Raw genomic sequence first — 125,278 nt, 5'->3', positions numbered from 1 at the left:
AGCGCCAATGATCATAATGACCCAGAAAGAACACCTCATTCATATATGTTGCGATCCCCGGCCGGCTTTTCAGAAATAGTCATGTCTAATGGGAAACCTGAAAGATTTGTCTGCAGCATATCCTAATTTAAAAAATTATTCTCATGAAAGTTATTGTACAACTCAGTATAGGTAGGTGATCTGCACTCAAATTCTGTCCTGTCTAGTAAATATCACTTGGAGAGAAAAAAAAAAGTTTGTCTCTATTTCCTCCTTTAGTTTTATATTTCTCATCTGTAAATATGTATTCTGTAGAGCCAGTTCCTTCAGGAGTTAAACACTATAAACATATGTTCCTTTTTTATATGGCTAGAAATGATTCTTCTTTACCAAAGGTTAGACACACTGTGCTGAGCCCTCTTTTTAACTACATCTTATCTTTGGCCAAAGCTTGGACCAGCCTGAACAGCTTTTGCCAGAAAGAATCCTACCAAGCCAGATAAGCAAGCGCTGTACCACCAACCCCTTGATATTTGATCACCACCATCTGCCTGCAGTAAGAATCCTGTCAAGTCAGTTTACCAGGCATCCCTCTGTAAAAGTATCTTTTATTCTCTGCTCTGATTGTTGTCTCCGATGCTTACTGCCTCTGCCTGCTAACCTAGGCCTAGACCTGGAAGCTTCTGTACTATCTAATCTAGGCCTAGAATGTTTTCAGCCTCTGATACTTACTGCTGAATAAGCTCACCCTTTCTAGTACTTTCTAAACTCTGTTGGCTAGTGTAACTCGGCTGTTCCGGCTCAAACTCCTCTCCAAGCTGACTGATTTAAATTGACTTCTCTTCTAGGCCTCTGACTGAATAGCTCTGCTTGGCCTCATACTAACTTTGGCAATACATTTTAATCTTCTGGCCTCTTCTCATTTTCTGACTCATTCTCTCTTGTGTCTAGCCTGTTCTCTCTCTGCAACCTGTCTCTGTACAACTGTCCCTGTAAAACTGCCTCCTTCCTCCTCTCTGCACTGCCCCTCAAGTAGCTTCCCTTTCTTCTCTCTTCTTGTGACAGTTGGGCATATCCTGTTCTGTCAGATCTTTCTCTAAGTTGTCACTTTGTCTGCCACTCACTTAGACATTGCTTTCAATCACCGATACTTGTACAAACTAACTTTACCGTCGTTGTTCGGGATTAAAGGTGTGTACTAAGGGCATGTCTGTATCCAGCCAAAGGGAGTAAGGTATGTGCTAAGGGTGAGCCACACCACAAATAGGAACAGATTTTTCCAATAAACAACGCAATCTTGGGGTTCACAGTGTGATCAAAAATCCTGCAACATCCCTCTAGTCCTTGATGTCTTTCTAGGCTAAGTAGAGACTTACTTGACCCATTGTCAAATTCCATTGTTAGCTTACAGGCTCTTCTGCTGGCCTGCCCTCAGGGAACTAGCAATTGCTAAAGTCATCAGTCATCACCTGCTGCAGCAGCCAACTGTTCTCTCTCCCTCCCTCCCTCTCTTTCTCTCTCTCTCTCTCTCTCTCTCTCTCTGTCTCTCTCTCTCTGTCTCTCTCTCTCTTTCCCCTTTCTCCACCCTCATGTTCTCAGGTCCCCACTTCTCTTCCCTACCCCCAGTAAACCCCCTTTATACCAGGTCTGTTGCATGGCATACTCAGGGCACATTTTGGCATGGGTCTGCCAGGTACCCCCTTGTGCCACCATATTTTTGTAAATACCCATAACACTGGCCTTCCTGCTTCTCTCCTCTTTTTCCCTCCTATAATCCTGAGTGAAGTCTCCCTTACTGTTTTAAGTGTCAGAATATAACAAGTGTGAATGCTGAGATTTGAGACTGGAGCACGAAGCAGGTAGTAAATAGTGCAAGCACAGGAATGAAGATGACACAGTAAAGGCAGTTGCTGCCAACCCTGAAGACCTGAAGTTGATCCCTGCAGACTACCTAATGGAAGAGAACTGACTCCCACAGGACATCCTCTGACATCTACTCAGTTGCATCATGACACATGTGCCCACACATATATACACAATAAATTATAAATGAATGAATGAATGAATAGATAAATGTTAAAAGGCAAAAATCAAATCAAAAGAAAGAAAAAACACTTTAAAAGGGTATGGAACTAAGAGTGTAAATCAGTGATGGATCATTGTTTTTGGTTGGTTGGTTGGTTGGTTTTTGAGACAGGGTTTTCTCTGTAGAACCCTGGCTGTCCTAGAACTTGCTCAGTAGACCAGACTAGCCTCAAACTTTGAGATCTGCTTGCCTCTGCCTACCTCCAGAGTGCTAGGATTAAAGGCATGTACCACAATACCCTTCTTCACCAAAATTCTTAATGCCCTGTGTTTATCTCAAGAGAAAGAAGAAGGAATGAAACTGCTCTGATCACGACTTTTCTCTGGTGGAGATGTGGAGCACTATTTGGTCAAGATTGGAGCTGGGATTGTATGTCGATGGTTATTGGTTATGTTACCAGTTATCATAGAAACCAACAGTGAGCTAGAAGTTACGCAAAGTGATGTATTATTAGATCTAGAGAGAAGGCTTGATGATTTCCAGTACTTGTTGCTCTTGCGGAAGACCCAGGCTTGATTCCCAGAAGCTCACACAGCAGTTCACAGTCATCTGTGATGCTAGTACCAGAGGTCCAAAGCCCCTCCCTGGCTTCCAAGAACACTAGGCACACACGTGGCGCACATATATACATGCCAGCAAACATTCATATACATAAATAAATGTTTTTGTTAAAATAAGGTGACTGGGTGTGACTGTGTCAGTCTTTTATTCCAGAGCTCAGGGGACAGAGGCAGGTAGAAGTAGGTGAGACCAGCCTGGTTTTCATAGAAAGCTCCAGACCAGCCAAGGCTATGTCCACAGTGTCAACTTAAGCACCCGAGTAAGTTCAAAATGAGATAATATTGGGTCTGAATATAATGCCAGCTTTGAAAACTGACGACTTTGTGGCTCACCATTAGGTACTCTGGCTTTCATCTGTAAAACAAATCCCATCCTAAGACTTGTGGTAATTATTGAGAACTAACAAGAGTGCTAGTAGGCAAGCATATTTTTTATTCTAAACATTGATAGTGAACAGGAAATAGGAACTGAGTAGACTCTCTAATTTTTAGCTTAGGGCTTAGGTTTTTTTGGGGGTGGCACAATCACAGGACAGCTTTGTGGAGTTGATTCTCTTCCACCTTTACCTGGGTTCCAGGAATACCTGAGGTTGTCCGGTTTACATCATTGGTAGCAAGTGCCTTTAACCTACTGAGCTATTTCACTGGCCTCACTCTGATTCTTCTGGCAGGAGGCAGGGGTGGTTGTCAGTTTGTTTGATTTGTTCTTGTTTTTTGAAGGAGCTCACTTTAGCAGAAGAGTCAGACTTATACAGACTATTGGTATGTGGTGGTTTTTTTTTTTTTTTTTTTCCCCAGGGAATCCACTCCTGAGACTACTCTACTTTCTACTTTCTACTCTTCATTCTTTTTGTTGTGGCTGCTTCTGTTTCCTTCATTTTGTTCTGAGACAAGGTCTCATGTAGTCTAGGCTAGCTTAGAATTCCTGGTCCCCGTACCTCTCACCTTCAGGGCTGATATTACAGACATGTGTCAGCAGGACCTAGCTGCTTTGTTTTTCTGTTTCTGGTTTGGTTTTGTTTCATCTCTTTGAAACAGGTGGTGCCATCTGGCCTGGTGTTCTGCCTCAGCCTCTTGATTTCCGGGGATTATAGGCATGAGCCACTACATCTGGCAGATAGGGTTCTATTCTTGCAAAACTGACTTTCATGTTCTATTATTATCATTATTTGCTTGTTTTAGGTGTGTATAATGGCACAGGTGTGTGCACATATGTAGATGTAGTAAGAATTTTGGTTTCTCACACAGAAATATCATGGGAATATGTTTTCAGTTTTAATCCCAGGTATGGGGACATGGAGTGGCTTCACAGCAGGTGAAGAGAAAGAAGGATAGAGGGGAAACAGAGAGAAAAAAATTCCCAAATAAGTTTTTGTGTGACTGTCACCCCCAAGGGGCTGGGGTCGAGGCTCAGGGAGGCAGAGACTCAGGAATTTGACTGTGTTCACTGCATTATGTGCTGGGCTGACATCGGGCTGTGAGAAGCCGCAGGGCTCCATTCCGTGGGTGGAAGGAACACAGTCTGAGGGAGCTGGAACTCTTGGGTTGGCGGTCCCCAGGCCAAGGCAGCTGGGAACCAACTGGTTCTCAGCCCTTGGGCTCTCAGGCATCTCTGAGAGCCTGTAGAAGAACAGAGATGGGGGAGGAGGCCTCGTGTACAGGCTGGATCAACCTGTAGCCAAAGGGGCAAGGGGGACAAGGTCAGGTGTCCCTTGGGGAGGGGGCTCTTAGTCTTGGCAACTCATTTGACCGGAGGGCCCCAAAGAAGAGAGGTAGTTGGCCAGGCAGTGGTGGCGCACGCCTTTAATCCCAGCACTTGGGAGGCAGAGGCGGGCAGATTTCTGAGTTTGAGGCCAGCCTGGTCTACAGAGTGAGTTCCAGGACAGTCAGGGCTACACAGAGAAACCCTGTCTCAAGAGAGAGAGAGAGAGAGAGAGAGAGAGAGAGAGAGAGAGAGAGAGAGAGAGAAAGAAAAAAGAAGAAGAAAGATAGTCCACTGTAACTGCCTGCGGCCACAAAACAACTGGGTTCACCTGAAAGGGAGGCTGAGAATGAAAGAAGAAACAGAAGGTGGAGAAAAGATGGAGCCAAGACAAGTATCCTGATCAAGGCTCAAAGTTTAATGTTCAGCTTTCAAATAAAAAGGGGAAGCCCACCCCCCCCCAGAACCCCTTCTTGCTTCAGCAGTGGGTGAGGGAATCTATCCTTAATCAAAGCTGGAGGTGTCTCAAGGCAAGCTCAGCAGGCAGTCTATTCTTCTCAGCTCCTGTAGGAGACTGTAGGCCAAGGTGGGTGACACCTTCTGGGTCCTATTGTTCGGTCTACTGTGGTAAACAAAATCCTTCAGGCCTTCTCAAGGCTGGGGGAAGGGCACAGTCCATGGTCTTAAAATGTTTATTATCATGGCTGGAAAATGGATGAAGCTGTACCCCGTATTCTCAGGGCAGGCCTGAGGTTAAATACCTTTTGCAAGGAGTAGGGTCTGGGAAGGAATGCTTAATTGGCTACACCCTCTGGCCTTTAGGTATCTCATGAATATGGAGACGTCTTGAGGCTCTGTGGCCTGTGTCACTTCCTCTACCTGTGCTACACGACCAATGGCCACAAACCTCTCTGTGGGAGGGGCTGTAGCTATGTGAAAGGAGACAGGGGCCCAGGGACAAGGCCGAACTCCTACCCTCCCTGAGGGTCTCCAGGGTTCAAGGCCTACTCAGTCAGATACCCAGCTGCCTCTCACAGCCCCACAGCTATTTTAGTGACAATTTTGGAATTTTGTTTTCTTTATAAAAAAGCACAGAAATATTATAAGAGTATGTTTTTGCTTCAATCCCGGGTGTGGGCACATGGGGCTGCTTCGAAGCAGCTGACTATGGTTTGCCTCATGCTCTATCATAGATGTGATTTTGCCAGCTGCAGAGAGTTTCTGCAATTGTGTGACATTGTAACGCGCGCCCCCCAAATCCCTTTTTGCCCGCGAATAAGGACAGGAGGCAGTAATCGGGTATACTGCAACGAGGACTTTTACTTCTCAACACAGTAAAGCGGAAAGACGGAAGATACCGGAAGCGGCTAGCTTAAATACATCCTAGAGTGACGTATTCACTTCTGAATGGCTGTTCGCTCACCACCCAATATTACGCCTCGGGATAGGCCAGTGACTTGGCGGTCTTTCTGCCTAGCAGCAGCGCAGATAATTGTTTACTGCTGGGAAAACACGAGGCCAGCGCGCCATCTTGGAAATGCAAATGTATAGCCACTGATAACAGCGGCTCACTACATGACATTTGGAATCCTGGAGACTTTTCAGAGGGTGTATAAATGCTATGGCCCTGAGAAGCAAGGTGGGTGGTTGTTGGATGTGGTTTGTTAAGTACTCATGTGCAAAGAAGGAGAAGGAGGAGGAGGAGGACGAGGAGGAGGGAGGAAGAGAAGGGGAGGGAGAGTGGGGAGAGGAGGAAAGAAATCATATACCCTGATGGTGAAGATCAAACTTACCCCAGTGAACTCAACACTCCTAATCAGCAAGAAGTAGTGTAATGATGACATCACCCCCTTTCTGACTCCTGACCTTATTCAGGGAGCTCTTTACTTTCCTTTGTATCCTTTTTTCTTTCTTATCTAGTGTTAGGGGGTTGAAAGGGAATAAAAATAGTGGGTGGAGAAGGGTAGAAGGAAGAAGATCCCACCAAGTAGCCACAGGTTGTAAGTCAACTTTGGGCACTGTCCCTTAGGAGATGTTTGACCCGACCAGCAGGTCCTAGGTTATTCATGAGGGACGAGGAGGATTACAATCCTGGAAGAACAGTCGAGAGAGAGAATGGACTCAAGGAAGCAAATGCTTGTCAAGAGTCATATATTTGGGCACAAAGTGCTTATTTATAATACATTTTGCAAAGGGAGGGGTAAGAGGGATCCAGGTGATGGGAAAGTACAGAATCTTCTTGGCCTGTGCCCTGAAACAATGGTGGTCTACTGCTTACTTCAAAAGATACGGTACACTGCTTTACATCTAAAAATCTATTTGTAGCTATTAAGCAGAACCTTGTGGTTGCTAGGGAGATGAAGCTGCAGGAGACATTGTGTAGGTGGGGAGAAGTAGGAGGTGAGGGTAAGAGGCAAGGGTCCTGGCTTCTGACAGCTGTTTACTGTTTACATTGTTTTTTTTTTTTAATGTTAGATTTATTTTGCATGTGTGAATGTTTTGTTTTCATGTATGTGTGTCACATGCATGTCTTGTACCCACAGCAAGCCAGAGGAAGGTATTGGAGCCCCTGGAACTGGAGTTATAATTGGCCATGAACCACTATGTGGTACTGGGAATCAAACCCCAGTCTTCTGCAAAAACAACTGGGCCATCTCTCCAGCCCTCATTAGTATATTTTTATGTGTGTGAATGTTCACTTGCCTGTATGTGTGTGTACCAAGTGGTACCCTAGTGCCTGGAGAAGCTAGAGAGGGCATCAGATCACTTGGAGTTGGAGTTACAGATGCCTGTGAGCTGTAGTGTGGGGGCTGGGAACCTAACCTTGTCTTCAAGAGCAGCTAGTACTTTTAATCCTTGGGCCATCAGCTTTGCTTAGCTTTGCTTTTCTTTTCTTTTCTTCTTCTTCTTCTTTTTTTTTTTTTTTTTTTTTTTTTTTTTTTTTTTTTTGGTTTGGTTTTTTTTTGTTTTGTTTTGTTTTTTTGTTTTTCGAGACAGGGTTTCTCTGTGTAGCCCTGGCTGTCCTGGAACTCACTCTGTAGACCAGGCTGGCCTCGAACTCAGAAATCCACCTGCCTCTGCCTCCCAAGTGCTGGGATTAAAGGCGTGTGCCACCACTGCCTGGCTCAGCTTTTTTTCTCCTCTGTCTCTCTCCCTCTGTCTCTCTCTCTGTCTCTGTCTCTCTGTCTCTCTGTCTCTCTGTCTCTCTCTCTCTGTCTCTCTGTGTCTCTCTCTCTTTCTCAAATCAGATCGTTCACTAAAATCTGGGATTTGCTGTGTAAATTAAGCTAACTGTCTAGCTACTCTCAGATCTACCTGCCCCCTCCCTTCCCCCCCCCCCCCAGTACTAGGATTCAAGTATATCCTGTGGGCTGGAGAGATCAGTGGTTAAGAGCTTTGGCTGCTCTTCCAGAGGTCCTGAGTTCAATTCCCAGCAACCACATGGTGGCTCACAACCATTTATACTGGGATCTAATGCTCTCTTCTGGCACACAGGTGTACATGCAGATAGGTAGAGCACATAAAATAAGATCCTAAAACCCAAGTGCATTGTGGGGCATGCACCTTACCAACAGAACTGCCTCCTTAGACCCTTCTTTTCCATTTTTTTTAAGGCAGGGTCTTCTTCTTCTTCTTTTTCTTTATTTTGTTCATTTTGTTTGTTTGGTTGGTTTGGTTTTTTGAGACAGAGTCTTTCTGTGTTGCCCTGGCTTTCCTGGAACTCACTTTGTAACCAGGATGGCCATGAGCTCAGAGATCCACCTGCCTCTGTTGCCTTTTAGTGCTAGCATAAAAGGTATGCACCATCACACCTGGCTTGAGTCAGAGTCTTCGTATGTAGCCAGGGCTAGCCTTGAATCCCTGGCAGGCCTCCACTCGACTTCCTGAGTGCTAGGATTATAGTAATACACCACCACATCCAGCAGGATTTTTCCTTATTCTTGAGATTCATTTCCGTGCTCTTTCTCCTCTCTTTTTCCTCTTCCACTTCTTCTCCTGGCCCCTTTTCTCTTTCATGAATATTTGTATATGCATTATTAAGAGAATGTGCCTAATATGTCTCTATCAAGACATGTGTCTGTCTGTGTGTGTGTATGTGTGTAAAATATGTGTCACTGTTTATAAGAGCTTATATGGCCTTTTGTTAGTTAAAGACTATAATGGGTGCTTAAATATACTTCCACCCCTCCTCTCCTTCCCAAGGCTAATTAAGAGCTCAGAGCCTGTCCCCATATAAGGTCCTGTCTGGGGATGTTGTTGAGTACTGTTGCTTCTCCACCTCCTCTGACTCTTCTTTTTCTGAACATATTTAGAGCTGGTGGTTTCCTCCAGCTGTCAGCTGGTTGCTCTTGCTGCCAAAGATTTTGTCTTCTCCCCCCTCCTACCCTCCCCCCAGCAACAGTCAATGGGGAAGGCATTCAGTTGGCTCAGAAACATCATCCTCATAGCCAATAAAATGTTAATCCATGCCCTCACCCCTCCCTCCCAAACAAGCTCTGACCAATGAGGTACTGCTTTTATCATTGTCAGTCTGGTATGTCAGAGAGAGAGAGAGAGATATATAGAGAGAGAGAGAGAGAGAGAGAGAGAGAGAGAGAGAGAGAGAGAGAAAGAGACAGACACTCAGACACTGAGACTGTATGGGAAGGACAGAAGTGGCACTAGAGTTCCCTGGCTCTCTCCCACCGTCACCACCAAATAGTGATTGGACAAAAGCCCAAATTTCCTCTGCTCTAACCACAGAAGTGAGCATGTCGGAGGCAGGCAGCAGGGCCTGAAGAACTTGCTCCACATCCTGTACTGGTACAGCCTCCCTCCTGGCTCATCTGAACCCTCGTGCATCACATCTGCCATCTCATGAAATGAAATAATCTGAACTCTACTTAAACTTCTTCAGGGAACATGCCACTTGTCAATCACTGCCTCTTCTTTGTCAAGTCTCTCACTGTTCCTCCTTCCATCTTTACAAACAGATACCAAGCAGTTTTGGCGCCCTCCCCCTGTGGGACCATGAAAGGATGACTTGGTTTCTGGTCGAGCACTGGCTAGAGATAACCAGAGACCCAACAGGTATCCATGCCTGTGAGGAACAGCACGTATCTCACCATGCTCCCAGACTCCAGGCTCCAGGCTCCAGGCTCCATTGATCCGAGCCTTTCAGTCACATAGGGCAAAGCCCCTACCAGCCCCTCCACAGGTAGAGGGCGTGACTACAGGCCTCAGCCTCAAGAGATTTCCATATTAATGAGATACCTGAAGGCCAAAGGGCATAGTCAGTTAAGTATTCCTTTCCAGACCCTCCTTCCTCCTCCCTCCCTATTTAAGTCAGGCCCACTCTGACAAATGGGATGGGGGTAGGGGTAGGGGTGGGGGTGGGGGGTGCAGCCAGATTCATCTACCATCCGCCATGACAATAAAGCTTGTAAAACCACGGACTTTCTCTTGTCTTTGGGGGCCTTGATGTGGGGAACCATGAAGGCCTTTAACTAATGAGTCAGGCCAACACTGCCTCTGCCTAATCTCCCGCCAGAAGACCTCTCTGCGTTCCCACCTACCGTGGAGCCCTGCCAACTCAAGCAAGCCAGCCTTGAACCAGCCAAGTAAGTGCTGTAACAAAGAGTATCTTTCCTGTGGGGCGCTGTCGGGGGCCTTCTCTCCCCCTTGTCGCCTCTCAGCGGCATCATCTGGGAGCCCCAGGACTGAGACCAGGAGCCCTGACCCCGCGGGAACTTCAGGCTGAGATCGCTTCATGCCTGGGCAGAGCCCCGAAGGCCTCCAAGTGGAAGGAGCTCATGGCTTGGGGCAGCAGACACACGGGAATCGCAACTCTGCCCAACAGGACCCATACCTGCTCCCATGCACAAACTAATCAGCCCCACATCCCCTCTCTCCTCGTTTGCCCTCGTCCTGCTCTTGCTTCTATACCACATCATAGCTAAAAACTACAGAGGTAGCACTTAGATGAACTGAAGACTGAGCTCCTCCTGGTCCATATACAGAGAGCTATCTTCCCAGCTCCACTTTGAGCAAAAGCTTGCTGGACTCTTTTTTTTTTTTTTTTTTTTTTTTTGGTTTTTCGAGACAGGGTTTCTCTGTATAGCCCGGGCTGTCCTGGAACTCACTTTGTAGACCAGGCTGGCCTCGAACTCAGAAGTCCTCCTGCCTCTGCCTCCCAAGTGCTGGGATTAAAGGCGTGCGCCACCACCGCCCGGCACTTGCTTGCTGGACTCTTAACTTCAGGATAGCTATCAAGCTATCATGTGAAGCTTATATTCTGACTCTGGAGGGCAAAACATGGAAGTTCATTCCTGAAAGAGGCCAGGTGTTGACTGGCATTGAGAACTGGGATACTCATCTTTTTGAAGAGTTAACTGTCTCTGGCCCTATTTCACCATACAAACCCACCCACTTCATCAATCAACTATCAATCAATCAATCAATCAATCACAGAAGTAGCCTTTAAACTCAATACTTTTTAAGTTTTGTTTATTTATTTACACTTTGTGGATATCGGTGTTGTGTCTGCATGTATGTCTGTGTACCACATGCATGCCTAGTGCCCACGGAGAACAGAAGAGAGCATTGGATTCCCTGGAACTGGAGTTGTAGACGGTTGTGAGCGGCTGGAACTCAAACTCAGGTTCTCTGGAAGAGCAGCCAGTACTCTTAATGGCTCAGCTATCTCTCTAGCCTTCCATACATTTTTGGAGAAAAAAATATTCTCTACCCTCCTCCTCTTTTCACCAGCCAGACTTCCCTTATGCTATGATTCAGCATCAAAGGCTGGCCTTGAAATTCTGACCCACCTGTTTCTACTTCCCAAGGAGAAAAAATTTCTTTGTGCCAGTAAGAACTCTACCTGGTGAACAAAGTGGTTTTTTCTTTAAAGTAACATGTGACAATGACTTACAAATTACCAAGAACTCTAAAGAAATGTGAGAAGGGTTACCGTAATGACCTACTCCCCAAAGCCCAAACAGCGTTCCTTCTTCCCAAGCCCTTGTGCTCAGGTACCCGGCTCAAGCTTGGCAAAGTCCATTTTGCGTTTATCTTATAGCTCCTTGTACTGTCCCCATTGATTCTGTTTGTGAGCGTGTGCGGCACAGCCTCCTCCCCGGGATGCAGCATGAGATCTTTAAGGACGTGGCCATGTAGTCATTTGTGTTTTACCTTCACTTCAACAAAGCTCTGCTTGTACCGTGAGTTCCTAGTATCATGTTCCGTAGACATACTGTTGGTCCAATCTTACCACCTAGATGAAGCAACTAAAGATGCCACCATCCTGTTCCTGCCTCCCCCTGCCTGGTTGGTAGAAGCACCACGAGACCCACCAGAGAGCAAGCACAGGACTGGAAGCAATGCTTGCTAAAGAGAGGAGTGTAGCCAGCCTTTCCCTCAGGACTACAGAGAGAGCAGGCCCTGTGCTCGATGATGTATGCTCTGCCTTACATAGAACTTGACCAGCAAAGCCTGGTCCCAAGGAATACAGCACAAACAGATAGCCTGGACCTCTGGCTGCCTCTCATCCTCACGCCCCTGCTCTGCATCTCAAGTCACATCAAGCAGTTCCCACTGAAGGTGGCATGGCAGAGCAAGATGCCTTTAGTTTCTCTGAGTCCACCCTCACCTCAGGGTCTTCCTTACCTACAGCTCCTTCCTACCTCAACGGGCAGTCCCTTCCACAGTCCTAGCAGTTCTGCATTTCCACCTGACATTCAAAATTCTCCACTGACACGCGAAAGACTGACTAGATTATTCCTCAAGGAAGGGAGATCCATTTCGGTCAGTGATGCTTCTTGCATTCCACACCACTGGACATATGTCTCCACTCTTGTCAGATTTTTTTTTCTTTGCTTTGTTGATTATTGCCTACCAGACCACATCCTGTTCCTCTCATCGAATTCCACTCTAACCTCATGTCTTCTGAGACGTTGGCTGGGCTGGCGTTGATTGATTCTGGAGTCACTGTCCTAGCCAGCACTACAAAGGTCCGCCTCTCGTGTTACAGCAGCCTTCACTGTTTGAAAAATCCTTGAGCACAGAGCATCCTGTTAGAGCAGTTATGACTGGCCCCATTCCACAGACTTGTAATCCAAGGTTATGAATCAGTCCTTGCCCAACATCACCTAGGTAATAAGATGCTGAATCCCAGCTCACGGTCAGACCCCCGGCTCCTCGGATGCCAGGATGCTACTTGGTCATCCCTTCTCCGCCCCTTCTGCCATTCTTACAACTAAGCACTTGTTTGTGTTGAGGGAGTCGTCTGGTTTGTTCTTGTACCTTTATGTTCTTGGTGACTACCCTTGCCAAGTGTTTATTATGTCTGCGGCAGGTGCTTATGTGCCTAAAGAAGTGACGGACAGGATGGCCACCTGATAGTCTGAACTCTCTCCAAATCCTAAACAGGGTACTGCCAATCAAAGGATCCGAGCCTGGGACTAAAGACAGGCACACGTGACGTGAATCCTTGTGGACTTCCAGTGCCTTGCAGAGCCTCCACGGAGGGTGACCGTGGAAGGACAGGGGCTACAATAACAGCAGCTGCCGTTTCTTCAGCACCTACTGAATGGCAGGCATTATGCTAGTTCTTTATTTACATTATTTAATCCTTACAACAGACTTCTAAGGGAGGTATTATTTATTATTGGCACATGAGAAAACTAATGCTCAAAGATGCAGGGCCAAAGTATAACCCACATTTGTCTGACTCCAGAAAGAGCATATAAATAGCAAGTGTCAATTAAAAACATGATAATCCCTTACTCCCTGAAGGCAATCCCACCTTTGACTCTCCTTTTCCCAGAAAAAAAAAAAAAAAAAAACAGGGAGAGGAAAGCAGGGCAGGTTGTACCTCATACATAAACACACGCACACATGTACACACACACACTCACACACACACCACTTATATTTGTCACCAACACCCTGGATTTCATAGCTAGGATGGGGGTATAATGAGTGAGTTTCCCCAAGATCCTAGTCCCCTTCCCTGGTGCTAAGTAAAAGTGAATAAATACCAAATAAATACAACTGGGGCCCAGGACCCACCCTGTCTTCCCGCTCCCTCCTGTGACCTGCAGGGTAGAGAGAGCAGTTTAGTGGATAGGGTACTGTCACCTAGCCCTTTTCATTCACCAAGACATCACTGGCCTCCCAGGGCAGGAAGCCAGGGCAGGGCCAGCCTGCAGTTTGGGGCAGAGAGGCAGGCAGGTCTCACCCCCTACACCTCCCTACTGTGCTTTAGCACGAGGCAGATGCAGAAGCCTGTTCATTCTCCCAGATGAGTCCGAGGCCCCGGCGCCCCAGAAGGGCAGCCGGGACAGTGAGGTTATTTCCGGCCTGCCCAGGGACGCTTCCGAAGGATCTTCAGAATCTCTGCCCTGCGTTGCAGCCAGTCTTGGGGAAGAGGGCGTGGTGTTGAAGGGACTGGCCTCGGGACAAAGAAACTGTACCGTAGACGTGCATTCTGTGGGTTGCCAGCCACCAGAACTTGCAGCGTCAAGGGCTGGGCCAGTGGCCCATGTCCAGACAGCGTCTCTGAGGCTGATGTGGCTCCGCTGTAGCGCAAGCTGACTGCCCCAGGAAGTACCACATCTGTTGGGGAGGGCATCAGTGTGTATTCACCATTGAGGGCATAAGAGCCGTCTGAAAGCTTCAGGGCCAGGTAGATGCTCCTGAGTCCAGACCCTCCCTGCTGCCGTACAAGGATATGGGTGGCACCGGCAGGGATCGTGACCACATCGCTGTATCCGTACCTGTGAGGAAAAACTAAATTAAGAACTCAGCGTTTCCCGAATCCCTTCGTATCTCTCTCTCTCTCTCTCTCTCTCTCTCTCTCTCTCTCTCTCTCTCTCTCTCTCTGCTCTGTGGTGTTAGGGGTTGCTTCTTCAACCTTATATGAAGTATGTGTCCACCCTAGAACAGAACTACCAGCATGTATACCTTCCTTACCCTTATTTCTGGACACTTACTACTGCTTACTGACTGTCTTGCCAGCCCTGGCCTCCCTGGGGCCGATCCAATTCCTACTCTTCGCTCAGAGGTCATTGCCCAAGGAAGCCTTCCCTGATGCCTTCAAGAGCTCTTGTGCCCTCTCTGTTCAACACGTGGAGCATCACATTGTAACTGCCTACTCATCTGCCCCACCCCCCCATCCCCGTCCCCCAGACTACAGAAAGTGTTGCGTCAGCAGAAAAATACTGGGCCCCAAGACGAGAACAGCAACCAGGAGAACAGAGTGGAGAAGAACTGCTCAGAGGACCTGAATTTTTTGAAGGAGCCTGACTGCTTAATGCAGCGAGAGCCATCCCCGCCGCACACCATGCACTTGTCAAATTTCTTCTTGGAGCCAATGACCCGGTCACAGCCAGCATGGATACAGCGGCCCTGGACACAGACAGAAGAGGTGTCTGGGGAACAGGGAGTTCCATCTGCCACCTGAGGAGTAGAGGAGGGACACTGTTAAGAGTTCTTGCTAAGTTAGCAGGGGTTTGTATGCTAAACATCTGCAAAGTGGCGTTGGAAAATACTAGGTGAGGAAGGGATGGAGGTGAGCCTTCACCTATATGGGATTAAGACGATAATAAGGACACACGCAACCATTGTTCCTGCATTGACTATGAATCAGGTGATGCACAAAATGCTTTAGGTCTCACAACTGCTGTGTAGGACTTCTAAGGGTGAAATTTTGAGGTTTAGAAATATCACAAATTGAGAGGGTAAGGATTTTTAGTCGCAGCGCCAAACTCTAAACTTAATGGTACAGCCTCCAGATGGCCACTAGAGGGCAACAAACTTGTAGGAATTTTGTACAGCGTCCTGGAGAAGAGAGGGAGTCCTAAGCTGCAAGGGCTTGTTTTGCCTTCAACAGACCTTTCTGTGATACAAAAGGAGTGTCCAGGTGTTAGTGGTCTTCAGGAAGTCTACCCACTGAGGGACTGGCTGGACAAAAACCAATACTTTGACAGAGGAGTCCATGGATAAGTAAGACAAGGATTTCCCCAAAAGGTCATATGCTTCCATTCTCACCAAATGTGGTGTAAAAGAACAGAGAAAGGGAGAAGCAAAGATACAAGCTGGAGCAGCTTCACTGGTCACTGATCCAAAGCCAGGCCTCTATTCTTCTAATACGGGACAACCATGGACAGACAAGACTGAGTGAACCTGTATGCTGAAATGGCAGGACTGTGGGAACGCCAGCAAGGGTCTGCATGAACCACTGGGAGGTATATAAGTCTCAACAGGGCAAAGGTTTCTGGTCCTCACCCGTGGCTCCAGCACATAATAGTAGCCCAGTGCCCGGGCCTGGCAGGTGAGTTTGCACTGGTCTCGAGGGGCTACACCTGTGTAGCGCGGAACCCAGTCCATGGGCCCTGGAAAGCTCTTGAAGAGGTCGGTTCGGTGGTTGTAGGCAGCACACTGCTCTTCGCGGAAGGTCAATGCTATAGGCATAAAACAAACAGCCTGAGCCCCTCTCTCCTCACACCATCCTCACCCTTCCGCCTAGTCCCTCAGAACTTTAGCCAGCATAGAATCTCTCCCTCACAGATTTCCAGGAATAGTTCTGGAAAGATAAAGAAATTTCTCCAACAGCAGAGACAATCAGCACCTTAGGCCAATACTCAAGGCACAATCCTTCCTGTCCACCACCCCTTCCCAGGGCTCCCGTCCTCCACACCCCTCACCTGAGCCAAGTGGGCAGTTCTCAGTGTTGCAGGAGCGGAAGCGGGTACGGCGGCCCTCACAATACTTGCCGCCATTCCGGGGGATGGGCCTTGTGCAGTCCCGGGAGGAGAACTGGACACCACCCCCACAAGTCCTGGAGCAGTCACCCCATGGTCCCCAGGGACCCCAGCCTCCAGCCTGAGGAATCTGTAAGGGCACAAAATGGAGATGGGATGAGCACACTCTCTCCTAGACTTAGGGCCAGTCCTTTCTACAGGCCTTTTATCCAAGCCCTGAGGTCTCACATTGAAGTCCTTGAGCTGGTCCACATGGAGACAGCGGCCACCCATGCAGGCCTGTGCAGATCCACAGGGAGTGCCATCAGCCCAGGGTGAGTGCTTAGTCTGGCACATGGCGTGGCCATTGAGGTGGCCAGAGCACCAGAGGGCAGCACAGGGCGGTGGCAGCTGTGGACAATGGCTTGAGTCAGGTCCAAAGGTCAGTTGGCATTGGCGGTCAGCATCATAGTCCTTGCCAGGAAAAGTCACTGGCAGATGCAGGGGTGCCTCTGGTTTGTCAAGGAGGCAGTGTCCTGAAAGGGAGTTAAGATACTACGTTAGCAAGGGCCTGAAATTTAGTATTACCAGTTGAGCTGGGACTCCCCATGCCTAAGGTACCCTCAGCTATACAATACTGAATGCTTACTGTGTGATCAAGACTAGTAAAGCCCTGGTCCATAATGTCTCATTTACTTATCACAGTACAGTGGGGTACTGGCTATTATTATACCTAGTTCGCCTACTAGCTAACTACAAGCACAAAGAAGTGAAGTAATTTACAGCCACGTGTCTGCTTGTAAACAAAGAACCCAAAGTACTTCATCATCATCCTCATCATCCTCATCCTCATCACTACTTGTAGTGAGTTGGTCTGATGCTGTTTATATTCTAATGCTAATACTGGTTCCTCAAGACCTGGTTGCCCCCAAGTTTTGTTGTTTTTGTTTGTTTTGTTTTTGTTTTGTTTTTGTTTTTTGTTTTTTTTGTTTGTTTGTTTTGTTTTGTTTTGAGACAGGGTTTCTCTGTGTAGCCCTGGCTGTCCTGGAACTCACTCTGTAGACCAGGCTGGCCTCGAACTCAGAAGTCCACCTGCCTCTGCCTCCCAAGTGCTGGGATTAAAGGCGTGTGCCACCACTGCCTGGCCCCAAGTTATTTTTGATTGGTAAATAAAGATGCCTATAGCCAGTAGCGGTGCAGAAGAGACACAGGTGGGCTTGGGAGTTAAAGGAGAACCAGGAGGAGGACAAGAAGGTGAGGAATGGAGAAACCCCCATGGATTAGTGAGTCATGAAATAAAGGCCATGTGGGTTGGCTAGGTGGAGTTAAGAGCAGCCCAGACAAACATGTCAAATTGTATAATGGTATTATTGGCTGGGAAATAGACACAATAGTGTAAAGGAGAGATATCTGCTCAGCTCTTGTGCTGATTAAGGCTTATTATAAATATAAAAATTGTATGTGTCTTTTGTCTGGGAACTGAACATTCAAGGTGGCATAGAAACCCCAGATTGAAGCCAGGCAGCAGTGGTGGCGCACACCTTTAATCCCAGCACTTGGGAGGCAGAGGCAGGCGGATTTCTGAGTTTGAGGCCAGCCTGGTCTACAGAGTGAGTTCCAGGACAGCCAGGGCTACACAGAGAAACCCTGTCTCAAAAAACCAAACCAAACCAAACCAAACCAAACAAAACCAACCCAAGATTGGGATTAAAATTTTCTATAACAACTGCTAGTAGTATTGGGTTTTCTTTTCTATTTATTTATTTATTTATTTACACTGTAGCTGTCTTCAGACACACCAGAAGAGGACATCAGATCCCATTACAGATGCTTGTGAGCCACCATGTGGTTGCTGGGAATTGAACTCAGGACCTGGAAGAACAGTCAGTGCTCTTAACTGCTGAGCCATCTCTCCAGCCCCAGTATCTGGGTTTTCAAAACCATTTTAAAAATTACATTCACTTATTTATCTCAGGAGAATGGAGTTTGTACATGCCACATCACATGTATGGAAGTCAGAGGACAACTTGAAGAGGTCGGTCATAAAACTATTAGGTTTGCCAGTAAGTGCCTTAACCTGCTGCCATCTTGCCAGTCTTATTTGGAGTCTTGTGAGCAGTTTCACTCTATAGCTCCAGATAGTCTGGAACTCACTATTACACAGCTCAAGCTTGCCTGAAAGCCATATGGCAATTCTTCTGCCTTCGTTTCCCAATGCTAGGATTATAGACATGTTATAGACATGTGCTACCATTCATTCCCTTCCTCTTCCTCTCTCTCCTCTCTCTCCTCTCTCTCTCTCTCTCTCCTCTCTCTCTCTCTCTCTCTCTCTCTCTCTCTCTCTCTCTCTCTCTCTCACTCTCTTTCATTTAGAGATGTGGTCTTCTTATATAGTTCTGGATATCTTAGAACTCACTACATAGACCAGGCTGACCTCAAACTCACGCAGATTCACCTGCCTCTGAGTGCTGGGATTAAAGGGATGTGCCTCCATGCCCATCTATAGAATTCTCTAGAATGCTTCTAATCAGTTACTTTAGGGAGCCGGGGAGATGACTCCACAGTTAAGAGCACTTGAAGAATCTTGAGTTCGATTCCCAGCAACTACATCAAGTGATTCACAAACTGCCTCCAGCTGCAGGGGATCCAACAGCCCTTTCCTGGCCCAGGGGCACCTGCAAGCATGTATACACACCCAGAAAATAAACTAAAATACAAACTTTTGTCTGGAGATAGTCTGCAGTCTTGCACACCTTATTTTGGCAAGGTGATCAACTGACTTATAGCCAGTCCATTTCAATCTTGGACAGTGCTGGCCCTTAAAGGGTCAACTCTAATTGTGTGGAGCCAACATTCATGTCCCCCCTTACCTGTGCTATTTGTTGTCAAAGGAAGTGGGAACCACACCAAGACAACAGCATTCCTTACCCCATCACATACAGTGGAGGAAACACACATGGAGGACTCAGTGTGGCCCACAGAGAATGTTTCAGAAATAAGAGTCCAGTAGAGAGGGTAGGAATTGAGTCCCTACTTTGAGAAAGGTGTCAGCAATTTACCATAGCCATTGTCCAGGAAGTCGGTGATGAATCGGGCACTGCAGGGGGACCAGGGCTCTTCAGGGTCCACATGGGCCATGACAGGAGCCATGACATGGCGAGAGGAACCCCCCTGCCCATTCAAGTTAGCACATGGCTTGGAGTTATCATGGAGCATGTTGAAGACATGGCCTATAAGAGAAAAGGTCCTGCTAGTGTCCAGAGGGTCCACCCTGTGTCCTCCATCTTACACTTGGTTGCAGCTGTCGATGGTCAAATCCTCCTTCCCTCCCCCTCTCAGATCTCCTCATGGTTCTCTGAAGATTCACCGGGCAGCCCCTACTGCCCTGTCTTGTCATCCCCAAAGGAAAGGCCCCTCTCGGCTTACTTTCCACTGTAGCTAACACTCCCAACCCTCCACTTCTACTCCCTTCCAAACACACATACTCACGTACATACATATAGTTCAAAGTAACTTTCCACCTGCTATTTTATTTAGTAGAAAAATACCTATGCTTGTCTGCACTCAGAACACAGAGGGATTCTGAACTTGGGCCTAGGGACTGGGGAGGAAGATATCTTGGTACTCCCATTTATACTCTAGCCTTATATCATTAGAGCATCCTCAGTCCCTCCCTCCCCCCCGCCCCCCTTCACATCCACACTACCCCAGAGCTATCTTACCCAGCTCATGAGCAGCGGTGAAGGCTGACTGGAGCCCGTCATCCTCCACAATAGCACAGCTCCTAGCTGGGTCACACACCGTGCCCACATCAGCCATACCCAGAGTGTCACAAGTGGAGACCCCACACAGGTCCTGTGGAGAAGGAGCACAGAAGATGCTTGGGGCTGATATCCAGATTAGCGAGGAAGCAGATGCTGGGTACCCAGCATGGTCAGGGCCCACATAGGCACCCCAAGGCTGTGTGGCTGGCGCTAGGCTCATGTACAACTCCAGTACCATCTTCTCCGTCAGTCTGTGTAATGGTTGTGCCTCTCTGCGCTGTGGTCCCTTGCCTGTGGTGCTGACTGAGGCCTTACCTGCCGAGTGAACAGAATAGCTGTGTCAAAGTGGTCAGGATCTGAGTCTTCAGGGGTGTTGAGGCCCCGTTGCCAGGTGCAGAAGCTGCGTAGGGTCTGGGCAGCACTTGGTCCCACTTGGGGCCCTTCCTGGCCTGACCCCAGAATCACCAGGCGAGTCACCACCAAGTTGACAGGATTTCGGATGCTTGGGTGCTTAAAGGCTTTGGCAGCGGCTGCCATGACCGTCAGCAGGTAGCGCTTTAACCCTGTTCCGTGGAATGCTGCCATCTTGTCATCTGCCACCACCAGTGTCTCCACGAATCTGCTCAGAGAAGCGAAGCGCTTGAAGAGAGAGAGAGAAAAAAAAAAAATGAGAGGAGGGTCCTGAGATCTCTCTCCCCTCCCTTCATTCCTGGGTCTAAAACTCAGCCGAGTTAGCTGGCCCTCACATACCCCAGGATTCCTGAAGTGACTGGTTTGGGCCTTCCCCCTAACCCCAAATCCCATCGCTTTTGTGGTAATGTTGAAGAATCAGCTGTTGTTCTGAAAGAAGAGAAGGCTTGCCACGTTTCATGGCTAAGTGGGCCCCAGAAGTGAAAAGCCTCTGGGACTGCCTCGGGGAGGAGGGGCGCTAGGGTCCTCAAGTGTGGCGGGGGTTGTGGGAGGAGGGCTGGAGCGCTGAGTCGGAGTGTCTGCCCTGTGTGGTTGGAGGAACAATTCAGTCAGCAGCTAGGGCCACGGCCAGATCTCAGCGTGGCGGGTGTGGAAGGAGTGTCTGGTCTGGATTAAAGCTAGAGAAGGGGAGGGGGAGAAGAAGGGGGGAGACCCAGAAGTGGGAGGGAGGAAAGGATACCGCCTCAGGCAGCCTTGCAGTCAGCCCACAGTGTGGGAAGAGGATTGACCCAGAGGTATGGGATGCCTCTCTTCGCCTGCCTACTCCTGTCCTAGTTTGCAGTTTGCCAGAACAATTTTAAAGGGGACACCAGAAGCCAAAAGCTCGATCCCTCAGGCCTCAAATTTTACTCCTGTAGCTGGGGGTGGGGGTAAAAAATCACTGGGGCAGAGAAAAGAGCCTAGACCAACAGGCTGTTGGGAGAGCTTTACTGCTGGGAACTGTGTCAGCAGGAGACTCCATGGCCAGGAAGGGGCGGGGTAGGGAGGGGGAGAGGTCATTCCGGCCCAGAGAATCTGACCTACCTCAGGGAATCCTCAGAGCAAAGCAAAGGACTCTGAAGCAGGAAGAAGCCAGGATTTTTCAAAGAAAGGATAGTGGAGATAGGAAAGGCAGAGAAAAGGAGAGAAGCTGGAAAGCTACAAGTGGAAGTGGGAGGAGAGAGGGTGGATAGGGGTCAGTAGGACAGACATGGCGGGAGGATGATACGGGACACGATCTCCAGGTTTGCCTACCTTGGTTCTGCGGGAAATGGGACTGGGGCTCCCAGAAGGAGCCTTGACGTTGCACATGGGACCTTGGCTGCTGGCAGGACTCTTTCGGCGCAGGATGTGAGCCCCTGGTCCCCCAGCAGAGTTAAGGGCGCCTCCTTCCAGAGGCTGGAGGTGGAGTTCCGCCCCCCGGTACTGCAATACCCCTAATAGGGCTCCCCCGTCCCAGTGCAGAGATGCCACCGACTCCGGATCTCCATTGATGGTGCCAGTCAGGTAGGTACCTGGTTCTGCCCCACCAAGCATCTCAGGGGCCTGGCCCAGGTACTGCACTGTCAGCCCCTCTACCTGCACCCCAGGGTCCTGTTCCAGTTCTAGTAGCAACATCTCCCCAAAGGCTGGCAGTCGGTACCGCAGCCTGGCAGGAGTGCCTGAGCCAGGTATGATGCTACTGCCATTGAGCTTCTCTGGAAACACGATCTCCTCCTCCCGGGGAAGGGGGCTGGCTGACCATGCTAAGGGCAGGAGGGAGGCCAGCAGCAGCAGCAGCTGCCGCCACCGCTCCAGACCAGAGAAAGGCACAATGTGAAGCGGCAAGAAGGGTTGGAATCTTTGCAGCCAGTGCCCAGTCAAGCCCCTCCTGGGATGCAAGCCCATCTGGGACATGGTACCGGTGCTGCAGCTGGAATGGATTGAGGCCATCTGAGGCACCAAAATCCTCCACACCCTAACTGTGGAAGGCTCCTCGTTAAAGCCAGAAGGGCTCGCACTTGTGCCAAAATCTGAGGCAAAGTTTTTAGAGGAGCTAGGGACGTTCAGAGAAGATGAAAAATGAAACAGCCCCTGAGCTCAGGAAAAGTACCCAGGGGGTCTCTGTCCTCCAAAACTTCCTCCTGTGCCTTTCTGTCCCAGGTCTTTGTCTGTGACTCCTTGGCTTCTCCCTCTGCTCAGCTGTCTGGCTTTGCCTCAGTGCCTGCCCTGGCTTTGCCTTCTCCTGATGTCTCTTTGTCTCTGTCTCTCTCCTCTTCTGTCTCTTTCGTTTCTGTGTATCTGTGGGTCTTCCCCGGGTTCTTCCCAGCCTCTCTCCCCTCCAGCTCTTTTAAGCATCCAGAACCTCCCTCTGTGTATGATTGGCTGATCTGTAAGCCACTCACCCAGAAGCTCGGTCATTAGGACTCTGAAGGATGGATGTATCATTGCTTCCCAAAGACCTTAGTGAGGTTTTTTTTTTTTTTTTTTTTTTTTTTTTTTTTTTTTTTTTTCCCTTAATAAAGAAAGGGGGGAAGGGACTTGCCCAGGGGAAGGGAATCTCTAGCAACCAGATGCAATTTAGGCGCTGAGCCAGTTGATGACACATCCTTTTCCCAAATCCCACCATCAGCCCTCAGCTGTCTCTTTCCCGTTTTTTTTTTTTTTTTTTTTTTTTTTTTTTTGTGGAACAGAGCCCCAGGGGAGGTAAGGACTGGGGGAAAGGGCCTGGCCAGTACTCACAGATGAGATTCTGTCCTGGGAGAATTCATATCCCTCCTGTCCAGCCTGGTCTAGGCTATGCTTCCTCATTTCCTGGGTGTCATTTACACTGCCCTCTACTCCAGAGGCTAATCTGTTAGAGCCGAGCTGTCTGGGTTAAAAAGGAAGTGGGGAACAGGTAAGAAAGCATAAGAGAGATGAAAGGGTGGGACCAGGCCAATGGGAAGAAGTGGTATAGACAGGAAGGCAAGGAGACAGCAGTTAGAACTTTGTTAGAATGGAAACAAGAAACAGGCGACAAAGGAGAAGCTAACTACTTTTCTTTTTATAGGAGGAAGATCCAGAGTAGATCTGTTCTCATTCATTCTCCTTCTCTCCCTCCCTCCTTCCCTCTCTAACACCCCCCACGCCCGAGTTACTCCTATCCTATTCAAAGCATAGAACAGCCATTCCACCTCCACCTCCCCAACTTCCTGAATGCCCATTTCCCTGGCTCAGCTCCCAGTAGATTCCCCCAGGCTCTTGGCCTTATTCCTACCCACACCCAACTACCCCAGCACCATACCCCCACTTCCTCAAGTCAGCCAGCCCCTCACCTAGACAAGACCTGCCATCTATCTATCTATCTATCTATCTATCTATCTATCTATCTATCTATCTCAGAAACCCAGAATTAATCTCTGCTACTCCCTTTGACCCCCACCTTTCAAATCCAATAGTTCCTGGAATATCTAGTAATCTTTGACTCCTCATTCCCCATGGGGGGGGGAGAAACAGAGAGAGAGAGAGAGAGAGAGAGAGAGAGAGAGAGAGAGAGAGAGAGAATAGCATTTGAGTGTGAGGGTACCTGGAACCTAGGATGGGGACAGTGACAGGTGTGTGCATGTGAGGTGTTAGAGGAGGGAGATAATGAGTTCTCTGTTTCAGAATCGGAGGGGACTAAGACACCAAAGTGTACACTCTCAAGGCGAGGAAGCAAAGCATTCAGGAGTGGTGCTATTTCAGCTCACTCCACCCTGTGGCCACTTGTTTCCCCAGGAAATCCCCAGGAAGGAGAGTACACTCAGCAGTCCCTTCCCTTTCCCAGAGAAGCACTACCTCCCCTGCCCCTGTCCCCTTATTCATTCTCTGCCTGGTCACCTGTCCCCCACATCACATTCATCAGAATGCTTCCTCTCCCCTCCCTTCCTGCTCCGGTCACTAATACCTGTCCTGGTGCCTATCATTTCCTAAATTACCCACCCTGTGGTGACTTCCAGTCTCACCTCTTGACCCATCACATGCCCTGACCCTCCCTGGTCTTGAGCAGAGGGGCTGAGGCAGGAGGAGTCAATCACACAAGGGATGAGGGACCAGAAGGGACAGGGGCAAGAGGAGCTGTCACCAGGATGCTCTTATTGCCCCTTTCCATCCCCCCATCTGAGCTGAGAACAAAGAGTGTGACTAAGCAGTGAAAGACAAAGGGCCACAGAGTGGCAGCTACAGCTCGTGGGGGTGCTGGCAGAAGGAGAAGGCACAAAAGGTGCAGTGTTCTAGGTAGCCCTCCAAAGGCCCTCATCTCAGTTTCTGCTCGATCTGCCCCCAGGACTAAGCAAACCAGAGTCTGTCTTGACTTCACATAGGATGGATTAACACAAACATGAGTAATCCTCCCTCCTACCATCACCACATTTTGTGTTTAAACTATAATGCAGGGGAAGAGGCCCAGAAAAGGAGAGGGGGCTGTAGAGGGTAAAGGGACCAAGCCTCTGCCCTGACTTTCTGGGGATCACCTTGTCTATGCCAGGTCTTGGTCATTTCCCACAGCCAACGGATCTCTGGCCCCACCCTTTGGTATGGTTCCCATTAGGTCAATTTTTAGTCTAGAAATCTGGCTTTCTCCTCTTCCTCTGCAGCTAAGAATACTCAGTGCCACTCCCCTGGTCTGTCTGCTCCACCCAGCTGCACCGCTGGTGGGCTATGTCCCAGGGACCCTGTCTGGGGGAGATGTGGAGGAGGTCTCTTTCCAATGAGAAAATTGTAGAACCTCAAAGAGTGGGTGGCCCAGCTGGAGCTGGGCTTGGAGACAAAAAGAGACAAAAATCAGTCTCCAAGGCAGGAAAACTCTTTGTCCATACAAAATTAGGCTCAGAGTCCTGGAATTATTACATTTCTATGTTGTTAGATACTTCTGAGGAAGACTGTGGCAGGTAAAACTGTCCTGAATGGAGGTGGGATACCAGGAGCTTCTTGAGTCTGTGATTTAGGAATTACAGGGATTTAAGAATCACTGTCAGATCATCTCTCCCTGCCATTTGTAAAATGGTGCCTTGCACCAATCGCACCAAGCTTTTGCTCCACCAAAGCTTGTGGCCTTGGCTGTGTACTCCCTTTTGTTTTGGCGAGCTCTCAGATTCGACTTGCCCAACTGCACTTGAGTCCCTTTCCACAAGTCCGATTCCGGACATCTGGAAATTAACACTTTTGGATTTCGTAGTAAAGGGATAGTCATCAAACCTTGGGGCTTCAGTCGAAAGCAGGACTACCGCAGGAGAATGACCAAGATGGAAAGGAATAGTCAAGGAACGCCCATACAGAGTGTAATGTAGGGGACTTAGTGGGAGAGCAGTTTCGAAAGTAAATTCTAGAGCAGAGAATGGAAGTAACGGTAAGTGTAGGATTCAGCGCGAATTGGCCTCGGTGATACTAGTTAATTTCTCTTCCGCCCAGAAAAGCCGTGGGAAAAACGCCCTTATTAAAGATGACAGCAGGCGTTATTATTTAAGCACAAGTGAAGCCGAGACGCGGAATCCGGATGTTGTTCCGTTCGCAATTGACCTCCCTGCCAGCTTCCAAGATGGTGACTCCATTGTGCCAATAGGAGGGAAGCTCACAAGGAGGCGCGCGGGAGCCACTTCCGCCCGGTTCTCCTTCCCACGGTCTGCAGCCCCGTAAAGATGGCGGCCCTGAGGGCGCTTCGCTGCCTCCGCGGTGTCGGAGCCCAGGTGCTGCGGCCCGGGTCTGGGATCCGCTTGCCGAGTCAGCCCAGCAGGTGAGGAGAAGGCGGTTCGTGCGTTCTCTTCAAAACTGAAATTTCCCGAGTCTGAGGACATTTCAAGGGCTCTGTGACCCCTAAGGAAAAGAACGACCCAGGCCCGTGACCCTCCTTAGCAGGCCAGAGTTCTTAGGTTTCAGCCTCCTGTGAGCAGTCAGCCTCCTGTGGCGGAGGATGGGGAAAATGTAGATGATTTTTTTTTTTTTAAGGTCAGGAAGCGAAATATGTGGGGTGAAATATTAGGGCAAATGAATGGAGAGTACTTCCTATATCCGAAGGAGACTCCCCTCTTCTCTGAGCCCTCTCTCCCAGTTTCTGTCTTCCCTCTTTCGCTCGCATCTTTTGCTCTTCTCTCCTCACTCCTTCCCTACCTCCCGCCGCGCCCCGCCCCCGTTTCTTAGTAATCTTAGATTTACCCTGAATAAATGATATTCTCAACGTTCAGGAAGGAGCTTCAGCCGCAGCTTTGAACATCCCAAACATGTGTCAGTGACTTGGCATTGAAGAATACAGCTCTGCAATTCAGGCCATCCTTCCTTGGGTTCACATAAGAGTGGATAACGTATTTAGGAATATATATGTATATACAAATATATGTATGTCTGCAATGACAACTAGTGAAAAAAAGCCATGAATTTGAAGGAGATTGGGAGGGGCATACGGGAGGGCTGGAGGGGGAAGGGAAGGGAGGAAATGTCGTGATTACATTACAATCTCAAAAAATGTTTTGGGGAAGAAGTGAAATAGGAACCGAGGAACAAAGTGGTACTGTTCATGCCGTTTGTATAGGCTCTGTCTTTAATTCCTCAGAGGTGCTCGGCAGTGGCAACCAGATATAGAATGGGCAGAGCAGTTTGCGGGAGCTGTCATGTACCCCTCCAAGGAAACAGCCCACTGGAAACCTCCTCCTTGGAACGGTGAGTTGCTAAGAGCTGCTGTTTCAAGTTGTCAGAAATCTTTGCTGATTTTTTGTTTGTTTGTTTGCTTTTCAATTCAGCATTTCTCTGTGTAGCCTTGGGTGTCCTGGAACTCTCTATGTAGACTGGGCTGGCTTTGAACTCAAGAGATTCTGCCTGCCTGCCTGCCTCTGCCTCATGAGTGCTGAGATTAAAGGCATGTACCTCCACTGCCTGGCTAAATATTTGCTGATTTTTAAATGCTTTTGAGCTCCCTGTCGAAGGCAGAATGGGATAATATCAGGGATTGATCAGAGAAAGAGAGGAATGACAGTCATCCCCAATACTGAAAGGTCCTTACCATTACTTTGTATCGACTCCAGATTCCATACACTTCCATCTCTCTGTGGACAACATGATTTTCCTAATAGCATTTGAATGAAACCTACTTAAATATTAACATCTTTCCCCCATTAAAACTTGGGGTTTGGGGGCTGGAGAGATTGAAGATTTATTTATTTAACGTATATGACTGTTGCTGTCTTCAGACACACCAGAAGAGGGCATCAGGTCCCATTACAGATGGTTGTGAGCCACCATGTGGGTGCTGGGAATTGAATTCAGGACCTCTGGAAGAGCAGTCAGTGCTCTTAACCACAGAACCATCTTTCCAGCTACAAGAGATGGCATTGAGTTAAGAGGACTTTCTGCTCTTGCTGAGGGCTCAATTCCCAGCATCCATATCAGGTAGCTTACCTATAACTCCAGTTCCAGGAGATGCACTGATCTTTTCTGGCCTTTTCAGACAGCTTCCTATAGGTGGTAAACAGTCATGCATATAGTCAAAGCTCTCATAACACATAAAATAAAAAAATAAGTAAGTCATGAAAATAGAAGAAGATCCAGAGAGCTGCCTTATCTTTAAAACAAAAACAATAATGAAGCAAAACCCAACCAATTAGTATAGCAGGTCTTTGCTGTTTTGTGGATTTTCTTTATTTCTTACTCTTTCCCCCCCCCCCCGCCCCCCATTTTGCCTCCTATCACTAGATAGGAGAGAAGGAAAGATAGAGGTGGGGAAAGAGAGAGAGAGAGAGACCCCTGAATTTAATTTCTTTCCTTTTGTTTCTTCTTTGAGCATGGCTACTAAAAACCTTCAACCACCCCCCTCACTACTTCTCTGCCTCTTGAGGCCCTAGTGTTTATACACCCTCTGAAAAGTTTTCAGAATTCCAAATATCATACAGTCCCAGAAACTATTTGCAGCTGGGAAGACCACGCCTCTGCTAGAGGCAAATCATAGTCAAAAGACAGTTCAAAGCAGCCCACATTCCCACACCTGGGATTAAAACAAAAGCACATTCTTAAAATATTTCTGTGTTTTTTAAAGAAACCCAAATTCTAAAATTGTCACTACAACTTAGCTCTTTTGTTTTTCACACTCTGAAACAGGGTCTTGTGACAGAGGTGTGGCTCAATGGTTAAGGGCGAGTGGTCTTTAAGAGGACCTGAGTTCAGTTTCCAGCACCCATAACCATCTGTATAACTCCAGTTCCAGGAAATCAGATGCTCTTTTCTGCTCTCCAAAAGCACCAGACGTGTGTCTTACGCACACACACACCTCTCTTACGCATAAAATCAATAAATCTTTAAAAGGTGAGACAGGATCAGAGTCTTCCTGAGCTTCCCATATGCTGGGATTACTTTCTTGATTGTTTGGTTTTGATCAGTGGTACCCAGAATGTCTTTCAATATGGAAACCATTTAGTCATCTTGGTTTTTTCCTCTCTTGTCCTCCATATCTTTGCCCAATAAGTCACCAAACCATGTAGATTTTTCCATCATTTCTTCTTTTTTTTTTTTTTTTTTTTTTTTTTTTTTTTTTTTGAGACAGGGTTTCTCTGTGTAACCCTGGCTGTCCTGGAACTCACTCTGTAGACCAGGCTGGCCTCAAACTCAGAAATTTGCCTGTCTCTGCCTCCCAGCGCTGGGATTAAAGGAGTGTACCACCACCGCCTGGCTCATTTCTCTTTTTTAATTAAAAACAATTGTCTTTAGATGTATCTGTCTGTGTCTGAGTGTTTTGCCTGCATGTGTGATTATGTACCACATGTGTGCCTGGTGCCCATGGAGTTCAGAAGAGGGTGTCAGATCCTCTGTAACTAAAGTTAGGAATGGCTGTGGGCCCATTGCCAGATAGTCTTGGCCTGCCAGCCTCCCAATAGAGACACAGAGACAGTTATTTATGTATTATAGGTCAGGCCTTAGCTATGTGATTTCTCAGTTAGCTTGTATAATCTAATTAACCCACTTATTCTAATCTAAGTTCTGCCACTTGGGCTGTTAGCTACCTCTGGCTACGCCCTGGCACCCATTCCTTCCTCCACATCTGGCAAGCAAATTTCCTACCGCTGGCTCTTCCCAGAGTTCCTGTCTCTGCTCAGAACTTTCACCTTTCCTCTCCTGCTTTGTTATAGGCTGTTCAGCTCACTGTTAAACCAATCAGAAGGTGATGGAGAAACACGGCGATAGGTAACCCTTCATAAAAACAGCAATACCAAAGCTGGCTTATACTCAAAAATCTCTTCTGCATGCAGAAGTACAATGATTACACAGTGCACCGTGAAGTTATTCCAATGTGAGCCACCATGTAGGTGCTGGGAACCGAATGTGACTCTCCTGCATAAACAGGAGTGCTCTAACTGCTGAGGCATCTTTCTAGCCCTCCCTTTTAATTTTTTTAGTTACTTTAGTTTTTATGTATGTATATGAGACCTTGCTTGTCCAGATGTGTACTAGGCAGCTTTTTCTTCTCTCTTTTTTTTAAAGATTTATTTATTTTATTTATGTGAGTACACTGTAGCTGTCTTCAGACATACCAGAAGAGGGCATCGGATCTCATTACAGATGGTTATGAGCCACCTTGTGGTTGCTGGGAATTGAACTCAGGACCTACTGGAAGAGCAGGTAGCCAGTGCTCTTAACTGCTGAGCCATCTCTCCAGCCCCACCAGGCAGCTTTTTTAAAAAAAGATATCTGCACACCAGGTTGTGAACATCATGGGTTGCTGGGAATTGAACTCAGGATCTTTAGAAGAGCAGTCAGTGCCCTTAACCACTGAACCATTTCTGCAGCCCAAACCAGGCTGTTTTATAAGGACAGTTGTGTGTGTACAGCTGTCTACAGAGAACAGAAGAGGGCATCACAGCCAAAAACAGAACAAACAAAAACAACCCTGCTTTTTGGGCTGGGAATATTGCCCAGTTGATAGAGTGCCTGTTTAGCAATCACAAGGCCCTGGGTTTGATACCCAGCATGGCATAAACTGGACTTCTCAGTGCTCAGAAAGTGGGGGCAAGAGGATCAGAATTTCAGGGTTACCACCTTCAACTATAGTGGTAGTGAGTTTGTCGTGGCCTGAGCTACATGAGACCCAGTCTCAAAACCATGCTGAGCTTAAGTATGTATTTCTCACTGATTGTCCATTTATCAGATACATTTAGATGTATCGTGATACCTAAAGATAAGCAGGCAAGGCTCAGTGGTTAAAAGCTCTTGAATAAGACTTAGGTTCAGCTGGGCAGTGGTGGCGCACGCCTTTAATCCCAGCACTTGGGAGGCAGAGGCAGGCAGATTTCTGAGTTCAAGGCCAGCCTGGTCTACAGAGTGAGTTCCAGGACAGCCAGGGCTACACAGAGAAGAAAAAAAAAAAAAAAAAGACCTAGGTTCACCTAGGTTCAATTCCCAGTTCTGGGGATCTGATGTCTTCTGACCTCTGTAGGCTCCTGCTCACATGTGGCACACATATGTACACACTCAGGCACACACACCCATAAAAATTAAAATTAATAAATGTTTGCCATCTGTGGTAGCACATGCCTTTCTAGATGCAGTGCATACAGTGCTTAGGAGGCGAAGGCACGCAGCATTGTGGTTTACATAGTGAGTTCCAGGCCAATTGGGGCTACAGTAGTGAAACCCTATCTCAAAACAAACAAACAAGAAGAATAGTGGCCAAACCTGGTAACACAGGCCTGTAGGAGACAGGCCTGTAGGAGACTGAGGCAGGGCATCCTCAAGGGTTCAGCTGTAACTCATGTAGGCTACAGAACGAGTTCAAGGCCATCCTGGATAACCTCAGGAGGTCCTGTGTGAGAGAGAGGAGGTGGTGGGGAATAGCTCAGGGGTAGAGCCCATGCCCAGGACACACAGTGCTCTAGGTTTGATTTTCAGCACAACAAAGTAAAAGATGTTCTGTGGCACTGGTTCTCAGCCTTCCTAACACTGCAGTCTTTAATACAGTTCCTCATGGTGTGGTGACCCCAGCATAAGATTACTTTTGTTGCTACTTCATAACTGTAATTTTGCTACTTGTGTACATTGTAATGTAAATCTCTGTGTTTTCTCCTGGTCTACGTGACTATGAAAGCATTGCTTGACGGCTCTCAGTCCACAGGTTGAGAACCACTGTCATATAAAATGCCTATAAAATGAATTTCATGATCCTCTTGTTGGAACACTCAGAACTTCCTTTGGTTTTTCCCATTTGTTAGCCATCTTCCTAGTTATTGGAATGAGGGTATTAACAAAGTGTGGACTGGTGGGCCAGAGGCTGTGTAGGAGAGCTGTACTGTGGGGATCCCCAAGGAAATTATCATTTGGCTCTGACTTATTTCCCACTTCTCAGATGTGGACATTTTGAAGGAGAAAGTGGTGACCAATATGACCCTGAACTTTGGGCCCCAGCACCCAGCAGCCCATGGAGTCCTGAGACTCGTGCTAGAATTGAGTGGAGAGATGGTGCGGAAATGTGACCCTCACATCGGGCTCCTGCACCGAGGCACGGAGAAGCTCATTGAGTACAAGACCTATCTGCAGGTGTGGAGGTGAACAGGGGCCTACTGATAGTGGCTGGGCTATAGCTTAAGGCTTGGTGGTTTTGCTGCCCCAAAGCTTTAGGGCAGGAGGGTGGTTAGGGTTAGTGCTTTGAGGTTAGTCCTGGATGGAAGCGTGAAGAAAGTGTTGAAGACCGTGGGGCCAGGTGGGTTCTCCCAGAATCCTTACCTTGCAGCTGTGGCCCCTCCCAGCCTCTCTCTGCCTGATTTGTGGCCAGCCTTTTTATCATTGCTTTAGTGCCTCAGTTTCCCCCCTCCTATGAGTGCGTCAAAGCTAGTGTCCCTAGGGGCAGAGGAAGGAGAATGAGACGTCAGCTCTTTGGGATTAACAGCTGAATCGTGTGTCTTCTCACTCTCTTGAATTTGTTTTCAAAACACTCAGTGAGTCAGAGTGACCAGAGGAGGTTTGTGACAGAGTTTGCCGTCGCAGAACTGAGTGACCTAAATAGTTGAAGGTCAGATTTGAAAGAGTTGGATCTGAACAGATTCCAAAGGTGGTTTTTGTTTGCTTGTTTGTTGGTGTTTTTCTTCTTCTTCCTATTATGAAGAAAGGCCCTGGAGTAAGGGCTTAGACCCAGCTCTGTGACTTCCTCCAAGGAACTGAACAGCTGTGGCTTCAGGTCCCAGCTTTTATGGGTTAACTCCTGTAGCATCATCCTGCGTCACAAATGACACCAGGACCAGAACAGGCCATCCCAGTGAGGATTTTAACTCCACCTTCTTCTTGGAAGCTGGAACTGACTTAGTAGGCAGCTGGGACTTAGCTTTCTTGACATTCTGAGTGAAAGTTACTATAAAGCTGGTTCCTTCTCTCCTTCAAAATCTGTTTTAAGGGATTAGGAGGAAAAAGAAGTATACGGCACTCTGAGAAAGTGTTCAGTGCTGAAGTCAACTTACACTGGCTTGGAAGGGCCTGAGTATTCAATTTTTAGGAAATGTTATGATTTAGCTGCTGGTTCTCTCCCCCCCCCCCCCCCCCCCCCGTGTGGTGTGTGTGTGTGTGTGTGTGTGTGTGTGTTTTGGCATTTTGTTTTGAGACAAGGTTTTACTGTGTAGCTCTGGCTATCCTGGAGTTAAATCACTGTAGACCAGGCCTGCCTCAAAACCAGAGAGATAGTTGATCTGTATCTTGAAGATACTGTATAATTTTGTGCAATGTGTTTCAAGGGTATGTTTAGTTACATTTTGATAACTTAAAATTTGGCTATGATAAGAGTCAAACATGATAAATCAAAGTAATGATAAATCTCCAATCATTTTAGATAGTCAGTGTTTAAACATTTCATGCTAGTTTTAAATCAGCATGGTACTGATTTTGGGGAGATTGCATCCTGATTGTCTGGGGTACCTGAGACTCTAAAGGTGCGTACTGACTTCCAGTGCCTGTCAAGAGGAAGGTTACTAGCAGCAGACGGTGGACTTCTTGGTCTGTTAGATGTGACCTGATTCGCTCTTTCCCCAGGCCCTTCCATACTTTGACCGATTGGACTATGTGTCCATGATGTGTAATGAGCAGGCCTATTCCATAGCTGTGGAGAAGCTGCTGAACATCCAGCCTCCTCCCCGGGCACAGTGGATCCGCGGTAAGCTTGCTCCTTATTTCTGCCCTCCACTGCTGGACATGGGATCTCAGGTGCACTGAACTCAACTTTGATATTTAGATTCCAGATTCCATCCAGACTAATCAGACTAATCGTAGGATGAGGCCACGGCTCCTACCTACTTCTTTCTTAAAAAGGAAATGAAAAAAGAAAAAAAAACCCATGATAGCATATATTTGCTTATTTATTGTGTATTTGCATGCATGTGAGACAGTCTATATCAAGGCATGTGTGGGAGGTCAGAGGACAGCTTCTGGGGAGTCAGTTCCCTCCGACCATGTGGGCTCCAGACTTGTTAGCAAGTGCCTTTCTCCGCTGAGCCATCTTTCCAGCCCCATCCATCACTTCCTGTCTTTCCATCTCGCAGTGCTCTTTGGAGAGATCACACGGATTTTAAACCATATCATGGCTGTTACCACACATGCCCTGGACATTGGTGCCATGACTCCGTTCTTTTGGATGTTTGAAGAAAGAGAGAAGATGTTTGAGTTCTATGAGCGGGTGTCTGGAGCCCGGATGCATGCTGCTTATATCCGACCAGGAGGGGTGCACCAGGTGAGCGCGTTTCTCTGTGATCACTGGAGGGCGGTGTGGGCTAGGAACGATATCCTTTTGAGACGTGGTTCTGTAACAGGAGTCACCGTTTGGCTTCTAGGACCTACCTCTTGGACTTATGGATGACATTTATGAATTTTCCAAGAACTTCTCTCTTCGGATTGATGAGGTGGAGGAGGTAAGATAGAAATCGACAGGGAGAAAATACCTTTGTCTCCCAAAAGGGCTTGTGGGATGTTAGTACCTAGCGGTGCATGAGCGTAGAGGCTTTTGAAGGTTGTCACGAAGACACTGGATTTCTCCATCCGTAGATGCTGACCAACAATAGAATCTGGCGAAACAGGACAGTCGACATTGGGGTTATATCAGCAGAAGACGCACTTAACTACGGATTCAGGTAGGAGAATATAACTTCCTTCCTTGGGTAGGAGAGGCCGTAGAGAGTTACTCCCAGTGTCTTGGTTTCAGGTGTGTTTGGTACTCTCCTCTCCATGCCTAGATTTTCTGTCCCATAACCAAATGTGGGGAGGGAGGTGGGAAGCATGTGTGTACTTTCCTTTCTTGTGGAGGATGATCCTGTGCCCATTGTCCCTCTAGTGGGGTGATGCTCCGAGGTTCAGGCATCCAGTGGGACTTGCGGAAGACCCAACCCTATGATGTCTATGACCAGGTCGAGTTTGATGTTCCTGTTGGTTCTCGAGGGGACTGTTACGATAGGTAAGATGCAGACCGTTGCTCAGTTCTTCTTTCTTGCCTGACTGGTCTTTGCTGGTTTCTTTGCTCTGTCTCCTAGTGTCTGTCGGAGCCTGTGGATGTGTTATACTTGGTAGAGTGTGTGCTTTAGGACTCAAAATCCCCAGTTTGCTTCTCACCACCACACATACCAAATCAGAGTGCTGGTTCTTTCTTCCCCATATGCTACCATCCTTAGAACTAGTTTGCACTGCTTTTGTAGCTGAGAAAGCTGAAGCATCAGTTAGGGATTACCCATCGGTGATTGAGTCCAGAGTCCTCCTGACCTAGCACTCTTCCTGTTTACTGATCCTGAGTAAGATCTCCTGCCTTTCTCTTTGTTTATCTTTCTGTTTGACTCCCTTATTCTGCAGTCCAAACTCCGTGTAAGAGGGTAAGGAGGGGGAAGTACAGGCTACCTTCTGAAAGAAAAAGAAAGAAAGAAAGAGATGATTTGGCAAAGGACTCAACAATAGAATCAAGGCACTGCAGGTTGTCTGTGGGCAGCCATGGCAAGCAGAGAGACTGTACCAGGAGAGACAGAGGACCATTTACTGAACATGTTCCAGGTCTCCCGAAGTGCTTTCATCCAGACTTCTGCTTACTCCTCTGTCTGCTTTCTCTTGTTCTGAGTCTGTCTCATCATTTCAGGTACTTGTGTCGGGTAGAGGAGATGCGCCAGTCTCTGCGAATCATTGAACAGTGTCTGAACAAGATGCCTCCAGGGGAGATCAAGGTTGATGACGCCAAAGTGTCCCCACCTAAACGAGCAGAGATGAAGGTTGGCCACAGGGAGAGGGAAGATGGGGGGGAGGGGTGTCTTTGCAAGCAACCAGTAGCCATGGAGCATGGACCTCGGATTAAATCCTGCTTTTCTGTTCAGCTTTTAAAGACTCAGCCTGTCACAGCGTTCATCGTTTGTTCTGGTTTTATTCTCCCTGACTTACATGTGGGTTGTCAGTCTCCCTGAAGGTAGAGATTGCTGTCTCTCAGGGGAAAGCCCAAGGCTAGAGCTTTGATCTGGTTTCCTTGTTTTGTTTTGTTTTGTTTTGAGACAGGGTTTCTCTGTGCGGCCCTGGCTGTCCTGGACCTCTCTATGTAGACCAGGCTGGCTTCAAACTCAGAGGTCTGCCTGCCTCTGCCCTCCAAGTGCTGGGATTAAAGGTGTGCACCACCAACATCAGGCTGGATCTGGTTTCTTGACGCTCCCTTTTCCTTCCTCAGACGTCCATGGAGTCACTAATTCATCACTTTAAGCTGTATACTGAGGGCTACCAAGTTCCTCCAGGAGCCACATACACCGCCATTGAAGCTCCTAAGGTGAGGTGGGGGTAGGGGTGGAGGGAAGGCAGAGCAGGTAGCCGGGGCAGACAGCAAACAAAGCCCTCCCTCACTAGTGACAGAGGTATAAAGGGAAGCCAGAGAGGACTCGGTAATAGAGAGCTTTTCCTACTAACGGGGCATCCAACCTTCTTCCTTGGACAGGGAGAGTTTGGGGTGTACTTGGTATCTGATGGCAGCAGCCGCCCTTATCGGTGTAAGATCAAGGCTCCCGGTTTTGCCCACCTGGTAAGACAATCCCAATGATTCTAGCTGTAGCACATTAATAATTCACTGAACTTGGTTGAGTATTGTTAGTCTTTTTCAGCTATTATTTAAAATTATTTAGTATTTATTTTTAATTTACTTGTGTGTATATATGTCTGCCACATGAGTGCAGGTGCCTACAGAGGCCAAAAGGTGGCATCAGGTCCCTTGGAGCTAGAGTTACAGGCAGCAACCAACTACCTGTTGTTGGTTTAGGAAGCCAACCTTGGGTCCTCTGTAAGAACAATACATGTTCTTAGCCATGGAACCATTTCTCCAGTACCTTGCTGTTTTGAGATACATAGCCCTAGTGTGTCTAGAACTCCCCGTGAAGCTAAAGCTGGGGTCAGACTTACTATCTCCTGCCTTAGCCTTCCAGGAATGAGGATTACAGGTATATACATCTCCACGCCCAACTCCTGGGGGAGATTTTGTTTTGTTTCATTTGTTTGTTTAAGACAGAGTTTTGCTACATCACCCAAATTAGCCTGGAACTCACTACATGTGAGAGCTATCCTTGCTACAATAACAGACATGAGCTCCTGTGCCTGGCTTATTTGAGGATTTTGTTGTTGTGTTTGTTTAGTTTTGTTTTGTTTTGAGACACAGACAAGGCTGGCCTAGAGTTCTCTATGTAGACTAGGCTGGCTTCAGACTCAAACATCTTCCCCTGTGCTGAGGTTAACAGTGTATGCTCCCACACCGACCTTTGGATGGGATTTTAAGAGCTCTTCTCTGCAAACCTGGATTAACACTGTTGCCATCCCCATCTCTGCAGGCTGGTTTGGACAAGATGTCTAAGGGACACATGTTGGCAGATGTTGTGGCCATCATAGGTATGAGACCTTTTTATTATATAGGAAGGTAGCTAAGACAAGGGGTTGGGATTCTATTTGGGAGCAAAAATCAAACGCTTCCTGTTGAGTATAGACTGTGTCCTGGCCTCTGGGCCTGAGTTTCTTGGACATTATAATGTACTCTGGACCTCTGGTGATAACATTTCATTTTCTAACCTTTTAGGTACCCAGGATATTGTGTTTGGAGAAATAGACCGATGATCGAAAGCACAGCCTTCAAGCTCCCTTGCTTGTCAGCTGCGTCTTCGAGGCCCGTGTCTCTGCGTGTATAAACACACATGCACGTGCTCACACTCAGCTGTCTAGGCTTTCTGTGCATGTACTAGAAAAGGAGAAATGATATTAAACTAGCCACCTTTTGGCCCCAGAGCTCAGCTTCTTTTTTTTCTTTTAAAGATTTATTTTATTTATATGAGTACACTGTAGCTATCAGAAGAAGGCATCTGATCCCATTACAGATGGTTGTGAGCCACCAACTGGTTGCAGGGAATTGAACTCAGGACCTCTGGCAGAGCAGACAGTGCTCTTAACCACTGAGCCGTCTCTTCAGCTCCCTAAGATCAGCTTCTAATGGGTCTTTCTTGGTGTCTTGCTGCCTTTCACTTTGTATTTCTCTGACTGAGATCTTCGTTTTCTCAGCTGATCTCCATCCCCCTCTCTGAGTCTTGCCCTTTCCACTTCTCCATTCCTCATTTCTCCATTTCCCATTTCCCCTTTCCCCTCAGTTCCTCCTGCTCCGACCCTCTTGGTATCTATAAAACTGCTAAACACAAATGAAGACTGGGTATATAAAGTTCCAGGTAGGAAGGTAAGGGTTATGGTGGGCTCTAAGGAGGTCTCAAGGGGCAGTCTGCTGCCCACATTATGTATGTCCGAGTGGTAGGAGGTGGTGGTGGTGGTAAATATGGCAGATACAGACAACCTTTCCCAAGCATCAAAGTCTGCTCATTCTGTGAGTTAGGTTGGTCCCTGAAAAAGCTGACGCTTAGAGGCCCGATCTTCCAGCTCCCCAAGTTGGCCCTTCCGGGAGCTGCCTGGTCTGTAGTACAGGAAGGGGAAGGGGCCAAAGTGTGGGGGAAGGCGTGGCAGGAAGGAGGGAGCTGTGGTCAGGGAACTGTTCGTGGGCACAGCTGCGCAGTTCTACCATAGCCGTCATCATCAGCGCCCAGCGCCGGCCGGCCACCACAGCTCCCAGTGCACAGTGCCCAGCCCCCGCCCAGGATGATCCCAGCCGTGATCTTGTTCTTGCTCCTTTTGGTGGAACAAGCAGGTAAGTGGAAGGCTTCGGTGAGCGGTAGCTGGACTTGAGTGGGAATCTAGGACAAGAATTAGGGATAGAAGAAGGCTGGCCCTGGGGGAGTTGGCAGAGGGCTGAGGCAGATTCCGAACTTAGCCCTGTTGGCTCCCCACCCAGGCACTACCATTCTTTCTTTCTTGTCCCTTTCTTATCTTCCATATTGACGTTAGACCCTATATAAAGGATGAGTTGTCAGGGGTATGGACTGTATGGCACGGAGAACAGCTTTAGGAGTTTCATTTCTTGATCAGTAGTACTATGGATGCTCTGTTGGGAGCTGGTATCTAGCTAGTTATATACCAAACCCTCTATATAGGCTGGGGCCTGTCTGCGCTGGAGTAAGGCAGGGGAGTCAAGATAGAAATGAATACCATTTCTGGGGATGGTGAGGGCCACGCCATCCTTTGAACTGATAACGTAAGGCAACAGAGCACCGGCTCCTAAGTCTCAATCATCAGCTGAGAAGAAAAAGCAAGAGCAGCAAGATGCAGCAGCTCCGAGGTTCTAGTCTGCCTATGAACTCCCCTCAGCATCTCCTACTGTGTAGTCTATCAGTGTGAGGGGGAACTTGAGTAGCTCAAGCTAGCCTTGAACTCCCTATTTAGTTGAGGGTAACCTTGCTCTCCTGATCCTCCTGCTTTCTCTCTCCAAATGCTGGGTTTACAGGTCTGAACCACCATGCCCAGCAAGGAGTTTTGAAAACCACTGCTGATTGACAGCAGGTTTTTTTCAGAGGTGGGGTTAAACTTTAGGGAAACAGACTGACTGGAAAGGAGGGGCACAGAGAAAAGCAGAGACTTTGGGAGCAGGAAACCTAGATTTGAGTTCCAAGTCTGTTGCTTAACTCTGAGCCTGGGTGTTTCCTAGCTTTTCTGAGTGCCTGGGTTTCGTCATCCATAAAATGGCGAAGCTGATGTTTCTTTCACAGGGCACTTTTGAGATTTATGCAATATCATGTGTGCAAGTGTAGAGCAAAAGGAATTTTACCAGTCTTGGGTAACTTGACTTGTGTGAAAGTGGGCAGGACTACACCATTTTGTCAACCGATAAGAGGACAGGCAGTGTGAAGTTCCTGGTCTTAGAGACCCATGCATCAGCTGAGGCCTGCAAAAATGTCACAGTCCCAGCAGCGGCTAAGGCTGGGGGCCATCTCTGGAAGCCAGATCCTGTGTGAGCGTTTGAGGCAGGAGCTCATAGAGCCCAGGCTGCCATCATTCACAATCTTCCTGCCTTAGCCTTATGTAGTTGTATGGGGCCACCATGTTCAGTTCCTGTGCTCTTCGATTTGAGGGTTTTCTTGTTTTTAAGGGGTGCTTTTTGTTTTATTTTGTTTTGTTTTCTGTTATTGGTGGGGGTGCTTTTTCCCTGAGACAGGATTTCTCTTTGTAGCCTTGGCTGTCATGGAACTTACTCTGTTGACCAGGCTGACCAGGCTGGCTTCCAGCTCAGAGATCCACCTGCCTGCCTCTCGAGTGCTGGGATCAAAGTTATGTGGCACCACCACCACCAGTTTTTGTTTTTGTTTGGACAGGATTTTACTCTATTCTAGGCTGCTCTTGGAACTTACTATATAGCTTGGGCTGACCTCAAACTCATGGCAGTGCTCTTTCCTCAGCTTCCCAAGTGCTGGGATTACACAGCCATCACTTTCAGCTCCTGTGTGCCTGTGTGACTCTTTTTTATGGGGGGGGGGGGGTTGTTGTTGTTGTTATTGTTGTTGAGCCTCGAAAAGCAGTGACTTTGGTTCTGGTCTGCCTTTGGTATTGTAAGTGTCTGGTGAGGCAAAAAGCAGTGAGGCTGAGAAGATGACCAATAATAGAGTAATTGTCTTCCCTCCCTTCCCCGGCTCACATCCTTCCTGTCCAGCCCCCAGCCACAGGTCACAGGACTTAGCAGAGACATACTCTTGTGGTTTCTCTGCTGAAATTTACCACTATTTCTCTCTCCCCTCCCCCTCTGGGCTGAGGGTTTTTTTTTTGTTTGTTTGGTTGGTTGGTTGGTTGGGGTTTTTTTGTTTTTGTTTTTGTTTTTTTGTCTCAGCCCAGTAAACTTTAATGGGTCCTTGAGGTAGACCAAGTGCTCAATGACCAGAGGAGCCACAGTACTGAAGAGAGCTATTGGTGGATAGCGAGGGAAGCCCTAGTAAACCTAAGCCCTACTACAGCAGAACACTTCATGCTTCCTGTCCCGATCCTGCCATGGGCTGAGGGGCAAGAGGGGAGTCTACAGAGAGAGTTAGTTTCTTCCCTTAGAAGGACCCCCACAAAGCCCTGTCCTACCCTCTGACTCCTTTCCCTTCCCTGAGGGATGGCCCTTCCCTTCCCTCTACACCGGGTCCCATGGGCACCATGTATCCCCTCAGCTGCCTTGGGAGAGCCCCAACTCTGCTATATCCTGGATGCTATCCTGTTTTTGTATGGCATTGTCCTTACCCTGCTCTACTGTCGACTCAAGGTAAGGCAGGGTGGGGTGGTCTAAGAACCAGACCCAGAAGTGGGGGTGGGGGGACAGTAAGAAGGGAACCAGAAGGGTTCCCCATGATTTGGAGGGAAAGGAGATGGGCCTCCAACTTCCCCTTTGCTGATTGCCTTTCCCCCACTCTAGATCCAGGTCCGAAAGGCAGCTATAGCCAACCGTGAGGTATGGAGTCTCCCACGTCTACACGCCAACGTTTCTTTTCAGGCTCTCAACCTTTCCGGGGCATTAGCCTCTGGGAAGGCATGTGTTTTTGGTGTTAATCTGTATCCTGCCCCTCGCCTCAGGATGGGCAACAATCTGCCATCTAGATGAGCTGCAAATAAAATATCCAGACAGGAATTAATCAAGTAGAGGTGTGTATGTAGGTCTCCCCACCCTTGTGGCTCGTTGGCCAATTTGGTCCACGTGGGCAAAGGGAGCAGAAATGATGAAGCCCTGTGAGTATGTTTGATGAGTGACCACACTAGGACCCAATCCGGAGGCAGATCAACTTTATTTAGGGTGATTCAAGGCTTATAAAGTTCTGGAGGACTGAGGCTGGGACATCAGGAAGGGAAAGGTCATTGGCTGGGGGCATAGGGTACTTGGTAAACCACAGTAGCATGGGGAAGTATTTCAGGAGTCTCAGGTTCTGGCTGAACAGGCTTTGTCAGGAGGAAGGAAATTGGTCCTATTATCTAACTGAGGCTCAGTGACATTCCTCAGGTAGAGGCATAAGTGTGGGTTTAGAATTCCCCAGACAAGGTCAGAAAAGGGAAAACCCTGTCAACAAAGGGAGTCCCCCCATATTGCGACGAGCCCAGAGGCTGTCCCATCATGGTGGACTTTGACCTTAATTAGTTTTCCCACAGAGGTGACAGTTAATACGCTGGAGAGTTGCATGTTGCACTGAAGTGTGTTTGTAGTCATACTGGTCAATGGGCAATCATGTGAGTGCTCCTAGCTTAAGGCAGCTAACATTGATCTTGACCCAGATACTCCCTGGGTGGGAAGGAAAATGGTGAAGGGCCCTGAAGAAGGTGGGTCTCTAATGCCTTGCTCCTTCCATCTCTGCAGAAATCAGATGCTGTCTACACGGTGAGTGAACCTCTCTTATTCCTACCTTAGGGTTCAGAAAAAGAGGCTGGGGTTGGGAATGACCCTGTTAGGAATGGAGTCTGAAGTAGAAGGGGCTCGTGTGATGCACTCAAATTCCTGATCATCCTTTGACTCTCCTGCAGGGCCTGAACACCCAGAACCAGGAGACATATGAGACTCTGAAGCATGAGAAACCACCCCAATAGCTTCAGAATAGATGTGCTTGGTTGCATTCTTCTATCTCTCTCCTAGCCCTCGTGCTTGGCATCGCTATGCTACCTCCGTGCTTTTACAGCTAGCTGACCTTATTCCCATAATGATGTTAGGCTCTAAATCACTGTACACTGGCAGGTCCCCGTCTCCATTAAAGACTTATGCACTGACATTTCTTTTTTTCCATCCTCCTTTGCTTCATTCTCTTTTCCTTCCCTGATCCCCAACTCTCACTAACCAATGGAAAGGGATTACCTCCCAATAAAGCTGCCAGAGATCTGACTCAAATCATTTTGTCATTTGTCATACACTGGTAGATTAAGCATTCAGCTGGATAGTGATGATAGAGTTTTGAGTAAGGCAAACTCAGCTCCTGAGAAAACAGGACTCTAGAGCTACTTTGTTCATTTGACATATGAATGCTGACTGTATCTGGATGAGAGGTGAGACCCTCAGTCCCTCGGTGCTCTGAGACAGAGCTGGAGCACAGAGCAGAGAGCATTCTCACACTCTGTGTTGGAAGTGGAGATGTTGTTGGAGACATTAGAACCTGAGCAATTTCTTCTGTGCCCAGTGTGGCTTTTTGTGTCTGAAAAATGAATCATGATTGGTTTGTGGGGAAGCCTGACTAACCCAGAATAGTCACCAATCTAGATAGCATCAATCCAGCACATGCATGTTAGCAGAGCTGAGAAGCTAAACATTCAGAAGGAATGTGATGACAGAGGATCGTGACAACATCCTAGTGGAAGATTTTATGAGATCTTTCAGGGGATCTGGGAGCAAGAAGGGCCTTAGACTGAACCCAATAGAGAGGTAGGCAAGACCAAAGGGAACAAGTCGGATTTAAATGGGAGGTCATTTTCCACGAGCAATCCCCTGGCAGTACCTGCCCTTTCCCCAGAGTCTCCAGGAAGCTCTGCTTGGAAATATTTAAGCCTCCTTAGGTGCAGCGAGCTCTGTCTCTAACCTCCCTGCATTTCTTCCTGAAAGGGCCAGAGTGTCCAAGCTTACCCCATCAATCCCCTGTGGTGCACAACACTACAATGCATAATGGTTTATATTTTCAAACTGTTTTCCCATTGTTTCACGTTGTCTGCTTACTGACCTAGATAAGAAACTCAGGCTCTTTGAAATATTAACTTGTCTAAGGTTACTTTGAAAGCAGGCACACTGACTTCTCTATACATTGTTCTACATAAAACAAAAAGTTGTTTATTATTATTATTTTATTTTTGTTTCTACATTGGTTGTTCAAATACTAGAAATTGAACCTAGGTTTTCACACATACTAGGTAAGGACTCTGCCATTAAACTACTTTTGTTGGTTTTCTTGGGGGGGGCGGGTTGTTTGTTCTGTTTTGAGACAAGGTCTTTCTATTTTGTAGCTCTAGCTGTCCTAGAGCTTACTATGTAGACCAGGCTGGACTTGAACTCACAGAGATCCAACTGCCTCTCTCTCTCTCAAATGCTGTCATCCTTTTCCTTTTGAAAGAGTCTCTCTAAATTTTCCAGGACAGCCTTGAACTTGCTTTGTGGCTTGGGGAGGCCTTGAAATTGAGAGCCTCCTGAGTAGCTACAGTTACAGATGTTTGTTTGTTTGTTTTTTTTCCCCTTTCCTTCTCTTACTCACTCCAGCCCCACTCACTCCAGCCCCACTCACTCCAGCCCCACTCACTCCAGCCCCACTCACTCTGGCCCAAAGGGTTTTTTTGTTTTGTTTTTTGTTTTTTTTTATGTATTTATTATACGTGAGTATAATGTAGCTGTCTTCAGACACCCCATAAGAGAGCATCAGATCTCATTACAGATTGTTGGAGCCATCTGTAATGCTGGGATTTGAACCCATGACCTCCAAAGAGCAGTCAGTGCTCTTAACCATTGAGCCATCTCACCGGCCCCCATACAGATGTATTTTGATAGGCCCAGTGAGGAGCAGAAATACTGAACAAAAGGAGAAGGGGAGTGATTACAAATGCTGAAGGCCTTGAGGGAGTGTAGGAAGACTGATCAACTGGAAGAAACTGGAGCCATTCCCAGTCTGTGGGAAGGTGAGTTCAGGATGAGGTGTGAGCCAGGGTAGGTATCTAGGGTATTTTAAAGTGGAGGGCTGGGAGTGTAGCTCTTCTCTTCTCCCCTCCCTCCTTCCTTCCTTTCTTGATAGGGTTTCCTTATACAGCCTAGGTTGGTTTCAAGCTAAGCTCAAGTGATCCTCCTGTCTCAGCCCCCTGAGTGCTGAGACCATAGGCATATACCACTGTGCATAGTCACATGAGAGATTTTAAATTTTATTTATTTATTACTAGAGGTGGGAAGTGAGGCTACCACAGCACATGTATGTTCAGGGCACCACCACCGAGGATACCAGAGATCGAATTCAGAACAACAGGTTTGTGCTGCAAGCATTTTTGCCCAGTTGAGGCACTTTGCCAGCCCAATCAGGAGGGTTTTATTTCCCCTAATTTTTATTACATTATTTAGTGCAGTGCAGGAGTGTCATGTTGTGTATGTAGGAGTCAGAGTCTGCTGTCTCCCTTCACCATATGGATCCCCAGGAATTGAATCTAAGTTGTCAGGCAAGTAAGCACTGTTTGATTGTTTTTGTTTGTTCTAGACAAGGTTTCTCTGTGTAGCCCTGGCTGTCCTGGAATTCACTCTATAGACCAGTCTGGCCTTGAACTCTCAAAGATCTACCTGCCTCTGCCTCCCAAGGGCTGGGATTAAAGGCGTGCACCACCACACAAGGCTAAATTAGAGGTTTTGAATCAAGAAACTAGAGTACTTTGGGAGAAAAGGATTAGCCTAATCCTTAATTAGGCTAGTGTTTATTGTGGGATGGAGGAAACAGTGTTCCCCAGGTTCAAAGGGAATACAGGGTTTTGGGTCACACTGCTGGGTTCTTTTTTTTAAAAATGAAAAAAAAAAAAAAAAAAAAAAAAAAAAAAAACCAATACTCACCATCTTTTTATAGGAAGGTAAAGATGAAGTAAGTTCTGAGGTTCCCCTTGTTTCCTGTGCTCTCAAGTGAAGGGATTTTGTTTGAGAGCCTTTCGGTCCTTTCCTGGGTCAGTGTCCTTCAGTGATGCTACAGTCATTCACACGGGACTCTCCTTGGATTTGGGGACAAATCACGGGCCCCTACTCTGCCATGTCCGTGGCTTGTTTCTTCAATCCTTTTTCCACCCACACCACCAAAACTTGTCTCCTTCTCCTTTTTGAAACATATTTCTTATTCCTTCCTCCTTCTCCTCCCCCACCCTGCTACTTCTCCCAATCACCCAAAGACACTAGAGGCACAAAGTTTAACTCCTTCCTCATTTATTGGAGAAAACAGGCAGAAGGTAGGGAGAGGGTTCTAGTGGTGGCCAGTGGGGCAGCTGGGGTAGGCAGACTGACTGGTCCTGACACATCTCACTTAGCTGCGGGAGCTGGATTCTCGAGGTTCATAAAACTGCTTAAGAAAGTCATCAGACTACTTCCAGCTCTCTGGACAAAGGGTGTCAGCTGCTCCTGTGTCTTCTCAAAGTAAGCCCTGGGGAAAGGAAGGACCAGAGGTTAGTGTGAAGGGCCCTACTCACTGACAGGGTCTTTGTTGGTGATGAAGGTCAGAGCAGACTGACTAGGGTCCCCAAATAATATACCCTGGTGTTCCCTGGTATAGCAAAGCCTGTTAGATGGGGAGTGGATAGACCACCCATACAGCAGAGGATCAGACTCTACAGATCAGAGTCCAAGGTCCACTTCTTGCTGCCCCCATCTAGGGTGAGGGAGGGATTTTTCTCCCCAATTTAAGCCTAAGCTTCCCTAACCCCAACTGCTGAGTTCAGATTCCTGTGAGAACTGTCCCCCTCCCTGAAGCAGTCCTGTAGCCCTTTGAACTCTCTCCCAGAGACTTACTTGGCCTGGCTCTTAATCTCCGAGGACTTGGCCTTCTCCACCAATTCCTTGCCGTAGTCAGTCATGCTCTGAAAATACTGACTGAACAGGGTGTGCATATCCGGCTCCTCTGCCTGTCTTCGAACCAAAGCTCCTATACAAACACGTATCACAGTCTGCATTTGGACTGCCAGCAATGAATCCCGGTCTCCTCACAGGACCCACCCCAGCTTTCAGCCTCTTCTCCAAATTGGTGTCCTGCTAGGTATTTTTTGTTGTTGTTGGTTTTGGTTTGGTTTGGATTTTTGGACTTTAGAAAGAAAATAATCTTTCTCTTGAGTCTCGGCTCTAGAAGCACAAAAGAGTTGGGCAGCCAAGACTCTCAGCACCTTCTTTCCTTTGGTTTCCCCGTATCAACAACTCACCTTCCAGGCTACAGATGGTGACCAGCAGTGCGACCATTGCAAGCAGCTTCATGATGGCGGAATTCGGTCTAGGAACAGTGCTGCTGGTGAGAAAGAACACTGCCGTCAAATGGGCTTCAGCCCCTTGTAGGGGTCCCCCCCCCCCCCCCCGATGCTCATTCTAATTTAGCTCCTTCCCTCTCCACAATTAAAGTCCCCTCCTCTTTGCACGTTGCCCACAGCTCTTGCTCCCTCATACCAGGCCTGTGTTGCAGTCTTTCACATCCACTCCTGGCCTGACTGGAGGTCAGGGCTATATACACATCTACCCCCCCCCCACCACATCAGGTGATACAGAGAATGGCAAGTCCAGAAGGGCAGAGGTCATGTCATGCTCGAGTAAATAAACTTTAGGGACGGACAAAAGGACAAGCAAAAGGGACTCTTGGTGTCACAATGAACGACGGGGGTATGAACTCTAGTGAAGGCCGATGTCTGCTTATGATTTATGCTTTGGGGATCAGGAGTTGATGGGTTTGTATGTATCAGTCAGGTTATCAAGATTCCAAGTTATTTTCTGGAAAGCTCCAACATGAAGCCCTTGTCATCTTTACCTCATTATGAACAAATTTCATTTCCCCAACACTGCATCCCTACATGGCAATTTGGCAGAGAGGTATTTGGGAATGGAAGGAGAAAGAAGCTAGGCGTAGTGGCACAAGCCTTTAATCCCAGCACTGGGGAGGCAGAGGCAGATTGATCTTTGTGAACTTGAGGGCAGCCTGATCTGTATAGTGAGTTCCAGGGCTGCATAGAGAGATTCTGTGTTGAGAGAGAGAGAGAGAGAGAGAGAGAGAGAGAGAGAGAGAGAGAGAGAGAGGAAGAAGAAGAAGAAGAAGAAGAAGAAGAAGAAGAAGAAGAAGAAGAAGAAGAAGAAGAAGAAGAAGAAGAAAGAAAAAAAGAAAGAAAAAAGAAGGAAAATGAATTGAAATCGGAGATGGAAGGGAATGGGGGTTATGGGAGTATAGGTCAGAACATGTACACCTGCCTCTGTCCATTTTTGAGTTAATGTGTAATGAGACAGGAAGGGGAGCAGAAGATCAACACACACACATACACACACACACATCCCTCACAGACATACAAAAACACACAGAGAAAATGCATTGGAATTAATTGCATTTGATAGGTTTTGTGAATGAAATTCCTTTAAAAATAATCATGAAATACAAGTCCATTTATGGGTTCTCATCAATGTGTACTCTCTGCCCCCAAAAAACAAATTCAGAAAAATAGCCTCTGCCCTCCTGCTCCCAACCCCAGTAGTTAAGAGGCTCTGTCCAAATAAAGGTCAAAGGTGCCTGGTCATTTGATCCCCATATCAGTTAGGTCCTGGCCCCTGGCCCAGGTCTAATTGTGTGGAAGGACAGAGGTACATTCCCTAGGCCTAGAGCTCTCCAGTGGAGTCAGCTAAGTAGATACTGAAAACATTCCTATCGTTCACCCTTTTGCCCCTAAGCTTACCCTGTGCACACTGGAACATTAGTGAGAGATATGGGAGAGGAAGTGTGGAAGTGAGGGAGGGTGCAACCGGAAACCAAGAAATCTTTTACATTTATTTTATTTATGTGTTTTGCTTCCACGTGTGTCTGTGTAAGAGTGTCAGATTCTCTGGAACTGGAATTACAGTTATAACTGCCATGAGGGTGCTACGATTCAAGATTCAAACCTGGGCCCAATGGGAGAGCAACCAGTAGGTGCACTCGTGTGTGTGTGTGTGTGTGTGTGTGTGTGTGTGTGTGTGTGTATGTGACACACATAGAGTCTCTCTCTTTATGCTCTATTTGCATATATGAATACTAACGACAGATGAGTGCATCAGATTCCATTAGAGATGGTTGTGAGCCACTATGTGATTGTGATTGCCGGGAATTGAACTTAGGACCTTTGGGGAAGCATCTGAGCCATCTCACCAGCCCCACCAGTGCTCTTACCCACTTAGCCGTCTCTCCAACCCCAAAGACCAAGAAATCATGCACATTTCCAGTTGTTCTCTTGTGGACTTATCTCTAATGTCACATTACTGTCTGCCCCTGGCCCTGGGGACGAGTGTAACTTCAGTCTGTCGTTGCATTCTTAGATTTTATTTTTTATTTTATTTGTGTTTTCTGCAAGTAAATAATAACTAAAGAGGTAGCTGCTTCAGAAGCTAGTTCTGCCCGCAACTCTCTCCCTCAAATTCTCACAGCCATTTCTATTCTAACAAGAAGGCAAGGCCTGTGAATTCCAGAGGGAGGAGGTGTGTGTGTGGGGATAGGGTTCTGTGTTCTAGGGGAGAGCTGTTTGTGAGTAGCAGTTCTTTGGAGGTGTATAGTGGAGAGTTGTGGGGGTTCTGTAGCGACTTTCAGGAAGGTGGAGAGTAAAGTGAACCACGTCTTCACAATCCCTGAGTGTTTCTTCATAAAATATGTCTTCAAACTATAGTTTCATTTTTCTCACGTTCCGGTTTAAGGAACTCCAGTGGTCTAATAGGCAAAATGCTCCCTCTAGTGTCTTGAATGTTCACAAGTTTATCTCGACCTTGAGGAGGCTGGGGGATCTTAAAGGAGGCCTTCAATAACCTCTAAGGGATACCCACAAACTAGCCATTGCAGCTCGGACTGAAGCGCTGAAACCTTCAGGCCTGCCACTCTTCTGTTTTCTCCTCTCCTATTGGCCATTAGTAAGTTGAGGCACCTTATTCATCATTGAGTGGGTTGGGTCTTTGGGCGCTTCCTTTGCCCATTTCCAAGATGGTGCCTACGGCCATGCTGGGGATGCAGGGTGAAGCTGCAGTTCTGCCATTACTCAAGATGGCTGCCCCCATCAAGATGACCGGGGTGTGCCTAGGGGAAAGAGGCAGCAGGATGGTCTGATATGGTAAGGGCTAGTGTTTCAATGCGGGCAGACCCTTGGGACGTGGGAATGGAGAACAGAGAAACGTAGGAAATCAGCTGAAGCCTGTGGTAGTAGTTAAGACTAGATAATGGGAGAGCAGACGGGGGTGACAGGTGGGGGTGAGGGATCAACGTTGGGGCGGGAGTGTGCCCGGGATTCAACTTTCGCATCGGTGCTCTCTTTCCTACTGTTCCTTATTGCAGGTCTAGCATTGAACCATATGGAAGTTTCTGAAACTGGGGAGCCTGATGATGGGGGGTGGAGCCCGTGGGGGATAGAGGGAGCAATAGATTTTTTCCCCAGGCTAACCCCAACCACTCCCTGTCCTCTGGACTAAAATGGGGAACACCCTGGGCCTGGCACCGATGGGGACTTTACCCCGCCGGAGCCACCGTCGAGAGGAACCGCTGCCCAACCCCGGGAGCTTCGATGAGCTGCACCGGTTGTGCAAAGGTGAGACTGCAGCATCTGGGTGTCTCAGGATGAAGGGGTAGAGAATGGAAGGGTCTTGAATGCTGGTGTCCAGTGATGTGAACAGAACGGGGAGATCACAGCTGGAGCATCCAGCAGTCAAGAAGGATCAGATGCTCAAAATAGAGCGTTTTGTTGCAGGATTTGAAAGGAGGTCATTTCCTCCAGTGCTTCATATGCGATTGAAAGGGGAGTCTATCTCAGTGGTTAGGGGTCCTTATCTGTGCTTATTCCTTCCCTTCAATCCCTTCAGATGTATTCCCAGCACAGATGGAAGGTGTGAAGCTGGTTGTCAACAAGGTTCTGAGCAGCCATTTCCAGGTGCTCCCACTTGTCTGGCCCCTCCTCCCTCCATCCTCCTCCTCCCTGCTTGCCCATGGACCCTCTTCTTTACACCTGTTAGTCCAGTCTTAGCCAGGCTATGAGGGACAAATGAGGGAAGATGTGGGGTCCCTTTTTACCCCCTTTGCCTTTAAGCAACAAGATGTGGGACTTGTTGCTTAAAATCCAGTGACTCTCTGCATATGTTAGAATAGATGAGGTGTTAAAAAAAAACCCTCTAGATGGAAAAAAGGTCAAGGGTGGGATACAAGATTGAAGGGAAATAGAATGCTATGCTCTCCCTTGTCTCCTCTTTCCTCAGGTGGCTCATACTGTGCACATGAGTGCCCTGGGCTTGCCAGGGTACCACCTCCATACCGCTTATGCAGGGGACTGGCAGCTTAGCCCCACGGAGGTGAGGGCTCCCCGACACTCGCGTCACCTGTGTAAAACCCACATGGACGTAGGTCTTGAGAATGAGGAAATGTGTGTGTTCAGCCACTATGTTCTCAGTGCCTCTTCTGAATGGGAGCTATTCCTGTGCAAAGATGCCAGAGTTTGTCTTTGGCATCCACCAGGGGGCACTGTGAGGTTTTACTGAAATCCCTTCGTGTTCATGTTCTGATGAATACAGGTACCTACCCATCTCAGCCTTACTGTCTACGCTCCTTAACAGGTGTTCCCCACTGTGGTGGGGGATATGGACAGCAGTGGCAGTCTCAACGCCCAGGTCTTTCTTCTGTTGGCAGAACGGCTGCGAGCTAAGGCTGTCTTCCAGGTGACCCACAGTTCCTGCCTCCATCCACTGAGGCACCTCTCTTTCTCCTCCATGGGTATCCTGCCTTGGGGGACCCGGGGGAGGAGGAGCAGAGGCAATACTGAACATAAAAAGAGAGAAGGGTATTTTATTTCTTACTCTCCCCACCCAGACACAGCAGGCCAAGTTCCTGACATGGCAGTTTGATGGCGAGTACCGGGGAGATGACTACACAGCCACTCTGACCCTGGGAAATCCGGATCTGATTGGGGAATCAGGTGGGGGACTGGGACAGAGTTCTTGCCTGTCCATTTGAAAAAAAAAAAAAAAAAAGAAGAAGAAAAGAAAAGAAAGAGAAATCTCATCATTAGTGTTGTTTCATGTGCAGTGCAGTTTGGGGATTAGAAAAGAACGTTTTGGCCAGGGTGGGAATGACCGGATGGTAAGAAAGTGAACCTGACTCTTGTCTCCTCTCTCCCTGTCAGTGATCATGGTTGCTCACTTCCTGCAGAGCATCACCCATCGGCTTGTGCTGGGAGGAGAGCTAGTTTATCACCGGCGGCCAGGAGAAGAGGGGGCCATCTTGACTCTGGCTGGGAAGTACTCGGGTATGGAAGCAAGTGAATGGTGGTGGGCAGGAGCGACTCTGGGCTTCTCTGGGGTCCCTTGCCTATATCTATGACAGTGACTGTCTTTTCCCTCTGCTCTTCCCCACCCCCCAGCTGTCCACTGGGTAGCTACATTGAATGTTGGATCTGGTGGGGCCCATGCAAGTTACTATCACAAGGCAAATGAACAGGTGAGACTACTGAGCTCATCCCCTAGCCTAGTAAGTCAGTCAGAATCTTCTGCCCCTCAAGTCTCTCCCGGCTTCTGGCCTATTATTCTCCCTATCCTCATCTGGTCTACATTTTCACACGTGTGCTCCAGCCTGCTTATACCCTGTTGAAACTCCTGTGGAATTCATGGTGACAGGTCCTCCTCATTCTTGTCCCTGCTTCTCAGGTTCAGGTTGGAGTAGAGTTTGAGGCAAATACAAGGCTACAAGATACGACCTTCTCCTTTGGTTACCACCTGACTCTGCCCCAGGCCGATATGGTGTTTAGAGGTGAGGGTTTTGTGACAGGTAGAAGTGGTGAGGGATTTGGGGATATGCATGGAGGGGGCTCTACCTTACTTCTGTTGACTCCTTACTCCAAGTCCTGCTAATCAACCATGTCAATATACTTTTCCCTGGCAGGCTTGGTGGACAGTAACTGGTGTGTAGGAGCAGTGCTGGAGAAGAAGATCCGTCCGCTGCCTGTCACCCTAGCTCTCGGAGCCTTCCTCAATCACTGGAGAAACAGATTCCATTGCGGCTTCAGCATCACTGTGGGCTGAGGTTGTCCTGGGAGCAGCATCACAGCAGCTGGAACCTTTGAGTCTGATGCCTTAGGGTCAGAGACTAACTAGGTCCCTCTCCAGAGCCTACCTTGCCGGATGGATGACTCCTAGGTCCCATGGGCAGAGTGGGGGACAAGACGATGTCCTCCTTAGAACTGGAACTGCCACAGAATCATTTTTCCAGTTAGGCAGTGGGTTGAGGTTCCCGATACTGCCATCAGCCCATTATAATCTCCCACAAGCTCTATGGCTCTGGAGTAAAGGAGGACTAAGGGATATGTCTGGCTTCCCTCACCTCATTTTTTTTTTATTATTTTTGTTTGATTAAGATATTAGCTCCTCCTTCTTCAAAGCAGAGAAATCTGCATGAAAATAGGAAGCAGAAGGAAAAAAAAGCCTCCTATCTATCCCATTTCTCCTGTTTTTTCCATTCCTCAGCCTCCCAAGGTTGGGAAGGTAGGATTAAAGAGCTAAATCTTTGGCCACAGAAAGACCAAAGAATGGTCCCACCCATTCCAAGAAGGAACTTCATTCACCTCCTAGCCCTGAGGCCTCCATCCTTCCCACCCTCTGGGTTTCCAGAGAACAACTTTGGCCCTATGGTCACCTGACTCCTTCTCTCTGTCCCCTACCCACTCCATGCCCCACTGATGACCGCATGAAGAGAGAGTTACTACTGTTCAGTGTTTCATTGCCATTGCCGAGTTCCTTTCTGCTGGTTCCCGTTTGGGGCGTCAGTACTTTTCCCTTTCCAGTCCAGTGTATCCCCAGGGTCTGGGAAAGGATGCAAGCCTGGTCCTCAGCTGCAAATCTCCCCAAGCAGCGGCATCATAGCAGAGAGTCCCTGGATGCGCTGGATTTCATATGAGTATGCTTTGTTTATACTCCGGAGCTCAGCCAACAGGCCCATCAGCTTTGCATACAGAAACCTTTGGAGGAAGGAGCAGGGTCACCAGGGAAATAAGGCAGCTGGGAGTCCTGTCCTGAGGTTCCTATCCCCTGAACTGCCCCTCACAGGAGCTAAGTCTGAACATTAAAAAATCATGCTCTGGATGGCACATCTATATTTTGAAAATTCTCAGAAATCTCCAAGAAGGGCCTCCATCAACACTGGTTTCCTTCTTTGTGCCTATTTTTTCCTGAATCCAGGGCTTTGAGGTCAAATGTAAAGGAAATACTTGGCCAAAACTTCAACTGTATAGAATCTGAAGGTGGAACCTTCTAGATTGAGTTCTAGAAGGTGGGTGTGTTATTCTACAGTATAAAGCATCCCCCTCTTAGCAAACAGATTCATCAGGGAATGAGCAGAGCAAAGGTGGCATGGACTTCTGGGCCTGCACTAGGGACAGACTTTGTCCATGAAAGTGTGAAGGATTCTAATTTCAGTGGAACTGAAAACTTCAAGGGATTGATCCAGAGGAGAGGAGCAGGCCAAAAAAATGAACAAGATTTTGAAATTTTGGCTTTAGTTTGGAAAAGTTGGAGAGGTGAGGTGAGGGATGTCCCCAGTCTCAGGAATGCGGTCACACACAGGCCATGAGTTCCTACTTTGCATCTCTACTGAATGAAAACAACAACAACAAAACCCAACAACTTGGAAAAGTGAGATGAAACAGCAGTCGGAGCAATTTGGATACTGGAACTATGTGCTATGGGGTGGCCGAGGGAAGGTCTATATTCCTAAGTACCTGGTTTCCCAAAGGAAGCAACAGTAAAATGCATTTATCCGGAGCTCAATGTTTCTCAGATTCCTTCCTTCCCCCAGTGCAGCCTCTGAATCCACAGCCTCCTACCTACCGACTCTGGAGCCTTGACTGTTGTTCCATAATGTGGTTGTTCAGAATCAGTGCCATCTCCTCTTGCACATGGTCAATCTCTTCTCTTTGGGTAACTCCAGGCCTGTCTAAGATAGGAGACTGGGAAGGGTAAGGTGACATGGGGCATGGATGGGGAGCCTCACATTTTACAGGGGCTAAGAATGGTATAGACCCTCTCTTAGGCTTGAAAGTTAGATGGTCAGGGATGAATTAAAGGAGCTGAGAGTTTGGGTAGAGGTGGTGGGGCCAGAGTTCCTCAGCTTTGGAATGATTCTCACCAGGAGAGAAGAGGGCCATGGCAGCCATGAGCACATACTCGGGCTCCTGGAGTTTCAGTCCTTTCAGTGTTTTATGGAAGTGAATGATCAACTCCAAAAACTCGTACCGGAACCCTGCTGTGAGAGACGGTGGGCTGAGGAGCCTCCTGGCCACTGCTCCACACCTCATACCACCGAGATACATACCCTGTACTGCTCTACCATCTCACCATGGACTGCATCTTCCATTTTGTAGCAAAGAGGCCCACAGAAGAAATTCTGTGTTTGGAGACAGAATGTAGTGTTAAGTGAGATATGCAATATTTCCACAGCCGCCCCCTTGAGAAGGGAGATCTGGTCCTCCATGGTTAGGGACCTGTGTGGAGTAGAAAACAAGGGCACTTTAGACCTAAGTCTATCCATCAAAAAGGTCCATCGGGCATACTTAACACTGAAAATTTAAGACCCTAGCACTCAGAAAGGCTAAAGGATATGCGACTTTAACCCAAGACTGGTATGATTTACAAAGCATTTGCTTCCTGAAAGGCCATGTGCTACTCACCGGAAAAGGGGCAGCTCCTTGGTGAACTTGATAATCTGCTGCACCATGAAAGTATTGATATCTGCAAAGTGTGTGAGCATAGGCAACACGGGGGCCAGAGGCTGGAAAGGCCGGTGATGGATGAACAGGTAAGCCGGAGGCTGTAGAGTTGAGTTGAGAGCATTAGTGAGAGGCCCCAGCCTTGGCTGCCCGTTAGGCTTCATCAGAAGGGTTGTGGTTCCACCCCCTCTCCCTCCCCCCCAGGAGCCTGACCACTCTGGGACTCTGGAGACCTGTTCTCCATCAGGGCATGGCACCACAGTCTTTTTCCTTGGGCCACCTCCTCAGGTACCCAGGCCAAATTCTGGTAAGTTCTCACCTTGAACTGCACAAACTGGTCAAACATGGGGCCCATATGGCGAGTGTGGGCCCCCAGGAGGGTCTGGACCAGCTCTTTCTGCTGCTGACTCAGTTGCAAAGGTGCTTTCTGTGCCCGCCGCTGTGCCTGTCTGGCTCGCCGCAATGCCAGGGCTTCTGCTGACAGTATCACTGTGTCGGGCAGGAGAGATGACAAAGCTGTTAAGGCCATCAGAGAGCACCTTTCTGCCAACCCTTTGAGTTGGGGGCTACTCAAGCTCCCCATATAAGGAAGGACTAAGGAAGAAAGAGAAACATTAACGTGGGGTCTTAATATTGGAAACATCACTTTGTATCTGCATAAATTGTAATTTCAAAGGTTCTGAGGTCAGATGTCAGTGGATATAGCAACTCTAACTCAGACCTCATGTTTTTCAGAAGCAGACTCCAGTAACACAGTCGTACAATAGGTGATATAGGTCAGTCAGGGTCATGTGGCTTCTACAGTGTCCTTTCCACTGCTCCATGTTGAAGAGCAGTATGAGGGGAAAGCAAGAGTTCGAGAGGCAGCCAGGCTTGATTCTGAAGTGTGATTCTGTTTTCTAGCTAACTGACTCAGACAACTTAAGTTGTGGGAGACCAGCCTCATTATTTGTTGGAAGCACAGCACAGTTGCCTGTCACAGAGAAGGCAGCAATAAATAAGAAGCACCTATGAGGTGATAGGTAGTGTGTACTTAAGCGATAGAAAAGCAAAAGCAAGTCATATGAGTATCTAAGGGGAAAGGCATTTCAGGCAAGGGAATGGCAAATGGGAAAGCCTTGGGGAAGGGTGTGCTTGATACACATGCTCGAGGATTGCACTGGGCCAGTGTGGCTGGAATGTACTGAAGGGGATTAAGACACAAAGTCTGAAAGGGGCTATGCATGACAGCATGTACTTTAAAAGAGACTAGAATGGGGAGAGACTGGAGGGAGGCTTAATTAATTAATTAATTAATTAATTTTTCGAGACAAGGTTTCTCTGTGTAGCCCTGGCTGTCCTGGAACTCACTCTGTAGACCAGGCTGGCCTCAAACTCAGAAATCTGCCTGCCTCTGCCTCCTGAGTGCTAGGATTAAAGGCATGCGCCATCATCATCCGGCTAAGAGGGAGGCTTTTAACTCAGAGTTAAAAGCACTTGTTGATCTTGCAGAGAACCTGGGCTAAATTCCCAGCACCTGTATGGCAACTCATAGCCATCTGTAACTCCAGTTTCAGGCGATCCAACACTCTTTTCTAGCCTCTGTGAATACCAGGCACACACATGGTACTTAGACATATACGCAGGCAAACATACACATTAAAAGTAAGGATTTTAAAAATGAGATTATAAAATTTGAAAACAAGCATAATCTGATTATTATTATCATAATTATGCTTACTGTGTGGACCTGAGCAAAAGCAGAGAAGTACAGGCAATGGATTCCTGGAATGGTCGGGGCCACTCACTGTCTTTCCTCATGCCAACACTTAGACACTTCTGCAACCTGCAGGCTGGACAATGGCGTCTCTGAGCCTTGCTGACCTCACACCTTCCAGCAAACGGACAGATGGGACCAATGGTTTTGCTGACTGTTCGTCTGTGAGATAGAGACAGACACTGCATGGTTTTAGATGGCAGAGAACATGCAGGTGAGTATAAGAGGACCCCGAAAGAACATGGCCTAAAAGACAGATCGATTTAACAACAGGCTAATCTGAGCTGTGCCTGAAAGGTCTTCAGAGGTGGTTGGATAATTTTCATGAGAACACAAGGTCACTCAGGAACCCTTGTGTAGTCCGAACTTGGTACTTTGCAGGTAGTGTGTGCTAAACAAGTGCTCTTGACTCCTAGGCTGTCTCTAGGACAAATGATTAACCTGCTTTGTTATTATGTCACCAGTTTCAGACTGCGTTGTGGTCAGCAATATTGAGGGTGCTAGACAGTGCAGTTCAGCTTAGCTGCACGAGTATTATAACTTGGAAATGTGCCAGCGTTTAAAGGTGGACTGACAGGATTGTGAGGGTTGTTTTTGTTGGGGAGAAAGCATTCACCTGAAGAAGCCCTTGCAGCCCTCACAAGTCAGGGCATGGAAGTGATAGCCTGTGGCTCGGTCTCCACATACCACACAGTTCCTCGGCCCGTATTCTTCTACACTGGCCATGGCTTCTAGTGTTAGCGTAGCTGTCATGATCTCCTGAATGTGGAGGAGTTAAGAGTCAGCTCTGGGCCATAGGGCTCTCTTTTTTGCTCCTCTATAGAATCTCTTCCCAAGACTGCCCTACACCAGATCCCCAGGACTATCTACACTAAACGCAAAAATGTTGCTTTCAGTCTCTGGCCTCCAACAACTTACCTACCTGTTTCTCTCAGGCAGCATGCCACATACAGGCCACAAAATCTGGTGTAGGATGCCTCTCTCCAGGCTCCCTCGCTGACCTGGCTCTCCTTGTGATCTCAGGAACTGCCAGGAGTTAGGGATTGTGGTCTTCAGTGTCTGGAAAACAAGGGAAGTCTCTTGCGTGGGGCCCCAGGTATTCTCAGTGCCATATGTAGGTAGGACACAGACTCTGGACCCAGGGCAAAGACCTGGGTGTGTAAGGGAGGTGGGGGGGGGTTCTCAAATGCCTGACAAGTGTTGGTTGGTGGCAGATGGGGAGGGACTAGGATCTCATGACTCATTAAAAGCTGCTGCTTAACAGGCTCATGGAGGCTTTCCCTATGAGTGAACTTTAGGCTAAATCTACAGTCCCCTTTTTGCATGGATCCTGGATAAACCAAGAGACAACAGGAGAGATGGCAAGCTTTTTCACATGCAGTTTGCAAATAGTACAAGAACAGCTATAACAATTATACCAGGCTCCCAAAGGATTTTCTTTCTTTCTTTCTTTCTTTCTTTCTTTTTTTAATTTATTGATTTTTTTCAGTGTGTACACCTAGTACCCACAGAGATCAGAGGGCAGTGTCTGATCTTCTGGGACTAGAGTTATAGGCAGCTGTGAGCTGGCATGTTGGGTACTAGGAATGGAAGCTGAATCCTCTGCAAGAATGCACTTACCCTCTGAGTTCCAGAAATCTGTTTTTAAAAAGACTTCTGTATTCTAAGAACTTAGGTGTAACACTAGAAGAGATCCCACTTTCTTACATGGGGTGACTGAGATAGGAATACAAGTGAACTCTAGATGCTGGTGAGATGGCGCCATCTGTGACGAGCTCACTAGGTAAGCATTAAAAGGTGAGTTTAATTCCTAGAACCTTCATTTAAAAAAAAAGGCATACTGGGACAACTCATAGTCCTAATGCCAAGGGGGATCCCTGGGGTTTGCTGACTTAACAAACCTAGTCTACTTGGTGAAACCCAGTCCAGTGAGAGACTGTCTCAAAAATGAAGGTGGAGCTGGTATAAAGTCTTAGTAGGTAAGGGCTCTTGCTGCCAAGCATGATAACCTCTCTCATCCCTGGAATCCATATGGTGGAAGGAGAGAATTGGCCCCTGTAAGTTGTTCTCTGTCCTTTATACACGTTCAGTGGCTTATTGGCATCTTTCCCACCCAAAAAGGAATGTAAAAACATCAAAAACCCTCCAGACTTCAACCCTGATACCTGGTGCCAAACCTCAACTGCTCAAATCAGGGGTAGTGGCTTCTCGTTAATCATCGCTTATTATTTAGCCCCAATTGACCAAAACTACAGATTCCTAATAAAAATATCACATGAAGAGTCCTGATACATAACTTTAATTTTTTTCAAACCTTATTTTTAATGATAGTTCTTAAACAATTTAACCTCCCCTGTAGCCCACCACCCACCAGAGGTAGTGGGAAAGAAAGGATACAGGGGAAGTGTACCTGTTTAGAGAGGTTCTTTGGAGCAACTCTTGTCTCTGTTGTCTGGAAATCAGCAGTTCAGCTCACAGGTTAGCAGCAGCAGCTTGAACCACTCACAAACACCTCTGGGACATACCAGCAGTCCAGTTCCGTAGAATCGGGATACCAACAGCAGTGACACGACCTAGCAGAGACAGCCAGGCCTCAGCCTTGGCTCGAGTCAGCAGGAGGGACCAACAGGAACACCAGAAATTCTCCCGTGTGCCTCTCTCAGGGAAGCAAAGATCAGTGAAGATGCAAGACCCACAACACAGCTAGCTGTGCCAGCAAGCCAAGCTCTGTCTCCATCACTCCACGAGCCCTGTTTATACCCTCCAAACATCACGTGTCCTCTATGTGCCTTGTCTCAGCATGTGCTTTGCCTCAGCACGTGGATCCAATCAGCCCAGTCAATGAAGTCTGGACAAAAGCAGTTCAACTATGCAATGTAGGCAGACCAATACATGTGTGTCGTTAGCAAAGAGTCCATCATGTGTTTGCTTTAGCAAAACATCTTCTCTCCTGTGTCTGCTTCAGTGAAATGTTCCTTCATGACTCTGCCTTAGTCTTTCACACCTGTGTCCACTTCAGGAAAACACTCCTTCATGTGTTTGTCCCAGCAAAACACCATTCAACACAACTGACTCTCCAAAGAAGCTTCCACTTCACTGATAATCCTTGGTTCCCTTTGTAATTTCACAAGGCCTCTATCGCTTGTGGTATTCTCACTTTCTAACCTCCCACAACAGCAGATCAGTAAGCTTGGGGCACTCAGTAGCTTTTCTAGCTCAAAGCCCCCCTCATTATTCCCTCTAACATGGCCAGGCCATTCACAGCAATACCCTACTTCTGATACCGATTCTGTTCTAGTTTGCTTTCTATTGTGATAAACACGACAACCAAAAGCAACCTGGGGAGGAAAGGGTTTGTTTGCCTTATATATCTTGACCACAGTTCCTCACTGAGGGAGGTCAGGAAGTACCTGAAGCAGAAACCTGGATGCAGGAGCTAAAGCAGAGACCACAGAGGAACTCTGATCACTGTCTTACACTCTGTAGCTTGCTTAGCCTGCCTTAAAAAATTATTCATTTTATGCATATGTATGCACCTGGGTGTGCGTAGATACACCACATATATGCATGAGTCTATCAACTTTAGAAGATGGTGTTGGATCCTCTGGAACTGGCATTACATGCAGTTGTGAGCCATCACGTAGATGCTGGGAATGGTCTTCTTCAAGAACACTAAAGACTCTTAACCACTGAGACATTTTTCCAACCTCTTAGCTTGCTTTTTTATACAACCTATGACCACCTGCCCAGGAGGAGCATCACTCACAGGGGGTTGGGCCTTCACACATCAATCATTACACAAGAGAATGCCCCCACAGACCCGCCTACAAGCCAACACTTTTTTTTTTTTAATTTCTAAAAAATATTTTAAAATTTATTTTCTGTATATTAGTCTACCTGTCTTCATGCACACCAGAAGAGGGCATTTGATCCCATTACAGATGGTTGGGAGTCACCATGTGGTTGCTGAGAATTGAACTCAGGACCTCTGCAAGAGTAGCCAGTGCTCTTAACTGTCAAGCCATCTCTCTAGTCCTGCTATAAGGCAATCTTACGGAGATATTTTCTCATTTGAATTTTCATCTTTCTGGATGACTCTAGCTTATGTCAAGTTGACATAAAAAACTAACCAGCACATGTGTCAAGTGCCAGGCATGGTGGTGCATGCTTGTAATCCCAGCACTAAAGAGGCTTGAGGCAGGGAACTATGAGTCCCGGGACAGCCTGGGCTACACAGCAACATCCTGTCTGAAAACAAAACAAGTGTAGAACATGCTTATAATTGAGAGGCAAAGGACAAAGTAAAAACAGGGTGAACAGGACTTCAGATTGACCCTCAGCCACATAGTCAGTCTGGGACATGACACCCTGTCTCAAACAAACCAATGTACAAAAATATGTACCAAATATGTGTAGGGTCAAAACCAAGAACTCATAAGGCTGGTATGATGATGTCTATATTCTCAGTATTTGGGAGGTAGATGCAAGTGCTGTCATGAGTTCAAAGTCAGCCTGGGCTATGTAGTGAGACACTATTCTAGGCTTAGATTTTTTTTTTCAAAACCTACTTTATTTAGGGTTCTTAAACACTTCAACCTCCCTTCTAGGCCACCTACCAGAGGTAGGGGAGAAAAAAGGTTAATAGGAAAAGAGGGTTGTGGACCTGTTCAGAAGTAGTTCCTTGGATGATTCCACTCTTCATTGTCAGGATACTGGCAGTCCAGTTCAATAGCAAACACCAACCATGAATCAGTAGTGGTGGTTTAATCCAACAGAAAAAGCAAGGCTCTGCCAAATTGGCATCAGTCAGCACAAGTGGCCATAATCAGCTGGACTAGCATGAGAAGTTCTTTGGTTTGTTTCTCTCTACAAAGTGGAGACCAGTGAAGACCAGTGAAGAAGCGAGTGGCAAGAGTCTTCCCTCACTGTTTGTGGGGTTCCATTTATACTCTTCTTAGACATCATATGTCCTCTCACAAGACAGCTTCTAGAAAAATATGTGACACAGATGAATTGCTAAAAGAAACCAGAAATTTCCACTTCATACTATCTCAAAAGAAATTAAAAGATCAACTTCTAATAAATAACCGGAAGCAGGCATCCTCAGAGGTCACCTGTGATTCCATCACCACTGAAGAATATTTTTGAATGTATGTTTAGTCTCCCAACAGCTACAGCCACAAAAAATAATTTCCAAAGTATTTGGATGTTCTCTGGATAGGAAATGCATTAGATAAATCTATGTTGGGTAAATTTGATCCATTACAAACTGGAAGAAACTCAAAGACTTGGTCTTCCTAGGTAGAAGCTCCTTTACTGCAGGTCTCTCTGGGTATTTGCTAATTATGCATTAAGTAATCTTTCTACCTAGAAACAAACATTTCTTTTGTTTTCTTTTTATTTTTTAAAAAGAATTTAAAAATATATGCGTGTGTATGTGTGTGTGTGAATGTTGGCCATATTTGCTCCTGCTGAGGTCAGAGGGCAGTGCCAGGAATCAGACTCGGATCCTCCTACAAGAACAGGAAGTTCTCTTAGCCAGGGAGCCAGCCCTCCACGTCCTCTTTCTTCCTCCTCCTTCTCTTCCTTAAATTATTTGTATTTTATGTTTATGATAGTGTTTTGCCTGAATATGTCTCTGTGCAGCGTGTGTGTATGTGTGTGTGTGTTGCCTATAGAATCCAAAAAAGTGTATTGGATCCCTTAGAACACTGAGTTACAGATGGTTATGAGTTGCCATGTGGGTGCTAGGAATTGAACTTGGGATCCCTGGAAGGCAATGTTCTCAACAACAACTTCTTCTTCTTCTTCTTCTTCTTCTTCTTCTTCTTCTTCTTCTTCTTCTTCTCCTTCTCCTTCTCCTTCTCCTTCTCCTTCTCCTTCTCCTTCTCCTTCTCCTTCTCCTTCTCCTTCTCCTTCTCCTTCTCCTTCTCCTTCTCCTCCTCCTCCTCCTCCTCCTCCTCCTCCTCCTCCTCCTCCTTCTTCCTCTTCCTCCTCTTCTTTTTTTTCTGTGTGGTTGTTGTTTTGTTTGTTTTTCTGTGTGGTCCTGGTTATCCTGGAACTCACTCTGTAGACCAGGCTGGCTTTGAACTCAGAAATCCTCCTGCCTTTGCCTTCAAGTGCTGGGATTAAAAGTGTGTGCTACCACTGGCTCCTGCTTCTTTTTAAAGTTCTATTTTTGTTTTTTTCTCCTTTTCCTTATAATTCTGTCAAAGGTTTACAAGTTCAAAGTCATGTAATTTCTTTAAAGGTGAGTTAACACCCGTAAGTGTAAGCTAGAGCCACCGATTCAAAGTGAGGAGGAGAGAGGGGTGTTGCAGCCCGAGCTGCCCCATGTTTGGGGGGCCAAAATGTCAAGGACCACTCTGTCAATGTTGGAACCCTCACTGCCAAAAGCCTTGGGGGCTAAATTGTTAGAGCCCACATTGCCTCAGGCTGCTCTGGTCCACAGGTCCGGGTTCAGCAAGAGAGTGAGGATGGACTCGAAGAATGGAGACCAGACAGAGTGTGATTCAATCTCGTTTATTCTTCAGTCTCTCTTCCTAGTCCAAGTCCCAGGTCTTGAGTTCCTAGTCCCTAGTTCCTAGTTCCTAGTGCCTCCAAGTTCCAAGTTCCTAGACTCAAGTACAAGTGTCTAATTCCTTGTTGCCTGTCTCGAGTCTCAAGTGCCTACTACTACTTCCAAGTTCTTCCTCCAAGTGCCAAGTGCCTAATACCTAGTAATTCTTCTTCTGAGTTCTCTAGTCCAAGTGTTTTCTTCCTCAATGCCTAATTCCTACTCCAAGTTGTACTCTCTAACCTAATTCCTAGTTCCAAATTGTACTTCCGAGTGCCTAATAATCTGTTGCTTTCTTCTGTCTGCCTCTCGCCTTTTATATGTCTCACTTCTAAGCCACGCCTCTAAGCCACGCCTTTAATCATGTCCTTAGGCCTAGTCTCTAAATCTGATCTCTAAGTCACGCCCTTAAGTCACACACCTTTAATCTCACACACCCAAAGGAAAATCCTGGGTATCTAAAACAAGATGTTATCAGAGTGTGCTCAGCTGTTGCAGGCTGATGTAATCAAGTCTCTTTTCAGGGTATATGGCTCAAGATGGCTGCAAGGATGATAGCCGCCTTCTGTTGGCTCCCCACAGAGAGGGAGGAAGAGGGAGAGGAGAGATTGACTTCTTAAATGCCTTGTTTAGAATGGAGATGTAGCTCAGTTGATGCAGAGCTGTCTGGCTTGTGTGGATCTCAAGTTTCAATCCCTAACAACACTTAAATTAGATATGGTGATGCAGGCTATGCCAACCCTCAGGAGGCAGAGGCAGAGGCAGAGGCAGGAGGACCGCTGTAAGTTCAAGGCTAGCCTGGTTTACATAGTGAGTTTCAGGAAAACTCCGGCTATATAGACAGACTCTGTCTCAGAGGGGAGAGAGAGAGAGAGAGAGAGAGAGAGAGAGAGAGAGAGAGAGAATGAATATGAATGTACAGGAACTTACATTATGTATATGATCAAACCCAGGATGTTATACATACTAGGTAAGTACTCTATCAACTGAATTACATCCCCAACAAGGCTTTAAAAAAATCCAGTCTCCTCTCTCTGTAATCATGACTCTAAATCTGCACTTGAGGATTGTAATTTATCATTAAAGAAATATTAATCTGAACTTTTAACTAAAGAATCAGTTAAAATATATCTATTGCTATATTATCTATCTCTACCAATCTATCTACCTATTCTCTCTCTCTCTCTCTCTCCATATAACCTGTTATTGACTTTGCTCCAGTGGGACTATGAGAAATCATAGTAATTATTTTTATCAATAAATACTGACTGAAACCCATGTATTAGACACATAATAAAAAGATGAGTAAGACACTTTCTTGTAGTCACGAAGTTTAAACCCTAGTAGGGACAGTCCTTTTAATAGATACAAAGAAATATATTCAGGCCCATGATGGCGTTATGTTCAGAGGACTATGTGACTAAAAGGGGGACCCTTAGTCCTGATTTGACAAAGTAACGCTGTTTTCCATTTCCTTCTTGGATGAGTGGCAACTGAGTTGATTTTTAAAAAGAAAATGAAGAATTAGCCAGGAGAAAATTAAAAAAAAAAACAAAAAAACAAAAAAAACAAAAACCTAAGTAGAAATTGCAACCGAGATGTTCAAGAAGCCAGAAACATGAAGGCAGATATGGAGGAGCCATTAATAGGACTCTCGTTGTGGCAGAAAACTTTCACTGAGAGTGAAAAGGACGAGGGCTAGAGAGATGAAATATGGGGCTGAGGTCTGGCGGGGCAGACACAGACGCCTCATGTGTCAGACTAAGTAGGTTGAATCCATTGGAGAACTTTCTTTATTTGTTCTTTTACAATATAGGTGCAGTAGGTGAGCACCCTATCCGCTGAGCCGCAGCCCCGCCCCTGGAGACCTGGTGTTCCCACCCTTTGGGCGCACTTCTCCTCCTAATTCCACCTCCTGTACTTGACTGACAGCACTTGCTTTTTCTCTCCACTTACTCAGTATTAACCTCTTCCCATTCTAGACTCAGTGATTGTTTTTTTTTTTTAACATAATGAGTGCTTGACAAACCTGTTCACTTGCCTGGTATTGCCATAACTTGCTAGTTCTAAGCCAGGAGTGGCTGTAATTCTTGCAGTTTTGCTCCTTCAGCCTTCCCAGTGCTGGTGTCATAGGAGTGTAGCACCACACCAGTTTTATCAGAGAACTTTAGGTGATAAACCGGAGACTGGAGAGATGGCACTGGATTCATGCTGCCAAGCCTGATGACCAGAGTTCAATCCCAGGGACCCACACGGCAAAAGGAGAGAACCAACTTCTGCCGCTTGTCTTCTGGCCTCTACGTATGTGCTGCAGTGAATATAAGAGAAATAGAAGAGAAGCAATAGAAGAGAATAAATATAAGAGAAGTCAGAGATGGGCTGGGAAATGACACGACCAGATCTGCATCCCGAGTAAACTCACTTTGGTAGCTGGTTAGAAGGTAAATGAGAAGATGAGGGGCAGAAGCAAAAAGCAGTTAGCCAGCTATTGCTGCAATGCAGGCTACAGATTAAGCCCCCTCTAAAATGGCGGTGGGACATTTAGGAAGAGGGCGTGTTGAGAACTACACAGGAAGTGAAATCACTAGGTGGAAGAGACTGGAGGGTGGCAGTACCCAGGGGAAGAGAGGCTCCCGAGGGACTAATGCCCTCCACTTGGTTCCTGATCCTCTTCCACAGTGACTACATTTCAGCAATGTACTACTACCAAGCGCCTGTTCTGTGGTTAGACTCTGAGGAGGAGGAGGAACAAAAGAGAGAGAGGTCTTATTACAAAGGAGTTTAATTATGGAGCTGTTCTAGCTTCTTTATGTTGCTGTGGTAAAATACCCTGGCAGAAGGCAGCGGAAGGGAGGAAAGGATTTACTTAACTCAATTTCAGGTTTTACTTCGTCATTTCAGGGAAGGCAAGGCAAAAACTGAAGCAACCAACTGGCCATAGCACCTCCACCCTGGCTTCCCTTAATGACAGAGTGTAACGTGTAACCTGAAGTAAATCATTTCTTTCTTTCCCTCCTCAGGCGCTTTTTTTTTTTTTTTTTTTTTTTTAAACATACAAATATAAACCCTAAGAGCCGGGCCTTTACTACTACTCTGGAGTCCCAGCACTCAGGAGGCAGAGACAGGTAGATCTCTGTGAGTTCAAGGCCAGCCGGTTCTACATAGTGAGATCCAAAGCAGCCAGGGCTGTGCAGAGTGACTCTGTCAATAAAATACATTCAAATAAAATTTAAAAAAAGAAAAAAAAAAAAAAAAGAATCCCTAACCGAGAACTTAAGTTCCAGTTCTGACCTTAACTCTTTCTAGCTGAATTACTGGCTTTGTCCTTTTCTTGATTGGTTGACACAGTTGGGACCCAGTTCAATGGGCCCTGGGAATCAGATATTGTCATCCTGAACTCACTACAAAGTCAGAAAAGAACATATCTAGGTTGGCACATATGGTGGTTTGAACAGGAATGGCCTCTATAGACTCATATGTTTAAATGTGTGGTCACTGAGGAGATTACTTGAGCGGGATTAGGAGGTGTGGCCTTGTTGAAGGAAGTGTGTCACTGAGGGTGGGCTCTGGGGTTTCATACACTCAAGCCAGGCCTAACGGCTCCTCCTGCAGCCTGTAGATCTGAATATAGAACTCTCCAGCTCCGTCTCCAGCACCATGTCTGCCTGTGCGCCACCATGCTTCCCACCATGCTGAGAACAGACTAAACCTCTGAACTGTAAGCCAGCCCCAAGTAAATGCTTTTCTTTATCAGAATTGCCATGGTCATTGTATAGCGGGACTTTCCTAACCCACCAGCTATATAAATGATGACAGAGTCTTTTTAATATTTTAATGGTTAGGTCTTTTAGCTAGGGCAAGTCTGTCAGCCAGCTATCTAAATTTAATGTGACTAACTAGCCTATGACCCGCCATGTGGCTATCTCTGAATCTCTCTGCCCCACTGCAGTCTGTCCTATCCCTCAGAGCCTGAAGGTGAATTTTCTGCTTCTAATTTCTTCGCAGTCCAAAAAGTTCTGCCTTCCACTTCCTGTCTATGCTTTGTCCATCCACTCTTTATTAAAGCCAATCAGAAAGTAAGGGAGGATGAACATTTACAAAATCCAAGGCCCATGATGGGCTATAAGATCCAGCTAGTAGTTAGCTCTCTGCTAGTACAGTAACCAACGACTGACAATACAGAGACAGCTTCACACAATGTATCCCAACAGTCATGGTGTCTCTTCACAGCAATAGAGTACTGACTAAGACACCACTGGATACTTATTGGTAGGTCAGATGGAAGGGAAACATTTGAGCCTGGAACTGTTCATTCACTGGGGTCTAGGAATTATACTGAACCTTGTTCTTAGAGAAGCCTACCTTATACTTTTGCTGTTGTCGCTATTGCTGTTGAGACACGGTCCCATGTAGCCTCAACTTGTCTGGAATTTGTTATGTGGCTAGGGCTGGCATTGAACTCCCGATCCTCCTGCCCCTGCCTTTTGTGTGCCGAGATTACAGACATGTAACACCACACCTAATATATCTTACACTTCTTTGAGACAGTGCTGCCTTGGAAACAGATCTCTCTGAGCTTGCTCTTCCATGTTCAGAACAACTTCTCAGCCTTAGGGTCTCTTTGGTGGAACAGATCAAGAGTAGAATCTTCTACAACGGTCACAGGCATCCATAGAAAACAGGCTTTCAATTAACTGATATGTCACCCTCTCCCAGTACCTCAGGCCAGGATCAGAAAACACCTGTGCCAACTCAGACCTGCGCATTAAGCTTTCTGAATTCTTATTCCTTTTTACCTGGGCTCAAGGAACTATCGACAGCTTCATTGTGAAGAATAAAGTAATAGTTGTAAAATTCCTTACACAGTGCTTTAAGAAGGGAGTGTTGGGAAAGGTCTGTATGTGTTCAGGTCCTTACTGCCTTCCGTCTTTGTCCTTTCATTCCCACCCTCTCCCAGACACTGAGCTGGAAGACGGAGTCAACCTGGCCTCTTTTCTCTCCCTAAAATTAACTAGAAGTCATGATTTGTCATTGCTGTCCCCTGACCTCTAAATGCCCACTGCCTGTGAGCTGAGTTCAGGCCATCATCATTTTTCACCCATTGCAGCCGTAGCCTGCTGAATTATTCTCTGTGCTCTCAGCCTTGTCTCCTAACCCATCCCCCGTCCCCCATGGTTGCTATTTCTAAAACGCTAATTTGATCATGTCTCTCCTCTGCTTAAAATTCTTCATTTGCTTTCTATCACCTCCGGGGGGGGGGGGGGGAAACCAATCTCTTTAGCATATTATACAAAGTCCTTTGTGATCTGGTCCTTATTTATCACGCAGCCTCTTCTGTTCTGTTCCTGCTTCCCTGCCCTGACCTAGAACATCACACTTGGCTCCAGAAGCTCAAACACTTGGACAGGCTGTGCTTGCTGACCTCTGACACTCTGTTGTTCCACTCAGTTGCAGTCACCTCCCATGTCCCTGACCCCACCCCTGCTACTTTCAGTCTCTCCTCCATTGGTCCTCCTGACCCTGCAGCCTTGAGTATAGCAGGTCACCTCTAGGAGCCTGTAAGTTATATCTGCACATAAATTTGTCAAAGCCCTAACAGAAGAACAATTGTATGCTTCTGACTATCAATGAAGTGTAAATTGCTGGCTTAAAGAACTATTTTTTTTGTTAAAATTTTTAAAAATTATTGCTCTCTCTCTCTGTGTGTGTGTGTGTATGTGTGTGTGTGTGTGTGAGAGAGAGAGAGAGAGAGAGAGAGAGAGAGAGAGAGAGAGAGAGTGCGAGCCTGTGTGAGAGCTCATGCAAGAGGAGATCTGAAAGGTATCAGATCGCCTGAAGCTTCAGTTACAGCAGTTGGGAACTGCCTGATTTGGGTGCTGGGAATCAAACTGGTTTTCTGCAAGGATAGTATGTGCTCTTAACCCCTGAGCCATCTCTCCAGCACAAGGATTGCTTGTGTGATATCAGATGCAATTATTTGTGTCATTCATTCATTCATTCATTCAGTATTGAGTGAATGCACTCCTTCTTTCAATAGCTGTTTAATGGGTATCTTGTCCGTGTGAGGTGCATTGCTGTATGGGGAGTACCAGTGTGTCATCTGGAAGCATTCCTATTTTCCTTTTAGTGGCTGCCTTTCAGGGCTGATTTGCCTTTGTTGTTCCAACTCTCCAGCCAGATGCCCATTAGTCTCTCGTGCTCATTCCAATTCGCTTCTGACTTCTGAACTGTTGCTACATCTGTTCCTACCTTCCATGTTTGCCTTTGATATTGGCTGACCTCTCCCTGTTATCCAATGACCCAACTTTCCAGTCTGGGCCTGCTCTGTTCTGTTTGACCTCCCAGGCGCTGGCACAAACCTCTGAACAGGAAGGGTGGCTTTCATTTGAGTCCTGTAATCTGATCTTAATCTTTTCTTTTTTCTTTTCTCCTCTTTTCTTCTCTCTTTCTCTTTCTTTCAGTTCACCAACGATCTCCTATATTGTCTTGAATTCAGTGAGCTTTCTCTTATGTTTGTCTTATCAATCTTTACTGCTTTTGAGCCTCTGGTACCCCATCCTCTTCTGTGACACTTCTCTTTTCTACCCTCTATGCTGTTATTCTTTCTTCATTCATCCCCAGTGCTGGGCATTAAGCTACCAGAGCCACAGAGCCATTCCTCCAGTTCTGCCTCTCTATGTTCTAACAGCTCTTTTCTTCCTCTTTTAAAGGTGTTTCTTTTCCCAAGACTCTGGGAACAGCTATGAGCATCCTCTACTCAGGCTCAGTCTCAGCCTTGCTTCTCTTCATCTTTGGTATTCCCCACTAGTTTATCTATTCACAGGGTGCCAGAAAGAAATAAAAACATCTAAGTTTAACACAACAGTTTGCAAAGTACCTTTATGTGCTTTGTTTTCTTTATTCATATCTTAGCATGTGACCATCTCCAAAACCCATAACTAGTTCCACAGAATCTTGCTGTTTGCTTGTTTTTGAGACAGAGTCTCACTCTGTATCCTTGTCTGGTCTTTATATGTATAGCAGGTTGGCCTTGAACTTGTAATGATCTGCTTACCTCGGCTTCCTGAGGCGGGGATTAAACGTTCACACTGCCACACTTGGTTGGCTGTTAGCCTTTTAAAAATTGCTGTTCTTAATAGTCATTTCTGGTGCTTTCTCAAGTTAAACCACCCCCTGGAGACAAGGTCTCACTATGTAGCCTAGTCTGATCTTGAACTCCTTGGGGTCTGCTCACCTCTGTCTCCTTTTTTTTTTTTTTTTTTTTCCAGACAGGGTTTCTCTGTGTAGCCCTGGCTATCCTGGAACTCACTCTGTAGACCAGGCTGGCCTCGAACTCAGAAATCCACCTGCCTCTGCCTCCCAAGTGCTGGGATTAAAGGTGTGCGCCACCACCACCCGGCTTACCTCTGCCTCCTAAGTGCTGGGGTCAAAGGCCTGTGCCACAATGTCCAGCAAGCTGGAAATTTGGTCTCTGGCTACTTTCTCAATTCTTCTTTCTTCCATCCTTCTCCACTCCTTTTCTTCTACCCTTTGAACCCCCTAAAGGAAGGAGAGAAAAAAAGGATAGAGGGAAGAGCCCTAAATAAAGTCAACAAAGTCAATAAAGTCAGGGGTCAGAACAGGGAAGGGGGCAAAAATGTCATTAGACTACTTCCTGCTGATTAAGGGCATCAAGTTCCTTGGAGCCAGTTTCATCTTCACTGTCAGGACGTCTAATTTCTGGCTGCTCTTCAAGAGGACACAGTTTCAATTCCCAGCACTCACATGGTGACTCATAACTGCTCCAGTTCTAGGGGACCCAATGCCCTCGTCTGGCTTCTGTGGGCACTGGGCACACATATAGTACACAGATAAGCACTTACATACATAAAACAAAATAATTTAAAAATAAAATAAATTAGAGTTAGAGAGTTTGTATGATGGTTAAAAATACTTGCTACTCTGGTAGAGGGAACTAAGTTCAGGTCCCAAGGGGAGCTCACAATCACCTCCAGCTCTAGGGGTCTGATACCCTCTTCTGGCCTCCTTGGGCACCAGGCACACATACAGTGTATGCAGGAAAATACTTACATTGAAAAATAATTTGTTGTTATTTTGTGGTTTTTTCTTTTCCCTTTTCTCTATCTATCTATCATCTATCTATCTAAAAGAAGTTCTGTTATGTAGCTGTGGCTGTCCTGAAACTCGTTATGTAGACTAGGCTGAATTTCACAGAAAATCACTTGCCTCTGCTTCCCAAGTGTTGGGATTAAAAATACGCACCACCATAACCAACAAAAATAAATCTTAAAAAAAAATGTTAAAAAAATAATTTTAAAAATCAGATCCTACAATTAGATCTTTTTTCCCCCATTATGCAGTATTGTTAGTTTTTTTCCCCATTATGCAGTATTGTTAGTTCCTTTGAGTATACAGCTTATTAAAAAAAAAAAAGAATGTTTTTTATACTGTCTTAGTTAGGGTTTTACTACTGTGAACAGACACTATGACCAAGGCAACTCTTACAAAAGACATCATTTAATTGGGGCTGGCTTACAGGTTAAGGGTTCAGTTCATTATCATTAAGGTGTGAGCATGACAGCATCTAGGTAGGCATGGTGCAGACAGAGCTGAGAGTTCTACTTCTTCATCTGAAGGCCGATAGTGGAAAACTCACTGCCAGGCAGCTAGGATGAGGGTATTAAAGCCCAGGCCCACAGTGACACACCTAGTCCAACAAGGCTACACCTCCTTATAGTGCCACTCCCTGGGCCAAGCGAATACAAACCACCACATTCCACTCCCTAGCCCCCATAGACTTGTTCAAACACATGAGTCTATGGGGCCATACCTAAACATAGCATAATAAAAGAAGACATTTAGACCAACTCCCAAAGCCTCCATAGTCTACAGCAGTCTCAACAATGTTAAAAGTCCAAAGTTTAAAGTCCCTTCTGTGACTCATCCAATTACTTAACTGTAATCACCAAAGCAAGACAGGAAACCAGCTGGGCAAACTCCAAACTCTGCATCTCTGTCTGATATCAAAGCGGTCTTTAGATCAACTTTTTTTTCCATCTTTGTTGACTGCAACACACTTCTTTCTCCTGGGCTGGTTCCACTCGCTATTAGTGAAAGAGTTAAAAAATTTTAAACCTTCCACAGATAGAGTCAAGAGTGCAGATCAGCTTGTTCTGCGCTCTGGGTCCTAGGAAACTAGCTATCCACAAGACAAATTAGATGAGATAGGAGTTCAGAGCTGGGAGGCCCGTGCACCCTGGATACCAGGAGAGTTTGAGTTGGGAGTTCTCAATGTGACCGTGCACCCTGGATACCAGGAACAAAACTAACCATAAGATAGATTGAATAGGGTTTGAGCTGGGAGTTCAAGTTAGCATGCCTGTGCATCCTGGATACCAGGAACTTGGCTGATTACGTATAGGCTCTTAGAGAATATCCTGTTCCTTGTACCCTGTCACAAACTGAATAATGGGCTGGGACTTTCCACAGGTGCTCTCCAATAGCCCTCCCTTACTCCCCCTGGGTTGTGGTTCCCCCCTGAGTTGTGATTTTGGGCTTTAAATTCTCTCTGTCTCCAAAGCCCTGGGGTCGGACCCCACTGCCCCTGCGTGGGTCATGGGTCTTGACCTCAGTATACTGATTAAAATATACCTCTTGCTGATTACATCAAGTTTGGTGTCTGGGTGGCTGAGAATTCCTGAGGCTTGGGTGAGGTCCTCCATTTGTAGAAGCCTTACATTAGGAGCTTTTCTCAGCAGATAGTCCATGGCTCTGGCATCTCTTACATCTTAGGGTCTCCAAGGCAACTGCAATGTTACAGCTTCTTTGTTCAATGTCTGGGATCCACACACGATCTGGGATCCTCCAAAGGGCTGATGTCACTTCTCCAGCTCTGCCCTCTGTAGCACTCTAGGCTCTGGTGACTCCACTCCACTGCTGCTGCTGTTCTTGGTGATCATTCTATAGTACTGGCATCTCCAGTATGCTGGGTGTTCTGCTGCAAGTAGGCTTCACCAGTCAGAGCTTTTCATAGGCTTTCTTCATGGTGCCAGCCCTCAACTTCTTTAGATGACCCCTTCAGGCCTGAGCTGTCAACTGCAACTGAGGCTGCACCTTCACCAATGGCCTTCCATGGCCTCTCACAGTGCCAAGCCTCAGCTGTTCTTTATTATGCCTTCATACCTTCAAAACCAGTACCACCTTGGTGATTCTTACACATTACCAAATATAGCTGTAGAACAAGGTACACCCTTGGCTATCTTTGGAACACAGCTTCTTTGTGCTCTCAGAAAACACTTCCCAGGAGATTTCACCTCAGTGATGCTGGTCTCTTCTTAATCACCACTAATTTCTTGGCTCCAGCTAACCGGCATCAATTGTCCTGGTAGTCCCTTCTATTCTTGATTCTAAAACCAGAGCCATATGGCTGAACCTGCCGAGTTCTGCTGCCTGCTGGAGCTGGAACATGGCCCCTTGTTCTATTACATCATCACCAGCTTTCTGTTTTCCAGCTCCTTCACTGCCTAAGCTTGGCTGTCCTGGATCTTGCTCTGTAGATTGACCTTGAACTCAACATACCTATCTCCTGGGATTAAAAGTGTATACCACCACACCTGGACTTTTCTTCACCTAGAACTTGCTCAGTCCCAGGAACCTAGGATTTAGTGCCATTCTCCTTCCTGGTGCCCCGTTAATACTTGAACCATGCATTTTGCACTTTTCCTTTCTCAGCTTGCTCCTTTTCATTAAAATGTTCATTTTAAGAGCGAACTTTATCGGGCAGTGGTGGTGCACGCCTTTAATCCCGGCACTTGGGAGGCAGAGGCAGGCTAATTTCTGAGTTCAAGGCCAGCCTGGTCTACAGAGTGAGTTCCAGGATAGCCAGGACTATACAAAGAAACCCTGTCTTGAAAAAACAAACAAACAAACAAACAAACAAACAAACAAGAGTGAACTTTAATAACCACAGGACAGAATTTATACCAGGCTGTTTTGAGACTTCCTTTTTCAAAGCAATTAATTTAAAGCTCTTGACCTTAGCCTCAGGCAGACTCTTCAGCCAATAGTGAAAAGTAGCCATGTTCTTCACCAAAATATCTCAAAAAACAGTTTCTATGCCATATACTAAAATTCTTCTTCATTGAAACCTCTTGGGCTAGGTCCGCACCATTCAACTCACTCTCAGCATCAAAGTCTTCCATATTTCTACTAGGATGGCCCATTAAACTCCACTTAAAGGATTTCACCACTTTCCAAATCCAAAGTCCTCAAATCCACATTCTTCCAAGCAAAAGCATGGTCAAGCCTTTCACAGCAATACCCCAGTCTCTGGTACCAACTTCTGTCTTAGGGCTTTTCTGCTGTGAACAGACACCATGACCAAGACAACTCTTATAAGGACAACATTTAATTGGAGCTGGCTTACAGGTTCAGTGTAGCAGGATACTTATTCTGATACATTGTATTCCCAGTGGAGCTCAGTGATTAGGCAGTAGAAGAGGAGGGGGAGCTGGGAGAGAAAGGGGAGGGAAGAAATAGAGGAAGGGGAGGAGAAGAAGGAGGCTATCAGCCATGGAGAACCACGGATCGGTCGAAAGCTGTCCTGGGTAGCAACTTCTATCAAAGGTTAGCTACTGGGTAACAACTCTAACTGTGTGGGCATCTTGTTGATTGAGCATTTCTAAATATATAAATCCTTTAGATAATCATTAAGCTTTAAGAGTCTCATTTCTACTGGGTACTGAGAGGATGGCAGATATTGTCTGGGGTTTTAGCCGAGCTTTGTGGATGCAGCGTGGTGGATTGGCAGCGCCATCCCCCACGTTGACATCTCATGGGTGCCAGGGCCTGTGCATCTAGCTAGCCAGAGCACTGGTCAGAGCAGAGAAGCAGCAGGAACATGGTGGCTTCCCAGGAACAAGCCAGACTGGGTGCCATTTTCTAAATCTCACCCCTACAGTTCAGAGGTTCAGTTCGTTTTCATCAAGGTGGGAGCATGGCCCATCCAGGCAGGCATGGTGCAGGAGGAGCTGGAAGTTCTACATCTGCATCTGAAGGCTACTAGTGGAAGACTTACTTCTAGGCAGCTAGGATGAAGGTATTAAAGCCCAGGCCCACAGTGACTCACATACTCCAACAAGGCTACACCTCCTAACAGTGCCACTCCTTGGGCCAAGCGTGTACAGATCATCACATACACTAAAATTTATTTACTGTATGTGTGAGTATATGCCATATTCTCATGTTTGTGCAGGTGCCTGTGCAGGCCAGAAGAGGATACCAGATACTCTGGAGCTGGAGTTACATACACAGTTGTGAACCACTGGATGTATTTCTGGGAACTGTACATGGGACTTCCGGAATAATAGCAAGTGCTCTTAACTGCGGACCCATCTCTCCAGCTCTTCCACTAAAATTTAAAGAGAAGACATAGTGTAGCCCATGAGATTTATATGAAATTCAAACTTCAGTGGTCACAAATACTTTTATATCAGATGCAGCCATAACCGTTTGTTGACATAATTGTTTGTGCCAGTATTCAAGTGCAATGGGAGATGGCTCAGCAAAGAATACATAGACCCTACAAAGAACAAACATTTATTATTTGATTGATACCTGGAAAGCTAACAATTCCTAACCTAGATGCTGAACTCTTGTTATTGTTTCAAAGATCGTTTCATAGCAGCAAGAATTAAGGTTTGTTTCACTGATGACAACCTCTTCAATACTAATCAATTGTTCATTAGAAAGACTCCAGAGGAGTAGGCTGCAGAGTGAGTAGGAGCTAGCCTACTTAGAACTTTAGTAACGGAGGCAACCAGATTCCTATTAGCAACAGAATCAGAGGGTCTCAGATAGATCTTTCCCCCACCTTCCTTATTTCTAACCCAACGGAGGAAATGTATAAACACAAAGAGTCAAGTTAGAAAAAAAAAAAAAAAAAAAAAAAAAAAAGACTGAGATCTGAGAATTCCGTTGTTGAGAAGAGACCAGACCACTGAATGGTTGAGCCCAGCCACAGTTACAGTTGTAGCCGTCTGTGCCTGTACCAACCAAACAATATATCTGTGAAAGCTGAAAGTATCGGGGTTTGGATGACTGAAGCTGTGAGAGATTTTTTACAATACCGACAAGTACAGTAGGCATGAACAGTTAAAAAATTTCCTTAGATAAAGACAAGATAAGCAGAACTACATTTAACTAAAGTTATCAGAAGGTCCGTGCATTCACTTGTGTTCTGTTTCTTTTCTTCTTCCCTACTTTTTCCCTAAAAGATATCTACCATGTGGGGCTGAGCTAAGGCTCAAGCACATCAGCTGTTCTTCCAGAGGACCAGAGTTCAGTTTCTTCAGCTACTACTTACGACTTCTCTTTCCTTTCCCGGTTCCCTACTTTGTTTTCTGTCTTCTCATCCCCCATGGTCTCCCCCTCCTTCCCGCTCTCTCCCTCTTACCCTAGTTTGGAAATGCAGCAGATTTCTGAGCCTGCCACCACTGGGTTCAAGGAGCTGTCAGTCTGAGCTAGGCAGAGTTTCTATTGGTTGGGTTGGAGGCAGGGACCGCAGCTCTCTATAAAAGGTGGAGCCGGTCAAGGCTCCGGGAGCTGCTGACAGGACCAGGTCAGAAGGGGCTCCCTGAACAGTGCTGCAGCCAGAGCGCCTGGGGCAGCACGAAGCAGCAGCTCGCAACGTGCACTCTTCCCTCTGAGCCCACCAGGGCCCCTGCCCTGGACCTCAGCAACTCTCGGCCTTGGTCCACGCAAGCATCTCTGAGGACCCCTTGCCTCACCTGCGCCTGCCACGCCCCGTCCGGCCGCCAGGATGAGTGAGGTGAGTGGTGCCACTCGGCATACCCTTGCTACCTCCCGCACTCCCGGCCAGGGCTGCGGCAGGGAGAAAGCTGCGACTCCAGGTCCCCGGGAAGCTAGAGGTACTCTCTCTGGATGGACGTCACTACCCCTCTAGGAAAACCCCCCGTCTCCCGGTTCTCTGAAGCTACTGGAAAGGGGGTGCTTTTAGCCTAACAATTGCCGATAGTGCTTTGGGGAGGGGGATGACTGGAGTCAGCTGTAAGCGGGAACTGAGCGGGGTGCTTATCCTCCGCATTTATCTTATTTCTCCGAGGTTCCCATGGCTTTCTTTCATGCCCTCACTTCAGTTCTAGGATTGTGTGGTCCTTGCACTCCATAAGCAGCAGCCAACAAGAGCTCCATCCCTGGCCACCTAACTCCCTTCAGGTGGCACTTTTCAGTGAGGAACGATGTGGGTACCTGCGGTCCATGAATACTTTAGAGGAGGAAGGCACATCTAGCACCTGGGGAGATGTTCTCTTCCAGAGTAGACTTCCCTCTGCAGTGCCTGTTACATCTAAATCTTCGCACGGGTTCTGTGGTGATGGTCACGGGAGCCAACCCGGTCCTTTAACTGGTTGACTCAGTTCAAAGAACACTGTCCATGGTAAGACTTTAAAAAGACCTGTCCCTGACGTAATTTGTAGCATCCTGGGCTGATCTTCTTATGAAGAGACAAGATTGTCGCTCCCAGATGATGTTGGTCTGAACAGTGGCATCTCATGCCTTCCTTCTGCAGCCCCTTTCCTAGTAAGCGCACCCTTGTGTTCAAATGTTCATTGTGTTTCTCAGCAGTATGCCGCCTGGTTGTGCTACTTAGTAGCTATGCGGCTTTGGGAGCATCCTTTAATTTGTCTGTGCTTCAGCTTTTTATCTGTAAAGTGAAGGTAATACTGGTTGTTCTAAAAGATTAAGTTATATATGCCAAGTACTTTAAACACTATCTAGTGTCTAATAGGCACTCAATCTGGAATCCGAATTAGCTAGTGTGTGTGTGTGTGTGTGGGGGGGTGTGTTTCAAGTTAGTTGGTTACAGAAAACCAGCTTAAGAATTGCCAAGCTTCCTTAATGATAGAGCACTTGCCTAGCATGGGTGGAAGGAAGTTCTGGGTTCAATCTCCAATACTGAAAGCAAAGGGGGGGAGAGAGAGAGAGAGAGAGAGAGAGAGAGAGAGAGAGAGAGAGAGAGAGAGAGAGAGAGAGAGAGAATTCTCTGGAGCCCTGGTCTGTTTAGATGGGAAAGATGAATATTTTCAGTAGTTCTGCTGACTCCTACCAAAAGTTATCACCTAGGGAGTCAATTAGTGCCAACTGCTATGTTGTCTTGGTTGCTATGTCCACTGAGTTTATCCTGGAAAATCCAGCTCGCTTGGTGGGCTGCAGAGGAAAGAAAGTTTCCAGTACCTCAGCTCATTGTGACAGTGACCATGGCAATCTTGCAGAAAGAAAATAATAATAAAACGAAAAGGAATGACCTTCTCTGGCTTTTTCCAGCTCTAACATGAGAAGGGAGACTTTCTTTGCTCTTTTACCCTGCCAAGGTCTAGGGTCCCAAACAGTCATCCCCAGCACCACACTTCTAAATCTGACCATTTTAATCCAAGCCATCCCTTTCCCGGGAGTTTATCTGAAGACTATGCTGACATGATTTGTGGTCAGTGTGTGCTAACATGAGGAGACACGCATGGCCCCTGGGAAGGATACATGGTAGAGGACTTTTAAAGTGACGTTTAGTGAAGTGCAATGCTGTTGCGTGGTAAGAACAGTTCGGAGTGTGCTTGGTGAAGTCAAATCTGGGGCTACTGTAGACAGCAGCTGAACTTGACTCGTCTTAATTAGGGGCTCTGCAGAACGATAAGGGTAGGATCCGTCAGTGGGGACTCTGTACAAGACTACTCAGCCTCTTAAGCTGTCAAAGCAAACTGGGGCTAGCTAGCAATTTAACCATCCAGGCTGCCTCCTAATACAGAGTGGAGCCTTGCTTCAGGGATGAATATTTATAATATCCAGAGACAGCCACCTGGGTGTACACGGAGACCAGCTGTTTCTAAACCAGAGCCCCAAGGGGGAGATCTCTTTTTCCCTACAGGGTAAGAACCAGTCTGTTTTCTTCTTGTAAGAAACTGATAAAATCGGAAGTGTCGCCCAGAGCGCTAGAACTCAAGGATCTGGTTTCCTTCAGCCCTGCCCCACGGACCCCCTCTGTCCTGTCGATGTGCCCAGGCTGGGAAAGCCATGCCCCTGAATCTCCTGTAGGCTTCACTACCCCCGCCTGCTTATTTTCCTGCTTCAGAGACACTGCTTGAAATGAGAAGGTGTGAGATGTCTTTAAGAGACTGACGTTTCCACTGAGGGACAACTGGGGAGGGGGCTCTGGGTCAGGGAAGGATCTGGAGGGGCTGCAGAGCGGGATGGCTGGCTCTGCTTTCCCTGGGTGTCTGTCTGCTGTCACTCAGTACTGGAGCGGAACAGCTCTGTGACTGCATGCTCTTGTGCACAGGAGCTGCAGGGAGGGACTCATCTCCAGCTTGTCTGTGTTCACTGCTGGAGGCAGGACTTGATTGCTGTGAATCACAGTCTGTCTCCTGTCCTTTAATAACTTTCCCTCTGGTTCCGGTGAAGCTTGGGTGTGGGAAATGTGTTCAGTCCCAGAGGGCTTTGTCCTATAATCCCTTTTTATGCAGTGTAGCTGGCTGCAGAAAACAGAACTGCAGGGCTTTGTATGAAGCGGTGGCAGTTCTCCTCTGTGAGGCACTTGGCTGGGGAATCCTTTGGTCCAGCAGTCATTCTGCTGAAGTGGAGTCACGGATTACCGGCATCAATTCCCACAGTCTCCCGAGTTTTAGCTGGCAGAGGATAGAGCAAGGGACAGATCATCTAGATCATTAGGAGAGAAATTAAAGCTGCAGTTCTCCTCTGTTAATCTTCTGAGGTGTTCTTACCTAACGGAAACAAGATATTGCTCTTTAGGGCTCACTTTCTCTCCCTGTGCACATCTGTCTTCATCTGCAATCTTTCCCCACCGAGGACATTCAGAGTGATGCAGTTCTAGTGAGCTTTCTGTGAGCCAGTTGTTAGGGGAACTTGCTATCCAAGTTTCTCTTCCTCACTGATGCTTTATTATTTATTTTATTATTATATTATCTTTATTATTATTTGGTTAAATTGAATATAAAAACATAGGACTTAAAACTTGTTATTAGAATGTCTTCTATCACCGGGCAGTGGTGGCGCACGCTTTTAATCCCAGCACTTGGGAGGCAGAGGCAGGTAGATTTCTGAGTTCGAGTCCAGCCTGGTCTACAGAGTGAGTTCCAGGACAGCCAGGCTTACACAGAAAAAACCCTGTCTCGAAAAAACAAAACAAAACAAAACAAAACAGAATGTCTTCTATCTTCAGAAATCTGTTTTCTAAAATAAGGAACCTTCTTGCTCATCCATTTGGCTTTAGCTGCTTGACTAAGACTTTTCTGGTTGATGAGAAGCTGATGGTTTTGTCATCTTGAGATCTGACTAGCGAGACGGCTCATTCTCCCAAACAGCAGCCATGATCAGGTATCTCACAGAACGTCAAGTTTCTGTGGGGCAGGGAGTCATAGGGAGTGTGGTGAGTCTGACACATCTTTCCTGCCTGTCTGTGGAGGGCCCTACCAAGCAGACGCGATGGACATTGTGAACCTGGTTGAGGAGAAGAAGAGAAATCAACCGCTGTCTTTTCAAAGCGTTGGCTCTGTGGGTGCTTACCGATTTTTACGTTCTACTTTTCAAGTCATTTTTTTTTAATAAGTCTGGCTTATCATAGAAAAACTAAAGTTGGTTCTGAAAAATTTCTTCAAGGTTAAAAGTCAGGTATATCTTTTACTGGGTAACCTCAAAATGAAATATCAAGACATTTTAGTGATAGAATTTTAGATTTGCTGAAGGGCTCTACTGATCCTCTGATCCCATTTTCTGACTTCACAGGTGAGGAACCTGAGCCCAAGTCTTGTCTGAGTTTGTATAGGACCAAAAGACAGGGGCACAGCACTGCTGATGTCTCTCTCCAAATGGACTTTCTTCAGGACTCTTTTAACTCGTTGCCCCATTGAATATAGAATAATTTCATTTACATATGCAGCTTTAAAAAAATAGCCCTGAAGATTGAACCCAGAACAGATACTCTGTCACTAAGCTATCTCTTCCCTTTACATTTTAATTAATTAATTAACTTCTTGAGAGATATACTTGTGCCTTGGCCACCTCCTCTTACTACCTTCACCTCGCAAATGAGAAAATTACAGGCACTTACCACCGTCCCCAGCCCCTTTTTATGTTATGTTGAGACAAGTTTATATTAAGTTACCCATACTAACCTTAAACTTGCAACTCTCCAACTTCTGCCTCCCAAGTAATGGAATTAGAGGCATGTATCGCCATGTCTAACTACCTTCAGCCCTCACCCCCAAAACACACACCTTGGTGTTCGACCTAGGATCCTACTATGTAGCTCAAGGTGCTCTGGAAGTTTCTATACTCTTTTTCTAACTCCTGAAGAATGTTGCCTGAGGTTGTACTTCCACCACCATCTGCACATACTCACATGTATATACACATCTGCCACCTGTATCACACACACACACACACACACACACACACACACTAAGATAAGGGACTGCTCAGAAGCAGAACTATTTTCTAGAATGTGTAAAGCCTTTGAGTTCAACTCCTAGCACATACAGTACATGTCCTCCCTCACACACACACTAAACTCAGTGAGACAGATTTGTAACTCCTTTGTGATGGTGCACATCTATAATCTAGGAGGTAGAAGCTGGGGGATGAGTTGGAGGCCCTCTTTGCTATGTAGCCAGTTCAAGGCCAGTCTCAGGTATGAGGGGAGACCCTTCATCAAAAAACAAATGAATGAGCAAAAATAAGCAAAGGCTAAGGCTGTAGCTCAGGTGGGAGACTGCTTGCCTAGGGCGGACAAAACTCTTAGTTTGATCCCCAGTACCGCATAGAACAGGATCCTAGAATCCTAGCACTCAGAAATCGGGGGCAGGAGTTTCAGAAATTGGAAAAGGTACCCCCACCCCATGGTAGTGAGTTTGAGGCCTGGCTGGGCTACATGAGAGCTTAGGAGAGGGAGAGCCAAAGAATATGAGAATCAGAAAGAATGAGAATTAGTGAACAGTACAGTGAATGCCCTTCTTTTTAAAAAATGAAATCTGCATTCCTTCAAAGTGTCCTTTAAAAAGGCCCAGAGGCCTAGACTTGGTGGCTATGTGTGGTGGTATGTGCCTATACTCCTAGTACTTAGGAGATGATAGCAAGAAGACCAGGAGTTCAGCCTGAGGTACTTGAGATCCTGTGTCAAAACAAATAGGGGGCTGGAGAGAGATGGCCCAGTGGTTAAGGGCACTCATTGACTGTTCTTCCAGAGGTCCTGAGTTCAATTCCCAGCAGCTACATGGTGGCTCACAACCATCTGTAATGGGATCTGATGCCCTCTTCTGGTGTGTCTGAAGATAACTACAGTGTACTCATATACATTAAATAAATAAATCTTTAAAAACAAATAAACAAAACCCTACAACAACAAAGCCAAACAATGAATTAAGACTTTGTGATATTCTTCTCACCATTCAGACTCACTAAAGCCTGGTTTGTTTCCTTCTGTCCCTCCATCTTCCCTTCTTCCTTCCTGCATCGATAGCCTAGTCTGACTTAGAACTCATTGGCTCAGCCTCCTGACTACTGCTCTTACAGGGCTGAGTTATTACCACATACCACAGGGGTGAGCTCTCATCATCAACCCTGAAGCTTGATTTCTGCTTCCCACTCCAGAAGTCCACTTCCGTGGGACTCCAGAAGGCATTACCTGGTTCCCAACCCCCACCCAGGAAAAAGAGGTGTCATTTACCATTCTGTTGTGTTTGGTGCTGCCTCCCTCCCACACAAAGGCCTCCAGCTGAGTGTTTGCTTTGTAGGCTGTAGGGGGATTAATAAGTTTATTTTAGAAAGTTACCACCGCTGGTGGGATGCACATTGAAGATTATAGTAATAAATGAAGCTTTGGCTTGTCTCTCTCTCTCTCCTCCCCCCCCCCCCAACCCCGACTCCTCAGTATGGGGTAAAGGCTCAGCTCCAAGCTGTGTGCAGAGTGCCACAAATAACCACTCTTTAAACTGTGGCAGCCCGTGCTGGGGGGAATGGGCAGGGGCTGCTGACTCATTGCATACTATGAGTTGGCAGGGGCAAAGAGCTCTGCCCCGACTGGGGGGGGGGGTACTGCTATTCCAGGAAGCAGAGTGAGTGGCCAAAGGGAGAGGGGCAAACCAGGGAGCTGGTGCTGTTTAAGGTCTAGTGGTAAGAGGCATCTGAGACGTCAGCCAGTCTTTAGGAGAGCAATGTGCATACAGAGAAACTAAGGGTTCTTAGTTCTTTTTCTGTTAGTATCTTGAGGGTGACCTTGAGCAAGGCTTTCTGAAGCTGTTTGAGGACTGCAGCTGGTTACTGCAGAAAGAGTTGAAACAGTTCCAACAGATTTCCAAAAACAGCAGTCCAGGGCAGGGTCATGGGATCCCAGAGGCTTCTGTAAATCGGTTAGCAGTGGCTGGCATTGAACACTGGGGGAGAACACTCTGATGGGGGATTAAGAAACAAAGCCTCTTACCACCCACCACCTGGAAAAATATCCACTAACTTGTGCTCCCTTTTCGTCCTGAAAATCGAGTTTGTGAAATCTTGAATTCATGCCAATATAAAGACAACGGTGGGGGGGGCAGTTTGGGGGAGTTGGTTTTGGTTTTTGGAGACACAGGTTTTCTCTGTGAAGCCCTGGGTGTCCTGGAATTCACTCTGTAGACCAGGCTAGCCTAGAGCTCACAAAAAATCCACCTGCCTCTGCCGCCTGAGTGCTGGGATGATTAAAAGTATGCACCACCGCTGCCAGGCTTGGGGGTTGGGAGGTAGGCTCTTTTATATTTAGATTTTTTTAGGCAGCAAGCTTATTTAGCTTTCTCTGACCTGGGTATCTGTGGCTGTCCAGCAAAGCTAATCGTAGCAGTAGTAGAATCAGTGTGTTTTTATCTGCACGGCACCCAAGTCATGTCACACACGTGCAGTTGATCCTGGTTATTGCCGCCATCTGTGATCTCTCTTTAAAGAGCCGAGGCGTGTGGAGCGTGTGGAGCGAGCCGAATAGCTTACCCTTCCCAAAACTGGTTTTAACTTACTACTTGGAACAGAGGAGGGGGAAACACTGTCAACCATCCTCTGGTGAGGATGGTTGCTGTGGCAACACTACTAAAGGGGAAAGTGACAAAGGAAGAAAAGGAGGTGAAGGGAGCGGGGTGAGTGGGTCCTGTGTAACAGTTGAGTTATGGGGTACCTACTCCCCAGTTGTGGCCAATGGGAAGGATCAGCTGAGCTGCTGTTGTGTGGACTGCCTTTAGGTGCTTTGCCAACACAATGCTGACTCATACAATTATTTTTGGATTTAGACTTTTTTTTTTTTAATCTTTTTGTGTTTTCTTTCTTTCTTTCTTTCTTTTTTTTGAAGACAGGGTTTCATTATATAGCTCATGTTGGCTTTGAACTCATGATCTTGACTCAGCCTCCTTGTGCTGAGATTACAGGCATGCTGTACCATGATTGGACACAACCATCTTTTGTTTGCTTTTGTTCCTGGATTTTGGGGGCCAGGGTGGTGGATCCTGGGAATTGGCAGCAAGTGCTTTTTGTTGCTGTTTTCTAGATGGGGTCTCTCTGGAGCCTTGGCCAGCTGGAACTGGATCTGTAGACCAGGCTAACCTTGAACTCACAAAGATCTGCCTTCTGTCTCCCGAGTGCTAAGATTAAAGGCATGGGCCACCACTACCCAGGTCTTGCTTTTCCTTTTTAAAGAGAGAATTTCTCTATTATGTAGCCCTGGCTATAGACCATGGTGGCCGCCAACTCATAGAGATATGCCTGCTTCTGCCTGCTTCTGCCTCCTGAATGCTGGGATTAAAACCAAACCTGGCTGCAGCCAGTACACTGAGCAACCTCTCCAGCCTCCCCTGCCTCTCCCTGATGTTTAAGACTTATTTTCATGTGTCTATGAGTGTTTTGCTTGTATGTCTATGCAAGTGAACCATGAGCTTGCCTGGTGACTGAGAAGGCTGGAAGAAGGTGCTAGATCATCTGAAACTGGGGCTTCAGGGGGTTGTGAGCCTACATGTGGACTTTGGGAACAGAACCTTGATCTTCTGCTAGAGCAGCAAGACTCCCAACCACTGACTCATTTCTCTAGCTTCAGTAAATTTTTTAAAATTTATTTTAAAACATATTCTATGGTGACTCAGGCCTGCAATCTCAGCCCTCAGAAGGTTAAGGGATTGCATGGCTTTGGTATAAATGAGGGCCATATAGTGACTTCCAGGTCAGGATGAGTTATACAGTGTAAGACCATGCTAACACACACACACACACACCCCAAACCTCTGGAATACAAGTTCTTTCTGCCTGTAGCTTACACCTCTCTTCTTTTAGGAGAAACTTCAGTTTATAATGCTTTTCTATGAGTTTTGCTTTTGCTACAGCTAAGGACTTTTTTTTTTCTATCCTAAGGTTGAAAAAACTCTCCCCTTATGCTTTATTCTAAAATTTTACGCTTAATTGTGGCCACCACCTCACTGTCCTGAGACCAGGTTTCTATGCCATGCGGTAGGCCTGCAATCTTGTCCAGGCTAAATTGACCTCAAGCCTGCCTCAGTCTTCCTGCCTCCACTTCTTTAAAGTTTAGGTTTTGAATCTGTTTGCAGTTGGTTTCTGTAAGGCTCAAGATGTAGTTTCAAGTGATCTTCTTTTGTCTGCTTTCCAAAGATCGTCCAGTTGTTCCTGTACTGCTTGTTGAAAAGAAGCTCCCCTCCCCACTTCCTGCCTGTTTTCAAGTCACATGCATTCCAGCCCTTTCTCCTCTTCTTTAATACCTCTTTCTCCTGGTCATGCCCCCTGCCCCCCCCCCCCCCCCCCCCCCCCCCCCCCCCCGTCTATTTTCTGCATAGGAGAGAAAACCTGCTATTTGTCTTTCTAAGTCTGGTTTATTTCTCTTACCATAATGATCTTCCTTGTCCTTTTAATATTCCTGTTCCTCAGACCTTGGCCCCAGGTCTGCTTCTTTTCACTCTAATGGTACTTGGAAAAGGAATTCACATCAAAAGGGAGGAGGGAGGGCAAAGAGAGGGAAAAGGGGAAGGGGAGTTACATTAGAGAGTAAAAGGGCTGACCCTGTGTGTGGTTCCTGAGCTTGGGAGCTCAGGTGACCTACAACCTGGTCTGACTGTCGATAAAAGGTCTGGGAAGGTGACGATGGGGGAGTTTGGGGCAAGTGTACAATGCTTTCCTATGCTCGGATTTGGAGGAACTAAAAAGGGCAGATGACTTTTTGGAGGGAAATGCTATGGAAAGAGAACATGGCCCCCATCTGCATCTTAAAGCCTAATGGGAAAAAGAAAAAAAAATCCCCTAACCCAGCAGGCCTTAGTCATCCACTCTCCCTGTGGAGCAGAGTCCACACCTCTGAGCTGCAGAGAAAACAAGAGCACAGTCATAGGAACTGCCAAGTGATGGAGCAGAGCATTGGGATACATCAGACCCAGAGAAGGGAGTAGGAGGAAGGAATACAAGAAGGTAGGCAAGGGAAGAGGTCGGGGCTCTCCAGGGAAAGTGAGATGGGATGTGTTTCACAGTTGCTAATTAGTGTTTGGTACAGAGAAGTGGAAACAATTAGTCCTGTGTGGGCAATGGCACTGCGCTGAAGCCAGCTCCAAGCTCACTAGGACAGGAATAAGAGTTCTGGATGTAAGCAAGGGAGTTGTTTGCTCCGGAAAAGAGTGCGAATGCCGTGCACTGGGAATTCTCAGACTCTGAAGGGCTAGTATCTGGGCCTGTGATCGAAGAATCTGAATATTCCCTGGGAGTCAGTTCAGTGTGTCAGGAGCCTCACAGAGCAAGCACCAGGAAGCAAACCCCAAATCAAAGTGGTCCAGTCAACAAGTTGAGCAAGAATCTGAGTGGGGATATGGGGTCTGGGATAAAGTCCTCACATAGCATGTAACATTGCTCCATAATGAGAGGGTAGGGCCCAGCTCCCCACGGTCTCCAGTATATACATGAAGAAGGTGTCATGGTCTCCTGTATGAACATGAAGAAGGTGTCACAGTCTCCTCTATGTACATGAAGAAGGTGTCACAGTCTCCTCTATGTACATGAAGAAGGTGTTAGAATTGTGAATTGAGAAGCTGCTTGCGAATTCAGATTGAGAAGAATTTGGGCTCAGCTGCTTGACTGTTGGTATGGAATTCAATGATGATTCCAAAGCTCTTCCTCCTAGGGACTGCTCTTCTGTATGGGATAACTTTTATAGTCAGGTCATTCACATCAGACCACTCTCCTCAAGTGTATGTGAGTGAATTCGGGTGTACACAAACACTTTACTTGGAGATCTAGATATCACACAGCATAACGTTCAAGAAACCAGACTCACAAGCTAGACTGCCTTTCTGCCTTCAAGTCCTGTCCTTGTGACTTAACTATATGACCTTAGGCCAACAAATTAACCACTCCTGATTTCAGCTCCTGGTTTGAGAAATGAGAATAGCAAAACCTGTTTTATGGAGCTGTTAGAAGGAGTCAGTATGTTAGTGATTTCAACAGTGTATGCAGAAGTAACAGACCAGTAGTAGTATCTATGTGATTGTAAATAGCAAGGCAAGGCTCATTACCAAGTCCTTGATTTCAATCAGTTTTCCTAGTCGGACCCTGTAAGGAAGAGGTTCTCAACCTGTGACCTGTGACCTGTGACCCCTTGAGGCGGGCAGTTGAATGACACAGATATTTAGAATATGATTCATAACAGTAGCAAAGTTATGCAGTAGCAACAGAAATAACTTGCTGGCTGGGTCACCACAACATGAGGAACTGTATTAAAGGTACAGTGTTAGGAATGTCAAGGACCACTGTTGTAAGGAGTCGGCAGATGTTGCTGAACCATTTTATCGATGTTCTGATCTGAAAGCAGAACATCCAAGAGCTTTGTGACCCACACCTGCCTAGAATGTGGGCTACGATGAGGCTGAGAAGCACAGACCCGCTGGAGCTCTTGACTTGATGGTGCTCTTTTGGAGAGGGTTTTTTTTTTTTTTTTTTTTTTTTTTTTTGTTTGTTTGTTTGTTTTGGTTTTGGTTTTGGTTTTTTATAGAGTACCGGGTAAACTTGAAGTCTGGATGGTCTGATAGCCTGCGGATACATGTACCAGACCGTCCTGGTTCATCTAAAATTGATTTTCTAGAAAACAACCTAGAACATTGAGGCAGAGAACAGGGACCAGTGACCAACTGAGTAGCATACAGAGGCTAGTCCGACTGTCCCTACCCCCAACAAGTCACAAACAGCTAAATCTAGAAATGCAGTGCCCACAAGTAGCTATTTTGAGAGCTGGCTAGAAAGAATGGAGGGAGGAGGGGCAGGAAGAAGAATCCCTAGCACTTTTCCATGGATGGCGTGAGGGAGCTTTCAAGGGGTGTTGTGGGCAGTGGGGACCTTATGATACTCCTTTCTGGCCTCACTAATGGAAACTCTTGATCTTGGGTTATGATCCTTCATAAATATAACCCAAATGGAGCTAGGAACCCCTGGGGAGCCAGATCACAGGTACTGCTGTATCCCAGGGCCAGGCCAGGCTTGGAAAGAGGGAAGCTGGCAGGGCAGAAGAAACGTGGCAGTCTGTGTGGTTTAGCCCTGGCATATTCCTCCTTAGAGGATTTGGCTCCAGATGAACTGACGTGAGAAGGAGAGTTAAGGAACAACCTGTTAGTTATTTTTCTATCGCAGTGATAAAACACCTTGGTCAAGGTAACTTACAGAAGAGTTTACTTGAGCTTATGGTTCCAGGGGATTAGAGTCTATGATATAGGGTGGGGGTGGAGGGTGGGGTAAAGAGTCAGCAGGTGTTAGGAACTGGATACTGAGAGCAGAGGCTGAGGGCTCACACTCTGAACCAGGGGCACAAAATAGAGAGAACAAACTAGAAAATGGTGTAAGTCTTTAAATTCTCAAAGTCAGTCTGCCTCCTCCAACAAGGCCACACTTCTTGAGCCTCCCCAGACAGTGCCACCAACAGGGGACTGTTAAATGAAAATATCCCCCAGAGGCTCCTGTGTTTGAATACTTGGTTCTGAGCTGGTGGAACTGTTTGGAAAGGACTAGGAGGTGTGGCTTGGAAGAGGTTTGTGACTGGGTACAATTTTGAGGTTTCAAAAGACTTAGCCATTCCTAATGTCTCTGCCTCCTGCTTGTGATTTGGTTTGAGATGTGAGCCGTCGGCTGTTCCTGCTGCCATGGCTTCATTCCACCATCATGAACCCTAAACCTCTGGAGCCGTGAGCCCTATTAAATGCTTTCTTTGATAATTTGCCTTAGTCATAGTGTCTTGTAGTCAACCATCCAGAGAAGTCGTGGCAGGAACTCAAGGCAGGGCCCTGGAAGGAGCAGCTGAAGTAGAGGCCATAGAGGAATGGTACTTACTAACTTGCTCCCCATGGCTTGCTCAGCTTGGTTCAAGACCATGGGGCTGTTGAACTTGCCTCCCAATCTATGACTCTTATATCTGGACTCTTGGCTGTCCTATCTCACTGAACATGTTCCATGCTGTGCTTTTGCAGTGTGAACAAACTCTTTGTGATGACAGTATGGCACAGTGAAAGGTGTTACTTACTAGATTGTTATACTGACCATGTGCAAAAAATAAGGTAAACATTAGTTAACTCAGAAAAGATCAATGAGAAAAAGAATAATGACTGTGGACCAGTCATCCTAGAGTTTCAAAAATAATCTCTCCTCTCACCGAAGCTCTTCTGGTCTTCAAGAGACTACTAGCAGGGCTTCCCGGGGTTTCAGAATGTTGTTTGGTATGCTTTCAAATCTCCCCAGCTCCCTATCTCTATAGCTCAGGCTGTCTTAGAATTTGTAATCCTCATGCCTTAGCCTCCCAGGTGCTGGGATTACATATTCATGTCCCCAAATCCAGTCTCAGATGTTAAGTTTTTATTAATTTTTTATTTGCTATGTGTATGCATGCATGTTCTAATGGGCATAGGTATACCCGTGTGTGTGGGTGTGCCTGTGTGGAGGCTACAGGCTAACCTTGAGTGTTCTTTCATGGGTGCTATCAGAGTCTCTCACTTGCCTCAAGCACACCAATAGGCTAGGCTAGCTGATGGAAGAGGCCCAGAAAGCCACCTATTCCTGTCTCTTGCTGTGTTAGAATTACCTTGTTTCTTTATTGGTTTTTGGGGATTGGACTCAACTTCTCACGCTTACACACCAAGCACTTTTTAAGCTAAATTATCTCTTCAGCCCTAGCCTCAGATTAAAAAAATATGTATAATAAACACATGCTATCTTTAAAAGTTATTGGACTCTATCAAATGACTTAGGATATCTATTGGCAGGAAGAGACACCAGGACCATGGCAACTCTTTTTTTTTTTTTTTTTTTTTTTTTTTTTTTTTTTTTTTTACGGTTCCAAGGGAGGAGGTTTATTCAGGAGATAGGGCAAAAGTGGGGGGAAGAAGATGGAAGAAGATGGAAGAAGAGAGGAAGAAGAGACGTAGAGGCCGGCCATGAGAGAGGGAGAAGGAAAGGGGGGAGGGCGGAGGGCACAGAAAAGCTAGAGGCAAGAGAGCAAGAGATTAAGAGATTAAGAGCCCATGACAACTCTTATAAGAGAAAGTATTTAATTGGGGCTGCATGGTTTGAATATGCTTGGCCCGTGGGAAGTGGCCCTATGAGGAGGTGTGGCTTTGTTGGAATAGGTGTGGCCTTGTTGGAGGAAGTGTGTCACTGGGTAGGTGGACTTTGAGGACTCTTATTCTCAAGTTCCGCTCAGTGTGGAAGACAGTCTGCAAAAGACAGTCTCCTTCTGGCTGCCTTTGGATCAAGATGTAGAACTCTTGGCTCTTCTAGCACCAAGTCTGCCTGGATGCTGCCATGCTTCCCACCATGATGATAATGGACTGAACCTCTGAACTGTAAGCCAGCCCCAGTTAAATGTTGTCCTTTATAAGAGTTGCCTTGGTCATAGCGTCTCTTTACAGCAATAAAACCCTAAGACAGGGGCTCACTTACAGTTTCAGAGGCCTAGTCCATTATCATCATGGCAGGGAGTATGGCAGCCTGCAGGCAGGTGCTGGAGGAATAGCTAAGTGCTACATCCTGATCTGTAGGCAGAGAGAGAACCACCACACTGGACCTAATGTGAGCTTTCCGAAACCTCTAAGCCCAACCCCAGTGACACCCTTCCTCCAAGGCCACACCTACTCCAAAGAGGCCACACCTCCTAATAATGCCACTCCCTAAGCATCCAAATATATGAGTCTAATGGGGGCATTCTTATGTTTGGTTGGTTCTCAGAATCGAAACCAGGGCTGTGAGCATGCTAAGTACCTACTCTGCTACTGAATGTCACCCAGCCAGCCAGGCCAGTGCCAGTTTATGACCTACTTTTTTTTTTTAGATCAGGTTTCACCTTGGTTGTCCTGGTACTCACTCTGTAGATCAGGCTGGCTTCAAACTCACAGAGATCCCCCTGCCTCTGCCTCCCAAGTGCTGGGATTAAAGTCATGCACCTTCATATCTGGTTAAGACACTTTTCTATGTTAAATAATAGTATATCACCATTTGAGTGAGTGTGGAAGGGCTTTATATATTGGGGTGTGCATGTGCACAAGTGTGCATGCATATAGAAGTCAGAGGTGGGGTGTCATTCCTTACACACTAGCCACCTATTTTGGGATGGGTGGGGAGACAGGGTCTCTTGTTGACTTGGAACTTGCCAAATGGCTGCCCATCAGAGATCCACCTGTCTCTGCATCTTCAGAGAGATGACAGATGTGTACCAGCTGCCTTGATTTTTATCTTGAATCTAAGTATTGAGCTCAGGTCTTCATGCATGCCCACTACCCCATCACTAGCTGTGCTGTCTCCTCAATCCACACCTCACTATTTATTATGTTAATATTTTTAACCTTAAATTTCTTTCTCATTTTTTGTGTCTGTTTAGAGTTGAAGTAAATTAACAATTTGTAAGAGCTGGCGAGACAGCTCAAGAGGTAAAAGCACTTGACATGCTGGCCTGAGTTCCATCCTCAGAACTCACATTGGCAGTGTGAACAGACTCCTGAAAGTAGTCCTCTGTCCTCCACAGTGCACCATGGAACACAAATCCATACCAATGCACATGTGTTATGCACACACACACACACACACACACACACACACACACACAAATCAATAAAATTAAATTAAAAAAGAAAATTTGGGCCAGATGTGAAGGTCTTTAATCCCAGCACATAGGAGACAGAGGCAAAAGGATTTCTGTGAGTTCAAGGCCAGCCTGGTCTACAAAATGAGTTCTAAGGCAGCCAGGGCTACACAGAGAAACCCTGTCTCAGAAAACCAATGATGATGATGGTGGTGGTGATGGTGATGATGATGATGACGACAATGACAACAACGACGATGACGGCATAGAGTTCAAGTTCTAGCGTTAATTATTAAATTGTTCAGGAAGAAAGAAAGACCCACCCAAGATCATGGGCTTGTCAAAGAATTTTTTTCCCTACAACTTTCTATATTTTGAAGGCTATCTTGAACTCCTGGTCCTTCTGCCTTATCTCCCAAGCACTGAGATTAAAGAGCCTGCGTTTCTACACCTAGATCCTCATAACTTTTTACTAGACTAGTTTACCAGGGTTGAAACACTAGTCCAGTGTGCATCCACATGTTCTGAGTAGTGTGGCCATTATTAACACATCAGCACACTTGGTCAGCATATGAAAATACAGTGGCGTGAGGACTCGGTCTTCTTGTGTCCACAAAACTAGGTCTACCATTTTCTCTTTGTATGACTTGGCCTTGGGTGAGACCCAGAGCACTGTTCTAAGCTTGTCTCTTCAGCTATGAAATAGGATGATATCTCATGGAATTAATTAATAGGCTAGGTTTGGCACACAATAATAATTGCCCAGTAATTATTCTTCAGTTACCTGTCTCATCTCCTCACTGTGCTGGCTCACTGTGCTGCTGTGTCAGCTTGATTCAAGCTCCAGTCATTTTGAAAGAGAGAGAGATTCAGTTGAGAAAAAACATTGGTCAGATTTTCCTGTGGGTAAACCTGTATCATATATTCTTGATTGATGCAGGAAGGACTGGCTCACTGTTGGTGGTGCCACCTCTGGGCTGATGTCCCAGGGAATTCTAAGAAGACAGACAGGGCAAGCCACTAAGCAGCGCTCCTCCATGGTCTCAGCCTCAGCACCTGTTTTCAGGATTCTGCCTTGAGCCCTGCCCTGACTGACATCAGTGATGGACTGTGTGTGATGTTGACTGCTGAACTGATATTAACCCTTCCCTGCCCAGGTTGCTTTTGCTTGTGGTATTTATCACAATACAGACACCAGGACACTTCCCCTGGATCTTACTTGATTTCACTTTAAGTTCTTGCTGTTAACCTCCAGAGGGCTCTTGCACTCTCTGCTGATCCTGCTACAGGACACCTGTTGCTCACTGTCTTAGGTAACCTTTCACTTATCACCATCTTCCTTCCCACCGTTAACACCTCTTACTGCGTACCTATCAGATGACAACTGCCCTTCTGCTTTCACTGAGAAAATAGAAACCCTTTATAGAGAGCATCTGTACACTCCCAGCACACCTGCCACCTTGCCACCTTGTCCCATGCTTGCAATCCTATCTGTAAATGCTGTGCCAATAGCTGTGTCTAAGGCCATCCCTTCCACTCATATACTGTATATGTTTTTTCTTGATTATTCAAGTCATCACTCTGCTAAGTATCCTTTCTCTCTTCCATCATCAACTCTTCATTATTAAATCATTCCCACCACCATTCACATCTCCTACCCTAACAAACTCCTTTCTACAACCCATACCCATCCCAAAACATTGTCCAGTTCTGCTGTCTTTAAAAGGAAACCTTTTTCATAGTGTTCTCTGTCCTCAAAACTGCATCTGCAAATCTAGCTTATGTTCCCATGAAACTCCTTTGAAGTCTGCATACTCTATTGCTTCGTCACTGTGATCCTAGTCTAAGCCCCTCTGTCTTGTTTACACCAATGTAAGACCCTCCTATTTCCCCTGTGGGGTTTCTCTTTCTCTGCTATAGTTTAATCCCTGTCAGCTAGAACAATCCTTTAGAAGCCAGGTGGTTGTGGTGCACACCTCCAAGCACTCTGGAGGCAGAGGCAGGTGGATCTCTGAGTTTGAGGCCAGCCTGGTCTATGTGTAGAGCGAGCTCCAAGACAGCCAGGGCTATGCAGAGAAACCCTGTCTCAAAAAACAAAACAACTCCCTCAAAACCAGGATTTGAGGATGCAATATGACCAGCCTTCTCACACTCTGCTGCCATGCCTCCTCAGCCACGATGGGCTGTGTCCTTTCTGAAACTGTAAGCCAAAGTAGATCCTTCCTTATCAAAAACAACAACAAAAAACATGCTAGAGAGAGGGCATCATGGCATCCCAGCACTTGGGAGGTGAAGGACTGGAGGCAGGAAGATTAGTTTAAAGGCTGCCCTGTCTGCATTGTAACCCTTGTCAGATGAGCAAGAGACATCTCAGCTCACTGATAGCTATCCCAAACTTTTCCAAAATAAAACAAAACAAAACTTTTCCTGATCTTCTCCTTAGACCCCCTCCCTTGGTTGACTGTTCTGAAGCAGGAAGTGGGAACTTCTTTTTTGCTGTTTCTCCTCCTTGGGAGTCATCCTTGACTCCCCCTTTATCACAATACCATTTATCCAAGAAGAATCACCTTGATCACAGTTTGAAAATAATACTCATAACTTCTTGTGTCCCCTTCATGGCCACTGTTCGGATTTAGGCTTCCATCTTCTCTTGCTTGGCTGACTGCAAGCCCCTAACAGACCCTACATAATCTGCTCCCACCCATAGCTAGGCCTGATCTCCTTTCCATCCCTCCTTCTTTCTTCTTTCTCTCTCTCCAGTTAAGCTCTGCCTGGATCCTGCTGCTCTTCAAGGAGGCTGGTCATATTTCCACCCTAGGGTCTTGCCACAGATATCCAGTCTTTATCACTTCTTATAGCTTTTTGCTCCAGTGCCACCCTTCAGAGAGTTTGGTGGGAAAGCATTTGCCTAGCATACATGAGGCCCTGGATTCTATCCCCCCAGTGCAAAAAAAAAAAAAAAAAAAAAAAAAAAGTCACCTCCATGGTTGACCAGATAGCCTTTTCCTGTCAACTATGTAAAGGCCTGCTCCTCTGTCTGTACCTGTTCTCATCACTCTCTGCCTTGCCTTTTCTCTGGTACTTTTTTTTTCCCATCTCACATCACAGTCACCTTGTTTGTCTGAGTATCCCTGGAATGAGTTCTGTGAAGGCATATTTTCTCTATCTGTTTTGTCCCCACAGTTTCTGGACCATCACTAAATACTGAGCTAATTATTTTTGAAATAAGTTTCCATTAAATAGCTCACTATGTGGCCCAAGTTGGTCTGGAAGTCACAACACTCCTCTTGCCTCGGTCTCCCGAATGTTAGGATCACAAGCATCCTCTATCATGCTGCACTTATTGAATGAGCTTTGGTGAGTTTTCGATTGAAAGCAAGACCTACTTCTTCAAAAGTCTTGGGAAATTCGCCTAGTTTTGGGAAAGCTTGAACATGCATCAAAGATCTGAGGGGCCGGCACCTTCATGCTTCCACGTGTCTCTCACCTCTCACATTGTTTTTCTTTTCTCCCAGCTTAACACCAAAACACCTCCAGCAACCAACCAGGCATCTGACCCTGAGGAAAAAGGTGAGTGAGGTTGGACCAGGCTGTTAGGAGAGCTAATGGAGGTGAAAACTTGATCCAAGAGTTGTAACTCTAGAAGATGCTAACATGGATGTCAAAGAATGGGGTGAGGGCAAGAAAAACAAGCGGCTACTATGGCGCGGGGTCTGGCTACGTTTTCCTAAGAAACAATCGTATCAGCATTTTTCTCTTGGCTTTAGCAAGTAAAGTCTGAAATGGTTGGGAAATGCATGTAAAATGATGAGGGGCCAGTGAGATGGTAAAACACGATTATTTGCCAAGCCTGATGACCTCAGCTCAGTCGTGTGGGGGCCCCATATGATGGGAGGCGAGAAGTGACATTCACAAGTTGTCTGTCTTCTGACCTCCGCACATGGGGCATGCACACATGCCAAAATAATAATAATTTTTAAAAGTAAATCTTTTAAAAAGATTTACTTTCAAAAAAATGCATATGTATGTGTGTACACCCATGGTGTGAATTTATGTGCACCACATGCCTGCAGGTGCCATCAGAGGTCCTGAGGCTTCAGAGCCTCTTTAACTGGAATCACATGTGGTGGTGAGCCACCAAATGTGTAACCTTGGTCTTCTGCCAGAGCACCAAGTACTCTTAACCACTGAGCCATTTCTCTAGTGAGAACACAACAACACAACAGTGAGTGATTAAGAAGGAACTCATCAGATAATTGTAGCCACTGTTCTCCATTAGAAATTGAAGGCCAGAAGCATGCTTTGCGATTTGAAGTATAGGACTTGGGAGTCAGTGCTGACAGAAGGCATTTGTCATTTGATCCAAGAGTAGCAAGACATCTTGAGGCTGCTGTGTGGATTACAAGCCTAGCACCCTAACTTTTACAATCATCAGTAACCTGTAGCCCCTGAGAAGATAGGGTGGGGTTGGGTCGGGGGAGGGGACCTCAAGTTGTCTACCTGAAAGTGGACTGTAAGTGCTGTCTTTGAGGTTTGGAGGGAAGGGCTGGAATCACCTGGGTTGACTCATCCAAGTGTGTCTCCAACTGTCTACAGGGAAGCCTGGCAGCATCAAGAAGGCCGAGGAGGAAGAAGAAATTGACATTGACCTGACAGCGCCAGAGACAGAGAAGGCCGCCCTTGCAATCCAGGGCAAGTTCCGGCGATTCCAGAAGAGGAAAAAGGATTCCAGCTCCTGAATGGCCAGGCCTCCCCTTTACCCTTCTACTTCCTCTCTCCCCTCCACAGCTCTGACTCTCACAAGTCTCATCCTTTCATCCCTCTAGCCTCTCCCCGAGGCAAGCTTAACCTTTATATACTCTTGTCTCAGGCTCTCTTAAGCCATCGCAGTAGTAGAGGCACAATGACATGGGAAGGCGAAGTCTCTGGTTGGTAGTCACTAGGCTGAGGGTGGATCAGTCCACTTAGGAGAACTAAAGGTTTTGAGGTTTGACTCTCCCCTTCGCCTAGTGCTAAGGGCAGGAGGGAAAGCCCTCAAAGTGCAGAGTCTCAAGGTGGGGCACTTGTAGGCTTCTGTCAGTTGTACCATTAACAACACTTCAGGTAACACTTTCAGCTCCTTCTGCACAACCCCTCCCGTCTCCCATGATTCAGCTACAGTGCAGCTGCCCTTTCTCCCGGGCAGACCTAAATCAGGGAGCTTGCAAAATGTGGGGTGCATGCCTTTAGTCTCAGAACTTGCAAGGCAGAGGCAGGTGGATCTTTGTATGTTCAAGCCAGCCTGGTTGACTTAGTGAGTTCCAGGTTAGTCAAGGTTACATAGACCCTGTCTCAAAAATACAAAAAACAAAAACAAAACAAACAAAAAACCTGCCCGTGCAAAACTAAATATAAATAAGTAAGGCAGCTTAATGCATTAGTGCATGCTGAGTAGGTTCCTCCCAAGGAAAGGATGCTGGGGTTGGCAGAGGTAAGGAAAAGCTTCCTTCATCGTCCAGACTGAGGTCAGAAGAGCCAGAGATGGCAGAAGGTTCAGGGACTATCGGCCGGGAAATGAAAACTAAGAAATGTTTAGGAAGGAAAGCAAAGCAGAGACAGTCAAGATGTCTGAAGCTACACGCTGCTGTTGTTAACTAAATACTTCATGAGGGGGCTCTCTGGCCTTTGCTAACCTGCCTACCTCTTTACCCGCCCCCATCTCTAGAGATCCCCAGAGCCATGTGAACCAAGTGACACCCCTATAGTTCTCAACCACCTGCTGTGGAGTCAGGGCAAACATTGCTACTGTTTGTGACTTTAGCATGTTTAATAGTTATGACAATAAAAAAGCCCTCAAATGAGGCACTGAACCTCTACTAGTGGTTTGTGTGGGTACCTCTACTAGTGGTGCGTGTTAAGTGCATGCGCACGTGTGTGTGTGTGCGTGTGGGTGTGGGTGTGGGTGTGTGTGGGTGTGTGTGCGCGTGCGTGGGTGTGTGGGTGCATGCCTGTGTGTTTTCCCCTTGGGCTGAGCATGAATGTGAGTCTAAGCTGGCCCAGGGAGGGTGGCAGAGAAACCGCACGGATCGCCGAGGCAGCATAGGAAATTAACACAGCCTGAGTACGTTCCAGCTGAAGCTAAGCCTGCCTTCCTTCCCCTGCCCTTGCCCTCTCCTTGATGCACCACCCACACTGAGTCTCTCTGCTGCTGTCACCACCCCCAGGGTACACCTGCAAGGGTGACATCTTCCTGCTCTCCTGCCAGCTCCGAGCACACTTGGTACATATCTCTGAAAACAAACCTATTCTCCCTTGCTTCTTATCCCCAAATGACCTTTTCTAGATTTCCCTCCCACTTGGTCTTCCTCCCAGATTGTCCCCTCCCCTCCTATCGTTTATAAACTTCAGAGACGGAGACGATGGCTCTGGACACGGATGAGTTCCACTATCACACTGAAGGTTTTAATGAGAAATCAAATAGAAATAATGCTTTTCAAGTGAGCTAACATTGCTGAGAAATGGATTCTACACATTCAAATGACTGAAAATTGAGCTAAAAAACATTTATACTTGCCTTGCTCCTTTTTACTTTTCTGTGGGGAGAGTGGTTGTCTACACTAACCAGGCGTGGTGCTCCACACCTTTAATCCCAGCACTCGGGAGGCAGAAGCAGGTGGATTTCTGAGTTTGAGGCCAGCCTGGTCTACAGAGTGAGTTCCAGGACAGCCAGGGCTACACAGAGAAACCCTGTCTTGAGAAAAACAATTAAAAATCAAAACAAAACAGACAGTTTTACTATGTAGTCCAGGCTAACCTAGAACTTGCTATATAGCCCAGGCTGTCTTTGAACTCACAAGCTTACTACTATATTAGCCTCCCAGGTGCTAATGAGTTTTGTTTTGGAAAACTTTGTAAAGCTTAAAGCTTACCATTCTTACCACTTTTTGTCAGTTATTTTTAGTTTATGTATGCTGAGTTGGGGGTTTTGAGATACTTATTTTATATGCATCAGCGTTTTGCTTGCATATGTGTGTAAACCGTGCTTATGCCTGGTACCTTTGGAACTGGACATATAGTTCAGTTGTCAGTCACCACGTAGGTTTTGGGAAACAAATCCAGGTTCTCTGAAAGAATAGCCAGTGTTCTTAATGGCTAAGACATCTCTCCAGTCCCCAAATTATTTTTCTTTTATGAAACATTATGAAAGTATTTTCCTGCATGTATACGTGTGCACCATAAGCATGCCCAGTATCTACAAAGGCCAGAAGACAGCACTGGATCCCTGGAACTGCAGTTACAGGTGAGTAAAAGCTGCCATGTGGGTGCTGGGGACTGAATTCAGGTCCTCTGCAAGAGGACTATGTCGCCAGCCCCCAGAGTTTATCTTTTAAATAACTCCCATCCTCTCTTTTCCCGACCTCTGTAAATTGTTGTTCTACTGATGTCTCTATGGTTTCCTTGTTTTTTTTTTTTTTTTTTTCTTTTAAAGACAGGATATTACCAAGAAGCATCCTGAAACTGAAGATTCTCCTCTGAGGGCTGAGATTATAGGAGTCTACCAGCATGTCTAACTCCCTTCCCTGTTTCAGTCTAAGAATATAGAAATCAAAACCATTCATCAGTCACAAGAAAGAAACAAGCAACTAGCTCTGGAGGCAGGCTATCCTCCAGAGTATATCCACGCCTCGCAAGCCCATGGCGATGGGATATTAATAGACTTGAATAGCAATTCACAGGAGGGCCCTCTGCTAAAGGAAGTACTTCTTCCTGATGCAAGAGAAAAGGAGGAAGTTTCATTGTTAGGTTTGGAATCTGATAGGAGTGAAATATAATGGTGATGCTAGCCTTTTATCTTAACCTCACAGGCAAATAAAAAAATAAGCTCATTGCTATACCTGGAATGTCAGTACGCCCTGATAAAATAAGAGTCCTCCCTGGGCTAGAGAAACGGGTGCATTGTAAACGTGCTTGCTGCTTTTCCAGAGGACCCGAGTTGGGTTCGTAGTCAGGGGTAAGTCCAGCTCCAAGGATCCAATGCTCTCTCTTCTAGCCTTTCTGGACACTCAAATACACACACATACACACACACCAAATCATTTAAAATCAATTTAAAGACTAATCTCTGTCCCTTTACTCCATGAATGAGATAAGGCTTGACAGGCACTCTACCTTGGTCTGCCTCTATAACACAAGGGAAGGAGGTGATTTCTCTGCTACAGCCTGTCTCTAATGAACTGCCACTTGGGGGATCCACTGAGCCATTGAGCCGCTCTGATCTGGTGTCTGTTGAAGCCCCAAACTCTTCGTATTCTTTTTCTCCCCATTACTTTATAGATTCACTTTACATCTCAATTGTAGCATCCTCCCACATTCATATACATTTTAAAAAAAGGTTTATTTATTTTATATATGTCTTACTGCCGCTCTCTTAGACACACCAGAAGAGGACATCAGATCCCATTACAGATGGTTGTGAGCCACCATGTGGCTACTGGGAATTGAACTCAGGACCTCTGGAAGAGCAGTCAGTGCTCCTAACTCTCCAGCCCCCTCATATACTTTTTTTTTTTTTTTTTTTTTTTTTTTTGGCTTTTCAAGACAGGGTTTCTCTGTGTACCTCTGGCTGTTCTGGAACTCACTCTGTAGACCAGGCTGGCCTCATATACAGTCTTAATAAGAGGCATGATAACATTGATTTGAGAAAGATAATTCTGACCAAAAAGAGAGACCTGGCCTTCGGCTAAATCAGCAGTAATTCTCATTTACAGGCTCGGCTTTAAGGGGTTGGTTTCTCCTCAGTCTGCTTGTTGTTCCTCATGCTTTGAACTGAGTTGCTTCTCGATGCCTGCCAGGAACACCCTTGAGCCCTGGGCTTTTGATGGGCAATCTTTGGGGTCTTGCAAGAATCAAGAAATGATTCTTGAATACTAATCACAGAGAGACTTTTCTCTAGTGTTTTGTCTTGTGGAACAAAGCCTGGAAATCTCTGTGTGCTAGAGAGTGGTTGTTATAAATGAGTCACAGAAGCTAAGCAGAAGAAAATAAACAGACGTGGATCAAGGTTGCGATCCTAGTACTTGGGAGGTGGAGGCAGGAAGAGCAGGAGTTTAAGGTTATCCTTGGTAGCTTTTCTTATTTTTTCACTACTTTGTGGGTTCTTCTCCTTAAAAGTTTAAAAGAAAAATAAACGTGTATGCACATTACTTATGACAACAAATATGAGTCCCCTCACATCTAGTGATTCTCCCAATCTCACGATGCCCTATCCTATAGTATTGACACCAGGTATCCAGAATTAATGCCACCTGTGACTTGCACGCCTAGCTAATGAGCTGCCAGTCAGAGAACTTCGTCATCCTATGCAGTGGTGTACTGCAATGGCTCACAGAACTGGGGAAATTTCCTTATGATTATCAAAACTTTCTTCTAAAGGATACAGCTCAGAACCCACTATGGTAGTGGGCACTTTTAATCCCAGAATTTGGGGATTCTGAGGCAGGAGGATTAGGAGTTCAGGGGCAGCCTGGCCTAGATAGTGACATAGAGGTGGAGAGAAACAGGGAGACTCCCCTACTTGCCTTTTAAGAAACAGCTACAAAAATGCAAGAAATAAACAGAGCAAGGCATCAGGTGAACAGAATCTTGCGCTCCACCTTTGGACATGTTCCTGGCACACAGACGTTCACCAATCTGAAAGCCCTCTGAACCTTGACCCCTAGATTTACAGCTTTTGTAGATTCATCATTACATAAGCACAATCGGCTGTTGGGGAGTAAATCAATCCCCACGCCCCCTCCCCTCCCTGGAGATCAGAGTTGGGCTAAAAGCTCTAATCCTCAAATCAGAAAGTCTGCTTCCTAGGCAGTCAGCCTGAGACTGCCTTCCAGGAGGCATCTTGGAGCCGTCCTGTCACTAGCAGCAACTCTGGTATAGCTGAATTAGGCTTTTGAGTTGAGGTAGTGCATGCTTGTAATCTCAGCGCTCAGGAGGCAGAGGCAGGTGGATTGCTTTGAGATGAAGACTAGCTTGCAGCTACACAGCGAATTTAAACTTGAGGTCACCTTGGGGCCATCATGTTAAGGGCTTAGAAAGATAGAATTCCCCTAACTTTGTAAATGCTAGAGGTTCTAGGACTTTTGTGCCAAGACATATCCACATTCCTTACTTCATCCAAGAGGATTAAGATCAAACATGTGTTTCTAGTAGGAATTAGTCCAAGACTTGGGAGTAAAAAAATTACCAGTCTAGAATGAATATAAAAGTTTAATAAAGAATAAACACTTGAGACAGAAGTACAATAGATGGGGCTGCAGAGATGGCTCTGCAAACAGAGGACCCAAGCTTGGTTCCTAGTTTCTATGTGGAGCAGCTCACAACTGCCTATAACTCCAACACCAAGGATCTGATGGCCTTTCATGGCTTCTGTGAGCACTCTCAAGTATGTGCACAAGCATACACACACACACACACACACACACACACACAGGCAGACAGAGAGACACAGAAGACATAAAGAGAAAAAGAGACAGACAGACAGACAGACAGACAGACAGAGACTCCTGGGAGTTAATGGGATCTTCAATAGCACTTAGAAATGGCTCAGCCTTACCTCCTGGGCCATTTGTGTAGGGTCATATTTGAATAGAATTCTGAGGGCAGCTCACAGTCTTGAGGTAGTAAATCTTAGAACAACACTTGTTTTCTTTAACACATACTACTTGGGGTGAGGCACCAGAAGTCACAAGGGGTCGCTCTCTAATTGTCTGAGTTACAAGTCACTAGGTCAGGCTCCAGAGAGTTAAGCTCTGTCAGCTAGAACGTGGAGTTTGCTTTTTCTGTTTGGCATTTTTGACTCTACATTTCTTATCATATCACTTATCACGTCCGTACTACAGACTTTCCTGGCACTTTCTTAGCTATGCAGGGGGAACAGAGCTGGGATTGCAGTCCTGACGAAAGTGGAAGAAGTTCTGAGATCTTATAAACTGGGGATAAACTTTCATTACATTCCCAAGGTCTAGACTGGGAGAGATACTGGCCCAGGGGTAGGGGTGGAAATGAAAATGGAAGGTGTGTGCGGGGGGTGGGGGGGTGGGTATGGGATTCAGGCGTTTGAAAAGAGAAGGCTTCTTTCTCTGGACAGTCTTCTGAGCCTGCTCTCAGAGACATCATGATGTTTCTGGATCGGACTGCACTGCTCTTGCCTCAGTGTTTAGCTTGCTCCTTTCAGTTCTTGGATTCCCCTTCCAGGATCTCTGCCTAATGTCCTTCTAATAGCTGTCTGTCCTTTCCAGCCTTAGCTTCTCATTGCTGAGTTTTTCTTGTGGTGAAAATTATGGAATTTTTTTTTTTTTTGTTTTAAAAAAAGCAACACAGAAATATTATAAGGGTATATTTTCTGTTTTAATCCCAGGTGTGGGATATAGGGCTGCTTCAGACTGTCCACCTCAGCTGACAATGATTTGCCTTGTGCTTTAGCGAGTGTATGATTTTTCCAGCTGCAAATAGTTTCTGCGATTGTGTGACATCTGGAATTCTGGGGACTTTTCAGAGTGTATATAAATGCTAGGGGCAGGGTGTATTGTCAGTTGTTCATTGTTGATCACAGTTTGTTAAGTAGTCATGTGCAAAGAAGAAGAAGAGGAAGAGGAGGAGGGGGGAGGGGGAGGAGAAAGAAATTAGATATCCTGATGTCAAATATCAAACTTGCCCCAAGGAACTCGACTCCCCTAATCAGCAGGAAATAGTCTAACAATAATATCACTCCCTTTCTGACCCCTGACTTTCTTTATTCAGGGAACTCTTGCTTTTTTCCTCTATCATTTTCTTTCCCTTATCTAATGTTAGGAGATTGAAATGGTGGGAAAAAGGGTGAAGGGTGGAAAAAAGAAGAATCCATAAAGTAGCAAAGACTAGCCACAAGTGGCACCCAGACATGGAGCCAGGCAGAACGGGAAATCTGATTTCAAATGCCATAGTGAAAACAGCAGGGGATAAAGGGGTGGATACTTTTTCTTTCAAAATGCCAGCTACATTTCCTTATTTCTAATATTATTTGCAGAGATAGTGGCTCCTGGTAGCTTCCTTGTCCCTGCATCATATTCAATGTCTTCAAATCAGTCCTCATTGGGTTCATTCTAATGAGCTGCTGTCAGCTTTGTTTTTTATAACCACTCTAAATGTGATCCCTGTTGTCTGTGCTTTTCTGGAAATTGAGATTTTTGAGGGTGGGGAGTTTTGCTTTCCATACTGTTAGGTATCATTGGTGATCTTTTTGGTTAAAGTGGCAGATCTGACTCTGGATCTAAAAAGACAAGAGACTCGTGGTCCATAGATAGATAGATAGATAGATAGTCATCCTGGGCACGAGACAACACTTCCTCATTTTCTCCCTTCACACTGCCCCTGGAAGCCATGGCTTAGGAGAGTATTAGCAGTCCTTGCCTCTCCTCAGTCTTTGAGCTTCCTTTAGAGTCCATTCATCCTTATTCATCATCAATCACTGAGACTGTAAATGTAAAGAGACTTTATTTGGGGTCTTCGGAAATACAGTCAAAGAGCCAGATCCAGACAGCATTGAATGTGTGTTCTCAAAGACAGGAGGAAAGCGATGGCTAATGTAAGCAAGTGGTACTGATTTATTGCAAAGCAGTAAAAAATTCCTTTCTTGGAAAATTCTATAGCATGCTGGGAAATAACTGGGACCATGTGACCAACAGAAGACAAAGGATGTGAATCGTAAAGATGTCCACAGAATGGGAATCCGACCTTTAGAGATGTAGTTTGAGTCTCTGAGCATCATGTAATTGTCTGGTATTTCCAGATGCCAGCAGTGTAATGGTGAAGGTGGCCAAAAGCTCACACGCCTAGAAACTTGTGTGACAGACAGGTGCATAAATCCTGTCCCTCAATGTCCTCTCAGTGCTAGGTCTTGAGTTCTAGTCTTAGTTCAATGACTCATGTGCCTTGGCAAGGTTAATAAATGTCTCCGTGACTCAGTTCCCTCATTTGTCAAGGTGTGAGGTTATGTTAGAATCTAAGGATGCAGTAGGCAAAGGAGAAGACAAGGTTATCTCTGAATATTCTTTGCTGGGTTGAATTCTGTTGATTTAGAAGGCTTCATAGTTGGGGTCCTCTGGGATCTTCATTCCCTAGGTTGGGGTGAGTCTTGAGTCTCATGCTAAGATAGGCCATGAAATGGTAAGGAAGTCTTGTAAGGTAACTGTATGCACAGTCCCCTTTCCAGGCACTTTCATATATATTAGCTTATTTAATTTTTTTCAAAACAGGGTTTCTTTTTATAACAGCCCTGAAATTGGTTCTGTAGACTAGGCTGGCCTTGAACTCATGGAGACCCACTTGCCTCTGTCTCCCATGTGCTGAGACTAAAGGTGTGTACCACCACCGTCCTCTGGCTCATTTATATTTTGACAATGGTACTGGTATTTTTACCCCATTTTTAAAATGAAGAAAGTGAGCCACTGAGGCACTAAATAACCAAAGCAAATCAGTATTAAAGTAGGGGTAGAACTCAGGTGGTCTGACTCCCGAATTTGTGGGTTTTATATGACACGGATAAACTGAGGGTTGATTGTCAAGGATGCTGTCCAGCCTGGTTTAGAAGGCAGAGGGCCAGGGCAGGACCCTCTTTAACTGAGCTCCAGAATACCTATTTGGTCTTACATAGCAGACACATAAGATCTAGACCCTCTTTCTCCCTTCTTGAGATGACCCCAGCCTAGCTTTACCTGACTCCCAGGTTTCTAACAATGTTTTAATCTCATCCAGATGCCTCTTCTGCTGCTTCTGGGAATGTATGGCTCGGCTCTCTGAAGTTAAAAGTAATTGGAAGTGAACTAGATAAACGGGTCTCAGAAGAGCTGATGTGCTTAGAGAAAAAGAACCAACAGCAGGCTCAAGACGTGGCTGGATTCTTCCTCCAATCTTTAGGCAGGCCTCAGGCCTTATTTATACTTCTAAAGAGTTCTCAAAGAAAGGTGTACTGCCCTCTAGGGAAAGTTTCAAGAATCTGTGGAAGGTTTTTTGTTTCTTCGTTTGTTTTAGTAATTTTTTTTTTAAATAATTGTATGTGTGACTTTACAGAGCAGATGACCCTGGTAGTTAAGAGTCCAGGATACTAGACAATAATACAGTGACCTGGACAACACAAAAGAACTCCACACCCTGTAAAAGTCTCACGAGGGCCATCGAGATAGAGCAGCAGTTGAGGGCACTTGCCTGGGACACTGATGACTTGAGTTTTAACTCTTGAAAATTCTGAAGTCAGCCTAGGCTATAAAGTAAATTCAAGACCACCCCCGGACACAGTGTGGGACCCTGTCTCAGACAAACTAACAAATAAATAAATCTCCATCTAAATGGGTAAAGAGGCTGGATAAATGGTTCATGGGTAAGAACATGTGTTCATCTCTAACTCGTTTCTGGTAATCTGATGCCCTCTTTTGAACTTCTTGGGCAACAGGCACTTGTACAAGCAGACAAAAGACTCATACACACAAAATAAATAAATCGAAAAGCAAAACTTCAAAAACAACAAGTTAAAGGGAAAGAGAATATTCATCTCTAACTGACTGTAACTTAGTGGAAATTTTGGTATTAATATGGGAATAAACCCACAATGTGTGGAATCAACCAGAAAGAATATTGCAATCTCTACGATAATGTTAACCCATGCATTTCTCAAATTGATAAAAAAAAAAAAAAAATGAAAAGCAGAAGAATCTATCTAGAGGAAGCTAAGTGGGAAACCATTACCAGAGAGAGGAAATGGTAAACAATGCTGAACACAGCCAAGGGATGGCAGAGACGCAAAAGTGACCATTGAGTTTTAACAACAGGGGCTAGAGTGGCTCAGTGATTGAGTGTTTGGCTCAGTGGTAGAGTGCTTGGCTCAAGAGCACAAGTGCCTAGGTTCAATTACCAATGATACAAACTACACACAACCACAGTAGACACACACTTTGCTATTCTACAAGCATATTTTACATGGACATCATTGATGCCCTCTGAGGAACACAATTTTAGTGGAGCGATGGATGTGATTGTAGTGGCTGAAAGGTGACAGCGGAACATATTGCAGATACTATACCAGACCAGACATGTTCATATGGCTTTATCAGCCAGGGGAGCAGACAAACGAGGCTGTAGATAGAGGTGGAGGTATGGGAACTATGAAAACACATTATGATTTCTCTGTCACTACCAGTTAACTTTTGGGTTTTGATTATAATATTTACTATAGCATATTCTGCCAATAGAGAGGATAAAATATGAAGTATTTCCTGTGTTGCTTAAAGGTCTTCTTCTTGTGGAGTTTAAACAAATACTCTTGTGCCCTCTCTTTTGGCTCCTAGACTGGCCTTGAATTCAAGGCAATCCTCCTGCCTCATTCTCCCAAAAGGGATTAAAATTGCAGGCATCTGCCAACCCACCAGACTTTAAACAAATATTTACTCTTAATAATCGTCTCCCTCACTCCTTCACAAATTCATGACAACCTCTTTTTTAATTATTTGTGTGTGCCTATCTCTGTGTGTATGTGTATGTATCTGTGTGTATGTGTCTGTGTATCTATGTGTATCTGTGTGTGTGTGTCTGTGTGTGCATATGTTTGTGTGTGTGTGTATTTGTGTGTGAAGTATAAACAGCTTGCTGACTCCATTCAGTTCTACTCATGTGTATTTGTTTAGGGTGACTGCTTGGGACTGTAATTCTGTTCTGTGTTTTAAACAAGGTCTTCTTCTGTAACCCCAGCTAGCCTTGAACTCCTAGCAACCCAGCAAACCTTCCAGCTTTCTGAATGCCAGAACTACAGTAATGTACCAACACACTTTTTTACATTTTCTTTCTTTCTTTTTTGTTTTTCGAGACAGGGTTTCTCTGTGTAAGCCTGGCTGTTCTGGAACTCACTATGTAGACCAGGCTGGCCTCAAACTCAGAAATCCGCCTGCCTCTACCTCCCAAGTGCTGGGATTAAAAGGCATACGCCACCACTGCCCGGCTACATTTTATTTCTTATACAGTGTGAAATAAAATCTTAGTTTTCCTCCAGACATTGTACCTATGTCTTTTACTAAGAATCCTTTTGGACAGCTGAAGAGATAGCTCAGTAGTTTGTCTGTGTGCTGCTCTCACAGAAAACCCACCTTCAGGTCCCAACACCCACACACATCAAGCAGTTTACAATGGCTAGTAATTACAGCTCCAGGAAATATAATACTCTTTACCTCCACCCCCAGGAGAAGCTATTACATTTACCCACAATCACCTAAAGATTCCAGGATATATCTAAATTGACATTATAAACAAACTAGCTAGTCAGGTATTAATAATGTATCTAAAATAGAGAACAAAAGGAAAGTTGTTGTTTTTAAAACAGGGTCTCTTGTATCCCGGGCTGGCCTTAAACTTTAATTTGCTATTTAGTCAGAACTGGTCTTGAACTTCCGATCTTCCTGACTATATGTTCTAAGTGCTGGGGTTATAGGTGTGTATTGCCATGCTCGGCATAATGGTCTATGTGTGTATATTTGTCAGTGAGAATGAGATTTGTACTAGTTTATAAAGTGCACTCCTTTATTTATTTTAATTTTATTTGTACACGTGATTCTCCTACACAGTTTACAATGGCTAGTAATTACAGCTCCAGGAAATATAATACTCTCTACCTCCATGAGTCTGTGCACCACATGTGTGCCTGTTGCCCACAGATGCCAGAAGAGGACATCAGATCCCCTGAAACTGAAGTTACCGATGGTTGTGAGTCTCCATGTGGGTACTCTGATCCATCTATCCCCTAGAGTATATTCCCTTAGGCAAGACAAGAAACATTTTTAAGGAGCTGACCCTTAAAAAGTTAGTCATATGTTATAATATGCACAACTAAGCTTATAGCTTATAAAGGTTTCCATATGCTGTCTCTTACTTGATTCTCACAGACAGTCTGGGAATTGTGAAAGGTGGATAGAATGGATCCCTGTATTTATGAAGTGTGAAACAAGCTTACCAAAGCCAAGTAAGCATTCTCAGGCAGACAACCAGTGAGTGGCTGGCATGCTTTACAATCCAGGTCTTGTTAAAGAAAGCTACTGTGTTTCCACACATGCAAAAGCAGGGCCTAACACAGATTAGGACCTAGTACAAGCTCGCTGGATAGTTTTTAATACATAAATGTGCCTGTGAGCCTATTTCAGAGTTCTCCCTATTACACTACACGGGCCAATACCATAATATCAAACCTGACAACGAAAACCAGCTAATGAGGAAGAAACGTACCTGGGAATAAGAGAAGAGAAAGGGATTCTTATGAGGATTTGAAAATGCAAAACAGAGGCAGCAGCTTCTGGAAATGTCAGTGTTTATTAAACATTTAAGGACATTTGGAGATGGTAGGAGAAATATACAGAATGCAGAAAAGTCCTAAGAGTCCCCTGTGCCTGGGAGTGCAACCACTTCCTTCCTATCTATTCTCGGTGGCTTTTCCTGTTCTCCTGATTGTTCATTTTGAAGATATTTCTTAAAGCCTCCTACTGCACCCCTGATCTGTGAGGATCCATTTTTTTCTCTCTTCTTCCCCAAATCTCGGAGCCCCAGAACTGTGCTCCAGAATGGTCAGAGGGTATCAATTATGCAGCTGAGGTCTGAGAATCAGGGGCTCCTCTGCTTGCCTGGCTGGCTCTCCAGTAAAGACTTAGTAGGAGTGGCTAACGGCAAAAGCCACATGACGTCATTGGTCCTCGGTCATGGGGCTGTGGGCTCAGGTAAACAAACAAAAGAATGGATGAACAAATAAAAAATACTCAGCAACCTAAATAAACCCTGATGGAGAGTCTGCTCTGCATGATGTGGATTTGAGCCCGAGGACAGTGTGTGGAGCTGGGCCGCCATAAGATAGGAAAGGAGAGAACAGGGAGGAGCCAGGGGATCAGCTGGTGGGGGGGGGGGGGGCGGTGAGAAGGCCAAGTGGCCTGGAGTTGGGCAGAGGCTATCAAGGTCCCTTTCTTCTCGGTGCCTGAGGGAGAGGCACCAAACACACAGCCCTTGGGGCAGGTGAGGAGTAGGGTTAGTCCCTAGGCTTCTGGAAAGCCGAGGGGTAAAGGCGAAGGAGAAATACGAGACTTGGAAAGGAAGGTTGGAATGAAACTTTACATCTCATTAGGAGGTAAGGGGCAGGGCAGGGCTGAGGAGCATGAGGAAAGCACCTAGACCTGGGAAAAAGAGGAGCCTAGGTCCTCTGCTCTGCCAGGGCCTGGATATGACGGTCACTTGTCCGAGTCCAGGCCCATCATGTTCTTGAGGGCGTTCTTGAGGCTGGTTCTACTGGGGGACTTGACTGCAGGCCGGAGCTCCGAGCTCTGCTCATCTTTGCGAAGCTCCATCTCGATGACCACCACCTGAGAGCCTTTGGAGGACTCCGTCGCAGACCCCCGACCCCCCGCCCGGCCCGCTAACCGCTATTTCTTATCCTTGCGAGACTCCCCCAGCCCTTTAGATTTCTTCTCACTGGCAGCTTTGGTGCTTCGGCTGTGGTCCAGCATGGCATACAGCACTGGCGTCTGCAGGGATTGCACACGTCAGCCTCGGGCTTGACCATGCCCACCCATCCCTCACTGCTGTCCGGGACTTCCCAGCGTTCTCCTTCCCAGTCTTAAGTCCCGCTAACCTGCCGCCCGCGCTTCGAGGAGTCCTTCGAAGACTTGTGAAATTTCCCCTTCTCCATGGCACTGCGGGAAGAGAGGTTGCAGCAGGATTGGCCTCTCTGGAACCCAGCACACTCAACTTCCTCTTTCCTTTGCCCCTCCCACCACTGAAGCAGTCTGGGGAATCCTGGATAAAGGTGGGGAGTCAGGCTCCCCCTCCCCGACCCCCAACCCCTACTCTTACCTGAGCCTTCTCTGCAGGGCAGCCTGCCTGCGCAGCCAGCAGAACCGAATCAGGTAGAAGAGCAACACCAGCAACAGCACCACCCCGAGGATGCCCCCGATCACGGCTCCCAACACCACCCCATACCTAGTGGGCACTAGGAGGGGAGGGAGAAGAAATACGCGGTTCGCACGCCGCGGGAGGAACCAGAAACCTGTATCTATGTTGCTTCTCACTACACCTATTTCCAGTCATTGGAAATGTGAGAATTTTAGCAAGGCTGCCTTCCCTTCTCAGCGTCTTCGGTTTTTACTATTTGGGGGGTGAGTGGGAGGAGTGTCGTTTCAGGTAGCCCAGGTTGGCCTACTTGCTGTGTAGCCAAATATGGCCTTGAACTTCGCATCAATCTGCTTCCACCTTTGGAGAATTAGGATTACAGCTAGACCATCATGCTTATCCACATGCCACCCGCCTCCCTCATCCCCCAGTTTTGCCATGTAGCCCAGGCTGCTCTTGGATTCATGATTTGACCCAAGCAATCACTTCCTTAGCCTCCCCAGAGCTAGGGTTTAAGGCTTGCACCACCGTTAGTTGAGGCTATTTTCCCTTCTCACAGTCTGTCAGCCCTTCCCAATAACCCTCCTTGAAGTGCCTCCCAGAAGAACGCTGTCCCTTGTCCCTTCTCACACCTTTTTCAAAGACATAGAGCGTGACCTGTGAGGTCTTGCCCACTATGTCCGGTGGGTTTTTGACATCACATGTGAAAGTGCCGTTGTCACTGTAGTCTAGGTTGTGTATGACAATGGAGCCATCCTTCCATCGAGGGTCCCCTACCCACTGGATGCGCTCTTTGAAGGTCCCCACTTCATCGATGTAAGGTTGTCCCTTGGCATAGTGGAAGATCTATGAGGAATGACAGAAAATGTGTGAAAGAATCCTAGTGTGAAAAGCTGTCAGAACTTGGCTCCGGACTCAGGGTCCCAGATCCTGGCCTGAGGGAAGGAGGACAGGGCACACAGGTCCTAGGCAAGGTAACAAAGACTGCTGCTTACCTTTCTACAGTTGAGTTTATGGCTCATAAAACATTTTCCCTTCTATAGCCTGGGTTCTCTTTGCTTTCGAAGTACTGATCTGTTGTCGAACCCTAGGACATCCCACCACCACCCGTGCACTCACCGAAATGGCATCTCGGCCCCCTTCAGGCTGGTAGCGCCAGGTAAAAGAGATGTCATCTGAGACCCATTCACTGGACCAGAAGGAGCAGTGCAGGGTCACCTGGGAGCCCACAGCACCATAGACTTCCCTGTCCGTGTAAACCACAATGGCCAGGGCTGGAGACAGCACTGTAAACAGAAGGAAGTAAGATGCACACAGGTGGGCCCAGTCAGTTAGAAAGAGGACATGAGACCAACCAGCAGTCAGGGATTAAGGTACTGGAAAGGCCTTAGCGAAGAAACAAATATTTGGAGGCTTACCTCTGTCTGGACTAACTCAGTTAGTAAATATAAATGCTGTATCTGCTCAAGGTCTCAGCATAAAGAATGTCCCTCACCTTCATAGCTCTAACACCCTGGATGTATCCAATCTTGTCTTATCTCTTAAAGCTAAGCAGGGTCAACTCTGGTTAGTACTTGCATAGGAAATTTCAGTGCAGAGGAATGAAGTCTGTGCTTTTCTTTAGGATTCTAGAAGGTAGATTGTATCCAATCTAATTTTCTGTTTTAGTCTCTTTTTTCTTTCTTTCTTTCTTTCTTTCTTTCTTTCTCTCTTTCTCTCTCTCTTTCTCTCTTTCTCTCTTTTGAGACAGTCTTCCTATGTAGCCCAACCCCCCCTAGAACTTATGGCCCTCCTGCCCCACCTTCTGAATGTTGGAATTACCACATGTGCCAACAACTGATATCTAACTAACTCTTAAGCAATTAATTAGATGTAGGGTTTTGAATATTTTAACTAAATTAAGATATACTGACTTTGTTTGTTTGTTTTAAGACAGGGTCTTACTATGTAACCCTGGCTATCTTGAAACTCAATATGTAGACCAGGCTGGCCTGGGACTCACAGAGATCCACCTACTACTGCTCCTGAGTGCTGGGGTTAAAAGCCTGCTCCACCATCCCATGCATACATTCTTATAAATGAGTCAAGTAATGCAGACAAAGCTATCTTTATCACTCTAACAACCAATTTCTTTCCTAAAGTTTCCACCCAGATAGAACCACCATTACCAGTTTTCTCTATGCATCAAACTCAATATAAATGCAATAAACTCAAGATGTGTCTTACGACAAATGGCTAAATTTGTTTTGTGGAGCTCTTTAAAATATAATGTATATACAATGTATTGCATTAAATTCTCCCTTTTGGTTTTGGGTTAAGAACATATGTAACTGAGATAGCTTTCCATGCTGACTCATAGATATCAACTGTACTGTTAGCACCTGTACAGTAACTTCAAATTCTCACAAGAAAGAGAAGAGGAGAAAGCAGAAGAGGGGGAAGAAGAGAAGGAAGAAGAGGAAGAGGAAGAGGAAGAGGAAGATGAAGAAGGAGGAGGAGGAGGAGAAGAAGGAGAAGGAGAAGGAGAAGGAGAAGGAGAAGGAGAAGGAGAAGGAGAAGGAGAAGGAGAAGGAGAAGGAGAAGAAGAAGAAGAAGAAGAAGAAGAAGAAGAAGAAGAAGAAGAAGAAGAAGAAGAAGAAGAAGAAGAAGACAATGCAGAAGCAGATTAGAGAATACAAGAAGTCCTCCTGATGGGCACAATTGTCAAGCCTGCCTGCTGCACCCCAGGTTACCATTTAGTGTATTCTTGACTAGGGATCCAGGGAAGGAAGGACTTCATGTCAAGGAGAAGCTAGATATAGAAGAAGACCCCAAATTCAACACCCAGGTGACTCTGCATGTGGGCCCCTGTGGTCCAACCATCCATCCTCAACCCTCTTCTTGGTCATCTTGGCCCAATGCCGCCCCTATAAGCCACCCACACAGGGAGAGTCATCCCAGGCAGTCTATGTGTGTGGGCTGGCTCTGGGTAGAAACAATTATAGACTTTTCTGTTCTTTAGGAGGAGGCGACAAACAAAGTCTCATTGTTTAGCCAGTGCTGGGGGCTCATACCACACCCACCCCCCATTGTCCTGAATCTCCCATCTTAGCATGCAATATCTTTTACTTACCTCCTGGGAATTCTGTCTGAGAGCTTTCTTGGGAATCCCCAGTGTAACAAAGAGGGTTATTTATTGTTTGGACTTCTATTCATCCTATCCTATCATCAATCTTTGCTCTTCCCAACTCTGCTCGGTGGTTCCAGGATTGGGACAGAGCTCTTTTGCTCCCTAGGCCCCCCAGCTCCTCTCATCCATTACCAAGGCTTGCTCCAACACCCTATCTTCAACATTGCTTGAGGACGTCACAGAATAGCCCAGAACAAATCAGAAAAGTCTTAAGTTCTGAGTTTACAACCCAAGGAGTTAAACTTGGCCAAGGAAAGGACCTTGGATTTTCTAACTTCTCTCTCCTGCTGCTCACCCTCACTCCTTCCCATCATGCCTTCTGCTTACACAGGACACAGGGCACTTTGGAAGGCTCCACTTAACCAACCTTGCTTTGATGTAATCTTGCTCACTCAACATCTGGCAAAGGTAAGGGGAAAAGGCTGGCCAGTTTAAAAAGATGGCTTTACTGGGACAAGATCCTAGGATTCACTCATAGTATAGATGAGAGGCCACAGGCAGAAATTCCGTCTAAGAAGATGAGACCACAGAATAGACTCATTCATTAATTCATACCCACTGACTTTCCCCTTCTGGGTAATCAAGGTTGGTTACCTCTTGGGCCACTTGGGAATGTAAGGGACCAGAACCCAGGGTTTATCCTGATCTTCCCATACTCTTCTTGCTTCCTGACAGGCTGTTAGCATGGATCTGGGGAGTCACTGACTGGTTTCCAACTTGGATGCTCAGAGAGCACTCTGTGATCTCTTTTACTACATCCCTTTGGGAAATACCTTTCCTCTTCCTGTAAATGATCCATACCTTCCTTCCCCACACCTAAACATAACACCATATTCTTGCCCTCCCCCCCCCCCCCATCCCGCTGGCTCTTAGCAGTGAAGGGTGTGAGGATGGGGGAAGTTGCTGAGAGACCACTGAATCTCAGGTTTCTGGGACTCAGTGACTCCACTTACCCAAAGAAGAGAAGAGCAGGGCAGCCAGGATAGGGCTAGGGCTGGATGAGGGCGCCCCGGGAGCCATAGCTGGGGTAGGGGCAAAGGCCCAGAGTGTCTGTGGGGTGGAGATAGCAGGGGGGACAAGGAACTGAGCGGTGTTTTCTGGAACCTGTTTAAAATCCCCTGGATTCCCAGCATGAGGGGGTTGTCCTGAGCCACTGACCAATTGCAGCCTGGCATGTGCAATTGAGAGGTGTTGGGGAGGGTGGCAGGGGGCATGGAGCAGAAGGGGCATTGTATACTCTGAGTGGAGGGTTGAGGGAACACATACCACCCCTTACACAGAGGGCTTTGTGTATGCTGACCTCCCCCTACCCTAGGTTGGAATGTTGGGGTGGGGTGAGGCAGAGGGACAGAAAAGGGACATAGACACACTTCTCTGAGGAATAGACAAGCCTAAATCCAAAAGACCATGGCAAAGGATTTCTTCTCAGCCTCTTTCCTGAGAGCTCTAGGACCTAGATCCTAGAGTCAAGTTTCTTTCAGAGCACTCCCAAATTAGGGTGTCTGTTGTTCCGATTGCTACGGCAACACTGTAGACTATAAAGCTCTCTAAAAACAACTTTTTCCATCTCCCTGCATCCTGAGAGATTCTACCCAGATAGAAGATTTTCTCTACCAGAAAACTTCCAGGAAGAAGCCCAGATTTCTTCCCTTCTGTTAGGAGATCCTTTGATGTCTTATGCAATGTGGCAGTTTAAATCAAGCCGACCGTCTATTGTCCTGCATGGTGGCTATTTGGAACGTTTGTGAATGTTGGTATTAGAATGGTAATTTAGTTCTTTCAACAAACTCAAGATCTAGTTTGAGGAGGCAGAAGGGAGAAGCAGAGGGCAAACTCATCAACTGCCAATGCACAGAATGCTGGGAATACCACTTAATACAGGAAGTTCAGAGGAAAGAGTGTTATATAGGGACCTTGAAGGGGCAGCCATTTTGTAAAATGCAATGGGAGGGATAATGGCTAGATGGAACAGAGGTGAAAGTGTGTGTGTGTGTGTGTGTGTGTGTGACATTTGTGAAGAAGCTCTGCATATATTTAGAGCAGATATGTGCCATCCATGTTTGATTTGATGTGGGGGCTCTTGAAAGAGTACACTAGGTGAGAAGTCTGAACAGGAAGCCTGAAGGTCTAAAACGACAGACCAAAGAGGGTAAATTTAATCTAATATGCTGTAAGCAACTCCTGCAGAACTGTGGGGTAGAATTAGAGATGGGAAAGTCAACTGTGGTTTATGCCTCTCTTCCTAGTGCTTGGGAGGTGGAAGCAGCAGGAAGGTCAGGAGTTCAAAGCCAGCCTGGGCTATCAGAGACCATCTCAACAAACAAGGGGAGATGTTTGGAATGTCTACATGACCAGAGTTGAGGTTTTTTATTTTTTTAATGGTTTGTTTTTATGTGTAATAAGTGCTTGCCTGTGTGTATCTATGTGCTTCATGTGTGTGCCTGGTGACTACAGAAGCCTGAAGAGGAGATCAGATCTCTTGGAACTGGAATGGCTGTGAACCCCCTTGTGTTAGGAGTGAGCCCAGAAGAACAACAGTGCTCTTAACCTCTGAACCATGTCTCTAGGCCCCAGTTTTCTGTTTTGTTTTGTTTTTTTCCCTCCCTACTATTACTAATAATGCAGATGAGCTGAGTTTTAAGACGAATCTAGCAACAAAATCTTTTGGAAGTATCCAGTTTCCTGCCTCTTTTTCTTGCCTCTGATCATCTGAAATGACTGTGCTTTTCACTGAAAGCGCCACCCTTCCATCTCCTCTCTCTTGTTTCTTACTTTGGATCATAGACCTTGCTTTATACTGCGTATTTTTAAAGAAACTGTTGATAAAGAGTTTAGCTCTCTGGGTGTGTTAGTGTACGCCTTTAATTCCAGGACTGGGGGAGGGAGGGAGGGAAGGAGGGAGGGAGGGAGGGAGGGAGGGAGGGAGGGAGGGAGAGAAAGAGAGAGAGAGAGAGAGAGAGAGAGAGAGAGAGAGAGAGAGAGAGAGACATACCCTGGGAGTTTGTAGCCAGCCTGGCCTACATAATGAGCTACAGGATAGCCAAGGCTATATAGAGAGACCCTGTCTCAAACAGTAACATAAAAGAGTACAGCTTAATGTTTGAAATTTGAATTTCTGTTTTCTTTATTTAGATTTATTTATTTTGCTTATGTGCTTTACTGCTTTGCCTTCATGTATGTATGTGTATGTATGTATATATGTATGTGTATGTTTTATGTGTATGTATGTATTATGTGTATGTATGTATGTATGTATGTGTATGTATGTATGTATATATGTATGTGTATGTATTATGTATATGTATGTATTATGGGTATGTATGTGTATGTATGTATGTATGTATGTATTTGTATGTATGTGGGTTTGATCCCCTCTGGTGCTGGAGTTATGTACAGTTATAAGCCACTATGTGGGTACTGGAAACTGAACCTGGGTTCTCTGCAAGAACAGCAAGTACTAAACCACTGAGCTATCTCTCCAGCCCCATGGTCTGAATTTCAATGTGATTTATTTCCATCAGCTATAGTGTAGGTTATGGAGGTTGAGTGTGGTGACCATTATTTGCTTAGGACAGGCTATCTATCTACCTACCTACCTACCTACCTACCTAAATACACACACACACACACACACACACACACACACACACACACACACACACACAGAGTTTTGATAGGACCCGCCTAGATCTTGTATCTTGTGGTCACCTTTTTTCTTCCTTCTGAGTGCTGGGATTATATAGCATCAACTACCATGCCAGCTTTGTTTTGCTTATTAGGCATTATAGGCACATCTGTATGAAGCCTATATACCTTCCATGCATCTCAGATCATGGTTAATGCCAGGTTTCTGGTAACAGAATACTAAACAGAAGCTTAATTATAAATTCCATGGAAAAAACTATCATAAGCAAAATGTTTATAGGACCCTGTAATCAATATCTCCAGTTAACTTCACCTCCTTCTACTTTCTCTTTATCTAGCCACTACTTTTTTTTTTTTTTTTTTTTCCGAGACAAGGTTTCTCTGTGTAGCCCTGGCTGTCCTGGAACTCACTCTGTAGACCAGGCTGGCCTCGAACTCAGAAATCCGCCTGCCTCTGCCTCCTGAGTGCTGGGATTAAAGGCGTGCACCACCACTGCCCGGCAGCCACTACTCTTACCTACACCTTGTTTGGATGCTTACATAGTCTCTCCCTACCTCCGCAGTCCCTGCCAGTCTCCAACTTGCTATGTAGGCAGGGATGCCCTTCAACTACTGATCTTATTTATAGGTCCTGGGTGCTGGGATTACAGGTATGCATTACTGTGTCTAGTTTTATGTAGTGCTGGGACTCGAACCCAGGGCTTAGTGCATAGTAGGCAGGCATTCTACCTGAGCTACATCCCCAGGTTTACTTCTTTTTATATGTGTTTCTTTATTGAATTGCAAAGGCTATGAAGTTCTTTAGGTGAACAGGTCAGTGTATTCTTGTATCCTTGACTCTCCTATAGGACTTTCACAGATTGGCAAAAAGCCAATAGTACATATATGTTAAATAAAATTATTCAAGACCTAAGTGATGGGGCTGGAGAGATGGCTCAGCAGTTAAGAAGACTAACTGCTCTCCAGAGCATGGAGACGGATTCTCAGCACCTACCTGGAAGCTCACAGGTCTGTAACTCCAGATCCAGGGGGAACTGGCATCCTCTTCTGGCCTCTTGGAGCACCAAGCACAGATGTGGTGCACAGACATACAAGCAAGTGGAACACCCATTTAAAAAAAAAGAGCTAAATTAAAGAGACATTTGTTACATTTTATTCTTATTTTTGTCTTTGAAATACTGTCTATGTGGCCTAGGTTACCTGGACCTCAGTATGGTGCTGAGGATGAGGGTGGCCTTGAACACCTGATCCACTAAGTACTAGGACTGCAGCTGTGCCACCAAGCTGGGTTAGAGAGGGTTGGAGTGATGACTGGGAGGGAGTTCAGGAGCAGAAAGCTGTATTTACTAGAACAACTTTCTACTGATTGACCTGCTTACTAAACTTTCAAAGGCTGTTTTGTTTTTGTTTTTTTGTTTTTCCTGTCTCTGGAGAGTGACTTCAAACTCATGATCCTCTGAGCTCAGCCTCCTAAGTGCTAGGTCTTGAATAATTTTATTTAACATATACATACTACTGGCCTTTTGCCAATTTGTGGACTATAGCACAGCCACTGCTACTGGCATGGAACTTATTTTTTGAGGTTTCCGCCACTGAATCATGTTACGTCTATCTTGAAGATCAAGGAATGCTGCAAAAGAGATCATTGCACTGAGTAGAGGGTTCGATGAGAGAACCTGTAAGGTTACCTCTAGTCCCGAAAGCCTACAAAGTGCTTTCTTTGTCTAACGTTACAGAAATGCAAAGTAATATTATTCATTTGATGCAGGGGGAAAAAGTGGATTTGTGCTATTTAAATCCTGAAAGGAAAAAGGCAGGAGAGTGCTACAGTGCTAAATATAAATGGAATCTGAATATTAATACAATCAAAAGAGATTTGCTACAGAATAAGAGTTGTTCTGGGCTGCCCCCCTTTATTCTTTCTCTCTCTGCCTTGCCACCCCTCAGCACTCAGGGTCAGGAACTCTGACATTCTATTTCATTGCTTCCTCTCTTGCTCACTTTCTTTCCTTGGTTGAGAGCACTCTGCAACTGATTTCTGTGCTCGGATTCCTCAAAACTGTGGATATACAGTATATAAATCAAAGAGGGTTCTCCTCCACACCCCTAGGTTCTTGTGGCTGTGGGTGTCACCCACATATCGCTGAAAAAGAAACAAAGGAGCGTTGTCTTTGGACAGTGGGAGTTTGGTTTGCGCTGCAGCTCAAGCCCTGGAATTGCCAGGCCTAAAGAAGGTGGTCAGAAAGGACGCCAACCTTGAAAATGATGGTGGAAGGCCCTCTGACAGCCCGCCCCACACTCCCTACTGCCCAAATTGGGGTACAGTATCGTGCTGGGGATATGGCTTAAAGGTCTAGTGCTTGCCTAACATCTCTTTAGAGCTAAAAAACGGTGAGGAGGCACCAAGTTCAGAGGAAGGCCAAAGTAGCTTTCCCCCGGTGTCTCAGCCAGCTAACTCGGGGATTTTTAGGACAACTTGGAAGGAGGGGGTTGAAATGAGCCTCTGAAATCCTCAGGGAATAAACAGGGGAAGCCGCTGTCTGGTGGAGCGAGCCCTACAAAATAAATACTCAGGCAGGTAAATGCACTAACTAACCACTCGGCGATTTTGTCAAAACTTTGACAAATGACGCTAGAAACTGACGCGAGAGAGGAAAACCGAAGAACTGGAACCCCCTCGCCCCACCCCCCAAAAAGGCATTACCCACAAAGACCGAATAGAGGAACCCAGAAGGGGTTCCAGCCTTAAAATTCTGAGGTGTCACATGACACCCCCACTCCCTACTCCCCCCCCCCGCCGCCGCCAGAGGGAGGGCCACACGGGGGCGGAGCGATGCGTCACTTCCGTCCAGGCCGGAACTCAAGATGGCTGCGCTCTTGCTGAGGTGACTTTAGCCTGGGGCAGGGAGTCCGCACCCGCGACTCTTGGGGAACTTAAATTGATCCCTCAAGGGGTGACAGCGGTGTGTGCCGTGCGGGGACAGGGAAAGGACCTGTGGATGTGCAGACCGCGCCCCTGGGATCTTATCACCCCTTCTTCCCCCTCGCGGAGAGGCTCGGAAGGGCTTAGAGGTCACTCTGTATGGCTGGCTGAGTGGCACCCACGCCTAAAGCCTCTTCGCAAACTGCTCTTGTGGCCCCACCCAGGTCCGAGCCTCAAAAGACTGCTGTAACTTCGAGATCAGCCGGCCCCTAGATCAACCGGCAATTTGGGGGGGGGGAGGGGTATTTAGAGATTGTAGGGGGAGGGCCTCCTTGGAGCACCTAGTCTGTGTTTTTAACTCCTGGCAGTTCTGCTGCTAGCAACCCGGGGAGACTCTCTGGCCTCCTAATGCGTCCCTCCCAAGCCAAAGTCAATAAATCATCCACAGTGGGTCCCTTTATGCTGCCCAGGAAATCCACTTTGTTTTGGTTTAGCGGGGCAATGGGGTGGGTATCACCATCTTTCTCTAAAGTGACAATTTTCTGTCCAGAGAAATAGCTTAGATTTTCTTTTGTTCTGAATTCTTCACCCACTAGGTATCATTCCCAGAGTCTTTATACATGTAAGGGCTAGTGACATTTCTGGTACAAATCCCAACACAGTTTTGTGCCAGTCCTATTTTTGGAAATTATTTGTTATGGAAAGTTAGCTTGAGGACTGTTAAGATTCCAGACCCTGATTCTCCCAAATATGTTTTCATTTATCTTTCCACTTCTGTCATGCAGTATAAAAATAGAGGGATTCTGTTTAGTTTTTCTTTGTAAAAGTGAGTCTTTGGGAGTTTGGATTGCTTATCTTTAGTCTTTATTTTTATCTTGGTGTTCATCCTCATAGCCATAGGACAGGACTAGGCTTTCCAGAGCTGCATCTTTCATTCCTAATTTTGACCACAGTTGAATGCTTTCAAATTCTATGATGTAATGCATGTTGGTGAATGTTAGGGCATATAGGTCAGCATTTAGCTTAAAGTGATCATATTGTTTGCAGACATTTAGGAGTTTCAGAATTAGTGTGTAGAGTCTTCATCTTTGGGTGTTTCCTGGATCTAGCCAGTCTCAGATCAAAAATATTTGAAAGGCAAGTGTGCAACCTGCCAAGCATTACACTGAGTCTGTGTGAGTGAACTGTAGGTTTGTCCTGCTGTTGCCTCTGTCATTCAGATATTCTGTCATCCAGGCACTTAGAATTGTTCGCTTCACCGTCTGTCCTCATGTAGGCATGTAGACTGGTTGTATCTACAAGTGACTTTTTTTCTTATTTTTGTATATGGATTGCACATAAGTAGCTCCTCCCACCCCGTTACCTTAAGCCATAAAGTATAACATGGAACATTTACATTGTAATGGGGATTATAAGTAATACAGAAATTACTGGAGGTATAGGAATATTATACTGTGCACTGGAAGTCTAGTGCACAGGGCATATGGAAATGTCACACCATTTCACATAAATGACTTAATCAGCTTCTTGTGGAGGTGCACAACACCCGTCTCAGCACTTAGGAGACGGAGACAAGAGGGCTGCTGTAAGATTGAAGCCAGCCTGGGCTATATAGTGAGTTGCTGGCCAGCCTGGACTGCAGAGTATGATACTGTCTCATAGCAAACACTTGTTTCTAGCTATAACCTTTTATAATTTATGGGTGTGGGTGGCTGCACACGTGCTATAGCTTGTGTGTAGGGTCAGAGGACAATTGTGAATCCCAAGGGTCCAACTCAGGTTGTTGGGCTTGGTGGCAAGTGCCTTTTCTCTTTGAACCACTGGCTCCTAGCTGTAACATCTTAAGCTCCATTCCCAGTGTAGAGAGTCTTTTCAGAGTTTCTGGTTTCACATGAAAGGCAAGGATAGATAACTACTTTCATATTTCAGACAAGGTTGTCAAGTTTGTACAGCTTGTTTCTGTAGGGGCCTTGTGCAAAGCCTGCACTGGTATTTGGGAAACAATAGCCGCAGACAAAGCATGTGATAGATTCCAACCCACATCTGCAAACTCTTGCTGGGTAGCTGAGTGACGGCCTAGCTTGGTGTGAGGAATGTGTGCCTTGCAGCTTCAGAGACAATTCAGTCGATTTAAAGAGGTTTGTTCCCACTTCTTTCTGAGAGCCCTGGCTACACAATGTCTGCATTCACCTCTTGCCTCCAAAAGGAAGGGAGAGAGCTGAAGGAGGACTGGTTGCATTTTTCCCCTTCTAATAATGGGCCCCTCTAGTGCTCTGAGAACAGCGTATAAGGCTCTTGAAATGATTGTGTGTCTAGCATCATGAACCCATTTAGAAGATGGTTGGATCTTTGTTTTGTTGTTCTTCAAGACAGAAGTCTTACTATGTAGTCCTGGCTATCTTGGAACTTGCTCTGTAGACCAGGTTGGCCTCGAACTCACAGAGATCCACTTACCACTGCCTCCGAAGGCTGGGATTAAATGTGTATGCCACCACCACCAGGCTCAGATTCTTAGATCTTAATGAGCTCTTATATCTCCTCAATGCCTTGTACATAGTGAATAACTAGTTACATAGAATTAACATAGGTCTAAGTGTTTTCACTTCCAGAATTTCACTGTGGTAACTTTCCTAAATGCTCTGGACATGTTGACTGGATTTATGAGATTAAAGAAAAGTGTGTGTGTGTGTGTGTGTGTGTTTCATTTTCCTTTTTGGCTTTTTGGATAAGGTATTGAGTATAGCCCTGGATAGCCTGAAAATTGCTGTTTAGACCAGGATGACCTTGAATTTACAGCAATCTTCCTGTGCCTTGCCTCTTGAGATTACCTGAGTTTGGTCCCCAGAATCCACAAGGTGGAAGGAGAGAACCAAGTCCTTGCAAGTCATTGTCTGATCCCCACATGTATGTTGTGGCATGCACCATCACATACAAAATAAAATGTAATTTAAATTATTTTAAGTTAATTTTTTTATGTGTATGGGTGTTTTGCTTACATATATGTCCATGTATCAAGTGCAAGCCTGGTACCTTCAGAGTCCAGAAAAGGGCAGTGGATTTGTTGGAACCGATGTTACAGTTGGTTGTGAGCACCTTGTGGGTCCTGGGACTCAATCCCCAGTCCTCTGGAGAGCAGTCAGTGCTCTTAACTACTGGGCCATCTCTCCATCCAGCCCCTGTAATTTTTTTTTTTTTTTTAAATAGCAACTTTTAGGTAGAAAACAGTTACTTTTGTGTGGGAATGATAAAGAGTCCTTGCTTTCGCCTGTTGTTTTATTATATAAGAAGCTTTGTGACTTGAAGTTTATCTCCGTTATCTGGAAGTTGATGGTAACTTTTTAATTTTTAAAAGCTTAATTATTACTACTGTGTGTGTGCCTGTGTGCACATGTGTCGGTCGGAGGTGACCCTTATCCAGCTGGTTCTCTTCCTCCATCTTTAAGTAGGATTTTCGGGATTGAACTCAGGTTGTGAGGTTTGTGTAAAATGCTTTTATCCACTGAGCCTTCTCCTCAGCTTCAGATTAAGATGGTGTTTTGTTTTGGTTTTGGTTTTGGTTTTTTGAGACAGGTTTTCTCTGTGTAGCCCTGGCTGTCCTGGAACTCACTCTGTAGACCAGGCTGGCCTTGAACTCAGAAATCCGCCTGCCTCTGCCTCCCAAGTGCTGGGATTAAAGGTGTACGCCACCACCGCCCGGCAGATGGTGGTTTTTGAAATTACCTAGTTAATATTAGAGCTGTCCATCCTCAAATCCCTTGTTTTTCACATTTTAATTCATCCATTGGATCAGGACTCTGCTATATATAAAGTATCTGCTTCTCATTACTTATTCTGGCTTTTTGTTTTTTCAATGCTGGAAACTTAACCCTTTGAATGCCAGGCAAGCGCTGTGCCACTGAACTATTAAAGCCCCTCCCCCTTTATTAAACACTTGTGTTTTCTTTAACCACTTCCTGTAAGTCATAGCTTTAAAACAAACAAACAACAACAACAAAAACCATGTCCTGAAGACAAACATGGAATCCTCACACTTGGGAGGCAGATGTAATTTATCTATATAGTTAAGTGTGAGGCTGGCCTAAACTACATGAGACCCTGTCTCAAAAAACAGCAGATTTGTTTCTGTTTAATATTATTGGCTCTCGTTTTTTCACCTTGTATTCATTTAAA

General features: G+C 46.2%; 9 protein-coding genes and 1 long non-coding RNA gene across 19 annotated transcripts in view; 5 read left to right on the top strand and 5 right to left on the bottom strand.

The window, feature by feature from the left end:
• Positions 1-10,796: 10,796 nt before the first annotated feature.
• Adamts4 (ADAM metallopeptidase with thrombospondin type 1 motif 4) lies at positions 10,797-24,311 on the bottom strand. Of its 3 annotated transcripts, none has more exons than XM_076914468.1 (9): positions 22,983-24,311; positions 20,127-20,450; positions 19,770-19,902; positions 19,107-19,277; positions 16,297-16,583; positions 16,012-16,198; positions 15,593-15,768; positions 14,589-14,764; positions 10,797-14,082 (listed from the first exon to the last, which is right to left on the bottom strand). In XM_076914468.1, the coding sequence occupies exons 1-9, from the start codon at positions 23,049-23,051 to the stop codon at positions 13,656-13,658; spliced, it is 1,950 nt and encodes a 649-aa protein (XP_076770583.1). In that variant the 5' UTR covers positions 23,052-24,311; the 3' UTR covers positions 10,797-13,655. The 3 variants fall into 3 exon arrangements, with proteins under 3 accessions (XP_076770583.1, XP_034376113.1, XP_034376114.1); XM_034520222.2 differs by lacking the exon at positions 22,983-24,311 and adding an exon at positions 21,516-22,720; XM_034520223.2 differs by lacking the exon at positions 22,983-24,311 and adding an exon at positions 20,562-21,229.
• A 1,521-nt stretch (positions 24,312-25,832) lies between these two features.
• On the top strand, positions 25,833-37,487 carry Ndufs2 (NADH:ubiquinone oxidoreductase core subunit S2). Its single transcript, XM_034520224.2, has 13 exons — positions 25,833-25,992; positions 26,806-26,912; positions 31,579-31,769; positions 33,249-33,369; positions 33,755-33,942; positions 34,043-34,120; positions 34,254-34,339; positions 34,540-34,659; positions 35,326-35,455; positions 35,899-35,994; positions 36,160-36,243; positions 37,040-37,097; positions 37,282-37,487. Exons 1-13 carry the CDS (start codon positions 25,898-25,900, stop codon positions 37,317-37,319), a joined length of 1,392 nt encoding a protein of 463 aa, XP_034376115.1. The 5' UTR covers positions 25,833-25,897; the 3' UTR covers positions 37,320-37,487.
• Positions 37,488-38,222: 735 nt separating this feature from the next.
• Positions 38,223-42,471, top strand: Fcer1g (Fc epsilon receptor Ig). Its single transcript, XM_034520490.2, has 5 exons — positions 38,223-38,388; positions 40,778-40,869; positions 41,020-41,055; positions 41,950-41,970; positions 42,114-42,471. Exons 1-5 carry the CDS (start codon positions 38,340-38,342, stop codon positions 42,174-42,176), a joined length of 261 nt encoding a protein of 86 aa, XP_034376381.1. The 5' UTR covers positions 38,223-38,339; the 3' UTR covers positions 42,177-42,471.
• A 3,013-nt stretch (positions 42,472-45,484) lies between these two features.
• Apoa2 (apolipoprotein A2) lies at positions 45,485-46,799 on the bottom strand. Of its 2 annotated transcripts, none has more exons than XM_034520287.2 (4): positions 46,723-46,799; positions 46,485-46,564; positions 46,081-46,213; positions 45,485-45,715 (listed from the first exon to the last, which is right to left on the bottom strand). In XM_034520287.2, exons 2-4 carry the CDS (start codon positions 46,534-46,536, stop codon positions 45,595-45,597), a joined length of 306 nt encoding a protein of 101 aa, XP_034376178.1. In that variant the 5' UTR covers positions 46,537-46,564; positions 46,723-46,799; the 3' UTR covers positions 45,485-45,594. The 2 variants fall into 2 exon arrangements, with proteins under 2 accessions (XP_034376178.1, XP_034376177.1); XM_034520286.2 differs by having other exon boundaries at positions 46,485-46,567; positions 46,723-46,794.
• A 2,297-nt stretch (positions 46,800-49,096) lies between these two features.
• Tomm40l (translocase of outer mitochondrial membrane 40 like) lies at positions 49,097-54,063 on the top strand. Of its 2 annotated transcripts, none has more exons than XM_034520283.3 (10): positions 49,097-49,382; positions 49,604-49,853; positions 50,125-50,192; positions 50,515-50,607; positions 50,869-50,970; positions 51,122-51,227; positions 51,435-51,557; positions 51,672-51,748; positions 51,955-52,057; positions 52,190-54,063. In XM_034520283.3, the coding sequence occupies exons 2-10, from the start codon at positions 49,739-49,741 to the stop codon at positions 52,327-52,329; spliced, it is 927 nt and encodes a 308-aa protein (XP_034376174.1). In that variant the 5' UTR covers positions 49,097-49,382; positions 49,604-49,738; the 3' UTR covers positions 52,330-54,063. The 2 variants fall into 2 exon arrangements, with proteins under 2 accessions (XP_034376174.1, XP_034376175.1); XM_034520284.3 differs by having other exon boundaries at positions 49,099-49,382; positions 49,704-49,853.
• Nr1i3 (nuclear receptor subfamily 1 group I member 3) lies at positions 53,007-57,853 on the bottom strand. 6 transcript variants are annotated; one of them, XR_013104460.1, is made up of 9 exons: positions 57,686-57,831; positions 57,380-57,522; positions 56,795-56,925; positions 55,327-55,496; positions 54,969-55,108; positions 54,637-54,782; positions 54,428-54,541; positions 54,130-54,248; positions 53,007-53,261 (listed from the first exon to the last, which is right to left on the bottom strand). XR_013104460.1 is itself a non-coding variant. In XM_076914466.1 (9 exons), the coding sequence occupies exons 2-9, from the start codon at positions 57,514-57,516 to the stop codon at positions 53,132-53,134; spliced, it is 1,074 nt and encodes a 357-aa protein (XP_076770581.1). In that variant the 5' UTR covers positions 57,517-57,522; positions 57,686-57,829; the 3' UTR covers positions 53,007-53,131. The 6 variants fall into 6 exon arrangements, 4 of the variants coding, with proteins under 4 accessions (XP_076770581.1, XP_076770580.1, XP_034376181.1 ...); XR_013104459.1 differs by having other exon boundaries at positions 54,428-54,544; positions 57,686-57,829; XM_076914466.1 differs by having other exon boundaries at positions 54,130-54,235; positions 57,686-57,829.
• A 4,897-nt stretch (positions 57,854-62,750) lies between these two features.
• Positions 62,751-78,326, bottom strand: LOC143434730 (uncharacterized). The gene is made up of 3 exons (XR_013104461.1): positions 77,588-78,326; positions 70,724-70,858; positions 62,751-65,627 (listed from the first exon to the last, which is right to left on the bottom strand). It is a non-coding gene; the product is annotated as an uncharacterized LOC143434730 (long non-coding RNA).
• On the top strand, positions 76,003-98,308 carry Pcp4l1 (Purkinje cell protein 4 like 1). Its single transcript, XM_034520394.2, has 3 exons — positions 76,003-77,147; positions 95,969-96,023; positions 97,050-98,308. Exons 1-3 carry the CDS (start codon positions 77,139-77,141, stop codon positions 97,190-97,192), a joined length of 207 nt encoding a protein of 68 aa, XP_034376285.1. The 5' UTR covers positions 76,003-77,138; the 3' UTR covers positions 97,193-98,308.
• Positions 98,309-109,792: 11,484 nt separating this feature from the next.
• Mpz (myelin protein zero) lies at positions 109,793-115,656 on the bottom strand. Its single transcript, XM_034520355.2, has 6 exons — positions 115,494-115,656; positions 112,491-112,657; positions 112,004-112,217; positions 111,336-111,471; positions 111,115-111,175; positions 109,793-111,007 (listed from the first exon to the last, which is right to left on the bottom strand). Exons 1-6 carry the CDS (start codon positions 115,558-115,560, stop codon positions 110,906-110,908), a joined length of 747 nt encoding a protein of 248 aa, XP_034376246.1. The 5' UTR covers positions 115,561-115,656; the 3' UTR covers positions 109,793-110,905.
• Positions 115,657-120,988: 5,332 nt separating this feature from the next.
• Sdhc (succinate dehydrogenase complex subunit C) overlaps positions 120,989-125,278 on the top strand; it is a 20,816-nt gene continuing 16,526 nt past the window's right edge. Inside the window, exon 1 of the mRNA XM_034520784.2 lies at positions 120,989-121,070. Within this exon, the coding sequence (XP_034376675.1) occupies positions 121,051-121,070 (20 nt within the window). The 5' untranslated portion in view covers positions 120,989-121,050. The remainder of the gene's footprint in view (positions 121,071-125,278) is intronic.

This window comes from Arvicanthis niloticus, chromosome 16, assembly GCF_011762505.2.
Source record: "Arvicanthis niloticus isolate mArvNil1 chromosome 16, mArvNil1.pat.X, whole genome shotgun sequence".
Lineage (NCBI taxonomy): Eukaryota > Metazoa > Chordata > Mammalia > Rodentia > Muridae > Arvicanthis > Arvicanthis niloticus.
This window is presented reverse-complemented; position numbering and strand designations above follow the sequence as displayed.

What these genes read in the sequence shown, in the direction of transcription:
- Adamts4 (XM_034520222.2), bottom strand. Translation starts at nt 22,193, where the DNA reads ATGGCCTCAATCCATTCCAGCTGCAGCACCGGTACCATGTCCCAGATG. An exon ending in CCATTTCCCGCAGAACCAAG is followed by an intron (nt 20,451 to 21,515) that starts GTAGGCAAACCT and finishes TCTCTCTTCAAG; the next exon opens with CGCTTCGCTTCTCTGAGCAG. An exon ending in ACCAGCTCAAGGACTTCAAT is followed by an intron (nt 16,199 to 16,296) that starts GTGAGACCTCAG and finishes GTGCCCTTACAG; the next exon opens with ATTCCTCAGGCTGGAGGCTG.
- Ndufs2 (XM_034520224.2), top strand. Translation starts at nt 25,898, where the DNA reads ATGGCGGCCCTGAGGGCGCTTCGCTGCCTCCGCGGTGTCGGAGCCCAG. An exon ending in GAAACCTCCTCCTTGGAACG is followed by an intron (nt 26,913 to 31,578) that starts GTGAGTTGCTAA and finishes CCCACTTCTCAG; the next exon opens with ATGTGGACATTTTGAAGGAG. An exon ending in CCGGGCACAGTGGATCCGCG is followed by an intron (nt 33,370 to 33,754) that starts GTAAGCTTGCTC and finishes TCCATCTCGCAG; the next exon opens with TGCTCTTTGGAGAGATCACA.
- Fcer1g (XM_034520490.2), top strand. Translation starts at nt 38,340, where the DNA reads ATGATCCCAGCCGTGATCTTGTTCTTGCTCCTTTTGGTGGAACAAGCA. An exon ending in CAGCTATAGCCAACCGTGAG is followed by an intron (nt 41,056 to 41,949) that starts GTATGGAGTCTC and finishes CCATCTCTGCAG; the next exon opens with AAATCAGATGCTGTCTACAC. An exon ending in AATCAGATGCTGTCTACACG is followed by an intron (nt 41,971 to 42,113) that starts GTGAGTGAACCT and finishes ACTCTCCTGCAG; the next exon opens with GGCCTGAACACCCAGAACCA.
- Apoa2 (XM_034520287.2), bottom strand. Translation starts at nt 46,536, where the DNA reads ATGAAGCTGCTTGCAATGGTCGCACTGCTGGTCACCATCTGTAGCCTG. An exon ending in CACCATCTGTAGCCTGGAAG is followed by an intron (nt 46,214 to 46,484) that starts GTGAGTTGTTGA and finishes GTGTTTGTATAG; the next exon opens with GAGCTTTGGTTCGAAGACAG. An exon ending in GAGATTAAGAGCCAGGCCAA is followed by an intron (nt 45,716 to 46,080) that starts GTAAGTCTCTGG and finishes TCCTTTCCCCAG; the next exon opens with GGCTTACTTTGAGAAGACAC.
- Tomm40l (XM_034520283.3), top strand. Translation starts at nt 49,739, where the DNA reads ATGGGGAACACCCTGGGCCTGGCACCGATGGGGACTTTACCCCGCCGG. An exon ending in GGCAGCTTAGCCCCACGGAG is followed by an intron (nt 50,608 to 50,868) that starts GTGAGGGCTCCC and finishes GCTCCTTAACAG; the next exon opens with GTGTTCCCCACTGTGGTGGG. An exon ending in TCTGGCTGGGAAGTACTCGG is followed by an intron (nt 51,558 to 51,671) that starts GTATGGAAGCAA and finishes CCCACCCCCCAG; the next exon opens with CTGTCCACTGGGTAGCTACA.
- Nr1i3 (XM_076914465.1), bottom strand. Translation starts at nt 57,516, where the DNA reads ATGACAGCTACGCTAACACTAGAAGCCATGGCCAGTGTAGAAGAATAC. An exon ending in TGTTGGCATGAGGAAAGACA is followed by an intron (nt 55,497 to 56,794) that starts GTGAGTGGCCCC and finishes TGCCCGACACAG; the next exon opens with TGATACTGTCAGCAGAAGCC. An exon ending in CAGTCAAGGCTCCAGAGTCG is followed by an intron (nt 53,262 to 54,129) that starts GTAGGTAGGAGG and finishes CTTCCTCCAAAG; the next exon opens with GTTTCTGTATGCAAAGCTGA.
- Pcp4l1 (XM_034520394.2), top strand. An exon ending in ATCTGACCCTGAGGAAAAAG is followed by an intron (nt 96,024 to 97,049) that starts GTGAGTGAGGTT and finishes AACTGTCTACAG; the next exon opens with GGAAGCCTGGCAGCATCAAG.
- Mpz (XM_034520355.2), bottom strand. Translation starts at nt 115,560, where the DNA reads ATGGCTCCCGGGGCGCCCTCATCCAGCCCTAGCCCTATCCTGGCTGCC. An exon ending in GCTCTATGTCTTTGAAAAAG is followed by an intron (nt 111,472 to 112,003) that starts GTGTGAGAAGGG and finishes CTCCCCTCCTAG; the next exon opens with TGCCCACTAGGTATGGGGTG. An exon ending in GCCCTGCAGAGAAGGCTCAG is followed by an intron (nt 111,176 to 111,335) that starts GTAAGAGTAGGG and finishes CTCTTCCCGCAG; the next exon opens with TGCCATGGAGAAGGGGAAAT.